Source organism: Salvelinus sp. IW2-2015, linkage group LG4q.1:29 (genome assembly GCF_002910315.2).
Source record: "Salvelinus sp. IW2-2015 linkage group LG4q.1:29, ASM291031v2, whole genome shotgun sequence".
Classification (NCBI taxonomy): domain Eukaryota; kingdom Metazoa; phylum Chordata; class Actinopteri; order Salmoniformes; family Salmonidae; genus Salvelinus; species Salvelinus sp. IW2-2015.
In genome coordinates, this window is record NC_036842.1 from 23677782 (window position 1) to 23821960 (window position 144179).

Below are 144179 nucleotides of genomic sequence, written 5' to 3' on the forward strand. Positions count from 1 at the left end.
AGTAATTACTATCTTGTCTCATCGCTACAACTCCCGTACGGGCTCGGGAGAGACAAAGGTCGAAAGCAATGCGTCCTCCGAAGCACAACCCAACCAAGCCGCACTGCTTCTTAACACAGCGCGCCTCCAACCCGGAAGCCAGCCGCACCAATGTGTCGGAGGAAACACCGTGCACCCGCCCCCCTCGGTTAGCGCGCACTGCGCCCGGCCCGCCACAGGAGTCGCTGGAGCGCGATGAGACAAGGATATCCCTACTGGCCAAACCCTCCCTAACCCGGACGACGCTATGCCAATTGTGCGTCGCCCCACGGACCTCCCGGTCGCCTGCGACAGAGCCTGGGCGCGAACCAAGAGACTCTGGTGGCGCAGCTAGCACTGCGATGCAGTGCTCTAGACCACTGCGCCACCCGGGAGGCTGTCTACCTTGTTGATGGCATGTCTGGTTTTGTTTATTGTTCAATTCCTCTGTTCTGCTATTTCTTCTTATAAGAAATATCACAAAGAAAGAAATAAAGGATGCAAATGAAGAAATCTACATCATCATAAATTAGGTAGAATGCAGTTAAATGGTTCTTCAGCAAGATAAAAGAGAACTATGGATGTATTTCTCTCAGAGGGCAGAGATCACCTGACAGGGGAAAGAGAGAGGGGATGGCCAGAGGAGATAGATGGCAGCAGGTAAAATTACAGAAAAGGAGGGATGAGATAAAAACGAAGTGTGCCCAAGGAGGGAAGATTTTCTCAGACATGATGGATAGTGCAATTGGTGGGCAGGGATTGAGAAAGTGATTTTGTGCGTGTGTACACAGTGCATTCGGAAAGTATTCAGACCCCTGGACTTTTTCCACATTTTGTTACGTTGCAGCCTTATTCTGAAATTGATTAAATAGTTTTTTACTTCATCAATTTACACACAATACCCCATAATGACAAAGCAAAAAAAAAAACATACACATTTTTGTTTAAATGTAAAACAAATACACAACACAAATATCACATTTACATAAGTATTCAGACCCTTTACTCAGTACTTTGTTGAAGCACCTTTGACAGTGATTACAGCCTCGAGTCTTCTTGGGTATGATGCTACAAGCTTGGCACACCTGTATTTGGGGAGTTTCTCCCATTATTCTCTGCAGATCCTCTCACGCTCTGTCAGGTTGGATTGGGAGCGTTGCTGCACAGCTATTTTAAGGTCTCTCCAGAGATGTTCGATCGGGTTCAAGTCCGGGCTCTGACTGAGCCACTCAAGGACAGAGACTTGTGCCGAAGCCACTCCTGGGTTGTCTTGGCTGTGTGCTTAGGGTCATTGTCCTGTTGGAAGTTGAACCTTTGCCTCAGTGTGAGGTCCTGAGTAATCTAGAGCAGGTTTTCATAAAGGATCTCTGACTATCCAGACTAGTCTCCCAGTCCCTGCCGCTGAAAAACATCCCCACAGCATGATGCTGCCACCACCATGCTTCACCGTAGAGATGGTGCCAGGTTTCTTCCAGACGTGACACTTGGTATTCAGGCCAAAGAGTTCAATCTTGGTTTCATCAGACCAGAGAATCTTGTTTCTCATGGTCTGATTGTCCTTTATGTGCCTTTTGACAAACTCCAAGTGGGCTGTCATGTGCCTTTTACTGAGGAGTGGCGTCCATCTGGCCACTCTACCATAAAGGCCTGATTGATGGAGTGCTGCAGAGATGGCTGTCCTTCTGGAAGGTTCTCCCATCGCCACAGAGGAACTCTGGAGCTCTGTCAGAGTGACCATCGGGTTATTGGTCACCTCCCTGACCAAGGCCTTTCTTCCCCAATTGCTCAGTTTGGCCGGGCGGCCAGCTCTAGGAAGAGTCTTGAAGGTTCCAAACTTCTTCCATTTTAGAATGATGGAGGCCACTGTGTTCTTGGGGACTTTCAATTCTGCAGAAATGTTTAGGTACCCTTCCCCAGATCTGTGCCTTGACACAATCCTCTCTGAACTCTACGGACAATTATTTTGGACCTCATGGCTTGGTTAGTGTTCTGATATGCACTGTCAACTGTGGGACCTTATATAGACAGGTGGGTGCCGTTCCAAATCATGTCCAATCAATTGAATTTAACACGTGGACTGCAATGAAGTTATAGAAACATCTCAAGGATGATCAATGGAAACAGGATGCACCTGAGCTTCATTTCGAGTCTCATAGAAAGGGTCTGAATACTTATGTAAATAAGGTATTTCTGTATTTTATTTTTCACAAATTTGCAAAAATGTCTAAAAACCTGTTTTCGTTTTGTCATTATGGGGTATTGTGTGTAGATTGATGTGGCTTTTTTTATTTAATCAATTTTAGAATAAGGCTGTAACGTAACAAAATGTAGAAAAATAGAAGGGGTCTGAATACTTTCCGAATGCACTGTATGTGTGTGTGTGTGTGTATGGAGCCATAATTCTATGCTTCCAGTTGGCCTGTCATCTGTTCAAGTATGTTTGCTCTACTTCCTCAATCAACAGTCAAAAGTACAAGGGAATGACATGCAGAAACACACACGGAAGCACGCACGTGCACACACACACACTTTCCATCTGTATTCTGTAATATGAGAAGGCATTGGTGAATGTAGAGGAGACAGGGCTGGTTGGCTGGTCTCATCTCCCTGGCTATGCCTGCTCTCCTCTCCATCGTGCCAAAGCTGCTAGAGAAAACAAACAGCTAAACCAGGTCAGCCAATAGCCTTTCATCCACTTCCCCTGATAGCATGGCCTAGCCATGGCATCAATCTCACTGTAATAAGGCTGCTGTGAATGTAATTACAGTGCCCAGGCATAGTGTAGATAATCAACTGCTATGAGCACATCCAGAAGCGCTGATGTGGTTTTATGCAGCATAATCTGCCAGTATCACAATGTCTCTCAGTGCTCTGTCTTTCTCTGGGCTGGACCAGATGTCAACCTTCTAGTATTTACTCTACCAACTGAGTCAGACAAGCTGCCAATAACCCCAATGAACCGTTTGATTTGCATAAGCAAATAATTGGCAATTATGTTAATGTCATCCAAACAAGCTTTTGATTTAATTGAATGTGTCAGTCAGTAGTTTATTTCGATTTTGTCATTGGATTTGGATTGGGATGGAGATGCCTTCTCTCAGGTGGAAATCATTTAACTGTGATGTTTTTTTATGATGAATACTAATGCTGGGGTGACCTACTCATCAACGATAGATAGGCCTGCCATAGCCTCAGCTGACCTGACCATGTGGAACTGCGGATCAGGCTTTGACTCTTAGAGAGGTTAGCAGAGTACAATCCTGCTGGACTACTGAGCCACAATTAGGACAAGATAGTTGAACCCAAGACATGGAAAAAGAACAGAATAAAAGAAAGAGATCAAAAGAGAGGATAACTGGAAGTGAAAGAGGGAGAGAGTGACCAATCATGGAGATAGATAAAAGACTGCTGCCCAAAAGCCCGTTTAGCATGGGCAGTGCCATTTAGGACTGTAACTATTTTGAAGTAGTCAATTGGGTGGGACTTCCTATGGCTTAATTCCATCCAGGTTATCAGGAGGGATCAGCCTATGAATTATACTTGTGAGCAAACATTCCATAACTGCAGGTGGTAGTAAATTGCCAACCTCTAACTATCTCTATGGGACCGACTGAAATCGAGACAGGTGGAGAAAGAGGGAGAGATGAACAGGTAGAAAGAAAGATAGGGAATAGAGAAATGCTTAAAGGGGTGAAAGGTATTTTATAGATAAAGGAGTGTGTGGTGTGCCCGCTGTTCACATGCCCCATTCAGCCGTGTCGTGATGTGGTGCCAGAATGTGATTCCCACATTGGGACAGACAGGTACATTTATTTATGACTCATGGACAGCCACCTCATTAAAAGGCTAAGCACTGTCACTGACCAGGCCAATCCTACACCAGCCCCATGTCCTTCTTCTGGGTGAGTCATCTCCCTACGCCCCCTCTACACCCTCCACCCAGCAATCCTCTCCCCCTCTCCTTTAATCCCTCATGCTCTTACGCAGAATGCCACGGTGGTGGGCAGATAATTGTAAATCTGGGTGGGTTAACAGGAATCTCCCTCTCGCCCCTGTCGTGACTTGACTTTAACATTCATCTGAAGACTGTTATTTATCTAATTAACCCGATTAAATTAATCATGTAACAATTAACTCATTAGGATCTGGGGCACCACAAGAGCGGTTCTTTAAAGAGTTACCATCTCCCGAATTACACTCAGAAAGGTCTTTACTTATCACATCTATAAACAGTCAACCTATTAATCATAACCTCGTATCATATCATCATTCGGAACAGTCATAACCTCCTTGCATCAGCCTTACTTATGATTAAGTACTACACAAATTGGTTTAATTATTTATTTACTAGCTAATTAAATGGGAAGACAGGATAAACATACACTCTTTGCACCGGTTATTGACTGTAGACTTAATACGCTGAAAACAGGTCCCTAGCAGAATGACAACAACATGGCTGCTTATTACAAAAGAGATGGAGAGGGAGAAAGAGAGGGACAGAGACACTTAGCATTGGTACATTCAGAAACTACTCTCACCTACAGTAACCATATACTTTGCACACGAACCGCCGCCTGCTTTGAGTAAGAAATCATGAATGTATTTACGTGAAATGCCTGGGTTTGCTGGGGATCTCTCGGTGAACAGGGCAGCCTTGGAAAGGGGGTTGGGCCGTTTCGCGGCACGCTTGTAAGGCTCTGATTGTCCGAAATGGTTCCAACAAGTCTTCTACTGTTGTCCTTCTTTGTGGTTGTCCGGTATCCGGTGACTTGATGTGTAGTCCTGAACAGAACTACAGAGTTGATTTTCCTTCCATTCACTCTTCTTTGAAGATAGGCTAGCCAGCCGTATCGATAGTTTGAGCAGAGTAACAGGATAGTGCTACTTAAATTCACTTTCAAAGATACTTTACTTAGGACAGCTAATCAGCCATACCAGTGATCGTCCTGGAGATTAGTTTATCGTCTCCACCTCGTGTTGAGATTAAAAGTTCACAGTTCAAACCACTGTAAACCTGCAGCTGCAGCTTCACGTCTTTCTGGTCTGATGTGTTTTTTTCTTAACCCATCATTTATACATTTTGCTCAAAAGGGGCGGTTCCGGCAGGCTGACACCCTCCCTGACCTCACTCCAGGCGGTAACTACTCACTGTGCAAGGTTAGGTAACACAATTATCTCTTATAGCTTCTCAAATCACATCCCTCTCTTAACATAAACCCTTTCATAATTTTTCATTTTATATGCACAACACAGAGTATGTAAACTTCATACATGTAGTGGGTATATGTTCCAAGTTACAGTATTTCCTTTATAACATTTTTAACGTCATCACAAAATAACAAACAAAATGACATTAGTGCTCTATAGATTGCATCTGATCATTCCCCAAGTTCTATGTTAGAAGTATTGTTCCAGTATTCGCAGTAACATGTTAGAGTTTCAGCAGGAAAAAGTCTGTTGAAACAAGCACATTCCTTTGGTGAATCATGAGAGCGCACACTTGAATCTTCTCCCTTGATTTACAACAGGGTGGGATTTGTTGACCCCCACTAGTTCTTTACTTCCCTCTCTAGGGTGAGAGGGGATCTGATTGAAGTTATTCATTGCAAACCTGATCTGACCCATTTGGATTCTCTTGGACAGTCATGACAACCCCTGTCCTTCCGCCTCCCTGTGATATTCTCCAGTGTGACAGTGGTGGATGGGCTGGAGGTCCTGGAGATGATGAGGGTGGTTAAAGGTCTAAATTGCTTCTCATGATGAGAGAGCAAAGCCCACAGCCCATCTGAGCATTGACAGAGCCCACAGCCCTGCTGAGCACTGACAAAGCCCAGGATTCCCCTCCTGAACCTGAGTTCTACTTACCACGCGAGCTGGAACTCTGTCTTTGTCTGTATCCCTATATAATGGCCTACTTTTGAGCACAGCCCATAGGGCTCTGGTCAGAAGTAGGGTACAATAGGGTACAATAGGGTGCCATTTTGGAGGGTGCCATTTTTATCACATACAGTACTGTAGAATTAAGATCCCTTTAAATAGGGATTTGCTTTAAACAGGATAAAACTCAGGGTAGAGACTAAGCTCCTTGAGGTAAGGTCAAACATTCATATTCATTCAGACTTCTCCTCGCCCCAACACTCGTATTCCCACTCTGTCTTCTCCGCGCCTCAAAATCAAGTGATATAGACACTGGCACAACGCACCACGTCGGCAGGCAGAAACACACACGTTCACACACAGACCCTGAGATTATTAACAGCACAACACCTATCAATACGTGTGTGTGTGTGTGTGTGTGTGTGTGTGTGTGTGTGTGTGTGTGTGTGTGTGTGTGTGTGTGTGTGTGTGTGTGTGTGTGTGTGGATTAGTGGCTGGGCTTGGAGGGGTTCAATTGCGTTGATGTGTCAGGTCCAGTAATGGAGAGGCCCTGCAGGACAATATCAGCTGTTACTCACTGGGGCTACGTTCCAAATGGCACCCTATTCCTTATGTTTTGAGGGTATGTCAAAGACTATAGGGCCCTGGTCAAAAGCAGAGCATTATATAGGTAATAGGTTGCCATTTGGGACGTACACTGGATGTATGGCTAGGCCAGGTAGAGGGGCTGATTGAATCTTTAGCTACCACAGTTACTCATGACCACCTCCCATTGACACACATTGTACCAAATAAGCCTTTCTCCCATCTACTGTCTATAACATCACACACACACAATTAGATTGTGTCTCATATCAAATACGATCTCTCAACAGAACAGATAGCGTTCTAAAACTGTGTTTATGTCTGTGTGTATGTGTTTTCTAGACAATTATGACACTGTGCATACATGAGCATACATGAGAATAGAGGTGACATCATTAACACAAAACTTGTATAGAGGAACTTTGGTTCACATCACCAAGACATACACACCTGTCTACATAGCAAAAGTTTTAACTCTTTTATATATTAAATATATTTAATGTCATGTAAAATGTATTTCAGATACATGTAAATACATTTGCATCTTTACTAAAATTGCATGTAATGCCTGACAATATTCCAGAAATGCATGGCTATGAAATCTAGTCTACAGGGTGGCCAAAGTGCTTCCTAATTCAGCTACTTAAATTATTATTTACATATTGGTCAATGGAGATACTTTTTTGGGCCACAAAACCAAAACTTTGGCAGTGATTTTAAATTGTGATGGTGAGTAAAAAAACAGCAACTTTGATTTCACCTAATTTTAACATTGAGATAAAGAGCACATGTTCAACTCCATAAAAAACTATTTTTCTCTTCAGCCTAATTAAATAATGAAAAAATCTATGAGTGGTATTATATGGCTACAGTGGATAGTTAGCCGTATTATGGTGCGTTCGTAACTAAGTGGGAAGTGAGAATTTACCACATCTGGGAAAAATCCACTTGAATGGCACTCCAACTGGTAACTACTAGTTAAATCATCCATGATCCCTTGAGACAGGGGGAATGGAAGCTTGTTGTGTGCAGTGGGGATGCGCAATTGAATGCAAGATTCACAAAAATTGTTGAATTGTTAAAACATTTCTAGCCTGTCTATCTATGGGTAACAGGGTTGATGTGTTATGCTCGACCCACTCAGTTTTCCACCACAAAACACCAGAAAAATACCAAAAAAGTAGAACCAGACTCCCTGCTTTTACACTATGATTTGACTATTAGACTCATGTTTATTTTGAAAGAAATATGTTAAAAGGAATAGTTTCACCATATTAAAACAAGAGTTAAATTCATGTAACAGTGTTGACCTTAAATAGTGAGTTTAGTGAGATAAAATATTCCTAGAAGTCACGTAATGAGTGTATTTTGTGTCCCTTTGATATACTAAGTAGAAAAGCCTGCTATATGATTTGAAGTGCACTTTAATATAGACCACATGAAGAATTTAATCAATCTAATTTTCAATATGAATAAAAACTTGCTAAAGTGCCAAAATTCAGCATTTTGACATGCACCCCCGGTACACATTACACGGAACCCAAACCGGCCGCGTGCGTGGGTCATCGTGCATACATTTATTTTGTCCCCCCACACCAAACGCGATCACGACACGCAGGTTAAAATATCAAAACAAACTCTGAACCATTTATATTAATTTGGGGACAGGTCAAAAAGCATAAAGCATTTATGGCAATTTAGCTAGTTAGCTTGCACTTGCTAGCTAATTTGTGCTATGTAGATAGCTTGCTGTTGCTAGCTAATTTGTCCTGGGATATAAACATCGAGTTGTTATTTTACCTGAAATACACAAGGTCCTCTACTCCGCCAATTAATCCACACATAAAACGGTCAACCGAATCGTTTCGAGTCATCTCTCTTCCTTCCAAGCTTTTTGTTCTCTTGTCTTTATATTGCGATTGGCAACTTTCAAAAATTAGGTGCATTACTGCCACCGACCTCGTTCGTCTTTCAGTCACCCACGTGGGTATAACCAATGAGAAGATGGCACGTGGATACCTGCTTCTATAAACCAATGAGGAGACGGGAGAGGCAGGACTTGCAGCGCGATCAGAAATAGAACTGATTTCTATTTTAGCCCACGCTCGTTGGCGCACGCGAGCAGTGTGGGTGCAATAATTTAATAACATAGATTTCGAAATATATTTTGCAACGCTCGCACACGCGACGTGAGAGGTGTGGTCAGCCTGTTAGGTTCTGCGCGTTGGATGTTGGTTGCAATGCTCTTGTCAAGTTTGTTTGTGAGTGCCATATCACAAGTCCCTACTGTACATGACCAATAATGTATCATGTTTGCAGTAATTTTTGTAGTAATTTAAATGCATGTTAGTGCTTTTGGTATGTGTCAAACACAATAAAAATACATTTAGACAAAATATATTGTAGCCACGGCAGCCTATTAGAAGACTTGGAGGCGTGTCTTGTTGGGGGCGTGGCTTTCTTACTTTTTGGCTTGATTGTGACACCAGTTAATGTGTTATGTTCTGTTCTGTGATTAAAGGTTAACGTGTTCTGCAGTCTTAATGAGACTGACATAAGAGCATGTGATACCAAAGAGCCTACTAAAGTGTAATTGTTAAGACATTCACCATTTCTTTACAATATGATTTGGCCAATATTTATATTTGCCATACATTTTAATTTAAAAAAAATATTTCTTACAAATACATTTAAATGCAGAAAATATTCACACCCCTTGACTTATTCTACATTTTGTGACTAACCAAATTGACAGAGTGAAAAAAAGGAAGCCTCCGCAGAATACAAATATTTCAAAACATGCATCCTGTTTGCAACAAGGCACTAAAGTAATACTGAAAAAAAAATGTTTTACATAAGTTTATAAATACATTCGAACATATATTATGCAATGTATTTAACATGTATATATACTATATAAAATGTATATCACAATATATGTTAAATGCAGTGGAAAATGTTTTTAAAAATACATTCTGAAATACATAATTTTGTTTATTTTAGAGTATATTTTCACATGTATTTAAATACATTTTGAAATGAATAAAAAATACATTATTTGGCCAATTTCTAATATTTCATGTATTTCCCCCAAAAATGTATCCTAAAATATATTTTAAATGTATGTAACGATTCTCTAGCTCTTCCTCCTCCTCGGACGAGGAGAGGAGAGAGGGATCAGAAGACCAATGTGCAGCGAGGTATGATGACATGAGTTTTAATAAAGTAAGACGAAACACAAACACTTTAACAGACTACAAAACAAMWAAACGATGTAGACAGACCTGACTTGAGAACTTACAATAGACGAAGAACGCACGAACAGGAACAGACTACATACATGAACGACAAACGAAACAGTCCCGTGTGGTAACGAATACAGACACGCGATACAACCACCCACAACAAACAATGTGAAACAACCTCCCTATATATGGTTCTCAATYAGAGGAAAACGTAAAACACCTGCCTCTGATTGAGAGCCATACAAGGTCAATTAAACCTGACACTTAACATAGAACAAACACAGACTGCCCACCCAGCTCACGTCCTGACCCACTAAACACAACTATACAAAAGGAAAACAAGGTCAGGAACGTGACAATGTAATTTTTTCCTGTATGAGTTAAGTACACAAAAAATATTCGTATGGCTCTAATGCATGCATTTCCTTTATGGCCCTCAGTCACTATATTCTGTGATGTAGAATAAGTTATAAGGTCTGTGAACATAGATAAAAACATCCTCATCTGAATAAGCTACATTTACAGCATTGTTAGCAGCATAACTCTAAGGCAGTCCACCAATCTCATTACTGCCATCACTTGGGATTAATGATATTCCCGCCGAGGATTTAGGTTCAGCGTGTGTGTGAGAGGGAGGCCTTCACAATACGTGACGTCCATGCCTATCCCCACCTTGTCTCACCTTGCCACTGCAGCGCCCTTCCTTCCTTCCTCCTCCCCCAATTCCCACTAAATCTCTCCCAACATTGGCTCTCCAGTGAGGATTCCCGCTCCCTCTCTTATTAGATTCTACTGCTCACCGGTTGGCTGGGAAGAAATGGCCTGATTCTCCAAGAGGTGAACCAGAGGGAAAAGGAACAGTCAGGGGAGGGAAGGAGAGAGAGGACTGTGGATGGAGAGGCATAGTAAAGAGATAGAGAGGAGGGGTAGATGATGATGGTGATGGTGATAAGTGAATTTAGCTGTCTATGAACAGTTTGGGTGAAGATTAGGTGAACGATAATATCTCTAGTTCCAGTCTTTCTCTCCTTCACAAGGACAAACCCTCTCTAAGCATCTTCACTGCCAGTGCTGTGTCCTGTCTGTTAATTGGTAAAGGACGACAGTGATTAGTTTGCTATTGGATGGTCCTGCCCAGTGTGAATGGGCCCTGCCACAGTGTGGAGTCTTGCTGGGGCTGTGTGACTGTGGCTGGCTGGCTGTCCTTCCATGTTGACAGATTTATTATGGTCTGTTTGTCTCTGTTTACCCAGACAAACATTCACTCTGACTGGAACAGAAGTAAACACATTTCCTTGTGTGTGAGTAGCTGGCAGCTAAGGCTGAAATGGAGCTTGATGACATCATCAGATATCGGCTACCCATTGACTCTGAAAAACTCAGATTTTCCATGTGTTGAGACACACACACACACACACACACACACGCACACTTTTTGCCCTGGGCACATAGAACTGGGGACTCAGTACAGGGTCCATAAAGAACAGCATGTTCTTTTGGGGATAATGTTGTTGGGAGCATACTATGAGACAGATCCAGAACAAAAGGAGCGCAAAGGAAGTCATGTCTGTGCTGACCCAGATATGTTCTCCAGGCAGAGGGGCGGACAAGAAGGACAGGGAAATGACAAAGGGCACGGTGATCCGATTAAACCTGGCCTCAACGCTCCGCTCACCGGTAAAGGCCAGTTCTGTCTACAGTGTCTCGCTCTGTACATTGACTCCCTCTGACCGAATGTCTCTCTCTCCCTCTTCCCTTGTGATTCAAATGGGTTCTAAGCTAGCAGCAGACAGAAAGAGTGGCACGAGGGAGAGGTAGAATGGGAGAGGTAGAGTGGGAGAGAGAGGAGAAGGAGAGAAAGTAAAGCGTAAGAAAGAAAGAGGGACATGGTCCAGTCAGCTGAAGAGCGGGATATACAGCATAGAGAAATGAATAATGGAGGGAATGGGATGGCTGGTGACAGGCCATCCAGAGTGGAGATGAATGGAGAAGCATATTAAATGAGGGATGAAAGAGAGAGAGAGAGCGAGAGAGATAGATTAATGAGTGGTCGTTGGGCTGTCAGGGGCATGAGATATGGGAGATACTGGGGGTGACTGGTTGTCCAGTCCCATAGACCCTGAGGCTTGGCCTGGCTGCACACAGATGGTACCCTATTACCTATATAGTGCACTGCTTTAGACCAGGGCCCAAAGGGAATAGGAATATGGGTGACAATTGGGACACAGACATACAGTATACAGTACCTGTCTACAGGCATAGAGAGAGACAACTCCCTACAGGAAGCCATGTCTGACAGTGACACATACTGTACAACAGAACTGGGTTCAAATATTAATAGGGTTTGCTCTAGCATGCCTGGAGAGCCAAATGGGCAGGGTTTGCTCTAGCATGCCTGGAGAGCCAAATGGGCAGGGTTTGCTCTAGCATGCCTGGAGAGCCAAATGGGCAGGGTTTGCTGGTTTTGGCACTATTCTATTGATACATTATCCAGGTAAGCCTAATCAAGCACAGATAAAGTATTTAAAATTATTTAAAATATTATTTGAATCCAGGTCTGCTGTACAAAGGTTATCATATTGCATGTCGAACTACATACTTGGCATATTCATTAGTGTAGTTTATTTGCATTATACAGGCCATGACATGTCATAGACATGCATATTAATACATCGAACTCATTCTTCAATCATATCAACCTTTTAATATTGTTCTGGGAAAAGTGCTTTAGCTATTTACAATAAACTCCATGAGCTGTGCAAGCAAAAGTCAAATAAGAAAGTAAAAACGATGAGTGTAGGCCTTAATGCACATGGCTCAGTGTGTGTGTGTCTGGGCCTATGCTGTGTTCCTGACAGAGTTCAATGCTATGTTTGTCTGTGCTTGTGTATATCAGTGAGTACGTCCTACATGGCACCCTATTTACCATATGGCTCTGGTCAAAAGTAATGCACTATATAGGGAATAAGGTGCCTTTTGTGTAATAGAAAGAGATTCCGTATTTAGAAGCTCCTGAATCCCAGTGACGCACTTCGACAAGAACGAGCTCCCACCCACCTCAGCAACACCAGTGGGTATAAATAACCAACCAGGAGCTTAGTTTAGCCTCCCAGCACCACACACTCTTCCACCAGCTCTAATTCCGGATCAATCAGTAACTATGACTCTCATCTCATCTAGTTTTAATTTTCCAAACTCACACTCTCTTTCTCTCCCTTCCTCCCTCCTCCTTCCTATCACCTTCACTTTCATCACTATTAAATGGGTGATGAAAGTTATTCGACAAGACCAAAAGTTTATAGACTCTCTGTGGAGTCAGAACTGCTCCATGGGTGTTAGCAGAACCTCTGTGCAAAGTGTTCTACTGGTCTCTATGGAGACATCAGACAACTTGTCTTCATCACATCTCCACAGGGGACCAGGCATTACTCATTGCAACATTGATTTGAAGAAACCACTTTGGAAAGGATGCCAAAAGAAATAGGTCTCTCTTAGAAAATACTTGTTTGATAAGGCTTACTGCTGTGCTGTGTATACAACCAGCCATAGCCAACTGTACAAAATTATTTAACCTATCAAAGTGTCACTAGAGGTCACACAGAGATGGGGTTAAAATGGTACTGAAACCTTCAAAGACCCATGAAATAAATCCCAGTGTCATCAAGTTTATACTGTTAACGAAAAAATTTGCTCAAGATATGTCAGTTGAAATACTTGTCGTCCATATCTAACAAAGAAAATACTGAACACTAACATGAGGGGATGCAGTGGTATTATATAAACGATAATGTGGGATACTACATGAAGGAGAAGATAGAGAGTAGTACTGTTTCAAAATCTACAGCATAACCCTCTATAAATTGTGTCTGCATGGACATAAACAACAAACTGGATGCGATCAAGGCAGCCATTTCGAGCTCAATGCTGAGTCACTTTGTTTTTGTGAGGTCAACTCTGTCATTCTCTACTCTCCATGGCTCTAAATCTGTCTCCCTCCTTCTCCCCTCTAACTCTCCCCTCTCCCTCTATCTTTCTCGCTCTCTACTCAACGAGAGTTGCTTTTGAAATGTTTACTTCTAATCTACTCCCATAAGGGAGAGCATTGCATCATTAGCTCTCTGAATACTGTTGGTCATTGCCTAGGGTGAAATCAGATGACTGAATAAAGAGGAAATGAAATGCGAGAATACATAGTTTCACCACTCATCTGGCCGTATACAACCTACTGAAAGAATTCCTTTCAAGCAAAAACAATATATAAATACAGACCGTGTAGAGAAACAGTTTCTTAACTGACCTGTCATCCGTTGTATATTACTTTGACCTGCAAAATATTTTACAATTCATCAATGGGTGATCAATAAATCAATAGCAATACCATTACTACTTGGATTTGACGTACAGACAGACATAAAACACAGAAGTTGAATAAGACAGGCTGTTTATGAGGGTGAAATGATTGCTTGACCTGGGAGTCAAGGTTCCTGACACTGGCTGCTTTACTGCACAGTTGCTTCAGGTCAGGGTCAAACTGTAGAATCTCTGGGTCTACTTTATGATGATGACTCAGTGCCCTGTCACATCATCTAGAAAGAGGAGGGATATACCCAGAGTATACCAAACATTAGGAACTCCTTCCTAATATTGAACACACAATTCGTCGGAGCATGGACTCTACAAGGTCTCGAAAGCATTCTGCAGAGATGCTGGCACATGTTGACTGCAATGCTTGTTGTGTCAAGTTTGCTGGATGTCCTTTGGGTGGTGGACCATTCTTGATATACACGGGAAGCTGCTGAGCCTGAAAACCCCAGCAGCGTTGCAGTTCTTGACACAAACCAGTGTGCCTGGGAGCTACTACCATACCCCATGCAAAGGCACTTAAATCTGTTGTCTTACCCATTCACCCTCTGAATGGCACACATACAAAATCCGGGTCTCAATTGTATCAAGGCTTAAAAATCCTTCTTTAACCTGTGTCCTCCTCTTCATCTACACTGATTGAAGTGGATTTAACAAGTGACATCAATAACGGATTATAGCTTTCACCTGGATTCACCTGGTCAGTCTATGTTATGGAAAGAGCAGGTGTTCTTAATGTTTTAATGACTGGTCCAGTAATGACCTAATCACACCTGAACACTTGAACTGTGTATCCTGCTTATTTAAGCCTCAGGTTTAAAAAACATCCCATCATTGAACTGTGTATCCTGCTTATTTAAGCCTCAGGTAAAAAAACGAACAGATCTGAATCCAGTCAAAAATGTAAGTCAATTTGAATTACCTGCAGCACAACAAATCCATGGAGCAGACAGAGCAGGCTGCTGGGCCTCATAATGGACAACAGCAAAAGTCTGGTGATAAGTTGTAACAAATCTTATAGTGCTTTGGCCTGGGCCATAATGCTAGAAAATAATAATAATAAATAAAATAAGCTATAAAAATATGCTATAAAACAAGAAATTATGCAAACAACTATCTGTATCTCATGAAAGAGAAAATAATCAGTTATGATTTTAAAGCTGACGTTGTAATATATATATATACAGTATATACAGTCTATATACATACATACAGATATGGCCACTGCCAACTAATCTAATCTCAGTGCTTGACTTGGACTGAAATAGGATATGGAAATCATTTTGGGTGCCAGTACTGTTTATATTTAGGAGCTCCACAATACTTTTGAAATAATATTCTAAGATGAACAGGAGCTCAAGCAGTAGAACATTTGAGGTGCCGGTACTCAGTTCCGGTGAGCTCCTGCCACAAGTCAAGCGCTGTCTAATCCACAACATTTTCATCTAATGGAAGTGAAGTATTGAACTCTGCAGACAAATGGAAATCTCAACAGCAGCAGAACAAGCTACACCCGTCTACAGAACCATGCACTATTATAGATGAATGGACTCTGTCTTGAGGCAAACAGGCAAATCAATACACCCATCCTCTCAGAAGAAAACATTGCAATCAGCTTTTGTCACAATACTGATTCCTTCTGGTATCTGTCAAGTGATGGGATATTGGTGTCATGTTATCACTAATACAGACAATAAGGTTGTGTCCCAAATGGCATCCTATTCCCTGCATAGTGCACTACTTTGGAATAGGGTGCTATTTGGGACACAACGAGACACTTGGAGAGAGAGTCTTACTGCACAGACGTCTGCAGGCAGATTGTCAGATGAACTGTCAGAGGACAATGTTTAGATCTTACAGATGAGATTAAGTGACTTTCCCAGCCGACCTTAACTATGGGCCTAGGCTCAATTTCACTCAAAGCTCCTTGAAGTCAGTCTGCATCTTTTGAAATGTCACATCTAATCCTCCCTTGAGTAAGTGTGCCAACAAACACGCGCAGGCAAGCGCATACGCCAAGGTTTTTATAGTTTGGGGGTTTTATATTATTTATTAGAATGTATATCTATTTTTTTACCCCATTTTTTTCTCCAATCGCGATCTTGTCTCATCGCTACAACTCCCCAACGGGTTCGGGAGAGGCGAAGGGCAAGTCATGCGTCCTCCGAAACATGACCTGCAATGCGGTGCGTCTTAACACCCGCCCGCTTAACCCGGAAGCCAGCTACACCAATGTGTTGGAGTAAACACTGTTCGACTGATGACCGTGGTCAGCCTGCAGGCACCCGGCACGCCACTAGGAGTCGCTAGAGCGTGTAAAGCCAAGTAAAGCCCCACCGGCCAAACCCTCCCCTAACCTGGACGACACTGGGCCAATTGTGCGCCGCCCTATGGGACTCTCGGTCACGGCTGGGATCAAACCCCAGGCTGTAGTGATGCTGCGATGCAGTGCCTTAGACCGCTGCACCACTCGGGAGGCGTATGTTTTCTTTCTACTATTTTGTTTCTTTCTTTTTCTTTGAAATTCAGTTTAGTTTCTATCAGGTTTCAGGTATGACCCAGATGCAGACAGTGCTGAAGAAACAAAAGTTTATTTCTAGTACAGGGGCAGGCAAACGACAGGTCAAAGGCAGGCRGAGGTCAGTTATCCAGAGAGGGTGCAAAAGGTCCAGAGCGGCAGGCAGTCTCAGGGTCAGGGCAGGAAGAGGTCAATCATCCAGTGAGGTGAGGCAAGGTATAGAACAGCAGGCAGTCTCAGGGTCAGGGCAGGAAGAGGTCAATCATCCAGTGAGGTGGGGCAAGGTATAGAACAGCAGGCAGGCTCAGGGTCAGGGCATGCAGAAAGGTCCAAACTGGGAAGGACTAGAAAACAGGAGCAAGAACAGACAGGAGCAGGGGAACAAACGCTGGTAGGTTTCACGGAAGAAAAAAAAACTGGCAACAGAAAAACAGAGAACACAGGTATAAATACACAGGGGATAATAGGGAAGGTGGGCGACACCTGGAGGGGGTGGAGACAAGCACAAAGACGGGTGAAACAGACCAGGGTGTGACAGTTTCAGTTTGTTTTTAGACCTGATTTGCTCATTTTTATTTTGTTTTAGTTGTATAAAAAATATTTCTGTTTAATTTTTATATTACTGAGTTACATGTTTAGTTTAGTGTTATGGACAGAAAGCGTAGGAGGCTAGGAGACATTTGTGTTGTATGTTTTTTTTGTGTGTTTTTTGGGGATGTCACTTCTTGCAACTGGGGGGCCAGTAATACATACGATGATGAGTCAGGTCATACTGTAGGTTAGGTTTAAATTATAAAGTCAATCTCAATGTGATTTGGATTTAAAAGCAATAGTGCCGTGACTGGTGCAAAAAGGTTGAAGGAAACTCTCTCTCGCCTATGTTTTTAACCTTAGTAGTACATGTAAGAAGAATCAAGTTAGTTACCTAGATTATTTTTTCCCCTTTTAGCGATAGCTAGTTTCAGAAAACTCAGACTCTTGGCAAAAGCAGTGACTGGGGTCTGGGATTAATGACAGACTTTCTTGGTCACTTCGAAAAGGGGAAGAAAAGCATTTCCGGAGGGGTCCACTTCGGACAGACAACTCCCCCTACAAATCATGAGGCAGACATGCCAGAACATCACGATTCAAAAGTTTGCAAGTGAAACCTGAGGTGGTTTAAGTGAAGATAGTTGATGCAACTAGGCACTTGCAAAATGCACAGTTTAAAAATAACCTCCATTATCGCCATCTTGCTAGTTACTATTTTGTGTCTGGGGGATGTGGGAAACAAGGCAGTGACGTAGGCAGTGACATAGTTCCTCTATGCCAAACTGTATCTGTTCAGACGTGTATGCCGGAACATTGGCACATTGTTTAATCAAAACTCATTTTGTTAGGAAATAGACTTTTTCCATTCAAACTCCTGAGAAGGGGAACTGCAGTAGGACATAGAACAGATAAAAACCAATTACACACAAACAATTGCTGTGATTAAACGAGAAAGATTGAAGCACACAATAGTAAAATAATCAACACCACAATTAAACCAAGAAAAATGACCAACATTTAGACTGAAATTAAAAACCTATTAATTACCTTCAAAACAAAAATGGTTTGGTTTAAACTGAACAGAATATGGTGCATAGGCGATTATGTGAGTAAGACTAATATAGAGAAGGAGGTGTGTGGGAGTTTACTTGCATGTAAACATATGGACATACTGTAAGTGACAATGTCTGTGTAGGAGGTGAGTGATTGAGGGTGAATGGGTCTGTGTTTCGATATTTGTCTTCATGCGTCAGAATGAGGTATTAAAATACCTGAAGCAGTGACCCACCTACCTGTTTAAGTCATCTGTGTCCCAGTTCAAAAAGTCTGTGCGTGAGAGAGAAATGTATGACCATGAAGCATGACCTTCCAAAAATCATGGACCCCCAAACCCCCATTTTCCCATAACTGACTGTTCATTTGGCTGTTTTAATACCTTCACGTTTCACCCTCTGATTTCTTTCCTCTGACATATTGATCCTGTCTAGGTCATCCGCTCTGCTTGCTCTCCATCTCTTCTCCTCCCCTTTTCCCTCCCTCTCTCTTCTTTCTGACCCAAATTCCCCATCAGATCCTCATCAAATTCCCCTCGTCCCTGGGGAGGCGAGTGTGAAAAACCTCATTACCACACATCAATAACAGTGTGATATCATGTGATACATGTGTGAAACCTCTCCCTCGGCGGTGCCCGTTTTATCCTCACATTACACCAACCTGCACTATGATAGGAAAAAAACAAGCTCTTTACACATCCTCATCTCGTTCTCTTTCTCTCTCCCCGTCCCTCCCCCCACTCAGGACTATCACTATGTGGCACAATGTCTCCCCCTAAAGGGAAACGGAGAAGAAGCCTGTAACTGGAGGAATGGAATCGCAGCCTACATTGCATTACAGATGTAAGAGATAGGAGACACTGATTTCAAAACTGAATCGAGACTAAGAAAGGCTCGAACTGCCTGATCCAAATTGAGCCTCCTGTCAATCATGTATGCCTACCCAACCAACAGTAGATACTATCAGTAGAACTGAAATGGACAAGAACAATACAAACCGCTTACTTGAATCTTGAAGGCCCAGTGCAGTCAGAAATGTGATTTTCCTGTGTTTTCAATACATTTCCACACTATAAAAGGTTGGAATAATACTGTGAAATTGTGAATAATTACCTTTTAATGTAAGATCTGTTTGAAAAGGCTGCCTGAAATTTCAGCCTGTTTTGGTGGGACGGAGTTTTAGCCTGCCTGAATAGATCAATAAGAAAGAGTTCCAAACCTCATTTAAATGTTTCCCCTCCCCACTCAGACCACTCCCAGACAGTCATAGCAAAATTATTGCTTAAGAAATTGTTTGTTTCTTTTTGACCAGTTTAATTAAAAACAATCACAGTAAGGTACTTAATTGTTACCCAGAAATTATTTCATATTAGCTGCATTGGACCTATAAAGTGGTTTCAGTGTGTTTTTGAAGTGTAAATCAGGGGAGATAACATATTTTTCCAGTACACTTGATGAGAAATGCAGCATCTCCAATCCCAGTGAATCCCTCACTATCACGGAGGAACCCAGACGGACAGGGCAGCCCACTCAGCATGCAAGTGTGTGTGTGTGTGTGTGTGTGTGTGTGTGTGTGTGTGTGTGTGTGTGTGTGTGTGTGTGTGTGTGTGTGTGTGTGTGTGTGTGTGTGTGGTGTGTGTGTGTGTGTGTGTGAGGGGTGTCACTTGTATCCCTGTCTGTAGTGAGGGAAGTCTTTAAGGTTAACTATTGGAGGTGTGCATTACAGCAATCTGAGGCCTCGGTGTGCTGGATCCAGCTATTCAGTTGACAGTCAGGGCTCTTCTCACTCAGTTCTTACAGAAAGGCCTCTCTGTATTGCCCCATCAGATATAATCACAGGTCCCACCAACCAGAGAACAGAGCATGTGTACACACACAATGGGGTAGTTAGATTAATGGGGTTCACCAGGCTATGGCCGCCACGTGACGGGTCTAAACCAGTGATGGCGTAACGCCTTGCTCAAATCAAACTAGTATCTGTGGCCACCACAGATAGTCATGCAAGGCAGCATGACGGTCTTTTTAGAAACATATATCATATGGCTGGGAGGGAGGAGAAGGACGGGATCATTCAGAAACATATAAATATGGCTGGGAGGGAGGGAGAAGGACGGATCATTCAGAAACATATAACATATGGTGGGAGGGAGGCGAAGGACGGATTCATTCAGAAACATATATCATATGGCTGGGAGGGAGAGAAGGACGGATCTTCAGAAACATATAACATATGGCTGGGAGGGAGGGAGAAGGACGGATCATTAGAGAACATATATCATATGGCTGGGAGGGAGGGAGAGGACGGATCATTCAGAAACATATCTATATGGCTGGGAGGGAGGGAGGCAGAAGGACGGACTAATTCAGAAACATATAAATATGGCTGGGAGGGGCAGGAAGGACGGATATTCAGAAACATATATCATATGGCTGGGAGGGAGGGGGCAGAAGGACGGATCATTCAGAAACATATAACATATGGCTGGGAGGGAGGGAGGGAGAAGGACGGATTCAGAAACATATATCATATGGCTGGGAGGGAGGGAGAAGGACGGATATTCAGAAACATATATCATATGGCTGGGGGGAGGGGGAGAAGGACGGATCATTCAGAAACATATAACATATGGCTGGGAGGGAGGGAAAGGACGGATTCATTCAGAAACATATAATATGGCTGGGAGGGAGGGGGGCAGAAGGACGGATCATTCAGAAACATATAAAATATGGCTGGGAGGGAGGGAGGGAGAGGACGGATCATTCAGAAACTATATATATGGCTGGGAGGGAGGGAGAAGGACGGATCATTCAGAAACATATATCATATGGCTGGGAGGGAGGCAGAAGGACGGATCATTCAGAAACATATAACATATGGCTGGGAGGGAGGGAGAGGACGGATCATTCAGAAACATATAACATATGGCTGGGAGGGAGGCAGAAGGACGGATCATTCAGAAACATATATCATATGGCTGGGAGGGAGGGAGGCGAAGGACGGATCATTCAGAAACATACATCATATGGCTGGGAGGGAGGGAGGCAGAAGGACGGATCATTCAGAACATATAACATATGGCTGGAGGGAGGCAGAAAGGACGGATCATTCAGAAACATATATCATATGGCTGGGAGGGAGGGAGGCAGAAGGACGGATCATTCAGAAACATATATTATATGGCTGGGGAGGGAGGCAGAAGGACGGATCATTCAGAAACATATAACATATGGCTGGGAGGGAGGAGGCAGAAGGACGGATCATTCAGAAACATATACATATGGCTGGGAGGGAGGGAGAGGACGGATCATTCAGAAACATATATCAATTGCTGGGGGAGGGAGGGAGAAGGACGGATCATTCAGAAACATATATCATATGGCTGGAGGGAGGGAGAAGGACGGATCATTCAGAAACATATAACATATGGCTGGGAGGGAGGGAGAAGGACGGATCATTCAGAAACATATATCATATGGCTGGGAGGGAGGGAGGCAGAAGGTCAGCAGATAAAGCTTAATATGCATGTTCATCAATGGCATGTGAAAACCCTTGAATTCTAACTCATTTCTCCACTTGCGTGAACATACCTCTCTTTGTTTTGAGCCGACATCACCATCGGCTTTGAACAGGGCAGCCGGCTCATGCCAGGGAGGCAACCAGGTTACCAAAAGAATGGAATTACTTTGAACCTGTGGCAACTTCACCCACCCAGTGCCATGGGCCAGCTTAAACAAATTCCCTCCCTATCAGGACAAAGATCCAATCAAATCAAATGTTATTTGTAGACCTTACAGTGAAATGTTTACTTACAAGCCCTTAACCAACAATGCAGTTAATAAAAATGTGTGTTAAAGTATTTACTCAAATAAACTGAAGTAAAAAATAAATAAATACAATTATAATTAATAGAAAATAACAAATAATTAAGGCGCAACAATAAAATAACAGTAGCAAGGGGGTACCGGTACAGAGTCAATGTTCAGGGGCACAGGTTAGTCGAGGTCATTTGTACATGTAGGTAGAGGTGACTATGCATGAATAATAAACAGAGAGCAGCAGCGTAAAAATGGGGGTGGGAGGGGGGGACAATGCAAATAATCTGGGTAGCCATTTGATTAGGAGTCAGGAGTCTTATGGCTTGGGGGTAGAAGCTGTTAAGAAGCCTTTTGGACCTAGACTTGGCGCTCTGGTACCGCTTGCCATGCGGTAGCAGAGAGAACAGACTATGACTAGGGTGGCTGGAGTCTTTGGCAATTTTTAGGGCCTTCCTCTGATACTGCCAGGTATAGAGGTCCTGGATGGCAGGAAGCTCGGCCCCAGTGATGTACTGGACCGTACGCATTACCCTCTGTAGTGCCTTGTGGTTGGAGGCTGAGCAGTTGCTATACCAGGCGGTGATGCAACCAGTCAGGATGCTCTCGATGGTGCAGCTGTAGAACTTTGAGGATCTGAGAACCATTGCCAAATCTTTTCAGTCTCCTGAGGGGGAAAAGGCGTTGTCGTACGACTGTCTTGGTGTGTTTGGACCATATATTTTGTTGGTGATGTGGACACCAAGGAACTTGAAGCTTCCAACCTGCTCCACTACAGCCCCGTCGATGAGAATGGGGGCGTGCTCGATCCTCCTTTTCCTGTAGTCCACAATCATCTCCTTTGTCTTGATCACATTGAGTCTCCCGGGTGGCGCAGTGTATAGTCTCCCGGGTGGCGCAGTGGTCTAGGGCACTGCATCGCAGTGCTAGCTGCGCCACCAGAGTCTCTGGGTTCGCGCCCAGCCTGGGCTGGGTTCGCGCCCAGGCTCTGTCGCAGCCGGCCGCAACCGGGAGATCCGTGGGGCGACGCACAATTGGCATAGCGTCGTCCGGGTTAGGGAGGGTTTGGCCGGTAGGGAGGGTTTGGCCGGTAGGGATATCCTTGTCTCAGTATGTAAAAAATGTAATAAAATGTATGCACTCTACTGTAAGTCGCTCTGGATAAGAGCGTCTGCTCTTGGCCGGTAGGGATATCCTTGTCTCAGTATGTAAAAATGTAATAAAATGTATGCACTCTACTGTAAGTCGCTCTGGATAAGAGCGTCTGCTAAATGACGTAAATGTAAAATTGAGGGAGACGTTGTTGTCCTGGCACCACACTGCAAGGTCTGACCTCCTCTCTATAGGCTGTCTCATCGTTGTCTGTGATCAGGCCTACCACTGTTGTGTCATCGGCAAACTTAATGATGGTGTTGGAGTCGTGCTTGGCCATGCAGTCGTGGGTGAACAGGGAGTACAGGAGGGGACTGAGCATGCACCCCTGAGGGGCCCCCATGTTGAGGATCAGCTTGGCAGATGTGTTGTTACCTACTCTTACCACCTGGGGGCAGCCCGTCATGAAGTTCAGGATCCAGTTGCAGAGGGAGGTGTTTTGTCCCAGAGAGAAATAGAGAGATATAAAATCAACACTCAACTAACCAATAGTGATTTATTATTAGTGAGTAGTGTTATGCACTGGATTATCAAAGACATTATCTGGTAAAAAATTGTCAGACAGAAGCAACTCTTAATAGTACACGAGTCCTTCATTGCTTTACAGGGTGATTGGCAAACTGTGCTCAACATTAAAATGGAACTAATAAGCATGTAATAGTCAGTCAATAGAAAAGGCACCATTGAGCAGCTTGAAATGTTGAAATGGTCAAGTTGTCCAGTTTAGTTCAGTAAGTCACAAAAAGTGTTGTTGCATTCACTGAGCCTATATGTATGTGTTTTGTAAAACGTGGCACCACATTCATATATCTTTAATTGTTTCACTGTAGTCATCAATCATTATCCAACAGCACTTTCCATTTAGCTAATTCATTCAATATGCCCTTGTTTATTGTACCACATGAATTGTGCCTTTGAATTGGACCCTGTCCAGAACTGTGAGGCTGACCATACATTGACCCTACAGTAGTATCAACTTCGCCAACCGCTAGAGAAATGCCACACTAACACATTCATGATACATCCTCCTTCCGGTTCTGACATGCTCTCACACACAACACATGCTGCCTCTTTGCTTCATTTAGACTTTAGACAGGTTGCGTCTCTTGTGGCATCCTATCCCCTACATAATGCACTGAAGTGAATAGGGTGCTATTTAGGACACACTCTTACAACCACATGGGATGTGTACGATAGAGACGTTCCATTTACTACAACACAATGCAAGGCTTCTGGTGCTAGCATCAACATTAGCTGCGATAAAGGCACTACTTTATACTGCACTGTATGGATAAACACACATTAAAAAAGATATACTGCATTGATTGGCTTAATGTCATGTGAGTACATCTATAAAGCTAGTTCTAGAGGTAAGTAAAGGCTAATGATTCATTAGTCAAATCAGCTGTGTTTTACAGCTGTCTTGGATGTGCCTGCACATTAGCATCATATAGCATCAGCCTACACACTATAGTTCACATTTTACCCCTCCCCCCACCAGTGCCTGGGGGAGGATGGCGACGTTTGCACCCCCTGTCCAGCAGATCTTCATCCTGAGGAAGAGGTGGAGCTACAGTGATTAGGTCATAAGGCTGATCTCAGGCTTTAGTCTCAAAGGAAAGAGAAAATGATGCAATACCGAGATAAACCAAGAAGAAACATCAACATTCAAAGCTTCACTGCACTGTGTCAGCAGTCTCCTCCCCCTTAGTGGTGTGTTCGCTGTAGTGATTGGATAGCTCAATGTCTGAGTAGGCACTCCCCACCGCCTCCTGCTATTAGTCTGTGGAGTAGTCGGACTGCTCTGACATATGGAAGAATGGAAAGAGGGAAGGGAAGAAAGAAAGGTAGTGAGAGGAAGAGAGTTGATAGGGGTAATAAAAGAGTGAGGTACAAGTACAACCGGAGGGAGGAAGGAGGAGAAAGAGAGGGAAGGAGAAGTGTAAGTACAGGAACTGTAACAAAATGCCACTCTAGTCATAGGTGCATATTCATCATCATTTAACCAACCACTTCCGTGGCTCTGATCTGTGGCAGCATAAACACAACCCATCTCACAGAGCCCAAACAATGTTCAACAATAACAAGGAAGGAGGAAGACAAAAATAAAATAATATTTTATTTTCCCCAGGACAGCAATGTACAGGAGGCAGCGAGCCAATCCCATGAAGGAGAGATGGCACTTTTGTTGCCAAATAGCTAAGGTCTCAGGTCATTTGGTATTGTGGTCTTGTTGTTGCCTACACCTTGATGCCTGTTGGACCTCCATGACCTCCACAGCACTCTGCTGCTCTATGTGCAGATAAGATCATGTAGCAGCCTCACCGTCTACCAGAGCAGGTTTGGCCAGCTCGATGCGGAACACGATCTCAGCCAGGTCAGTGAAGGAGGCGTTGGGAAGGGTCACAGGTCCCTGCTGGACACATGGGACAGACAGTGCACAGGTATATTTGAATAGGGACTTCATACAGAAATCATTCAGAACAATCGCATTAAAATACACAATTTTACAATATCTTGTCATATATAGAGCACTCCTTTAAAAACAGCATCATCAAAACTCTGTAAATGTCTGCCATTCCATCTCTAATAGTGAGTAAGGCTTTTCTTCATTTTAATACTCCCTCCCTGATCCTCTCCTCACTCCCTGATCCTCTCCCTCACTCCCTGATACTCCCTCCCTGATCTTCCCTGATCCTCCCCTCACTCCCTGATCCTCTCCCTCACTCCCTCACTCCCTGATCCTCTCCCTCACTCCCTGATACTCCCTCCCTGATCCTCCCTGATCCTCCCCTCACTCCCTGATCCCTTCCCTCACTCCCTGATCCTTCCCTTCCCTCCTCACTCCCTGATCCTCTCCATCACTCCTGATCCTCTCCATCACTTCATGATCCCCTCCCTCACTCCCTGATCCTCCCATCACTCCATGATCCTCTCCCTCACTCCCTGATCCTCTCCCTCACTCCCTGATCCTCCCTCACTCCCTGATCCTCTCCCTCACTCCCTGATCCTCTCCCTCACTCCCTGATCTCTCCCTCACTCCCTGATTACTCCCTCCCGATCCTCCCCTCACTCCCTGATCCTCTCCCTCCCTCCCCGATCCTCCCCTCACTCCTGATCTTCTCCGCCTCGACTAGCCTGTCCTCTCCGATCAACTCCCTGATCCTCTCCATCACTCCATGATTCTCTCCCTCACTCCCTGATACTCACTCCCTGATCCTCTCCCTCACTCCCTGATCCTCTCCCTCACTCCCTGATCCTCGCTGATACTCCCTCCCTCGCTGATACTCCCTCCCTCCCTGATACTCACTCCCTCCCTCCCATTGTTGTTGCTCTGTGTGTTACAAGACTCCTCCTGGTGGTGGTCCTACAGCATGTTCTCTACCACTCCACTGCGAATCCACACATCAAACACAGTGTTGCCATGCTGGTAACCCACCTCCTGCAGGACACACACATCATTCTCACACACAAACAATATATACAAGCCTGAATCTAATGTAGCTAATCTCAGACAATCCTTGAAAACCTTTTCACACTTTTGACTGAGAAGGAGGAAAGATAGATGAATGGTGAAGTGTGAAGAAGTGAGGTCTAGAGTAAGAGGGAGAGCAAGAGGAAGCAAAAAAGAGACTGAATGACAGACCAACTCCCCATGTCGAAGACAAAGAGTGAGACTCACAGGGATCTTGTCGAACTTGCCAAACTCCAGTGTGCGATAGCGGTTTATGGGCGGTCTGATGAACTCGCAGTAGTCACTGCTCTTCACTGATGCACACAACACACGTAGGGCAGCCACATCTACAGGGGTCAAAGGTCAAATACCATCCTGACAACTGAACTGTGCTCATACCTCCAGTGTCTTATTGTTGCGTCCCAAATGACACCCTATTCCTTATAGTGCACTACTTTTGAAAAGAGCAAAAACAGTGCACTAAATAGGGAACAGGGTACAATTTGGGACACACCCTAAGTAATCCTATACATTTCAAGTAATTATTTAAAAAATGACATGTATATTCTTAGTAAACAAAAACAAACTTTCACTCCGATATGAACCCAATATCAAGTCATATAAATGAATTGCAAGTTAGCACAAGCCATTAAAGGTGTATTAATAACATATATTTGGTTTACACAGTACCTGAGGCTGTAGTCCTATGCAGTGCTGTGAGAGAGGCTCACATTCACTTTCTCTGCCAGTTAGTCCCAAGACTCCAGCTGTGCTGTGAAGGTGTCTCTTCCTCACCAATCTGCTTGCCCTTGAACACTGTAAATGCTGGAGTTGAAGGCAGCGCCAGAGAACATAGAAGTGATGGGGTAGGTCAGGTCCAACACCTTTTTAAAATCTGATGTCATCTCCTGCAACACACCATCAAAAAGACTGGGAACAAATCGATGAGAACCCTTATAATTCACCTTTAATTTCACCACTTTGTCCCATTGAAGTCACAAGACTTCTTAAACCATCCTGGCCAAAATGTAAACACTTGCCAATAGGCGACAGTTAAAGGTTGAGTGAAGATCAAATTAATGTTTCTAAATTTGTCTTTCCTGGATTCCTTGCGTCCTCTCTCCTTGCCTCCTTCTCAAGGTATTTTGGACAAAAATATCCAATCTCCCTCCCCTTTGACTTTTTCTTCCAATGCATTTTGAGAAGGAGGCGAGGACGGAGGACGCAACGAATTGAGGAAAGAAGAACTGAGAAAGAGTCTCTCACCATGGCCCACTCTCATGCCCTCTTTCTCATGCGGCTGTGGTCCTCTGTGTCCAGCGCCCCCATCAGGGAGCCGATGGAAACGCCACCCACCAGGTCCACAGGGATCCCTGCCTCACTCAGAGCAGAGAGAGAGAGACTCCCTCATCAAACTTAAAGGAATGTGGATTGACGTAATGTCTCGGCTTTCATCATGTGTGTGGTTCTGATGACTAACCAGTCTCTGCAGCGTTCCCTGTGTCTGGCAGGTGTAAAAACAGATTGCAGTGCAGATGTTTTGAAACGGTTTCACACAACAGACTCACAACTCATCTCTACTTATGTTCACTGTTAGTGATTGTAACTGCCAAGTAAACATCTTGTTTTACATCACCACATATGTCAAAACTAGTACCACACCAATTCACAAGGGGAACAAGACACATAGTTCAAGGCACTTAACAAAACACAAGAGAGAGACAAGAGGAACCAACCTTGAAACAGGAGAAGAGAGAGGAGAGACATGAGAACAAGATACAATTAAAAGAGCGAGAAATTACATGTGGAAGCAGTCAGTGATTTGAGTGTATCATGGTATGACTTCACAGAAATGACTAGTGACTATATATAGTGCTTAGTGATGTCAGTGATGTAGAAGTCAGAGATCAGGAGTCATTGGGTCGTACCTGGCTCCTCCTCCCCCATATGAGGGCGATGGCATTGCCGGTCAGCACCCTGGGCAGGCGGGAAAAGTTTAGAACACAAGCTGGTACATCTCTATCTGCAGAGGAGAGACAGACACTCAGAAGAGCTTAACACACTAGTTCCTAAATGGTTGGACACTAGAAATAACAGTGGGGTTATCTGGCAAGTCTACCTTCGTTATGGGTGGTGTCTGATTGTGCAGTTTTGGCAGATCAGATGTGTGTGTTTGCGTGCGTGCGTGCGTGCGTGCGTGTGCATACCAGTTTGGGCAGGCTCCTCTTGGAGTAGACCCTGCGTGAGCAGGAGAGGTGCAGGTGTCTGGAGATCCAGCTCCTCATGTTGAGCCACTCCACAGTGCCCTGGGGTGGTGGACCATCCTCCCTGTGTAACAACACCAGCTGCTTCTGGGCCCTCACCTCACTGCCCTCCAGCATCTGCTCCAACTACAGGGTCAAAGAGAAAAGGTCAACTAGAGAATAAAAGGTCAGCGAAAGGTCAGACAAAGGGAAGTAGGGCACAGTTTGTCTAAAACTATACAAACAGACGTATAATGCATACAACAGCCTGTATGCCCATTTCTGTATATGATAATTACATTCAACAGGCATAGTAGGCACATAATACAGTGCATTCGGAAAGTATTCAGACCCCGTCCCCTTTTCCACATTTTGTTACGTTACAGCCTTATTCTAAAATAGATACAAAACATTTTCCCCTCAATCTACACACAATATCACATAATGACAATGCAAAAACAAGTTTAGACATTTATCAAATATATACAATTTAAAAAACAGAAAACCTTACTTACATAAGAATTCAGACCCTTTGCTATGAGACTCGAAATTGAGCTCAGGTGCATCCTAATTCCATTGATCATCCTTGAGAGTCCACCTTTGGTAAATTCAAATGATTGGACATGATTTGGAAAGGCACACACCTGTCTATATAAGGTCCCACAGTTGACAGTGCATGTCAGAGAAAAAACCAAGCCATGAGGTCGAAGGAATTGTCTGTAGAGCTCCGAGACAGGATTGTGTCGAGGCACAGATCTGGGGAAGGGTACCAGAAAATGACCTATGCATTGAAGGTCCCCAAGAACACAGTTGCCTCCATCATTCTTAAATGGAAGAAGTTTGGAACCACCAAGATTCTTCCTAGAGCTGGCCGCCCGGCCAAACTGAGCAATCGGGGAAGAAGGGTCTTGGTCAGGGAGGTGACCAAGAACCCGATGGTCACTCTGACGGTTCTCCACAGTTCCTCTGTGGAGATGGGAGAACCTTCCAGAAGGACAACCATCTCTGCAGCACTCCACCAATCAGAACTTTACGGTAGAGTGGCAAGACAGAAGCCACTCCTCAGTAAAAGGCACATGACAGCCCGCTTGGAGTTTGCCAAAAGTCACCTAAGAAACAAGATTCTCTGGTCTGATGAAACCAAGATTGAACTATTTAGCGTGAATGCCAAGTGTCACGTCTGGAGGAAACCTGGCACCACCCTTAAGGTGAAGCATGGTGGTGGCAGCATCATGCTGTGGGGATGTTTTCAGAGGCAGGGACTGGGAGACTAGTCAGGATCGAGGGAAAGATGAACAGAGCAAAGTACACAGAGAGCCTTAAAGTTAATATTATTGGATCTGCGCATACAAAAGACTAGTGGCTGTTGCTTAAATTCAACAGAACTTTTAAACAAAACTGACTTTATAAACATTTTATAACAGGTGCCAGAAGAATCTTTAGATCGGTCGTGCTGAAGAATTAGGTAGTGTCATATGAAATGGGACTACGGTGTTCTAAAATGTTGCTATCATGACGTTTTGGCACCGTGATATTACCGTGGTCCCGATATACCGTGCAACACTAATTTGATTACCATATTTAACCATATATACTACGTACATATTACTGTATATTATACGTTATATGGTACTCCCTGTCCAAAACTGCTCACCTGCAGCTTGATGATGCCCAGCAGGTCTGGACGATGGCGCTGACCTTGCTGGGGTGAACGTTGTCAGAGCATCCCTCACTGTCTGTGTAGTGGAACACCGCCAAGGGTGTGTGCTGCATGGTCACACTCTTCTTCAGGATGGACTGGAGGAGAGGTGGGAGGACAGAGAGGGAAGGGGAGTGATTCAGACATTAGTGAGGCAGACGCAGGCTCAGAGGCAAAGGTATCGGTGACCCAAATGGCACCCTATTCTCTATATGACATATAGGGAATAGTGTTTCATTTGGGTCACACAGAGAGGTGTAAAGGAGAGGGAAGGGAGGAAGAATGGAGGCTAACCTTATAAATGACAGGGCTGGAGGGGCGTTCGTCTATGGTGACTCTGGCCAGCTCGTGTGGGGGGGGGGGGGGTTGGAGACAGGGTTCTCCTGTAGGTGGGGTCTGTGTGGGATCCTGACCAGACTCCCCTCTCCTACCACCCCAGTAACCGTCACAAATTGTGTGTGAAATTAGGTTGTGTGTGTGTGTGAGCACGATATCGCTGGAGTGTGTACTGTACTGTGTAAGTGTGTGTATCACCGGGTCGAAGAGCTCTGTGGTCAGGCCCAGGTAGTTATGTAAGGGCAGGAAGCTCACTCTCTGGAGTTGCACCATGATTATCTGGGACACACACACCAACGTGGATCAAACACCACAATGGCTGTAATACAGCCACAAGAGCACTATTCTTCAGAACAATCAGGGTGTACTTTCAACTCAGGTTAGGCAGAGTTTACATCCTTGGGTGTCTCCCAAATGGCACCCTATTTCCTACATAGTGCACTACTTTCGACTAGGGCCCATAGGGAATAGGGTGCAATTTGAGACGCAGACATTGCCATTAGGGGGTCTCATCCAAACAGTCCTGTTTGTTTGAATGGGTAGGACCAGGCTGAGGGTTGGGGTCATACCTGAATGACGCGTATTAGAGTTTCGGGGTACTACTCAAACACAGACTGGAAGGCTTCCTGCAGACGCAGGTTAGTGAAGCAAGACGCAGCCCGTGCTGACAGTGTCTTATAGGGGGCGGAGTAACCCTGAGGGACACAGGAACCAACCAATCACACAAGGAAGAGATGGGAAATAAGACAGAGAGAGCGAAGGAGGGTTAACCAGAGTGACCTAATCTGGTAAAGGAAGATGGAAATAGATTAATGTGGATGGAACACTGAAATAAGAAGAGGAGGATAGAGGGAGGAATAGACAGATTGAAAAATAAGCAGGAGAAGAATAGAGAGGGAGCAAAGATGAACAGAGGTATAGCAGTGGAGGGAGGGAGGGATGAGCTGAGAGCTGGCTGGGAGGAGGGAGAGATGCATGGATAGGTGAAGTGGTGGGTAGAGGAGAACAGAGGCTGTGTGAGGCGTGTCAGATGGAACGGAGATATAGTCTCGTCCAAAATGACAGCCAATTCCCTATATAGTGCTCTACTTTTGACAACTGCCCTATGGTCAAATGTAGTGCACTATAAAGGGAATAGGGTGCCATTTGGGACGAGACTATATTTCCACTCCATCTGATGTCCAGAATACTGAGTAGGCTATGAACACTGTCCCCCGGGAGCACGTCCTTCACAACCGGCTCTGTACCATCCTGTACCACACACGAAAGCTAAATTCCCCTATGTGCACAGAGTGACTCATAAAAATACATCTATGATATTGACTAAGCAAAAATGTCAGTGGATGCTGGTGTTAGGGTTAAGGCTAATTCTGAATACACCATGGGTTTCATGGTGTATTCCCAGCAGGTATTCTAGCCTGGTCTTCTGTCTTCGTGGATGCAGTGTTCCAGACGTCCGTCCTGGACCACGTAGATGCTATTGTAATCATCTCCCAGCCGGAACAGCCCCTCCCCTTTATGTAGCTCCACAAGACCATGTGACAACACAGCTCCAGGAACGTTTCAAAGTGGCCAAGCACCCTGAGAGCAGAGGGAGACAACATAGAGTTAGACAGAGAACACACACACTGCTACTGGTGTGTGAGAGTGGAGAGTGGAGTTCTGCACGTCAAACTCAGTCAGGTCGGCCTCCAGTAGGGATGGAGGGGGCTCCTTGGGCTGAAGGGTTGGGAGCTCCTTACAGATACGCAGGATCCTAGAACATACACACACATTAGATGGCATAGAATAGTGCGCCCTTCTTAAATATAATTTCCTCTTTTTTGAGTAGTGGTGTGACAGCCTCTAAAGATGGTAGCCTACCTGCAAGCTATACTCAGGACTTTGGGTCTCTTCCGAGGGCACTGCTTGGACACTCGAGGTAGAGGACAGAGGGGAGGACAGGGTCTGGACCTGCAAGTGACAGAGAGAGACAGAGAGGGAATCCATGGAAGGAAGGGGATGAAGGGATGAGATACGAAAGGCACAAAATGCTACTTTGCTCTGCGTTCTAGATGGGAAACACGTAACTAACATTTCTTATCATCAGAAGACAAATCACAGGAGATTCACACTCAATTCCAAGAATTGATACGTAACATTCTGAAATTATAAAGGCGTCAGAAATTAATTTAAATTCAAAAGAATGGGAATAAGGATTGGCATGCTAAACTCCTGGGCCTCTATTCATAAAGTGTCTCAGAGAATAAATAATTGCTGATTTAGGATCAGGTCCCTGCTGACCATATAATCATATTTATTTGAATTGAAAAGTTTAACTAATCCTAGATCAGCCATCCTACTCTGAGGCACTTTATGAGTACGGGTGTCACGTTTTGACCTTTATTTCCTTTGTTTTGTCTTTATTTAGTATGGTCAGGGCGTGCGTTGGGGTGGGCAGTCTATGTGTGTTTTTCTATGTTGGGGTTTTGTGTTCAGCCTGGTATGATTCTCAATCAGAGGCAGCTGTCAATCGCTGTCCCTGATTGAGAATCATACTTAGGTAGCCTGGGTTTCACTTTTGGTTTGTGGGTGTTTGTGGGTGTTTGTTTCCGTGTCAGTGTTTGTACTGTTTCGTTTGATCATCGTTTATTGTTTTTGTTCCTGTGTTCAGTTTTTGGATTTTTATTAAAGACATGAACACTTACCACGCTGCGCTTTGGTCCGATCCTTCTACCACCACAGATGATCGTTACAACGGGCCATGATAAACGATGCAAGGAATGGAGATAAGTGACTTGGTGAAGAGTCTCTTCCATTTCCCAAGTAAAAGGTAGTATGTAGTGAAATCAGGAGGAAACCCCGACTGGGACTCAATCCCAGGTCCAGTGACTGTCAACCTAACACCGTATGCCAGGAGATCTGACCCTCTTGACGAGCTCGCTAGGTCTTGGGTTAAGGTCGCTACAGTAGGCATACCTTTCTGTCAATAGGTTGGTAAGTAGGAGAGTGAACAGATGTGACCAGAGCCTTATGGGACCAGGTCAAAAGTAGTGGCACTATAAAGGGATTAGGGTGCCAAATGAAACACATTTTAAGAATGACTAACCTTCCTCATTATCTTCCTGCCGTAGAAGAGCACCTTGTCTCTCTTCCTGAAGCGATAGCGGGGAACAGCCTGCTGTCCACCTTCCAACACAGACACAACATGCTATCAACATAGATAACACCGCTTTTGTGAGCAATAGTGGCTAGTAAACAGAGTGCAAAATACAACTAGGCCTATATAGTATACAGCACAGATGGAAAGGATGTCCTGTGAACAAGGATTCTCTGTTCAGGACCAACAGTTATTATTCGCCAATGCTGGTGTGGTCAAATTTAGCTCATTGTCCCAATACGTTTTCAGTGTGTATAATGTCATGTTCAATATCAACTGTGTTCTTGGTCCACATGCTTGTCCCATGAAGCAGGGAGGCAGAGGATGGATGACTGTATATTCTATAGATGAAGAGCACCACAATGCCAATTAAAGACTGCCACCCCAGCCCGATCATCACGCCAGACAACTGGACAAGATACATTAAATTACAGTGTTCTATTCAATTCGCTTTTGCGCAATTTCTTGTCCAATATGAACCAGTTGAAAAAACGTTTCCTCCTGGCTGTCCCACCACCAATTTACATCACTAGCCAATCAATGTGTCACGCCCTGATCTGTTTCACCTGTCCTTGTGATTGTCTCCACCCCCTCCAGGTGTTGCTTATTTTCCCCAGCGTATTTATCCCTGTGTTTCCTGTCTCTCTGTGCCAGTTTGTCTTGTATGTTTCCAAGTCAAACAGCATTTCCCCCCCGTTCTCCTGCTTTTGCATTCTCCTTTTTCTAGTCCTCCCGGTTTTAACCCTTGCCTGTTTCTAGACTTTGTACCCGCCTTCCTGACATTTCTGCCTGCCTTGACCACGAGCCTGTCTGCCACTCTGTACCTCCTGGACTCTGATCTGGTTTTGACCTTTTTGCCTGTCCATGACCATTCTCTTGCCTACCCCTTTGGATTAACTTCACTAGGGTAGGGGGCAGCATTTGGAATTTTGGATGAAAAGCGTGCCCAAAGTAAACTGCCTGCTACTCAGGCCCAGAAGCTAGGATATGCATATATTTGGTAGATTTGGATAGAAAACACTCTAAAGTTAATGTAATAATAATAATGTAAATAATGTCTGAGTATAACAGAACTGATATGGCAGGTGAAAACCTGAGGAAAATCCATCCAGGAAGTGCTTTTATTTTGAAATGCCTGTTTTTCCATTGAAAGCCAAAGACTTAGGACCCAGTTCATGATCTCTATGGCTTCCTCTACATGTGGCCAGTCTTTAGGCATTGTTTTAGGCTTTTACTCTGAAAAATGAGGGAGATACAGCACTTTCAATGAGAGGACAGTGGACATTTCCAGACATAAGTCCAGCACGTGCCCGGGAGAGCGCCTTTCTTGTTTCTCCTTTTCTATTGACGAAGCTTTTGTACGGTTGAAACATTATTGATTATTTATGACAAAAACAACCCAAGGATTGATTTTAAACATCGTTTGACATGTTTCTATGAACTTTTATGGTACTTTTTGGATTTTTCGTCTGTCTTTTGTGACTGCGCTTTGTTCCCAATGTATTTCTGAACAAAACACACCAACAAAACAGAGATTTTTGGACATAAAGAGGGACATTATCGAACAAAACAAACATTTATTGTGTAACATGGAGTCTTCGGAGTGCAACCATATGAAGATCATCAAAGGTAAGTGATACAGTTTATCGCTATTTCTGACTTTTGTTACTCCTCTTCTTGGCTGCTAACTGTTTGTAATGATTTGTCTGCTGGGCGCTGTTCTCAGATAATCGCATGGTTTGCTTTCGCCGTAAAGCCTTTTTGAAATCTGACAGCGGTTGGATTAACAATAAGTTTATCTTTAAGCTGGTGTATAACATTTGTATCTTTTATGTATGTTGATTATGATAATGTCTGTTTTGAGTTTCACACTCTGCAATTTCACCGGATGTTTGAGACAGTGGATTATTGAACAAAACGCGCTAACAAAATTTGTAAAAAAATAAATGACCCTTATCTTCAGCAAGGTCCTCCATAGAGATTCGAGAGTATTTCGTTAACAAGTTTCTCTTCCCTCAATCTTTGAAGTTCAGCAATTTCTTTACCTCTCTTCATGGCTGTTTGACTTATTTCATACTTCATTCATTCCCAATATTTCCCATAAGACTTAACTGGAGGAAAGTCCAAATATTTTTCTTGTATAATATCTTTGGCATCCATCTTGAAATCATCTTCCAACAGTCTGCTATTGAGTTTCCAATAACTCCGATTCGGTTTATTAACTTCAGAGCCATTAATATTTAAAGATAAGAATACAACTTTATGATCCATAAGAATTGATGTTTCAATGGATACCTGGAATACATTATCTAATGAATTAGAAATCAACCAGAAGTCAATTCTTGACTGTCTGGACAGTCCTTTTTATCAGGATATTTAGATCTCCAAATATTGAATAATCCAAGACATAGATTATTAAACTCAGGATTAACTATGCTGGATCTGGTAGGAGGACATCTGTCAATCATCACATTAGATACATAATTTAAATTTCCACCTAAGATAATTTTGATATCCTGAAATACACTCTATAAATCCTGAAATACACTCTATAAATCTCTTCTTCAAATTCTTGAAATAGTATCCTGTTTTGTTTGTTGTTGGATGGATAGATATTCCTTAATAAAAACATTTCACTTTTCAAATTCGGTTAAACTTAACCAAAGCCCAGAGTGGTGAGTCTTACTACTGATGACCGTCCCTTTAAATGCACCTCTTAACTGCTACACCTGCAGAGTGGTTGTTGCCATATGATAACCAGATATTGTTACCCCATTGATTTTTCCAAAAGCTAGATCGGAAGAACAAGCATGAGTCTTTTGTAGAAAGTAAAAGGCTGCATTAAACCGTTTGCAATACAGGAAAATAGCCTTAAGTTTGAGTAAATTAAGAATACCCCTGACATTAATTGAACAAGGAGATAAAGACAAACTTCAACCAACAACCTTGTTATGCTAATATAAGGTGGCTTGGAAGGTAGACTTGAAATGTACAAACTATGGCATAAGGGAACGATGAGTGGATAAAATAATATAGCGGGCTCCGGAGTGGCTCAGTGGTCTAAGGCACTGTATCTCAGTGCTAGAGGCATCACTACAGACCCTGGTTCAATCCTGTGCTGTATCACAACCAGCTGGGATCGGGAGTCCCATGGGGTGGTGCACAATCGGGTTAGCGGAGGGGTGGGCCGTCATTGAAAAATAAGGATTTGTTCTTAACTGACTTGCCTAGTTAAATAAAGGTTAATAAAAAAATTGGATTAAGACATTAATGAGCAAGCCAGATGTAGGCAATATAACTATTTGTTCAGCACCTTTGAAATGTGAAGCAACCGAATTCAGAACCTGGGCCATTCTTACGGTATTCTCCCTGTACGCCAAGCCAGGACAGTAGGACAAATAAAGGGGGCATATAAGCAGAAAATGCTTTCATTTTCTGCTTATATGCCCCCCCCGGATTTATCCTCTTACAAAATTTGATGATGACATTTCTCTAAAACAAGCTATAGAATACATGTGCTCCACCAAGTCAGAACAGTAGGCTAGGTTATGGGGGGGGAAAGGGAGGAAATTATTATGGTGAGGCACATGGCTACTAACAGCTTACTACACAACATACACTTAGTATTACTTTCTTAGCTTCAGTATACATATCTCCCTGGCATATTACATCATTTATGCAGCAGCATACAATATATTTTTGGACCCACAGTTGTGTGGTCCTTCTTGTGGGCAAATTTTATCATGACACTTTGTCATCGAGGTCTGGCGTTCTCTGGATTTATGGTGCTCTCAAGACAACTGGGAACTCGAAAAAAACAAAACAAGGTTGAATCATGACGTCGGTGCTCTAGAAAGAGGCCTGAGTTCCCTACTTGGAATTCCGAGTTGGATGACAGTTCAAAACTTATTTTCCTAGTCGGAGCTCGTTTTTTTCGAGTTCCCAGTTGTCTTGAACTCACTGAAGTCTGGCTTGACAGCATGGCCAATGTATTCAACTTTTTCTGGCCCATGGTTTTGTGTGAATGTTTATCCTTTTAAGCTTGGAAAAGAGTCCCTTAAACTCAAGACTTGGCCAGTTGATCATTGACGTGATTCATGATGATGACTGCTTGTCTAGCTTGCTAGCTAAGATTTTGAAAGTATAATGTTGGCATGATCAGTCCAATCAAAGCTATTGTAGATATAACGTGATTTGACATAATTTTATCTGTGGCCAACGACCTTGAGCCTTCTTGGATGGGCACTTCTAATGTAAATCAATGGTAGCACCCAAGGTGGATTGAACTTTCAAGCTCTCCCTGTAGATTTTGCAGTGACGTAGTGTCCACCCCTTACCAACCCCCATGCTCTGCATTTTCCGCTGGCTGCCCCTCCACCACAGAAAGCACTGAGCTAGGCTAAAAAGCCTGCCTTTTGGAGCTGCCTTACTCAAGAAAGCAAAAAAGAGACTATGTTTAAACATTTTTACATTACATTTTACATTGGTTACAAACTGATATGTGACACATATTATAATAACATGTGTAGTGTTTGAGAGATAAGCAGCATGTTATTATGCACACCTGGTTAAAATGGTATTCACGTGTTCAGTGCGTGATATTGGAAATGTGTATCTGATTGGATGCGCATAGTTTTATTGGCAGGCCTCATTGGTTGTTGGCCAAGGTACTCAATTGTGTTTTCCTTTGAGCAGGTGCAGATGGACACAGCTTGGAACCGGCTATGTAGTATCCACTGTCATCTTGGAAATAAACCTCTTTGTGATGTTAATGCTTTATACTGTCAAGTTTCTCTTTACAATAACTAAAAAGAACCCGCTTCCTTTAACCGGGGATGCAACAACATGCAAAGCAAGCAACAAAACAATTTTTTTGTATATACAGTACCAGTCAAAAGTTTGGACACACCTACTCATTCAAGGGTTTTTCTTTATTTTTACTATTTTCTACATTGTAGAATAATAGTGAAGACATCATCTTCTTATTATTGGTGTCCTTTAGTAGTGGTCAGCATATGTGGGAACTCCTTCAAGACTGTTGGAAAAGCGTTACAGGTGAAGCTGGTTGAGAGAATGCCAACAGTATGCAAAGCTGTCATCAAGGCAAAGGGGGGCCTACAAAAGGTACCTAAAGGACTCTCAGACCATGAGAAACAAGATTCTCTGGTCTTATGAAACCAAGATTGAACTCTTTCGCCTGAATGCCAAGCGTCACATCTGGAGAAAACCTGGCACCATCCCTACGGTGCAGCACGGTGGTGGCAGCATCAGGGACTGGGAGACTAGTCAGGATCAAGGGAAAGATGAATGGAACAAAGTACATAGATATCCTTAATGAAATCCTGCTCCAGAGTGCTCAGGACCTCAGATTGTGGTGAAGGTTTACCTTCCAACAGGACAATGACCCTAAGCACACAGCCAAGACAAGGCAGGAGTGGCTTTCGGGACAGGTCTCTGAATGTCCTTGAGTGGCCCAGCCAGAGCCCGGACTTGATCTAATATCTCTGGAGAATCCTGAAAATAGCTGTGCAGTGATGCTCCCAATTCAACCTGACAGAGAGGAGAAACTCCCCAAATACAGCCAAACACTTTTAGATAAACCAATTATTAGGTTTAGGCCTACTCAGACTAATATTTATCTGGGCATTGCTATGATAGTAATTTCAATATAGCACATTTCATTAATGAAAAACCTATCAATCCACATACAATAGTACCACAATTATCTTTTGTTTACTTGGCATTTGACATAATGCTTTCTCTTTGTCTCTCAGGGATAGAACATCCAGATCCTTACAATTGCCATACAAAGTGTGCACATTGCTAGATTTTTAAAGTGAGCATAAATTACATTGAAAGATTATTAAAATGTATGTTTTAACAGTTGAGTATAATTCAAGGAACGCAAATATCTACAGAAACTAAACAGGCAGCACATAATTGTATTGCACACACATTGTAATAGTACATATATGAGCAGACCTTCACCCTGTACACACAGCGTTATACACAAATGTGTTACTGACAGAAGACAGACATGCCTCATTCTGAGGCACAGGCAGCAGGCTTATTTTTCTGCTCCTCTACACATAAATCATAAATCATGGCTTCATAGCCCTCTTTCCCCTTTTATATTTCTTCTCTTGTCTAAACATACCTTCTTCAACTCCTTTTACTCTGTCTGCCCCCTCCCTCTCTATCTCTCATTGCCCTCCTCTCTCCCCCTCCTTCTCTCCTGATCTACTTGTTGAGGTATTTGGCCACCGAGTGGTAGGCCAGTAGGATCTCAGAATCCTTGGGGCAGGTATAGCGGAACTCGTCCTGCTGGTAGGCCTTGGTCAGGTAGCGGGTCAGACCGGGCAGAGCCACAGGGATCTCAAAGTCACGGTACTTCCTACACACCACCTGTGGTGAGCAAGAGAGGGGGAAAGGGAGTCAACATGACACACACTGAACCACACTGAACAACATTTTCATCTGTTTACTAGTAGCACAGTGGTGCTAGTGGTACTTGCAGTCATACAAACTAATAAAAAGCCCAATGTTCCCATTGCTTAAACCATAGCTACACATCTGAGTGCACCTATAAATACTGTAAAAGGAATAGACCTTTGCCCTTATTGATAGAGATTGAGATGGTTCCAACAAAGAGGAGCAGAATAGAGGAAAGTACAATAGATGACACTAGGCGATGTAATCTAGGACTTCCTGGAATGCTTGATCTGATAACCTTGACTATGTTGAGCTTGGGCAGCAGGTTGCAGTCAGCCAGACTGAGGGAGTTCCCATCCAGATAGTGCCGTGATGACTTGGGGACGTCTGGGTTTTGGTCCAGCTCGTGTAGGAGTGGCGTCAGCAGGTACTGATCCAACTTCATCAGGCTCTTCAGAAACTTCTTCTCAAGCACTGAAAAGCAGCAACGCCTCATAAAAAAACAGAACTACTGTTTCAATGACTCATCCATCAATTTCAAAACAAGGAGGGGCTCTTACTATCGTTGAGTCCAGGGTTAGGGTTCTTGATGTATGCAGAGAACTTGTGGAAGATGTCATCTCCAGCACCGTTGGACTCCTTGTAGCGACAGCAGAGCTTGGGGTACCTGGAAAGGTAATGCCATTAGCTCTCAGCCTTCTGAGTTAGTTGAGCCAGTGGAGGATACATTTGACTGCAAAGATGTTAATTGCCCTGTAATAAACATTTATTTATTAATGACTTGTCTCTTTTGGTGTGTGTGTGTGTGTGTGTGTGTGTGTGTGTGTGTGTGTGTGTGTGTGTGTGTGTGTGTGTGTGTGTGTGTGTGTGTGTCTTGCGTGCGTGCGTGCATGAATTTAGCTGTTATGTTCATCACACACTCACTGTGGCGGAGCCAGTGCCTCCTCTAGGAACTCCTCGATCTTGTTGGTGTCGGTGCGCACCTCTCCGCCGAAGATGAGGAACGGGGGCTGAGAGCCTGGGGCAAGGTCCTTCAGCACTTCTGGAGCCCTGACAGAAAGGGGACCAGATAAAACACATGGGGGAGAAAAGCATTTAATTGCACACTTCATCTATCACACACAATCCTCTAGTTATTCTATCAGTGTTAGCAGTTCATAAGTAGTTGTTACCTGGACATGTATGGACAAGCTCTTCGATTCATGCCTGGCTTGGACGGATTGAACTGTTGCATTAAGTGCATCATTGTGGAGAGTGTATGTGCGTGAGAGTGAAAGCCACATATATACCTTTTCATGTCTACTGTGGTGAGGGTGAAGTTGGCCCCCTTCAGCCAGAGGATCATAAAGAGTCGCTGACAGAAGGGACAGTTCCCCACACTCTCCCCATCATCACTGGCCTATCGGGTGGATGGGTGGAGGTTGGAGGGGTGTGCGATAGAGAAGGAAAATGGACAGAATAAAAATGTGGTCTCTTCAATCAGTCAGTAATTCGTTTTTTTCAATTGTTTCATAATGTAAGTACAGTGTAAGAAAGACGATTAATTGTTATAGTACTTTCTACACTTTACTAACTTACGTAGTTACACTGCAATAAGGATACAGTAATGTAAAGTTTACATTTTTATTTATATAGCACTTCTTACAACACCTGTACATCCTATGATGTAACCTTTGAGAATCAACATAACTGAGTCATTGGAATGTGAGGAAGCGAAGGCGTTTTCAGCAGCAGGGGATAAAGCCTCCAAACTGGAGACGCCTCTTTTCAGTTTCTGTTCAACTGACCTGGATTCTCACAGAAACACACCGATACTCAGTAACTGTACAGGATATAATGTAAACACAAGCTTTTACTAAGAGGTTACATTGCTCCATCGAAAAACAACTTTTTGAAATCACTGTTTTTATTTTCCACAATATACACTACCGGTCAAAGGTTTTAGAACACCTACTCATTCAAGGGTTTTTCGTATTTAAAAAAAATATTTTCTACCTTGTAGAATAATAGGGAAGTCATCAAGACTATGAAATAACACATATGGAATCATGTAGTAACCAAACAAGTGTTAAACAAATCAAAATATATTTCACATTTGAGATTCTTCACATAGCCACCCTTGCCATGATAACACCTTTGCACACTCTTGGCATTCTCTCAACCAGCTTCATGAGGTAGTCACCTGGAATGCATTTCAATTAACAGATGTGCCTTCTTAAAAGTTAGTTTGTGGAATATCTTTCCTTCTTAATGCGTTTGAGCCAATCAGTTGTGTTGTGACAAAGTAGGGGTGGTATACAGAAGATAGCCCTATTTGGTATAAGACCAAGTCTATATTAGGGTAAGAACAGCTCAAATAAGCAAAGAGAAACAACAGTCCATCATTACTTTAAGAAATGAAGGTTAGTCAATGCAGAAAATTTCATGAACTTTGAAACTTCAAGTTTCTTCAAGTGCAGTCGCAAAAACCATCAAGTGCTATGATGAAACTGGTTCTCATGAGGACCGCCACAAGAATGGAAGGCCCAGAGTTACCTCTGCTGCAGAGGATAAGTTCATTAGAGTTACCAGCCTCCGAAATTGCAGCCCAAATAAATGCCTCACAGACTTCAAGTAACAGACACATTTCAACATCAACTGTTCAGAGGAAACTGTGTGAATCAGGCCTTCATGGTCGAATTGCTGCAAAGAACCTACTACTAAAGGACACCAATAATAAGAAGAGACTTGCTTGGGCCAAGAAACACGAGCAATGAACCTTAGACAGGTGGAAATTTGTCCTTTGGTCTGGAGTCCAAATTGGAGATTTTGGGCTTCTACCGCTGTGTCTTTGTGAGACGCGGTGTGGGTGAATGGATGATCTCTGCATGTGTGGTTCTCACTGTAAAGCATGGAGGAGGAGGTATTATGGTGTGGGGGTGCTTGCTGGTGACACTGTCTGTGATTTATTTAGAATTCAAGGCACACTTAACCAGCATGGCTACCACAGCATTCTGCAGCGATACGCCATCCCATCTGGTTTTGGCTTAGTGGGACTATCATTTGTTTTTCAACAGGACAATGACCAAACACACCTCCAGGCTGTGTAAGGGCTATTTTACATAGAAAGAGAGTGATGGAGTGCTGCATTAAATGACCTGGCCTCCACAATCCCCCGACCTCAACCCAATTGAGATGGTTTGGGATGAGTCGGACTGCATGGAAAAGCAGCCAACAAGTGCTCAGCATATTTTTCCAAGACTGTTGGAAAAGCATTCCTCATGAAGCTGGTTGAGAGAATGCCAAGAGTGTACAAAGCTGTCATCAAGGCAAAGGGTGGCTATTTGAAGAATCTCAAATATAAAATATATTTTGATTTGTTTAACACTTTTTTGGTTGCTACATGATTCCACATGTGTTATTTTATAGTGTTGATGTCTTCACTATTATTCTACTGTAATACCCTTGTTAGAACCAAGTATTGAGTTTATTTGTTATAATTAATTGGTATTAGATTTAAAAGGTGATTGAATTTCTCCCAAATTGTAATGTTGTTAATGCATTTCTTTTGAAGAAATATTTCTTTAATGTATAATTGAATAGGTTGGTTTACTTTTAAGTTTAAGTTTTGACCAATAAGGTCGCTTGTTAAACTGTGGTCAATGGGAGAGTTGACCTGGTTAACGGGAGGCCTGGGGGAAAAAAGAGAGGGAGAGAGACGTTGAAAAAAGGATGGACGTTACATTATGACTGTTGGTGAAGAAAAATTATAAAAGGAGACGATAAAAATAAAACAAAATTGATACCTACCGAGTTTTGAAGGGAAATATTGTTTTTATTTTATAAGAGAGTTGTTATAATTTTGTTAAGAAAGACTTAGTAAAGACTGAAGCTACCGTCTCATCGTATTTGGGTATTTGACAGCCTTGAGGTTAGCCTAGCCTAGCCTAGCCTGCTAGCGGAACCCCTCGCCAACAGCCGGTGAAATTGCAGGGCGCCAAATTCAATCAACAGAAATCTCATAATTCAATTTCTTTTTTCTTTTTTTTACATAATTTTAAAGATAAAATTCTCGTTAATCCAACCACAGTGTCCGATTTCTAAAAGGCTTTTTGGCGAAAGCAGAACATATCATTATGTTAGGTCAGCAACTAGTCACAGAAAGCATACAGCGATTTTCCAACCAAAGAGACGGGTCCCAAAAAGCAGAAATAGAGATAAAATGAATCATTAACCTTTGATATTCTTCATCAGATGACACTCCCGGGACAACATGTTACACAATACATGTATGTTTTGTTCGATCAAGTTTATATTTATATCCAAAAACCTCAGTTTACATTTGKCTTTGCCTCCAAAAYATCCCGTGAATTTGCACAGAGCCACATCAATTTACAGAAATACTCATAATAAACATTGATAAAAGATACAAGTGTTATTCACAGAATTAAAGATTTACTTCTCCTTAATGCAACTGCTGTGTCAGATTTCCAAAAAACTTTACGGAAAAAGCAAACCATGCAATAATCTGAGTGCGGCACTCAGACAACAAATCAAGCCAAACAACACCGCCATGTTGGAGTAAACAGAAGTCAGAAATAGCATTATAAATATTCACTTACCTTTGATGATCTTCATCAGAATGCACTCCCAGGAATCCCAGTTCCACAATAAATATTTGATTTGTTCGATAAAGTTCATCTTTATGTCCAAATACCTCCTTTTCGTTTGCGCGTTTAGCACAGTAATCAAAATTCATGACGCGCCAGCACTAGGTGCAGACGAAAAGTCAAAAAGTTCCGTTACAGTCCGTAGAAATATGTCAAACGAAGTATAGAATCAATCTTTAGGATGTTTTTAACATAAATCTTCAATAATGTTCCAACTGGAGAATTCTTTGTCTTCAGAAATGCAATGGAACTCAAGCTAACTCTCACGTGAACGCGCATGGTCAGCTCATGGCACTCTGGGAGAGAACTTACTCAATCCCCTCTCATTCACCCCCACTTCACAGTAGAAGCATCAAACAGGGTTCTAAAGACTGTTGACATCTAGTGGAAGCCTTGGGAAGTGCAATATGACCCCATAGACACTGTGTATTCGATAGGCCAAGAGTTGAAAAACTACAAACCTCAGATTTCCTGGTTGGATTTTTCTCAGGTTTTCGCCTGCCATATGAGTTCTGTTATACTCACAGACATCATTTAAACAGTTTTAGAAACTTCAGAGTGTTTTCTATCCAAATCTACTAATAATATGCATATATTAGCAACTGGGACTGAGTAACAGGCAGTTTACTCTGGGCACGCTTTTTATCCAAACGTGAAAATGCTGCCCCCTATCCCAAACAGGCTAGCATCGTGTGACACCGAGAGAGAATTGCTTGGGAAAGGTTATTGAGGTCATGTTCCCATGGGATATCGGTTACTGCTAAAGAGTACTGTCTGCATTGATAGCCATGCTTGCTGTGGATCTTGTGAGGAAACCTGCAAGGAACTGCCATACTTCACTGAGGGAATATCTACGTGTAGTGAGTAACCACAACGGTGGGGTGCTTCTGGACTTTATGTGTGTCGTAATTTTTTTTTAGCTCCAACGCGCGCCAACAGGTTAAGCAAGCTTTAAATAATTTGGACATGGGTTGTGCACGACTCATTGGGGTTTATTATTTGTATTTCTTTTGATGTGGTGCTTTGAAAATGTAATAATACACATCTTGAACCTTGTGTATGATGCCTTGGTGGAGTCATTTACTGTTTCAATTTAATTTAATGCATGGGAAAGCATATCCTTATACAATGACAAAAATCTATAATCAATCCATCTGAAGTTAATACCCTAGTTGTCATCACCCTAGATAGTTTACAATAGGGATTCTTATTGGAGATGTCCTTCTCACCTGACATCCCATGCTGTTGAGATATTCTACGTAAGTTAATAGAGAGTCAAATTCGAGCCTGGTGAGATGGTTACACTACAATGTAGAAAAATAGTAAAAAATTAAGAAAATCCCTTGAATGAGTGTTCTAAAACTTTTGACCGGTAGTGTAGCTGAATTCCCTGGAACATGTATGGTGTACTAATGGGAGCTTACCACATGCTAATTTTCTTGTAGTTATAGCAACTAGCCATGTGATTTACAAATACACCTGGACTCACATATAATAAAGTTTCTGCTTTTCTATTAGGTTTATTTACAGATGTAAGAATCACGCTGTTGCAGGAGAACTTTCCTGCAATGCAGGACATTGAAAATGTGTAGTGTATTTGAGGTTTTAAAAGCCTTCTGACGTTTGCAATTTCCACTTTGAAATTTTGGACTTTATTTCCCATACAATTTTTTAAAATCAACCCTACAAAAATGTCCATTAATTATAATCCACATCATAATTCCCATTTCCTGTTGCTTCAGGATTATTTTCCTGCTGTAGCAAACTGGCTCAATTTAAGATCCTACATTTGTATGAACAAATATTTATTCCTTCCTTGCTGTAAGCTGTCTCTGGAACTAAAATGTACAACCTGTTGTTCTAAAACAGGACTAAAGTTTAAAATTTAAATACAGTAGGCCTAATACAGGCTCCATTGGAGGATAGTTAGGTTTCTGACTCTTACCTTGATGAAGAGTTCAATCTTGGAGCCTTCAGCCATCTCGCTCAGACCCTTAGAGCCTAGAAACTAGTTACTGTTGGTTCTCAGAGGAGTGAGAGCTGTCAATGTCAGCCTGTCCTCATGTGTGTATCCTGATCCACACACATACGGCTAAATCACCATAGGTCACTGAAGGTCAGAAGAAGCTATGGATCCAAAAGGTCCGACTGCTGTTATAAAAAAAGATGGTCAGCTCCTTGATGGGAGCAACAACATTGTTTTTTTAACCACTCCTTTATTCCTCTCTCTCTCCCTCTTTAGTGGCTCTAACTCTCCTCTATCAGTTTCTGTCTCTCACCACACCCGTCATGTCTCTGACATTTAGCATACACCCCCACCAGACCTACCAGTCAGACCAGTAAAGTCAGATCACTCCACCTATTCTCACTCTCCCACAGGCCTCCATTTTCCCAATACAATGTAATGTCAGTGTGGCTCTCTTCGTCTCCCACGTTGGTTTAAAACGTGATTTCAGAGCAAGGGCCCATCAAGTAGAGAGAGGCCAGTGAATGAGAATACAGTTCAAGAGTAGCCTACAACTTGCCCACATTCTTTAACGTATTGTAATGACCCGGCTGGGTCATAAAGGGAAAAGAGACGGACTCTAGGTGTGCAGGTCAGAACACAGGTTTATTCCTAAACTGGGCTATTGTTCCGGCCACAGCCCACGCCGCTAAATGCCGAACGTACACAATGTTACCCTGTCGAGTTAAGGGTCACTCTCATAGGAACAGATCAAGGCCCCGAACAGAAAAGAAAGAAAGATGATACAGTAATCCCTATTTATGCATTTCCAAATCCCGCGGGATTACCCATCATACCCCCCCAACCTTTCCATCTGTCCTGACATATTTAACCCCTGCTAGTAGCCATGAGAACCATAACACACCCACAAACACAGAACACAATACCGGGTCGTTACAGTATGTATACTCAAAGTGGACTGATACATTGTACCTTTAAGCATAACTCAAATAATACCACATAGAAGGGTCAAGTGCCTCTGAATCTGCTCAGTGGGCAGTGGGCATTCTATCTAAGTGTTAATGTTTACCAAGGGAGTCTTGGTTATTCAGCTAGATAAAGAAAAAGTTAAAGTTGCCAAAGGAAAAATAGTCCATCTAGGGCTGTGAACAGTGCCGCAATTATCAGGTTGTTCAGAAGATAAAGACTTTATATCCACTGGAGAGAGATGGGGGAATCTGGGAGAGATTGCCAGGCACCTGCTCATATCCATCCACCGTCATGGGTGAAGGTGGATGGACTGTGTGAAGGACCATATCTCCCCAACACCAGCCATCAGTGACAGGCAGTGACCAATAAGCAGACAAGAGACCCAGACAGCAATCAGAGGGATGGGACTACAGTACTCCTGGGAGCATTGGAAGGTTTGCAACAATGACTGTCTGTCTGGGCCCTTTTATACATATTGAAAACACATTTGCAAAACGATCTATTTTTAAGTGTAATCTACAGTCCTTTCAGTTGCAAATACAACTATGTGGTGTTATTTGAAATATGTGCAATTAAGGTACAATTTATCAGTCCGGTTTGTGTATAGATGATTTGAATTTGGGTCTGTTAGATACTCTTGGACTGTATTTTTATTCTCTCTATAGTTGATGGGCCCTTGCTCTGGAATCACGTTTTCAACTAATGTCACAGCTTTAACAAGTGACCTGATCTCTCAAGCTTTCTAAACTATTCATTCTCTAAATGGATGTTTGCTTTTGTAATAGAATGAGTCAAGGTAAACAATAGGTGCTTTCCAACACACTGTTTCTTGGCAAGAAGTTACTTGGCAAGAAGTGTATGCCTGGGCCCCTCTTGGTTTCCTGGTTTCTTATAAGAGTTTAGAGAAGTGCAGCATTACACTCTGCGGCTTTAGTTCTGTTGGAAGACACTATTGTATTGGGAAATCAGGGAGAGATGGATGGTCAGTTTCCTCTCTCTGACATTGGTCCTTTCTGAACAGTACAGAACTTGATCTCTTCCCTTCTGATAATCTGATAAACCTATTTTATCATACAATTTGTGTAAAAAAAATGTGTGACTTTCCCCAAAGTCCCTTTAGGGGCCACTCTAGCTCAGAGTGGTTATCGTCTTCAGCTGATGAGAATGCAAAGTTAAGCTGGGGACCAAGTTTTCAGTGTGTTTTCTAGAACGCTGTGAGTGCATCAACATAACCACAACAAGTAAGATCACAAGTCATTCAGATTAAAATTCCTTCATAAAAACATGTTCAAATGGAAACAGCTGTGCTGAGCTCCAGCTAGCCATTTTTACAAATTGACTCTAGAAAGACTGGCTAAAACTTTTACATGTGCAACTTTTGAAAAGTCCTCTGACATAACCAAAAAAGCTACTGTATCTGAAAACAATCTTCCCTACTGATAAGGTATGTGTTAGGTCAGTTGTGTAAAGTACTTAAGTAGTATTTTAAAATATTTTTACTTAAGTAGTTTTTTGGGGTATGTGTATTTTACTTTACTATTTATATTTTTGACAACTTTTACTTTTACTTCCTAAAGGAAATATTGTACTTTTTACTCCATACATTTTCCCTGACACCCAAAAGTACTCGTTACATTTTGAATGCTTAGCATTACAGGAAAATGGTCCAATTCATGCACTTATCAAGAGAACATCCCTGGTCATCCCTACTGCCTCTGATCTGGAGGACTCACTAAACACAAATGCATAATTTTTTTAATGATGTCTTAGTGTTGGAGATAGCCCCTGGCTATACGTAAAATTAAAAAACAAGAAAATGGTTCCAATCTGGCTTGCTTAATATAAGAAATGTTAAATAATGTATACTTTTACTTCTGATACTTAAGTATATTTTAGCAATTACATTTACTTTTGATACTTAAGTATATTTCAAACGGAGTACTTTTAGACTTTTACTCAAATCATATTTTACTGGGTGACTTTCACTTTTAATTGAGTAATTTTCTATGAATGTATTTACTTTTACTCAAGTATGACAATGGGGTACTTTTCCCACCACCGTGTTGGGGTAATCATTATGTACGACGAAATACAATCTCTACAAACCTATTTGTCTTCATCACCAATATGGCCACAGCAGAGCATGGTAAACACTAGCTCAATGTTAACCACTGTAAACACACAATTTATTACCACCAACACTGTAGATGGTAGTGATACTGTGTCCTAACAGCCCTCTGACTAACACGTCAAATAGTTTTTTTACACTAACTTGCACTATCTCATAGTTTTTATCTCTGTTCACTAACATCTCAATGGAGGCCTTCCATCCACTAATGATGGTCCCAACAATCCCCTCCTGCTTAGTAATAGTTTTTCTACTGTTTTTTTTATTGTATCACATTTGGTTTGTGCATCTTGCTAAACTGAGAAACACAACATTTGACTGAGAAAAATAAGCAGGGAGGGACAGAAGAAAAAAGAGAGCGAGAGAGAGAGCTTAGTGCTGCTGTGCACACTGAGTACGTACATCCCGTTAAAGTTATCTTTCCATCATCAACACAGAGCATCACAACCCTTTTCACCTCTGCCTTCTGTGGACACTTCGAGCAGGGTCCGCATCAACAGGAGCAGACAAGACTGGGACTTCACATCCACTGACCCACAGCCCACTTCCCAGGTTAGTGGATAGAGAGGGACAGAATTATTGTGCTGTCCATGGCATGTTGGAGAGGGAGTGAGTTTTGTTTTATTATTTATTTTACTCTGTATTGTAAATTGGTTAGATTCCAGTTAATCAAGTTAAGATTCTCCTAATCTCAAGAGTGAATGTGTCTTTCTGTTCCTGCTACTTTCAGTTACTCAGACTGCTCGTATCTGAGACCTGTGGTCGGAACTACACAGACTGCTTGTATCTGAGTCTTGTGGTCAGAACTACACAGACTGCTTGTCAGAGAGGTTGCATGTGTTACTTCTTGTCACTCTAATCTACTGTGCAACGATCTAAAAACTCAATTAATCATTTACACTTGTGAGAATTGGCCTTTATTGATAGGGCTAAATTGAAATGTTTCTTACAGAAGAAATATGAATTAGATAACCATGGTATAGCAACAATTGAAAGGGAACAGTTTCAAGATTAAGGGGAAATTATTAGTCAACAGTTCACCTGACACAAGGCTGAATCCAAACGTGAAACTGTTTATTTGTTGATAACAACATCTGAAAATACTCTGACAAACAGAAAGTGTTTTTTGTTTAAAATCTATTAAATATTTTAAATGAATGGCTATAAATCGATCTCTGAATGTGCTACCGTGTTGAAACCACTCCCTCATGCTGCACTACGATGTAATGATTTTTAGTGCCCAGCTTCAAGTACTTTCAGATTTCAGATCCTACGTCAGACAGGCCCAGAAAAAATACTACTTTGTCCGTGGGAACCAGGGCTATCAATCAATGCAAGCCATTTCGATCTACCGTATCCACAGATCAATTTATAAGCAAACAGAACCATGCAGGCCTCCTAAAAGCAAGCTGTCGGGCACGGTTTTCTCCAGTACACGGGAGGTGTAGGCAACACTGTGTGCTAGCTAGCTAACTAGTAACACCGGTAGACGGTGTCCTTCGCCCCCGCCTGTCGGTCCAATTTTCTCCAGTAAGCGGAAGGCGAGGCCGACACCATGTGCTATCTAACGAGCAAGCTAGGACACGGTGTCGCTAACTAGCTAGCTAGTTAGCACATGGTGTCGCACCAGCCTCTTGCCACTGACTATCAAGGTAGCTAGTTGCAGTAGCACACGGTGTTGCCCCAGACCCCCATATACCAGAAAAAAACGTGCCCAATAGGTGGGGGCGAAGTACAGTGTCTCCCGGTCACCCACCTCCCATTAGCACAGCAGGCAGGAGGAGGGGGGCGACACCATGTGCTAACTAGCTTGCCTGCTGTGCTAGCGGGAGGCAGGGATGACCGCTAGACAGTGTCCTTGGTCGTCGCCTGTCGGGCACTGTTTTCGCGCAGTTCTCTTAACGATGCTCAGTGCAGGTGTTCGGCATGCGGGAGCGAAGGACACTGTCTACCAGGAGCAAAAAAACTCAGATAATACTTTTTTTTGTTCCTTTTGACCCACATTCAAAAGTGTCACACAAACATGCAGATGTCTTGCACGAGGGGGGGCGTTCAAGTAGGAACCAATGGGATGCTCAAGGGGAGGCGTTCCTGAAGATGCAGGAATGCCGACATGCAGGAACTCCCCGAATTGCAAATGTATAGGCAATGGAAGGCAGGGTTCATCAGCGCATCACACGCCACTTTGCAGTGAGCTGAAGGCAGTATGAATTTGGAAAACATAAACTTACTATATATTATGAGGCATGTCTTACCTTGCTAGTAGCCTAGTCAAAATCACACCATCTTTAATTGTCCAGTAGCCAAAGGCATAATCGTAGTCATACAGTGGGGCAAAAAAGTATTTAGTCAGCCACCAATTGTGCAAGTTCTCCCACTTAAAAAGATGAGAGGCCTGTAATTTTCATCATAGGTACACTTAAACTATGACAGACAAAATGAGAAAAAAAAATCCAGAAAATCACATTGTAGGATTTTTTATGAATTTATTTTCAAATTATGGTGGAAAATAAGTATTTGGTCAATAACAAAAGTTTATCTCAATACTTTGTTATATACCCTTGTTGGCAATGACAGAGGTCAAACGTTTTCTGTAAGTCTTCACAAGGTTTTCACACACTGTTGCTGGTATTTTGGCCCATTCCTCCATGCAGATCTCCTCTAGAGCAGTGATGTTTTGGGGCTGTTGCTGGGCAACACGGACTTTCAACTCCCTCCAAAGATTTTCTATGGGGTAGAGATCTGGAGACTGGCTAGGCCACTCCAGAACCTTGAAATGCTTCTACGAAGCCACTCCTTCGTTGCCCGGGCGGTGTGTTTGGGATCATTGTCATGCTGAAAGACCCAGCCACGTTTCATCTTCAATGCCCTTGCTGATGGAAGGAGGTTTTCACTCAAAATCTCACGATACATGGCCCCATTCATTCTTCCTTTACACGGATCAGTCATCCTGGTCCCTTTGCAGAAAAACAGCCCCAAAGCATGATGTTTCCACCCCCATGCTTCACAGTAGGTATGTGTTCTTTGGATGCAACTCAGCATTCTTTGTCCTCCAAACACGACGAGTTGAGTTTTTACCAAAAAGTTATATTTGGTTTCATCTGACCATATGACATTCTCCCAATCTTCTTCTGGATCATTCAAATGCTCTCTAGAAAACTTCAGACGGGCCTGGACATGTACTGGCTTAAGCAGGGACACGTCTGGCACTGCAGGATTTGAGTCCCTGCGGCGTAGTGTTACTGATGGTAGGCTTTGTTACTTTGGTCCCAGCTCTCTGCAGGTCATTCACTAGGTCCCCCCGTGTGGTTCTGGGATTTTTGCTCACCGTTCTTGTGATCATTTTGACCCCACGGGGTGAGATCTTGCGTGGAGCCCCAGATCGAGGGAGATTATCAGTGGTCTTGTATGTCTTCCATTTCCTAATAATTTCTCCCACAGTTGATTTCTCAAACCAAGCTGCTTACCTATTGCAGATTCAGTCTTCCCAGCCGTGTGCAGGTCTACAATTTTGTTTCTGGTGTCCTTTGACAGCTCTTTGGTCTTGGCCATAGTGGAGTTTGGAGTGTGACTGTTTGAGGTTGTGGACAGGTGTCTTTTATACTGATAACAAGTTCAAACAGTGCCATTAATACAGGTAACGAGTGAGGACAGAGGAGCCTCTTAAAGAAGAAGTTACAGGTCTGTGAGAGCCAGAAATCTTGCTTGATTGTAGGTGACCAAATACTTATTTTCCACCATAATTTGCAAATAAATTCATTAAAAATCCTACAATGTGATTTTCTGGATTTTTTTCTTAATTTTGTCTGTCATAGTTGAAGTGTACCTATGATGAAAATTACAGGCCTCTCTCATCTTTTTAAGTGGAGAACTTGCACAATTGGTGGCTGAGTAAATACTTTTTTGCCCCACTGTATACATACTTTCTTTAGAATATACATTTATTATTCCCGCAAACCCTACCACCCCTCCCCAATTGGAGTAAACTAATAAACAATAACACTTAGGCTTCTACCTTCAGTTTATACATATTATACACATTTTACAGACACAAGTTTGTTTTTAGTACTTCCTTTATTTCTTTTGTCCATCCAGTTTAGTTTCTATTTGTAACTGTGCTATTTCACAAAATTTCTGAACCTATATACATTTTTCAAACCCCGTATGTTTTTACATTGGTATCTTGTTATTAGTCCCACCCTTCAGCTCCATTCAACCCCTCCCATCTATCTCTTAACACTGTCTATTTTTTATTTCTAATTGCCATATATTTTTCAACTGTGCTGTGATGCTTCACAAAAGTACTGAACCTTTTATTCTCATGGCTTCTACAGATTGTAAATTAAGAAGCATTTATGCTAAAATAATGATTGATTAACTGAATTTCCAGATCACGCAGTATTGCTATCTGCAGCGTTAGTTCTAGTAAATGTTGCAGTTCATCCGCTGTTCCTGGACCTGTGACCAAAAACAAGCTACATGTGGACAGTACCAAAATAAATGATCTAATGACTCTGCCTCCTCACAGCAAAATCTGCAGAGCTGATGTTCTGACTTTATACACTGCACTCTTTGAGATAGGTGGTTAGCAAACAAGGCCAAATTCCCCTCAGAGACACCAATATTCCTTAGCCGGCCCACAAGAATGGAATTGTCTTCCGTATCAAAAGCTTTGGCCAAGTCAAAAAAAATAGCAGCACAACATTGCTTAGAATCAAGGGCAATGTGACATAATTTTTGACCTTTAAGGTTGCAGTGACACATCCATAACCTGAGCGGAAACCAGATTGCATACCAGAGAGAATACTATAGACATCAAGAAAGCCAGTGTGGGAGATGATTCAATGTAACTAGGTGCAGTTGCTATGCTGAGAAAACAACATCAAGCCAATAATTACATTGGCCGGATGCAGAAATGATGTCATCTAGTGCATGACTCCATTATTAGCAGGCAGTATATTTAGATTGTCCACTTTGAAGAGCTAAGACAGAATGGCTATATAAAGAATGGAACATACAGGACCAGGGCCCCGCTACCATTATAACCTATACAGCTGTCAGATGTGGGCGTTAACAAATCAAATGTATTTATATAGCCCTTCTTACATCAGCTGATAGATCAAAGATCTGTACAGAAACCCAGCCTAAAACCCCAAACAGCAAGCAATGCAGGTGTAGCACGGTGGCTAGGAAAAACTCCCTAGAAAGGCCGAAACCTAGAGAGAACCAGCTGAGGGGTGGCAAGTCCTCTTCTGGCTGTGCCGGGTGAGATTATAACAGAACATGGCCAAGATGTTAAAATGTTCATAAATGACCAGCATGGTCAAATAATAATAATCACAGTAGTTGTCGAGGGTGCAACAAGTCAGCACCTCAGGAGTAAATGTCAGTTGGCTTTTCATAACCGATCATTGAGAGTATCTCTACCGCTCCTGATGTCTCTAGAGAGTTGAATACAGCAGGTCTGGGACAGGTAGCACGTCCGGTGAACAGGCCAGGGTTCCATAGCCGCAGGCAGAACAGTTGAAACTGGAGCAGCAGCACGGCCAGGTGGACTGGGGACAGCAAGGAGTCATCCTGCCAGGTAGTCCTGAGGCATGGTTCTATGGCTCAGTTCCTCTTCCGAGACAAAGAGAGAATTAGAATTAGAGAGCATACTTAAATTCACACAGGACACCAGATAAGACAGGAGAAATACTCCAGATATAACAAACTGACACTAGCCCCCCAACACAAACTACTGCAGCATAAATACTGGAAGCTGAGACAGGAGGGGTCAGGAGACACTGTGGCCCCATCCGATGATACCCCCGGACAGGGCCAAACAGGCAGGATATAACAAGCAAGAACTGAGATGCAAAGATAATGGTGGAGAAAGGTCAAGGGAAGCTATTTTCATATAGAGGGAGGGGACTCTATACGTTATGCAAAGACAGAATACTATAAAGGCAGGACTCTGTAATATGAGAATTTAGTATTTTCCATGGAGGGGCTCGCCTTTGTTACATTTGTAATAAAGTCTATTTTGAAATCACAAGTTCTAGTAAGAGGGTTATATTTCTGAGTCAATATTCCACCACACCAGTCAGTTGATTATTGACAAGTTTTTCCAACACTTTTGATAAACAGGTCAAAATAGAAAAATTGGCCTATAACAGTTAGGATCAGCTTGATCTCCACCTTTAAATAAAGGACCCACCGTGGCTGCCTTCCAAGCAATGGGAATCTGCCCAGAGAGAAGAAAATGGTTAAAAAGGTCAGAGATAGGCTTGGCGATGATAGGGGCAGCAACCTTAAAGAAGAAATGGTCTAAACCATCTGAACCAGATGGTTTTTGGGGATCAAGTTTAAGGAGCTCCTTTAGCACCTCGGACTGAGTGACCGCCTGCAGGAAAAACTTTGTAGGGGGAAGTGGGAGGAGCATCGGGGATAGTCGCATTAGAAGGGGTGGAAGATGAGGAAATGTTGGACGGGCAAGGAGGCATGGCTGAGTCAACTAGGAATCCTGACTTAATGAAGTGGTGATTAAAGAGCTCAGCCATGTGCTCCTTGTCAGTAACAACCACATCGTCAACTTTAAGGGACATGGGCAGCTGTGAGGAGGAGGGTTTATTCTCCAGGTCTTTAACCGTTTTCCAGAACTTCTTGGAGTTAGACCCACAGAGAGAGAACTGCTCCTTAAAGTATCTAACTTTGGCCTTCCGGATTGCCTGAGTGCAATTATTTATAATTTGCCTGAATGAGAGCCAGTCAGTCTGAGTATGCGTATGCCGAGCGATTTGCCAAATGGAATTATTGAGGTGGAGTAACTGCCAGATCACAGTCGAACCAGGGGCTGAACGTGTTTTAAATTCTCATTTTCTTTACAGGTGTGTATTTGTTAACGATAATAATAAACGGAACATTAGTTACTTTAATAATGTTTACTTTAATCTTGCATTACTCATCTCATATGTATATACTGTATTCTATACTATCTACTGTATCTTAATCTATGCTGCTCTGACGTTGCTCGTCCATATATTTATATATTCTTAATTACATTCCTTTACTGAGATTTGTGTGTATTGGGTATATGTTGTGAAATTGTAAGATATTACTGCACTGTCAGAGCTAGAAACATAAGCATTTCGCTACAACCACAATCTGTTAAACACGTGTATGTGACTAATAACATTTGATTTGATAACACTGAAAATATAAAAAAAGAAGGTCCAAGCGTCTTCGACAGAGGGGATCAAGCTGATTCTATACCAATTAGAGAGGTCAGGTCATGAAGGAAGGCTTGCACATTAAAGTTTTTTAGCAAGCGTTTATGACAAGTCAGGACAGGTCGTTTCACTGAGCAGCCATTATGAACACAGGCACGTATCACAGCACATAATACTAATACAATACAAAATGCATAAAAATGTCTCTCTTCACAGTCTCCGTCGTGCCGTAAGGTGTTATTTTATTGCTAGCTTGAGTTACCTGGAGTGCATGGCAGTTACAGTTACAGCGAGTGACTTGTCCCTAGAGATTCTTTTCATTTTTTAGATATTTAGCACCAGCCTATTGCTAGTTACCCATTCTAAAACTGACTGGAGCTCTATGTTAAAGGTGTCAGTTATTTATTTTACTGTTGCAGTGGAAGGTTATTAGTAATAAAATAATGGTCCAAATCGGCTGCCCTGCAGTACATCATACTCAACAAAATAATTTGCTTGAAAGAAAACCCTCTGTGTTCTGTTGGATAGGTAACTGCCCATCCATGATAAGGCAGAGGATATTAATCCATAGCACAAAAGAAGTCTAACAAAACAGCTCCCACAATCTTATCAATTTCTTCCAGCCAATCAGTCATTTGTGCCAGTAACGAGCATGTTGAGTGCCCTTCCCTATAAGCATGCTGTAAGTCTGTTCATTTGTTTTCTGTAAAACATTGTATTTGGTGACATGGAGACAAGCACAGAGTTGGGAAGGAAAGACAACCACAATACAGGAAGTCAAATGTAACACGCAACACAACCAAAATAAGAATGACAAACCATGTTTAGCAGTAGCAAACAAATTCAATCTCCAACTGATCAGTCTTATCTTTGACCAAACTACTCCCAAAATGTACATTGAGATGGTGACAAACAAGTATGTACATCAAACTGCTACAAGGAGATACATACCGTAGCTATTATCATTCAGCCATTTCTAACTTTAAAATCAATCGCTCCCTGGATGTCTGATAATACCATGGGATGGATGGAAGGTGTTCCAATAAAATAAGTGATAAGGTCAATGGGCTACTGGGTACAGACACAGGCTGGTCTCATAGCCTAGAAGTAACATAGTAAACGATAATCCTGGACACTCAAATCAGTATATGTTACGTTTGGTATGATTACATAAGACAAAAGGAGGGTGGTTGGTAGGGTGTATGATGTGAACATCTGGCAACCCAAATGTTGTGCGTTCTAATCCCAAGGACAACTTTAGCAACTACTTACATTTGAGCTACTTGCATGTTAGTTAACCCTTCCCCTAACTCCTAACCTTAATTTTAAACCCTAACCTAGCTAACATTAGTCAAAACAAATTGTAATTCGTAACATACGTATTACACATTTGTAATTGTACGAATTGTAACATAGCCTATCATACAAATTGGATGATGGACATCCACAAATTAATACGAAATGTAACAATTTGAATGTCTCAGATTTTTGTTTACCCCTGAGTCAAGGTTAACGGAAACTCAATCCTGTTTTCTCTGCTCATTTCCCTGCAGTGACAGAACCCTGATGACAAACAAGGGTCCAGCTCTACCATGGACTCCACCTCATTTTGCCTCAGGCTCTTCCTCCTCATCATCTGCCTGGCCCCTCTACTGTTCTTTCTGGTGGGACAGGGGAGTGAGGGTGGATGGGGTCCAAACTCTGACAGAAGCCACAACATCACCATCCTGCTGTGGCACTGGCCCTTTGGCCCCTCCTACAATTTGGAGGGAGACGTGTGCTGGAACCGGTACCGTATCCCTGACTGCCGCCTGGTGGACCAGCGCTCTCTCTACCACAGTGCTGACCTGGTGGTCTTCCACCACAGAGAGCTGATGAACGGCCAGGAGCGGCTGCCCCTCCACCTCCACCGGCCGAGGCACCAGAAGTGGGTCTGGCTCTCTCTGGAGTCCCCTGACAACAGCAGATACCTGAAGCCCTTCAATAACGTGTTCAACTGGACCATGTCCTACCGCCACGATGCTGATATCACCATGCCCTATGGTAAGCTGCTGCCGAAGGACTGTGATACTGGTAATGATAGCAGCACAGAAGACATCATTCCCAAAAATAAGTCCATTCTGGCCTGCTGGGTTGTTAGTCACTATGAGCCTCAGCACAGAAGGAGCTTGGTGTACAAGAGCCTGAAAAGAAGCATCCCAGTGGAGGTGTATGGTCGCTTGAGAGGGAGGGTTTTGGCCTCCAGCGACCTGCTGCCCACCATCTCAAGCTGCTACTTCTACCTGTCCTTCGAGAACTCAATCTCCAAGGATTACATCACTGAGAAGCTCTGGCGGAACGCTTACCAGGCAGGGGCAGTGCCTGTGGTTCTGGGTCCACCGCCAGATGACTACATAGCCGTGGCTCCGCCAAACTCCTTCATCCACGTTGAGGACTTTCCATCCACCAAGGAGCTGGGGAACTATCTCCGCCAGCTGCAACTGGACAAGGCGAGATATGCTGGGTACTTTGCGTGGCGGCATAGCTATCAGGTGAAAGTGTATACAGACTGGAGGGAGAGACTGTGTAGCATCTGCCCCCAGTATCACAGCCTGCCTGCTCAGAAGGTTTACCATGACCTGGAAGCCTGGGTCAGGAAGTGAAACCACACACGTGGTTCACTTTGGCAGCTCCTCAGACTTTCTGCATCCCAAATAGCACCCTTTTCAGGTCATTACATCTGACCAGGGCTCATAGGGTCTGGTCAAAAGTAGTGCACTATACAAGGGGAAACCGACACCTTTTAAAAATGTGAAGGTGGTCTTCTCTAGGACCAGCTCATTTCACATACATTTCAGCAATAAACCACCTCCCCACGCAACTGTGGGAAACAGGGAAAGTGGTTGAGCATTTATATACACAATAGCATATTCATTTATTGTTACAGAAAATATACACAATAGCATATTCATTTATTGTTGTTACAGAAAATAAAAAATATTTAATTGTATGGTGCAAAAGTTACAAGTAAACCATCTTAAGGTTGCCCCAGAAAAATAGCCAGAGTTTCAATAAATTATCAAATACGCTTTTATTTAAAAACATGGCATGTAAATATCTCTAGTCAAGAGATTTGAGTCACATACAAGATGAAATGACTTCAACTACACATGGCACTAGATTGTGCCTGCGAGGGATGGCCATTTCAGATTTGTTTTGATCAAGTCTTTGTATAAGAGTGCTGATGTAATCAGCGCTGTAACAGTGACAACCATTAACAATACAGGTCCCTGATGATCATGTTAACATAAGTACCACTTTGGTTAATCCCTTTACCAAAATGGCTACCATTAGATTAAAAACAGTTATGCAATACAAACATAGCAGGATTTTTTAAGACATCAAAAAATGTATTTGTATCATACTTCCACTATGAGAGTATACCTTCTGGACAAGACTTTAAAGAAATTGTAGGTAAGACAATGATAACCTCTGCAACAATAAGACAGCACAAGGATATTCAAGATAAAGAAAAAAATCTCATTTTAAAAATATCAAAAAAAGGTCAGACAAATTTGTGCAAAAACAATCTCACGGCAGATATTCAGAGCCACCCCCCCCCCCCCCCTCCCCATGGTGCAGGATGGAGCATTCAGTGCTGTGCAGATTACATGTAGCTGAACTGGGTGGGAGGCAAGTCCCTAAACCGATGAACACTTAGAGCATGTGGGACAAAAGCAGTCTCAAGATACCTTGCCTTTCAAATAGACTAGAAATTTGCAGCTTTGATCCATTTCTTCACTGTATTCACCCTCGATTGACTTCCTCCCCATTGTTGTTGAACTGGATACAGAGGACAACATCCTGGGTTGGGAGGGACTGGAGGACATCCTGGGTTGGGAGGGACTGGAGGACATCCTGGGTTGGGAGGGACTGGAGGACATCCTGGGTTGGGAGGGACTGGAGGACATCCTGGGTTGGGAGGGACTGGAGGACATCCTGGGTTGGGAGGGACTGGTGGAATGAAGAGGTAGAAAATAGCTATGTTGGGTGGAAAAGGAAGGCCACATGGCCAGGGCTGGTTTGGAGAACTGGAACACGTTTAGCTGGTCAGGTGACCCACCAGTCCAGGGTGCAGGGCCTGCTTAAAGACATCTGGCCTCTGGAGGGGGGGCATGTAGAAAGTGGGGGCCCCGGTGTGGCTGGATAGGTGGTACCCCTGCCCAGGGAGGGGGGAGTGGGTCATGTGCGGGGGAGGTGGGCTCTGCTCGTAGTACTGTCCTTCACACTCCTCATCGAAAGGGAGGGCCAGGCGCTTGCCCTTCTGTCTGCGGTTACAGAACCACACACGCACCACCTGTCAAACACAGCACATTTCCCCGCTTCCTTAATTTAAAAAATATAGAACCTGACAGTGTCAGATGAGACAGCACTAAGATTCAAACCATGGAAACACAGGAAAAGCATATTTACCATAAATGAATTTAGGGTCCATTTCATTTAAGAGCAACTTAGACTAAACAGCCATGCAGGGTTGGGGAAATAAAGGCCAGTAGGTGACCGAAAGGAAGTGAGGGAAGGCTGTATCAGTGTGGGACTCACATCTCTCTCCAGACACAGGTCGTCTGCAATGTGTGTGATCTCCTGGGTGTTGGGCTTGGGGCACTTGACAAAGTAGGACTCTAGAGCCGTGCGCACCGAACCCTCCAGACTGGTCCGCCGCTTCCTCTTCCTGGTGTCCACAAACACCCGCTCGATCTTGTACATCTGGGGATACAAGCATACTCACATTCAGACTGGGACATTAGTGTGCTTAGGTCCATTGCAGAGGACATAACTATTGGTCCCCCTCAAATACCAAATGCAAAAGTTGAATAGATAACATTTAAAATGGTGAACATTTTCTAATAAATATTACTCTGGTTGGCCATGGGAAGTTCATGGCTAACAAGATGGAATCCTAGACACATTGTGCAAACCTGATGCTGCTCTGTACGAGCTGTGATTCTAAACAAAACAAAGGTATCTGATAAAGAGTTCGATTAGAAGAATACTCACATCCTGGGGGTTGTCAGAGGTCTCAGCCTCATTCAGCCATCTCCGAAGCAGGGGCTTCAGCTTGCACATATTCTTGAAGCTGAGCTGGAGGGCTTCGAAGCGACAGATTGTAGTCTGGCTGAACATCTTGCCTAAACAGAGAACGAGTCATTGTCAGCAGTTGACACTAGGGATGAATATTTTCCAAAAAATCTACCAAATCGCAATACCGGGAATAATTAATATGCATCCTGGGGAATACGCAAAAATCGGAGCGTTTAAAACTAAGATATAGTCGCTCAAGATTCTCCCTAAATAAGATTGTCGCTGAGCCAAATTGGTGTCTAGGCTGCGACACTATGGAAAGATTTCACAACGAGAAACTAATATTTAGTAATGATAGAGTAACTGCTCCCCAATAACACTATTGTGAATTGCGAAACAGCTAGTTGATCAATTCAGAGCGTTATCATGTTCCTCAATTAATTCAACGCATTTCATCAGTAGGCCTAGGCTATCTCGACACAGACATGCACTAACAGCAGGCAAACAAAGGCAATGACCAAAGTGATTAATCTTGGTAGATAACCAACGAATACCAAAACTTTGTTTGGCAAAATCGAGTGGATTATACAGATAGCAGATCAGCTCATGAATAACGGGAGATGAAGAGGGACTTGTTGAAACATCAATGCATCTTAACCGGGACCAACTTTGTGTTGTTTACACACTACTGAAGCTCTCATACAGGCAGCAATACGAGACAGCGCAGAGAAGAGGGGGATTATTATATATTTTTTACATGCATATGCGAAACGTGATTTGAAAATGGCACCTATTGATTACAGAATAAAATTAGGAATGTTAATGCTAGACAGGATCCGGATGTTGGGTTTCAGTGAGATTGGGACGATAGGAATATACCCTAAACTCTATATAAGGCTACTACGTGAGTTAATAGATAAATAATACACTAGATTTAGGCTACGTTATTACATGCTAAATGTTTCTGCAGTGATTGTGAACAAACGAATAAATGAGCTACCAATTCCACTTGTCCAGCCAGAGATCAATCAACCAAATATACAGACCTTGGCTTTTGGTCGGAGTAGGACAGGCTACTACGCGAGTGAAGCGCAAAATCCACTTGTATAACATGCTAGCAAAATGTTCTGATCAGCTAATATATGAGCAAGCTATCAAAAATATGTTCATTAGCACAGACTCCAATTTAGCTAACATTTCCCCGGTTTAAATTGTTACCAAATATCTAAACGGAGATTCAGTGAAAACAAAGATCTGACATTGAATTATCTAGACTAGTCCCCCACTTGTCTCAAATCAGCGACATGGCGTTGTCCCAATGAAAACGGTGCTGAAATTATAATCTAGTTGACCACACGACTAATGCTTTAAAAATGTGTATAACGGTTTTATATCACTTTGGGAGTTTCAGTATAAGCAAGAATTTGGTAAATGCCTTCAAATGCATTAGCCTACTTAATTCCAATATTTCCATCATTCAGCTGAACATACCGCGAGCTTTCCTCTGCACTTTCTCCGCCCAGTAGCTGTTTCCTGTCTCCTCACTCAGCTGCCGCCCGCCACATTGTTCTCAACACCAGTTCAAATCAATATATAGTGTACGGTTGTCCGGTTAGGGCTCATTTATGTGATGTTGAACCAGTCCTGGGCTTCAGCTCACTGGTCTTGGTTCAGAACGGGATCGAATTTTCAATTCTGGTGAGAGGTCTAAAGTGCATTCGGATCTGGTGTGCAGTACAGCAGTGTCAATTATGCGTGTGCTTTGAATTTATGGCGATTGTGTGAAGTAAATACACTATGCGTCCATGGGACAGCCTGGTTGGAGAATGGAAATATATATATTTTTTTAAATGGCACAATATGCTGCTGCTGCACATAGTGTATTTTGGGAGAATTGCATTAGTGCGATATTGGGTCATTTGCCGGATCTTGTCCTTAATTTTTTCGGGAAATGTAAAGAGTGGTCCCGGAATCCCAGTTACCCATGTTAATCCCTAGTTGACACTGCAACAACTACAGTAGATATCAAACACAAGAACCATAGTATTCTATGGTTTCCTACGCCAATTTAACGGAACACTCAGTAAGTCCAAAGACCAAACATGCATTAGTATTCACCAGCTCACATTGGCAAGGTTAGGCTGTGACATAGGTTAATGGTAGTTTTAGTGTACGCCTAATCCAAACTCACCATAAAGATTGCCTAGAGCCATTCCTACATCTGCTTGTGTGAAACCCAGTGTTATACGCGTGTGCTTCAGCTCCTTGGCGAACTGTTCCAGCTCCTCAGTTGAAGGGTTCTCCTGTTAAAAAGAGGCACACTTACTAAAGACTTCAGGAAACATTTTCCATCTCTTAACTTTTTTTATTAATAGGCAGGCTCCAGGGTAAACACAAGCTAATAGGACATCATGGGGATAACGGTACATAGGCCTATTTTCAGACTCACCTCTTCCTCGGAGTCGCTGCACCCACCGCTGGAGGATCCATTGCTCTGGGTTTGCGCTTGGGCACCTTGGCTTGCGCTCCCGTTGAACGTGATCCCGGGTAACCCATTGCTGGGGGGTGACGGCGAGAGCGATGGGGATGTTGAAGACGAGGTTGAGGGTATGGAGTTGAGGTTTTGAGTATTGGAACTCGCAGCAGTGATGTGGGGAAGGCCGGGCCAAAACGAGGGGTTCCATGGGGTCGAGTAGTAAACCCCGTGAGCCACAGCGGACGACGGAGTTGGATACTGTTGACTCTTTACCTCATACTCGTCATTGACATCCTTCTCAATCTTTATATCAGGCATTTTGATTTGTTCCCTGGCTTCGGCAATGGGTGGGCTCAGGTTTGTGGCCTGCGTAGTCACTGCAACCCTCGGTACTTGGCCGGTGTATTCGGGAGCGGCGATGGGATACCAGTGTTTGGGTTGGCAAAAGTCACCGGCTTGTAAATCGGAGGCCCTATAGTCACCACCGGCCGGTGGGAATTGAAAAAAGGTTTGAGGTGTTGGAGGCAACCCATTGTATGCAGTCTTGTTGAATAGAAGACTGTGGTGCTGTAGAACGCCGTGAGGGATCTGGAGCGACGTGCCGCCAAACGCCTCTTGACCCAAGGCCTGGGCGTACATGGGTCGGCTGAAGTCATCCGGCCGGCTGTTGCAATCCGAAATAGGGCTCTGAGATCGCTCCGACATTCTCCTTGATTTGAATCTCAGACAATGTGGTTCAAGCACTTGGTTATAGTCAATGACACGCTTGCAGTCTATACCGTCTATATACCCATTACGCAAGATAGAAAATCGTTTCTGAACGGCCTGCCCTGAACACTTGAGGGTGGCAAGAAAATGTCCAAACGCCAGCGTTCTTTGAGCAATTCCTTAAAGGGTGAAAATCAATCCCGAAAGTCCCTCTTCACGCTGTGTGGAAACAAACCTGTACAGAAATAGAAGCCTGTGTGCGATATACCTTATCAACTGTAGTCCATTGAGTCTCGAGTTCACCACCTACTTCACCTTCAAATGGTCGTCTCACAACACCCCAGCTCCACAGTTTTTTTTTTATCAATCGGTGTTGGGATGTTAATTGCCTCGCATCCCATTGGCCGCGAGAGACAATCATACACAGCTGATTGTGAATTTGCGAACGAACTTGATTTTTTTCCCTTCACGGTGAGATAACGGTCCATGCTATCCGGTATCATTGGGACGTCCCTACCCCCCATTGAAGTTGAAATGTAAATGGTTAGTTAGGTAAGGGTTATGTTTAAGGTTAGGTTAAAGGTATGGGTTAAAGTTTAGTGTAGGGACGTCCCAAAGATCCCTGATAACACTGACCGTGAGATAACAGGTAAGGTAGTGCTTTCCCACTGGAATCTTGAGACTGAAAAAAAATGTTACTATATATATATATATATATATATAGGCTATTCGTTTTCCTGAGATAACATTTAAATAACACAGGCTCAGGTGTGTATGCAAAAATCCTGTAAGCAATTAAAGAAAATTATCTAGTAAAAAGTTATCTAATTCACGACTTCAATGTTGATCCATTTAATATATTTAGCCTACATGACTAAGTAGTAAATACATATTCAGTGACGTAAGTATCTAATATGCATGTAGCGTTGTGTGGACATTGTTTAAATCATTTACCTTAACTAGCTTTCCTTGATATTAAAAAAGGGATTTGGGATAGCCTACATATTTTGACTATCACTCATTATAAATGTTGGCATATAGGCCAAGAAAGTATATGCAAAATTGGTTTCAAATCAACAATAACATTTAATTTAACAACATTTGGGCAACCTTGCTGATCATGCTCAACTTATATCAATTTTATATTACACTATAAAACAATAGGCTATATAAAGATTAGTATATATCTTTTTCATAGCCTAAAAAGCACATTTTGTGCAAAAATAATTATCGAGTCTAAGTGAGGGATCCCATTCGATCAAAATAAAAAATGTAATAGCATAGACCCATCTATTTTCACTTGCTGAATTTTTTTGGCTAATTGTTAGAATTTAAAATGTAAAACAAATGTTTGTGGGAAAAATAAATTTGTTAAATGGAAATTATAACCGACTCAATGCATTTTCATTGAGGTTTAGACTTATACACAAAACACATTGGCCTTATGTGACCCACAAGCATTAGTGAAGTTAACCAATAAAGAATTAGGTTAATGTTTTGTCATATTTCAATGTATGGACCATCCTTTTGGTCCGAGAGACAAGGCCTAGAATGTGATGGCGCTGTAGCCTAATTACATGGATATCACTAAACTGTTTCAGAAATACATGTGAAAAAGGTCAGTAAGTCTAGAAATTAAAAGCAGTCTTATGACATTTCAAAATAGACAATTAACTCAACGAATGATGCACATAATGGTTGAACTTTTCTGAAGTGACAACTTTACGCTCAATTTACATACAGAAACCAATTTTTTCCCATGTAAAATCAGGACAACGCAGAGGAAATTACTAAAACAACTAAAAGCATCCAGTCGAATTTATACTAGCCTTGATGGGTGTATTGAAAAGAGTGGATGGCCGTCACACCGATACAGATACGCACCCCCATAGCGAGTCGTTGGCTTCAGATTGTGGCAGGAAGACGCGCCGCGGGAGGAGTGGGGGTGTCATTGTGCGACTTGGCCCGGGGGCACCCCGCGGCTTTTAGTCGTTGAGTAGCGATGGCCGACCATTAGCTCCTTTTCAGACACGAACAATAAGTCGCAACCCTTTGATTCCGGCCCACACACACCTACCCTGAATGAAACAAACACTCATGTCCAGAGAGTGACTTATTTGATGGGGTGGGTGGTTGATGTTATGAAAGTTATAGCATTTGTACATTGCTATGTGCAGTGTGAATAGGAGATGAATGAACATGGTGTAGGGGCATCTCTAGCCACCCCCTCAGAGCATGTGCAGACCAGGTGGCTGGAGTGTTTAAAGACATATTCAATCTTTCCCTATCCCAGTCTGCTGTACCCTCTTGCTTCAAGATGTCCACCATTGTTCCTGTACCCAAGAAAGCGGAGGTAACTGAACTAAATTACTTTCACCCCCTTAGCACTCACTTCTGTCATGAAGTGCTTTGAGAGGTTAGTTAAGGATCATATCACCTTCAACTTACCAGACACCCTAGACCAGGGGTGGGCAACTCCAGTCCTTGATGGCCTGATTGGTGTCACACTTTTTCTCCATCCCTAGCAAACACAGCTGATTAATCTAATTGCATTCTAAACTGAAGATCATGATTAGGTGATTATTGGATTAAGGTGTGTTAGCTGGGGCAAAACTGACACCAATCAGGCCCTCGAGGACTGGAATTGCCCACCCCACCCCACCCCTGCCCTAGACCTACTGCAATTTGCATACCGCCCTAATAGATCCACGGATGACACAATCGCCATCGCACTGCGGTATCCCATCTGGACAAGAGGAATACCTATGTAGGAATGTTGTTCATTGACTACAGCTCAGCCTTCAACACCATAGTACCCTCCAAGCTCATCATTAAGCTCAGGGCCCTGGGTCTGAACCCCACCCTTTGCTTCTGGGTCCTGGACTTCCTGATGGTCCGCTCCCAGGTGGCGAAGGTAGGAAACAACACCTCCACTACGCTGATCCTCAACACAGGGGCCCGCCAGGGTGTGTGCTCACCCATGACTGCACGGCCACGCAGAACTCCAACTCAATCTCCAAATTTGCAGAATACACAACAGTGGTAGGCCTGATTACCAACAACAATGAGAGCCTACAGTGAGCAGATTAAAGCCCTGGCAGAGTGAGGAAGAGGTTATTTTCCTGGCACCAAAGTCAACTAAATCAAATCGTATTTGTCACTTGCACCGAATACAACAGGTGTAGACCTTACAGTGAAATGCTTACTTACAAGCCCATAACCAACAATGCAGTTAAGAAAAATACCTACAAAATATAACAAATAAAAGTATCAAATATTAAAGAGCAGCAGTAAATAATTGAGGTAATATGTACATGTAGGTAGAGTTATTAAAGTGACAATGCATAGATAAACAGACTAGCAGCAGCGTAAAATAGGGGGGAGGGGCAATGCAAATAGTCTGGGTAGCCATTCGATTAGATGTTCAGGAGTCTTATGGCTTGGGGGTAAAAGCTGTTTAGAAGCCTCTTGGACCTAGACTTGGTGCTCCGGTACTGCTTGCCGAAGGAGCTGATCGTGGACTTCAGCAGAGAGCAGAGGGAGCACGCCCCATCCAGAGAAGGTGAAAAGCTTCAATTTCCTTGCAGTACACATCAGTGGCAATCTGAAATGGTCCAACTACACAGACAGTGTAGTGAAGAAAGCGCAACAGCGCCTCTTCAACCTCAAGAGGCTGAAAACATTTGTCTTGGCCCCTACGACCCACAAACTTTTACAGATGCCCCATTGAGAGCATCCTGTCAGGCTGTATCACCACCTGGTACAGCAACTGCCCCCTCCGCAACCGCAGGGTACACTGTCTGCCCTCCAGGACATCTACAGCACCTGGTGTCACAAGAAAATCATCAAGGACCTCAGCCACCCGAGCCACAGCCTGTTCACCCTGCTACCATCTAGAAGGAGGAGACGGTACAGGTGCATCAAAGCTGGGAACAAGAGACTGAAAAACAGCTTCAATCTCAAGGCCATCAGACTGTTAAATTGTCACCACTAGCCGGCCTCTGCCCAGTACCTTGCCCCGAACTTTAGTCACTGGTCACTTTAGTAATGTTTACAAACTGCTTTTACCCATTTCATATGTACACTACCGTTCAAACGTTTGGGGTCAATTAGAAATGTTCTTGTTTTTTAAAGAAAAGCTCATTTTTGTCCATTAAAATAACATCACATTAATCAGAAAGACAATGTAGATCAGCCGTTTCAGCTACAAGTCATTTACAACATTAACAATGTCTACACTGTATTTCTGATCAATTTGATGTTATTTTAATGGACAAAAATGTGCTTTTCTTTAATTAAAAAACAAGGACATTTCTAAGTGACCCCAAACGTTTGAACGGTAGTGTACACACTTTATTCTAGTCAAGTCCATCCTATTCAACTGTTGCTGTACATATACTATTCTATCCTACGTATTATTCAGATATACTGAATATTTTATCCACATACTTTTCATAATGTCGATACATCCCATCACACACACACACATATATACACACACACACAGTTGGAGCTAGGAACAAGCATTTCGCTACACCCGCAGTAACATCTGGTAAATATATGTACGTAATCAAAACAATTTGATTTGTAATCATTTTTGTTTCCATTTCTAAAACCCCCATCCCACTCAACACTCCCTTTACAGATGACTGTTTCCCCTCTCCATCCAGCCTTTCCAACTTCAAACGCAATGACCCAGCAGATTTAACCAGGAGAGCTGTGCTCTCGCTCTCCCTATTACAAAGCCAGGGAGAGGGGACCTTGGAGGCCACAGAAGCCAGTCAAAGGCTTAAAAGACATCAAACTCAAGCTACATGCATTGTCCTGTGCCATGGACTTGGGAGGGAATTGTCATGCTAAACACACAGGGAGAAAGTAGAACCAGGCAGGGATTCCAAGAGGACAGGGGTCCGGGGTCAGGAGGTATCCGGTGGGGACCTGTATGGACCGGAGAGTGAGGGGGTAGTAGGTACAGTCAGGGGGGGAGGGAGGGTGCTTGGGGATTAGCCTGAAAATCCCCCAGATGTCTTTTTTATTTTAGATCTTGTCTTACCTCTTAAGTGGCCTCTTCGTTGTTCATAGTCCCCTTCCTCCAGGGAGCTCTGTATTTCTCTATAGGAGAAGAATCTATCTGATCCCACTGCGGACTGGGTGAGGGACTTTGCCCTCCTTTCGCTGAGCTTTAAATAAAATAGTGGAGGTAGTGGAGACGGTAATGGTATCACAGCACAATGTAATACTGTATTATGTAATAAAGTCAAAGCTGTAAAGATGGTTAATGGTATATTCAACACTCTCACTGAGACAACTCGCACATATCAAGTCTGTCTAGCACCATGTCCAAATAAGCTCCCTGTACTACAGTGTATTCTATATGAAAGTAGTGTGGTATCAGCCATGAGGAGGTGTGAGGGAAAGTCACACATAGCTGTGTGGGTAAACAATGTAGTTCAGACACACGGTCACCACTCACCCACCCAGGGTGACTGAGATAGGCATAGGAGGACTGCCGAGTTTCAATCATTTAAGCCTTTTTTATTTCATTGCCATAATAACATTTGTCTCCACTCGGTCAGTGGAGAGATTTCATACAGATTGACTTGCCCAAAAACACTTGTTCAATTGTCATTTTTGAGAGGCCATGATGTAGTGTGTATGTATATATGTATATATATATATATATATACCCATAACTTTTTATTTTATTTTTTATTTAACTAGGCAAGTCATTTAAGAACAAATTCTTATTTTCAATGACAGCCTAGGAACAGTGGGTTAACTGCCTTGTTCAGGGGCAGAACGACAGATTTTTTTACCTTGTCAGCTCAGGGATTTGAACTTGCAAGCTTTTTGGTTACTAGTCCAACGCTCTAACCACTAGGCTACCTGCCGCCCCGGTTATTCAGGCCAACTCTAAAAACTTTAGGCCTTAGTTATAGCCTAGGGCTCAGAGTTTTTTCTGACCCTTCTCCCCATAGCATCCATCGTAGGCTCACAGTCTGCACCTCTTTTCTCGCTGACTACCTTCCCCCACAAATGAGTCTGATGGCTTTTTGATTTTCTCCCTAACAGCCCTGCCTTTGACAGTCAACACCATCCCTCTACCCATCGCAAACCTTCAGCAGCAGACCAATACCTGCCTCCCTACCACCATTCACAAGGACAATGGGCCTTAACGGCCCTAGGCAGGCAGCTCAATGGGGCCAGTTACAAGAGCCCCCACCCCCCACATACGTGTGTTTTACTATCCTTGTGGGGACCAAACAATTGATTCCCATTCAAAATCCTATTTACCCTAACCCTTAACCTTAACCCAAACCCTCAACTTAACTCCTAACCCTAATTGTAACCCTAACCCTGATTGTAACCCTAAACCTAACCCCTAAGCCTAAAATAGCCTTTTTCATTGTGGGGACCGGCAACATGTTCCCTTATTTTACTATCCTTGTGATGACTTCTGGTTCCCCACAAGGATAGTAAAACCAAACACATACACACGGTTGTAGACCTGATAACCAACAATGATGAGTCAGCCTGTAGGGAGGAGGTAAGTGAACTAGCATTGTGGTGCCAGGACAGGAGATTGTTGACTTCAGGAAGCAGAGGAGGGAACATGCCCTGATCCACATCAACAGGACTGCAGTCGAGAGAGCAGAAGTTAAGATCTTCAGCGTCCACATCCCCGAGGACTTGACTTGACATGGACCAACAACACCACCACTGTTGCCAATAAAGGCACAACAGCGTCTCTACTTCCTAAGGCCGCTGAAGAAATTTGGCGTGCCACCCGGGTCATCTCCAAATACTACTGCTGCACCATCGAGAGCGCCCCGATCAGTTGCATCAGGGCCTGGTATGGGAATTGCTCCGTCCACGACCGCAAGGCCCTCCAGCGGGTGGTGCAGACGGCCCAGTACATCACCCATCCAGAACATCTACTTTAAACGGTGCCTGAGGAAGGCCCACAGCATTATTAAGGACCCCACACACCCCAGCCACAAGCTGTTCACTTCCTTACTGTCTGGCAGACGGTATTGGAGCAGGAGGTCTGATAGAAACAGTCTCTGAGCGTGTTGGTATCTACAAGCGCTTAGACTGCTGAACACTTGAACTGGACTGACCACTTGCTCTAATTCTCCACACCGTAGCACCCAGACGCACACAACACACACACATTGTGATGGGTGTGCAGCATTAATGGTTGCTACCAGACTCTTGTGAATGCTAAATACCTCACAATTTAAATACTTGCCCCCCAATCCCCCCTTCCCCTAAACACATGTAAATATTGGACAATGAATTGTGCCTTCCTGTATTATACTTGTGCTAAACAGATTATTCTATTCTACTGATCCATTTGCTTTATGTTCGTGTTGATATATTTGATTATTTCTTAATGTTGTTGCTTTGTCCAGACGGAAACTGCAAGTAATAATTTCTTTGGGCGGTGTATACCATGTGTATTCCATACATACGACTAATAAAACTTGTAGTTTGAAACACACAAACAGAAAGGTTAAGGAGTGAGGAGAGCAAAAATGCCTCCAGTCCAGTCCACCAAAGACACTTGAGAAGTGTCAGAGAAAGTGTGAATCAATAGGTGATGAAAGTTGAAAACGATTGAAACTTTCTTTTAGTTGGTGTTGGTGTGTGATGCGGAACCGACAATACAGCAAGTCATAGAGAGCTGGATAACAGAGTCAGGAATGGATATTTCCAAGCCCCCCCACCACACACACCTCCCCATTAAGAACGCTTAGTTGTCTGCTCCTCAGCACCCGCTCCTATATCTTCAACCCACATAGCTTCATTTACCCAGAGTCCATTTCAGGGTCAAAAGTCATGTAAAGAGCAACATCCTTTCGAGACAGTGTGAAATCCTTTAGAGAGAGAAAGAGAGAGAGACAGAGAAACACAAATGTGCATGGTCATTTTGCACATCTCACTTGAGTTAAAAACATTTAGTTCAGATGGCCTGCATGTGCAAATATATAAGAGAACACTCTTTGTATGTACATTTTGCAACACCAGAGTTGGAACAGAGGGATATTTTATCTTTATTTAACTAGGCAAGTCAGTTAAGAACAATTTTTTTTTTTTACAATGACGGCCTAGGAACAGTGGGTGCCTTGTTCAGGGGCAGAACGACAATTTTTTCCTTGGCAGCTCGGGGATTCGATCTAGCAACCTTTCAGTTACTGGCCCAACGCTCTAACCACTAGGCTTCCTGCCGCCCCAAACAGAGGATAAAACAGAGACAATACTAAATAGTGATATTTACCATACATCCACCACCAATCATCAATCCTATAGATATTCAAGTGCATATATATCACTTTACATGTCAAATCAAATCAAATTTTATTAGTCACATACACATGGTTAGCAGATGTTAATGCGAGTGTAGCGAAATGCTTGTGCTTCTAGTTCCGACAATGCAGTAATAACCAACAGTAATCTAACCTAACAATTCCACGCTACTACCTTACACACACCACACAAGGGTTGTAAAGGATAAACAAATCTGCTACAACCAGACTATATGCCATGACGTGTGTACAGAACGCCATGGCAGATGCACGTACGATGGTTATAGAGTACGCGTATATACATATGAGATGAGTACTGTAGGTATGTAAACATAAAGTGGCATAGTTTAAAGTGGCTATGGTACATGTATTGCATAAAGATGGCAAGATGCAGTAGATGATATAGAGTACAGTATATACATATGAGATGGGGAATGTAGGTATGTAAACATGTATTAAAGGCATTGCTTAAAGTGGCTAGTGGTACATTTTTACATAATTTCCATCAATTCCCATTTTTAAATGGCTGGAGTTGAGTCAGTATGTTGGCACGCGCCGCTAAATGTTAGTGGTGGCTGTTTAACAGTCTGATGGCCTTGAGATAGAAGCTGTTTTTTCAGTCTCTCGTCCCTGCTTTGATGCACCTGTACTGACCTCCCTTCTGGATGATAGCGGGTGAACAGGCAGTGGCTTGGTGGTTGTTGTCCTTGATGATCTTTATGGCCTTCCTGTGACATCGGTGGTGTGAGTGTTCCTGGAGGCAGGTAGTTTGCCCCTTGATGCGTTCTGCAGACCTCACTACCCTCTGGAGACCACGCTTACGTTGTGGGCGAGCATTGCCGTACCAGGCGGTATACAGCCCGACAGGATGCTCTCGATTGTGCATCTGTAGAAGTTTGTGAGTGCTTTGTGACAAGCCGAATTTCTTCAGCCTCCTGAGGTTGAAGAGCGCTGCTGCGCCTTCTTCACAACGCTGTCTGTGTGGGTGACCAATTCAGTGTCCGTATGTGTACACCGAGGAACTTAAAACTTTCCACCTTTCCACTACTGACCCGTCGATGTGGATAGGGTGCTCCCTCTGCTGTTTCCTGAAGTCCACAATCATCTCCTTTGTTTGTTACGTTGAGTATGAGGTTATTTCCTGACACCACACTCCGAGGGCCCTCACCTCCTCCCGTAGCCGTCCTCGTCGTTGTTGTGATCAAGCCTACCACTGTAGTGTCATCCGCAAACTTGATGATCGAGTTGGACGTGCATCCACGCAGTCGGGGTGAACAGGGAGTACAGGAGAGGCTCAGAACGCACCCTTGTGGGGCCCCAGTGTGAGACAGCGTGGAGAGTTTTTTACCTACCCTCACCACCTGGGGCGGCCCTCAGGAAGTCCAGACCCAGTTGCACAGGCGGGGCGAGACCCAGGGTCTCGAGCTTGATGACGAGTTTGGAGGGTACTATGGTGTTAAATGCTGAGCTGTAATCGATGAACAGCATTCTCACATGGGTATTCCCTTGTCCAGATGGTTTAGGCAGGTGGCAGTGTGGTTGCGATTGCGTCGTCTGTGACCTATTGGTCGGTAAGCAAATTGGATGGTCTAGGGTGTCCGGTAGGTGTGAGGTGATATGGTCCTTGACTAGTCTCTCAAAGCACTCATTGATGACGGAATGAGTGCTACGGGGCGATAGTCGTTTAGCTCATTACCTTAGCTTTCTTGGAACAGGAACAATGGTGGCCCTCTTGAACATGTGGGAACAGCAGACTGGATAAGGATTGATGAATATGTCCGTAAACACACCAGCCACCTGTCTGCGCATTGCTCTGAGGACGCGCTGGAATGCCGTCTGGGCCTGCAGCCTTGCGAGGGTTAACACGTTAAATGTTTACTCACCTCGCTGCAGTGAAGGAGAGCCCGCAGGTTTTGTAGGGCCGTGTCAGTGGCACTGTGTTGTCCTCAAAGCGGGAAAAAAAAGTTGTTTAGCCTGTCTGGAGCAAGACATCCTGGTCCTCGACGGGCTGTTCTTTTTGTAATCCGTGATGACTGTAGACCCTGCCACATACCTCTTGTGTCTGAGCTGTTGAATTTCGACTCGATTTGTCTCTGTACTGAGACTTAGCCTGTTTGATTGCCTTGCGGAGAGAATAGCTACACTGTTTGATTCGGTCATGCTTCCGGTCACCTTGCCCTGGTTAAAAGCAGTGGTTCCGCTTTCAGTTTCACGCGAATGCTGCCGTCAATCCACGGTTTCTGTTGGGAATGTTTTTATCGTTGCTGTGGGTACGACATCGTCAATGCACTTCCTAATGAACTCGCTCACCGAATCAGCATATTCGTCAATATTGTGTGGACGCGATGCGGAACATATTCAATCCGCGTGATCGAAGCAGTCTTGAACGTGGATTCAATGGTCGACCAGCTTGAACAGACCTGAGGCGCGGGAGCTTGTTGTTAGTTTCTTGTTTGTAGGAGGAATCAACAAAATGGAGTCGTGGTCAGCTTTTCCGAAAGGGGGCGGGGGAGGGCCTGTAAGCGTCGCGGAAATTAGTGTAGCAAGGTCCAGTGTTTTTCCAGCCCTGTAGCCAATCGATATGCTGATAGAATTTAGGGAGTTTTGTTTTTAGATTAGCCTTGTTAAAATCCCCAGCTACGATGAGATTCAGCCTCAGGGTGTGTGGTTTCCAGTTTACAAAGAGTCGATAAAGTTCGTTCAGGGCCATCGATGTGTCTGCTTGGGGGGGAATGTATACGGCTGTGATTATGATTGACGAGAATTCCCTTGGTAGATAATGCGGTCGACATTTGATTGTGAGGAGTTCTAGATCAGTGAACAGAACGACTTGAGTTCTTGTGTGTTATTATGATGGTCACACCACTTCTCGTTAATCATAAGGCATACCCCCCCCCCTCTTCTTACCGGAAAGATGTTTGTTTCTGTCGGGCGATGCATGAGAAACCAGCTGGCTGCACCGACTCCGTTACGCTCCCTTGAGTTAGCCATTGTCTTTCGTGAAGCAGAGCACGTTGCAATCCCTGATTGTCTCTCTGGAATGCTACCCGTGCTCGGATTTCATCAACCTATTGTCAAAGACTGACATGGCGAGTAGTATGCTAGGGAGTGCGACCGATGTGCCCGTCTCCGACGCCTGACCACGAGACCGCCACGTTTTCCCCTTTTTCGGCGTCGCCCAGGGTCGCCGGCTGGGATCTGATCCATTGTATTGTGTGGAAGGCAATACACTGGATCCGTTTCGGGAAAGTCATATTCCTGGTAGGAACGATGGTGAGTTGACGTTAATCGTATATTCAGTAGTTCCTCCCGACTGTATGTAATGAAACCTAAGATTACCCGGGGTACCGATGTAAGAAATAACACGTAAAAAAACAAAATACTGCATATTTTCCAAGGAACGCGAAGCGAGGCTGCCATCTCTATCGGCGCCGGAAGTAGTAGTCTCCTTCAGTTACAGGATCCTTACACATATGAGACTGAATCAAAGTCAAACATGTCAGAATTACACCATTTGTGAGCATAAAATAGTACTTTAAAGATTATATCACAGTATTTCATGACAGTGTCCCCTTGTGTTCCTCTCGCTCCTTAACCCAATAACAAGCACATTTCATGAAAACCCCTTTATATGTACTGGGTTTAGCTACTAGCTATCCATGACAAATACAATAAGGGACTGTTTTTATATATTATATTATAAAAACTGCACATCTCTGTGTTCTGTATGCAATCTATACATGTTAGCTCATTGTAACATTCAAACAGAGGCTTTGGGAGATCACTGCACAAAATAATGAGCTTTACAAAGGCAAGCAAAGGAAACATTGATTCTAAGAGGGGGAGTAATAATATCCAGTTGACACAAAAGGGGCTATATAGTGCACTACTTTTGACCAGGACACATAGGGCTCTGGTCAAAAGTAGTGCACTATATAGGGTGTAGGGTGCCATTTGGAACATACATTGAGTTTTACACATGGCTGTAGTTCCCATAGAAGTCCACAATGGCTGTGAGTGATCCAGAGTTAATCTGTCAATCAACATCCCTCTTAATTTTCTTTAAAAAAATAATTTATTCTTCTACAGATGTTGGATCTTAACTTGATCACTCTTTTGTTGAGGAATTTTTTCCTGATTCAGTAATGATTCAAATGAGCCTTGTGATTGGCTAAAAATGAGCAGTTATTTCTCTCTCCATTCGTGGGCAGTCGAGTTATTGGGATCAGAGCTCGCTATCTTAAACAAACATTCTCTCCCGCTCGCTCAAACGCTTTAGGCCTAGGTCCTATCACTGCAACATTCAAATGTACAAAAATGTATCTGAAATTCAACCATATACATCAACAACTTTCGTTTTATATAGCTTAATAACACAAGATAGTTATTGATCTCCACTAGGGTACGACATACAAGTGTATTTTATTTTTTATTTTACCTTTTTTTTTACCATTTTGAAAGACTTTGGTTGAAAGCAGGACTAAGGCAGAGAGGAAGAGGTGAAGTGAGAGGGCTCACTCTCACAAAAATAAGCCCAAAGCGTTTCTATGGGCTTAATATGCAGACCTAAGCTTGTCGTCTGCCTCTGGGACGACTCCCATTGTTAGGGCGGAGACATGAGCATCTCATCATTATATACAGATCTCGGACTAAGGTAACACTGCCATCATCTTTTTGGGGGTCTTTAGATGTGACCAATAATGGTTGGAATTGAGATCAGCTGTGTGGGTAAATTTAGCGCATATTGATAGTTTAACGAGACCTATAGCCGTGTTCACATTGGCAGTTTGAAATGACTCAAATCCTATTTATTTGCACTTTCAATTCGATCTGTTATTTTCCCTGCTGTCTGATATTTCAATCCACATTTCAAACCACCTTCCTGGCCATGTGACTTGTGTCTGAACTGTCAAGTCTGATTTATTTGCCCTCAAGTGGTTTTTAGACTGTTATTTGGCATATATTGTGGCTTGCTAGCTACTCTGTTGACAGTTTGACAAGAACATGTGGTAGCTACCTAGCTTGTTCATTGTTTACAAACAAACAAACTAGTGAATATGCTAGAAAGCTAAACAGCTACCTAGCTAGCTAGTTGACTGCTGTGGCTAGCCAAAAAGGACTCATTTTGAAAGTTGGATCGTCTTGTCCTTTGAGGGTTTAAAAGTGTTCTTACCCTAATGATTTTAAACATTCAAAGCAACTGGGACACATCCATGGCAGGCATTGTTGTCACCTTAGCTTGCTACATAACGTCTGAGTGATAGGAAGCACAAGCACCACCAATCAGCCTACACTACTACTCACACACCTGTCGTTACTATGACAACTAGCGTAGCCTTGTCAGCAAATGACTGCTGTCTGAACACACAATCCGATTTGGTCATTTTTAGCTTGCTGTCTGGACAGTCAGTAGCCCAAAACAGATTTGATAACCCAAACTGATTTGCGCATTAAGGCCTGCAGTGTGAACAAGGCTTTAGTTGGCGATAATCTAGTGCCATCGATGGTTGCAGTAGGCCCCTTGTTATTTGATTATATTTCTATAGGCTACATTTTGTAGGCTAGCCGTTAGCCAATCAATAGTCACTTAATAAAATATGTAAAAACCAATAATCTACTGTTTGTGTTTCCCTGGCTAACTTGATGAGCTGATTTGGAGCATCAATTGATTGACAGATGTAGGCCTACTCTAGAACGATAAACTTTCCTCCAGTGTGTATGCTCACCCATGTTTTTTTAGTTAGGCTATGTATAATTTGCAGAGGTGGGTAGAGTACTGAAAATCTGTATTTAAGCATAAGTACTGTTACTTAGATGAATGAATTACAAAGTAAAATGTGCCTTTGAGAAACTACTCATGTATGAGTAAAAAAGTATCCGGTCAGAAAACATTAATTTATAATTAAAGCCTGCCAGCACCATCTTGCAGACGTCCCCCAGCACAGGTACTCTCCAATGAAGACTAACATCAAACAAAGTCGGTAGGCTGTATAGTTTCAATTAGGGTCATGCAATGTTGACTTAATATTTAGCAATGTGCACAATTTCATAAAAAGGTATGTGGTACTCGAGACATTGGAATAATTGTACAATTTCAATAGCATTAATGAAAATGTCTTTCACAATATCATTTCAAGTACATGTGATAATGCATACAAAAATATTTACACCAAGTGTGATGTTCAATTTTTCACTCAGGTGTTACAACAGTAAAACAATCAATACTGAAATGTCTCTATCAAATTGTGTTACTAGTATGCAAATCAGACACATTTTATTATTGATTTAAATTGATGTCAAAATATTTTTATTGTTGCATTTTAGCTAATCCTAACACTTTTACTAATCTTAACTTACTCCTCAACCTGTTACGAAAAATGTATATTTTTGACAAAAGCTTTATCCCTTCTAGACAAAACCGGATTTATACTCCATCCCTTCCGAACTTGTCCTTTCCACTTTCAAGAGTATTTTATTTTTTGGGCTGGCTCATTCTCCTACCGCCTCGGTTCTGCCGCTACAAGCTATAAATAAAAAGACAATCTATATTGTTTCTATAGGGCACAAAAAGCTTACTGAGATGATACACTGACTGTACGAAAGAGGTGCATGTAGGCATTTTCATAAAAACAGAATGACACACATAAACACAAGGAGAAAAATGTGTGGGAGGATGCTGCGGTGGACTGACCTGTTGATCTTGCTAATGTTAGCTAGCTACATCGTTGACACTGCATCTAGCTTAGACAGCTTGTAATGGCAACCTAATGTGAAGCTATACTGAACGAAAATATGAACGCAACATGTAAACTGTTGGTCTCATGTTTCATGAGCTGAAATAAAAGATCCCAGAAATTTTTCGGACGTACAAAAAAGGTATTAATCTACATTTTTTTGCAAAAATGTATTTACATCCCTGTTAGTGATAATTTCTCCTTTACCAAAATAATCCATCCACCTGACAGGTGTGTCTTTACCAACAAGCTGATTAAACAGCATGCTCATTACACAGGTGCACCTTGTGCTGGGGACAATAAAAGGCCACTAAAATGCGCAGTTGTGTCACACAACACAATGCCACAGATGTCTCAAGTTGAGGGAGTGTGCTGACTGCAGGAATGTCCACCAGAGGTCATATGGGGAGCTAAAAACATGAGATTAAACTTTTTCTGTCACATTCTGGGTCAGCCAAAGCTAGCTAGTTAGCTAGCTAGCTACTTAGCCATTTGATTTGCACTTGTCCTCAAAACACAATTTCAACAACAGAATAATATATTAGAAATTACTTATATTACTTCATAAATATATAATATTACAAAGGCAGAAGGTAATTAAAGTGCAACTTACCTCTGATCGAGTCTGGCTAAGAACCCAAGAACAAAAATATGAAAACGTGCGCTTCCCTTCGAGAGCCGTGGTGGAGATAAAACTGGGTTTGATGGACAACTTTGAGAGCCAATGGACTTAAGAGTTTGATGACAACCTATTTTGAATACATTTCAGTGGTCAAGTGGTTGTGAAACGTTCATACAGACGTACAGTATCGTGTCATGTAAAAAATGTAATCCGACAGCGACAATTTTATAATATAAATCTATGTAACTAAAATAATTTGGTAAAATGTAATGGAGTAAAAAATAAGTTACTTCCTTCAGAAATTACTTGAGTAAGAGTAAAAGTACAGCCCACAGAGATTAACTAGAAATGTACTCGTTTCTCAAAGGACATTAGTGGACCAGATTCAAACCCATGCCTACTCTAGCATATGTTTACCGTTGTCAGCGGCTGTACCCACTGGACCACACAGGCACTGCGATAACCACCAATTTATTTTGCTTATTGTTTGCCTTGAACATATAATACAACAATTAATCAGTGGACCTACAGTCTAAATTATTGTATAGCCTACAAAACACTGCTTCCAGCTGCTCCCTGGTATTGATTCTCAATATTAAATAGACATTCAATTCCTCCTGCTGCAGATAATTTTCCTTCTGCAACGAAATGCGTCAAATTAAGATCCGACATCTGTATAAACCTGTCCAGTTTTGAGAGAGCAGCCTGATTGGAGAGTTAAGGTGGTCTTTTCCAGAGTACAAGAAATTGTCTGTGTGTGTGTAGGTTTGTATTATGTTTTAATTGGGTGTATGTTTCTGTGTGTGTGTGTGTGTTTGTGAATGTGTGTGTGTGTGTGTGTGTGTGTGTGTGTGTGTGTGTGGGTGGTGTCTGTGTGTGCCAGCATGCATTAAAACCTATGGAAGTCCCTTGGGATTCCCTTGGTAGTATAGGGTAGAGTCGTCAAACAAAGGATTTTTCACTTCCATCTCTCCAGTCTGCAATGAAATAAAAACTGTTGTTAAAAGCCAAACAAACACAGTCATCATCAATATGAATAGTGTGTAAAACAAGGACAGAATTTGTGTGAATATATTATGTGTTTGTGCCTGAGTGTGTGTGTGTGTGTGTGTGTGTGCATGTCTGAGTGCGAGTGCATGTGTGTGTGTGTGTCCTAGTACACCCACCGGTGCAAGGCCAGGGCACTCGTACACAGTGAAGTCTCCGCCCACTTCTTCCTCATCTGATGTGACTTCTGAGTCAGTGACTTTCGTCTCCGATTTATGTCTGAAAAACAACAGAATCCACCAAGATGAATATGTGTGTGTGTATTCATATTTGAATGAAACTGAATTGTCGGACAGGTAGAGAGAGAGAAAGGACGCGAGACCAAAAGGGGCAGGAGGAGGAGTAGAGCTCACTTTTCCATGGAGAGCATCTGCTGTTTCTGATGCTGGTAGTGGTACATCTGAGCACTCTGGGCCAACTTCTTATCCCCCGACTGAGGAGAAAAGCGAGAAGCAGAGGAGAGACCAATGAAAACCACCCTCAGCGGAGAGGAAAAGCAGAGAAGAGGCAAAGCCTGAAAATTGGATGCTTACGTCACAGACATCCTGTGGTCAAATCACATTGACAGAAGGAAATTAATCATACAAAAAATAGTCTAGTCGCTTATTTACACACATATAGGGCCGGTATCCCGGACATAGATTAAGGCTAATCCTGGTCTAAAATGCATGTTCAAAATAGGGATCTTATATTCAAAGTGCTTCTTCGTCCAGGACTAAGCTTAAAGACAAACTTCAGCCATTTTTGAACGTTTCCTGTTGAAAAACAATATCCCCTGTATAAATACAGTAATGTACACACACTTATGGGTACACAAATATGTTTTGAGCAAAACTTTGTTTTTGGACACAATTGCAAACTTCAAGAGTTGGCCATTCAAGGAGCTGGTCTGATGAGTTTACTCTGATGTCATCTTGATTGTGGAAACAACAGAGGACCAAAGAGAAAAGGGTCTAATCTGGGTCTGGGTAATATGGAATAGACTCCTAATGTATTTAGCTGAGGTGGATGTATTGTGCCCCATGCGGAACAATGCACTTACTGAAGTCCTGTTGGCTGTTCCATTTCCATTGCTTCCAAATGCAGGGTAATCTACCTTCTGGGCCAGACGTGATTCCTTCTGCAACCTGAAGGGTGCAACATTATTCTGAGCCATTAGAGACTAGGGAGACTGGAGCAGGAACAGTAGGCAAAATATATTTTTTAAAACATCTGCATTATGGACACATCCCAATAGCGCAATATTCCCTATATAGTGCACTACTTTGACCAAAGCTTTATGGATCCTGGTCCAAAGTGGTGCAATTTGGGATGCATCATAACAGTGCAGTGCTTAAATTGATCCTTTATAAAAATGTGTTGGAAAATGATTTAACATGCTCTAACAAAAACAACACTTGACAGTAAAACAATAGAAGGGAGTCTAGCACATCTTAGTTGTCAAATTAAATAATAACATATTGATATTGTTACTGTCTGATGTCTTACCTTACCCAGCAAACTGTAGCCAAGATCAGGGCCACAGTGCCAAAGATGATACACACAGAGATCATAACTGCAGAGGTCGAAACAAACAGAGAAGGGGATAGAGTGAAGACAAGATACCCATAAAAGGAGGAGAAATTATGAAATTGTGTGTGACTGCAGATGAAATCTAACCACTTTCAAATCTATTCCCTTCAGAAAGTACTCAGACCCCTTCACTTTTTCCACATTTTGTAACGTTACAGCCTTACTAAAAAAATACTTACTTATTTTTTCCCCTTATCTACACACAATACCCCATAATGGCAAAGCAAAAACAGGTTTAGAAATGTTTGCACATTTGTTAAAAAAAAAAAAAACTGAAATACCTTATTTACATAAGTATTCAGACTCTTTGCTATGAGACTCGAAATTGAGCTCAGGTGCATCCTGTTTCCATTGATCATCCTTGAGATGTTTCTCAAATTTGAATTGGAGTCCATCTGTGGTAAATTCAATTGATTGGACATGATTTGGAAAGGCACACACACCTGTCTACAGTGGGGCAAAAAAGTATTTAGTCAGCCACCTTGTGCAAGTTTCCCACTTAAAAAGATGGAGAGGCTGTAATTTTCATCATAGGTACTTCAACTATGACAGACAAAATGAGAAGAAAAAAAATCCAGAAAATCACATTGTAGGCTTTTTAATGAATTTATTTGCAAATTATGGTGGAAAATAAGTATTTGGTCACCTACAAACAAGCAAGATTTCTGGCTCTCACAGACCTGTAACTTCTTCTTTAAGAGGCTCCTCTGTCCTCCACTCGTTCCCTGTATTAATGGCACTGTTTGAACTTGTTATCAGTATAAAATACACCTGTCCACAACCTCAAACAGTCACACTCCAAACTCCACTATGGCCAAGACCAAAGAGCTGTCAAAGGACACCAGAAACAAAATTGTAGACCTGCACCAGGCTGGGAAGACTGAATCTGCAATAGGTAAGCAGCTTGGTTTGAAGAAATCAACTGTGGGAGCAATTATTAGGAAATGGAAGACATACAAGACCACTGATAATCTCCCTCGATCTGGGGCTCCACAAAAGATCTCACCCCGTGGGGTCAAAATGATCACAAGAACGGTGAGAAAAAATCCCAGAACCACACGGGGGGACCTAGTGAATGACCTGCAGAGAGCTGGGACAAAAGTAACAAAGCCTACCATCAGTAACACCTACGCCGCCAGGGACTCAAATCCTGCAGTGCCAGACGTGTCCCCCTGCTTAAGCCAGTACATGTCAGGCACGTCTGAGGTTTGCTAGAGAGCATTTGGATGATCAAGAAGAAGACTGGGAGAATGTCATATGGTCAGATGAAACCAAAATATAACTTTTTGGTAAAAACTCAACTCGTTGTGTTTGGAGGACAAAGAATGCTGAGTTGCATCCAAAGAACACCATACCTACTGTGAAGCATGGGGTGGAAACATCATGCTTTGGGGCTGTTTTTCTGCAAAGGGACCAGGACGACTGATCCGTGTAAAGGACAGAATGAATGGGGCCATGTATCGTGAGATTTTGAGTGAAAACCTCCTTCCATCAGCAAGGGCATTGAAGATGAAACGTGGCTGGGTCTTTCAGCATGACAATGATCCAAACACACCGCCCGGGCAACGAAGGAGTGGCTTCGTAAGAAGCATTTCAAGGTCCTGGAGTGGCCTAGCCAGTCTCCAGATCTCAACCCCATAGAAAATCTTTGGAGGGAGTTGAAAGTCGTGTTGCCCAGCAACAGCCCCAAAACATCACTGCTCTAGAGGAGATCTGCATGGAGGAATGGGCCAAAATACCAGCAACAGTGTGTGAAAACCTTGTGAAGACTTACAGAAAACGTTTGACCTCTGTCATTGCCAACAAAGGGTATATAACAAAGTATTGAGATAAACTTTTGTTATTGACCAAATACTTATTTTCCACCATAATTTGGAAAATAAATTCATAAAAAATCCTACAATGTGATTTTCTGGATTTTTGTTTCTCATTTTGTCTGTCATAGTTGAAATGTACCTATGATGAAAATTACAGGCCTCTCTTATATTTTTAAGTGGGAGAACTTGCACAATTGGTGGCTGACTAAATACTTTTTTGCCCCACTGTATATAAGGTCCCACAGTTGACAGTGCATGTCAGAGCAAAAACCATGCCATGAGGAAGGAATTGTCCGTAGAGCTCCGAGACAGGATTGTGTCGAGGCACAGATCTGGGGAAGGGTACCAAAACATTTCTGCAGCATTGAAGGTCCCCAAGAACACAGTGGCCTCCATCATCCAATCAAGAAGTTTCGAACCGCCAAGACTCTTCCTAGAGCTGGCCGCCCAGCCAGACTGAGCAATCGGGGGAGAAGGACCTTGGTCAGGAAGGTGACCAAGAACCCGATGGTCACTCTGACAAAGCTCCAGAGTTCCTCTGTGGAGATGGGAGAACCTTCCAGAAGGACAACCATCTCTGCAGCACTCCACCAATCAGGCCTTTAGAGTGGCCAGACGGAAGCCACTCCTCAGTGACGGCCCATGACAGCCCGCTTGGAGTTTGCCAAAAGGCACCTAAAGGACTCTCAGACCATGAGAAACAAGATTCTCTGGTCTAATGAAACCAAGATTGAATTCTTTGGACTGAATGCCAAGCGTCACATCTGGAGAAAACCAGGCAACACTTATCACCTAGCCAATACCATCCCTACGGTGAAGCATGGTGGTGGCAGCATCATGCTGTGGGGATGTTTTTCAGCGGCAAGGAATGGGAGACTAGTCAGGATCGAGGGAAAGATGAACGTAGCAAAGTACAGAGAGATTCTTGATGAAAACCTGCTCCAGAGCGCTCAGGACCTCAGACTGGTGCGAAGGTTCACCTTCCAACAGGACAACAACCCTAAGTGCACTTAGTAGAGCTGGCCTGGTCTCACGCCACAAATGTGTCACTACTTTCAACTAATAAAGACACTTACTGACAAGGAGACTGTCCTTGGAGGGGTATGGGATGGCTATGGGGCCTCCAGGTCCCCCCGGTCCCACCCTCTCCAGAGCCCCAGGGTCAGGCTGCGGGGTCCGGGTAGAGGGGTGGGCGGTAGTGGGCTGCTCCGCAGAAGGTTGGGCCTTGCCTCTCTGTCTGGGAGACTTTGTCTGAGTCATAGGAACTGCCTTGGAGGGGGTGTCTGGGAGAGAGAGCGAATAAGAGAGCGGAAGAGAGAGACAGAGACATTGTTATTATTGTGGTGTAGATAACGTTTTATATATAGCGACACGCATCTATGGAAAAGTAACTGAAACGTAATACAATTCAGAGAAATGCATACGGAATGTAGGCTCACCTGATTGTTTTGATTGTTTGACCTCAGACACTTCCTGTTTGGCAATGACTGATTGAAGGAAGTCAATTTCTTCATCTAGATTAGAGAAGGCTGTCACTTTACCTGAGGAGAAAGACATTGGCAGATAAGAGTGAGTCCATATGAACATCATGCCTTTGTTCAGGATATCTTCTTATATGTATGTATATTGTGCTTCTACATTTGTGAGTTTTGTATTTGTATTTATTAAGGATCCCCATTAGTTCCTGCCAAGGCAGCAGGTACTCATCCTGGGGTCCCACAACATTAAGGCAGTTAACTAAATTAAAAATATTACATGACATTCATAATGATTTTCACAACACATTAATAACCTCTACTTAACACCCATCCCGGATCCGGGAGCATCCTCATCAGTAAAAGCTGACTAGCATAGCCTAGCATAGCGCCACAAGTAAATAATAGCATATAAATATCATGAAATCACAAGTCCAATACAGCAAATGAAAAATAAACATCTTGTGAATCCAGCCATCATTTCCGATTTTTAAAATGTTTTACAGCGAAAACACAATATGTATTTCTATTAGCTAACCACAATAGCCAAAGACTCAACCACATATTTTCACCATATTTCTACCGCATAGGTAGCTTTCACAAAACCGACCAAATATAGATATAATTAGTCACTAACCAAGAAACAACTTCATCAGATGACAGTCTTATAACATGTTATACAATAAATTTATGTTTTGTTCGAAATGTGCATATTTGAGGTATAAATCATAGTTTTACATTGCAGCTACCATCAAAAATATCACCAAAGCAGCCAGAATAATTAGAGAGCAACGTGAAATACTTAAATACTCATCATAAAACATTTATGAAAAATACATGGTGTACAGCAAATGAAAGACAAACATCTTGTGAATCGAGCCAATATTTCAGATTTTTTAAGTGTTTTGCAGCGAAAACACAATATAGAATTATATTAGCTTACCACAATAGCCAAACACACAACCGCATTTATTCACCACATAGATAGCATTCGCAAAAACCAGCAAAAGATATAAAATGAATCACTAACCTTGACCAACTTCATCAGATGACAGTCTTATAACATCACTTTATACAATACACTTATGTTTTGTTCGAAAATGTGCATATTTAGAGCTGCAAACCGTGGTTATACATTGTGAATATGTAGCATCGATTCACCAGAATGTCCGGAGCTATTTTGGACACTCACCTAATCTGACCAAAGAACTCATCATAAACTTTACATAAAAATACTTGTTGTATGGCAAATGAAAGATACACTGGTTCTTATTGCAACCGCCAATGTTAGATTTTTAAAATAACTTTACCATAACAAACAGCTTGCGTTATTGCGAGACAGCGCCCGCCAAAACGGCAAGAGAATAGGGATCAACATTTTCCACAGAAATACGAAATAACATCATAAATTGTTCTTACTTTTGTTGAGCTTCCATCAGAATCTTGTACAAGGAGTCCTAGGTCGAGGATAAATCGTTGTTTGGTTTAGAATGTCCTTTCTCCTGTCTAATCGTGCAACAATGCTAGCCAATGTTGATGACGTTCCCAGTTTCTCTCGACGCAAAGAACGGAAAACTCCAAAAGTCCCAATAAACGTTGAATAAACTGATGAACTCGGTTGAAAAAACTACTTTATGTTTTTCTAATATGTATCAAATAAAAACAGAGCCGGAGATAACCACCGTGTATATACCGAACGCTTTTCAGAAGCCAATGTCGACGTACTTCGCGCACCAGAGAAGACAAGAAATTTCCAGACCTGTCACTCCAAAAGCTCTTGTTCGGCCTCAGATCAAGCTAGACACCCCATTCCACCTTCCACTGCCTGTTGACATCTAGTGGAAGGCGTATGAAGTGCATGCATATCGATAAATATTAGGCAATTGAATACGCAGGCCCTGGAACAGAGCATCGTTTTCAGATTTTTCACTTCCTATATGGAAGTTTGCTGCAAAATGAGTTCTGTTTTACTTACAGATAATTCAAACAGTTTTAGAAACTTGAGTGTTTTTTATCCAATAGTAATAATAATATGCATATTGTACGATCTAGAATAGAGTACGAGGCAGTTTAAAACTTCTTGCCACTAGGGGGGTGCATTCGACATAGTCCAAATTCGTCCTCAAATTAAACTGCCTCGTACTCAATTCTTGCTCGTACAATATGCATATTATTATTACTATTGGATAGAAAACACTCTCTAGTTTCTAAAACCGTTTGAATTTGTCTGTGGGTGTATGTCAGAATTCAGAATTGTACTGGCTGTTCTGAGACCTGTGTATTAATTTGCCTGTCCTCTTTTGGTTGAGATGCACTGCATACGCCTTCCCCTGGGTGTCAGCGAATAGGGAGACTTGAAATGGACTCTCTGCGTAGTTCCCAAAGGTTATACATTGATTGGAATCAGGTGGCCATTCTTTTGGATCTTCGCTCGGGGCAAAGAGGAGCTTTGCGTATCGTTGTGGAAGCTCTGGTTTTAGCTCCTTAGATAATTCCGGTCATGTTTTTATTCGATATAAGCTTTAAAGACATCATAATCTTGTTATTTTGAACCAAATTATTTCAGTTTATATCAGTTTATTGCGATTTTCTGGCATTTCTTTGTGACGCACTTTCAAGAGTTGGACACTTTCCTGTACATGCCGAACGTTAGTGGCCATTTCGACAGGACAAGAGGACATCTTTCGACAAAAAGACGATTAGACGGAGAAAGGACACATTGCCCAAGATTCTGATGGAAGCTCAGCTAATAGTAAGAACTATTTATGCTGATAAATCGTTGTTCTGTTGAAAAATGTTAAACGCATAAGCTGCCATTTTTTGGGGGGTAGCTTCGCTTTGGCGCAACTTGTATTGCGCAGTAAGGTTAATTTTAAAAAATGTATTGCGATTGCATTAAGAACTAATTTGTCTTTCAAATGCTGTCCACGCTGTATTTTTTAGTCAAGTTTATGATTATTTAATGATTAGACTAAGTCACTCCCAAGATGCGCCCGACATTTTCTGCCCAGTTTAGCTACTTTTCTCATTGTATAACCACGATTTTTGTGGCTAAATATGCACATTTTCGAACAAACTCTATATGCATTGTGTAATATGATGTTACAGGACTGTCATCTGAAGAATTCTGAGAAGGTTAGTGAAAAAATTAATATATTTTGGTGGCGATAACGTTATCGCCCCCTTGCCTTGATTTAATGCTGGTGTGATGTTAGCTCATGTGGTATGCTAAATATCGATATATTGTGTTTTCGCTGTAAAACACTTAGAAAATCTGAAATATTGTCTGGATTCACAAGATCTGTGTTTTTCAATTGCTGTACGTGTGTATTTTTCAGAAATGTTTTAAGATGAGTAATTAGGTAATACACGTTGCTCTCTGTAGTTATTCTAGTGCCTTTGGTGAGAGTTGTGATGGTGGCTGCAATGTAGAACTGTGATTTATACCTGAAAAATGCAAATTTTTCTAAAAAAACATATGCTATACCCATAAATATGTTATCAGACTGTCATCTTATGAAGTTTGTTCTTGGTTAGTGGCTATAATATAATCTTTATTTAGTCGAATTAGTGATAGCTACTGATGGAGTAAAAAATGGTGGAGTAAAAAAAAGTGGTGTCTTGCTAACGTGGTTAGCTAATAGATTTACATATTGTGTCTTCCTGTAAAACATTTTAAAAATCAGAAATGATGGCTGGATTCACAAGATGTTGGCTTTCATTTGCTGTATGCTGTGTATTTTTCAGAAATGTTTTAGGATGAGTATTTTGGTAATTGACGTCGGTCTCTGTAATTATTCCGGCTGCTTCCAACGCTATTTCTGATTGCAGCTGCAATGTAGGACTGTGATTTATACCTGAAATATGCACATTTTTCAAAAAAACATATGCTATACCATAAATATGTTATCAGACTGTCATCTTATGAAGTTGTTTTCTTGGTTAGTGGCATATATATATTTCTTTATTTAGTCGAATTAGTGATAGCTACTGATGGAGTAAAAAAATGGTGGACAAAAAAAAGTTGTCTTTTGCTATGGTGGTTAGCTAATAGAAATACATATTTTGTCTTCCTGTAAAACATAAAAAAAATCGGAAATGATGGCTGGATTCAAAGAGTCTGTATCTTTCATTTGGTGTCTTGGACTTGTGATTTCATGAACATTTGATTATATGATATCCCTGTAGCTTTAGGCTAGGCTATGCTAGTCAGCTTTTTTGATGGGGGGGATCCCGGATCCGGGTTTGTGACTCTATAAAGATTAATTTGGGCACGATTTTTTCCAAAGTGAAAACAGCGCCCCCCTATTGACAAGTGTGTGTGCCCTCAGGCCACTACAGGCCACTACCACACAATACAAAATCCATGTGCACGTGTGTATAGAGGGAATGAGTTATCATGTGTCTGTGCCTGAGTGTGTGTCTATTCACAGTCCCCGCTGTTCCATAAGGTATATTTTTTAAATGTTTTTTAAAATCTGATTCTACTGCTTGGATCAGTTACCTGATGTGGAATAGGGTTCCATGACTCTATGTAGCACTGTGCGCCTCCCATAGTCTACTCTGGAATTTGGGATTGTGAAGAGACCTCTTGTGGCATGTCTTGTGGGGTATGCATGGGTGTCCTGACATGCTATTGACATGCTGAATGCACCGAGCTGTCTGTTTTAAACTACTAGAACACAGCTCGGTGCATTCAGCATGTCAATACTTCTTACAAAAACAAGTAGTGATGAAGTCAATCTCTCCTCTACTTTGAGCCAAGAGAGTTTGACATGCATCTTATTAATGTTAGCTCTCCATGTACATTTAAGGGCCAGCTGTGCTGCCCTGTTCTGAGCCAATTGTAATTTTCCTAAGTCCCTCTTTGTGGCACCTGAACAGTAGTCCGGGTGCAACAAAACTAGGTGCTTGTAGGACCTTGTAAGTGTTGTTAAGAAGGCAGAGCAGTGCTTTATTATTGACAGACTTATCCCCATATTAGCTAGTGTTGCATCAACATGTTTTGACTATGACAGTTTACAACCCAGGGTTACTGCAAGCAGTTTAGTCACCTCAAATTGCTCCACTTCCACATTATTCATTACAAGATTAGTTGAGGTTTAGAATTTAGTGAATGATTTGTCCCAAATACAATACTAAGTTTTTGAAATAATTAAGACTAACTTATTTCTTGCCACCCATTCTAAAACTAACTGCAACTCTTTGTCACTCGCTTTAGTAGCTGATGTGTATAGTGTTGAGTCATCCGCATACATAGACACACTGGCTTTCAGTGGTATGTCACTGGTAAAGATTGGAAAAAAAGTAAAGGGCCTAGACAGCTGCCCTGGGGAATTAATTATTCTACCTGGATTATGTTGGAGAGGCTTCAATTAAAGAACACCCTTTGTGTTCTGTTAGACAAGTAACTCTTTATCTACAATAGAGCAGGGGATGTAAAGCCATAACACGCAAGTTTTTCCAGCAGCAGATTATGATCGATAATGTCAAAAGCTGCACAAGTCTTTATCATCAATTTCTCTCAGCCAATCATCAGTCATTTGTGTTAGTGCCATGCATGTTGAATGCCTTTCCCTATATGCGTGCTGAAAGTCTGTTGTCAATTTGTTTACTGTAAAATGGCATTGTATCTGGTTCAACAGAATTTTTTCCAAAAGTTTACTAAGGGTTGGTAACAGGATGATCGGTCTGCTATTTGAGCCAGTAAAGGGTGCTTTACTATTCTTGGTTAGCGGAATGACTTTTGCTTCCCTCCAGGCCTGAGGGCACACACTTTCTTGTAGGCTTAGAATGAAGATATGGCAAATAGGAGTGGCAATATCGTCCGCTATTATCCTCAGAAATGTTCCATCCAAGTTGTCACCCAGGTGGCTTGTCATTGTTGATAAACAAAAATATATTTTCACCTCTTCCACACTCACTTTTCGGAATTCAAAGTTACAATGCTTGTCTTTCATAATTTGGTCAGTTAGTGTTTACCTATTTAGTAGTGTTTGTTGCTGGCATTTCATGCCTACATTTGCTAATCTTGCCGACGAAAAAAATCATTAAAGTAGTTGGCAATATCAGTGTGTTTTATGATGAATGAGTCACCTGATTCAATGAATGATGGAGGGGAGTTTACCTTTTTGCTCAAAATGTCATTTAAGGTGGTAACCATATAACTGAGAACAGAGTGTGGGCGTGAAAGAGCAAGCATTAGAAGAAACAGGACATCCTGTTGTGTGACTGCAAGCGCATGAAGCAACCCATGAGAGAGCCAGTGAGTGTGTGTGTGTGCGCGTGTGTGTGTCTGTATAAATGTGTTTGTGTGATCGAGAGTGTGCCGGTGTGTTGTTTGTTTGGGCAACAGTGAAAGAGAGACAAAACCAGGGTGTTGTTTAACAGCTCTTTTGGCCAGACAGTAGGCCACATTCCAGGACTAGGCCACAGTTCTCCCTGGTTACCGGTATACATAGTGTGTGTGTGGCCAGGGGTTGAAGCACCGCAGGGGGCTTGTGCAATCACCCTGCCCCTCTGTCTTGGCCCTGCTCCCTCTCACACACAAGTCCCTAAATCTCACTCAGCTGAGTGCTAATGGTGATGATAATCTCTCCCTCCCCAAGGTTATTCTAAAAGACCAGGGAGTTCTACACTGTTTACGTGATAAGCTAAATATGATTCAGATTCAATATTTAATTACTATAGTGAGACATCATGAGCCATATCACCAACTAAGCCACTTCTTTGAATATGCTTAGTAATGTCTCATTGTGTTTGTATTAGCATGAGCGCCGTGCTATTAATGATTAAGGTGTTGTCCTCTACAGAAGGGTGGCCATCTGGCGGTGGTAATGTGCGTGATATGATGTGACGGCACTTTCAGTCTGTGCTTTGTTACTTTCTCACCCCCCCTCTATCCCATTTAGTGTGATCCACAGCAGGTGTCAGTGGGGGTGGGTCATGCCATCTGTACTTTGCAGGTGGTGGAGTGCTCCAAGTGTGCCAGTGTACCTGCCAGCAAGAACACTTTATACCCTACTTTGTTAGCTAACTTAAACATCTGAGGAAAATGTCAACATTTGAAAGAAAAGGAGAACATTCCTGAGATATTGTGTTGGCATGAGTACTTGAGTGAGAGGGTACATAGAAGAATCAGTGAGCATGAACCACAAAAAAGGGAGCATAAGGGTATGCATTTATATATGTTTGTTTGAGTGGGAGTGTGTAGTAGATAGAGAAAACAAGAACGGGGAAATTGATGTGTGTGTGTGTGTGTGTGTGTGTGTGTGTGTCAGTAAACCCTCACACACTGACTAAGCATACAGCTCTCCATGCATCAGAGAGGAGGTTTTGGCACCAGGTTGATAATTAACCATAACTCAAGAGGTGCCAAGAGGGATGTAAGGTGCACTAGCCTTGAGCACGGGTGAGTGAGGGCTTGACAACGCGCTGGGTTGGAAATGACAGCGATTAGTGTGGACAAAATGGAGGAAATTGAGAAAAAGGTGGGGGGAGGTTAGTAGTACAGAATTAGGCAGACCATGATTGATTGCACACTCCAGCACAGTAGGTGGCGGCATGCACCTTAAACGTTTGTTTGCGGACTGCCATGGTATCATAGAAGTAGAAGAAGAGGGATGTAAGTTTATGAAAACAAACACTAAACAGTCAGACTCTCTTATTCCTATCATTTCCATCCACCCTTTCCCACCCTGGCTGGGCGTTAGTCATACATCAGGACAACGCATTCAGTTTCCCATCACAACATAAAGACCGAATCTGTCATTTGTATTTACAGTCAAAGGGGCTGCCCTGCTCTTGTTTGTGAACTGAAGGAATGGGTCTTGAAGGCGAATAAAAGTATCTAATGGATGTGTAAATTAAACTTACTGACACTTTTTCTAATTGTTTACCAGATTGAATGAGTATAATACCTGACCGAATAGTTGAATTCAGACCCACACATGACCAAACACTATGCATTATTTCATCAATACATGGCTTCCAATAGTACAAAAATATTAGTCTCACTAGCTAGGTTTCCATCCAATTGGCGACAGATTTTCATGCAAATATTTTAGAGTCGGCATTAAAAAAAAAGCACTTTTTTTCCCATTAGTATATTTACATCAAATAGACTTGGGGAATTTCTCAGGGGTTCATTCTTAGGGTCTACTGCTGCCCTCTTGTGGCTATGAGAACAATGTGCCGATTTCTACCTTGTCAGCTCAGGGATTCAATCTAGCAACCTTTCGGTTACTGGCCCAATGCTCTAACCACTAGGCTACCTCCATACAGTGCATTAGGTTAGATGGGCAATCATTGTCACTGGAATGTTAGCAGCTATAGCTTCTTCTTGACCACACATGGTAAAGCTTGTTGACCCAAGCCTATATTTGGGTCAGAGGTACTTGGTCAACATCCATAACATGTCTTGGTTAACTATTCCATCCTCAACATTGCAACAACCCATTTCTCTCTCCATGGTGACACTCATCATAGCTATGTAAAACACAGCATAAAACACATTTTCAAGTGAATTTTTCCTGAACACCAAATTCCCAAGAGTACTGTCCCTTGTACAGGTGTCTATCAAATTCCATCAACCCTAGTAGTCACCATGTTAAACAGAATATTGAAATAAATCACAAGGACTTCACTATTTTTAAATGAACATCACTACCACTCAACTCATTGACTCCTCAATGCATTTCCCATCAGGACTAACATAGTCAGCGCTCCACACTGAATCAACTAACAGCATGGCATTGAATAACATCCCTGATTCCTAATGGATTGTCAACAGCTGTCATTAGGCTCCATTAGAGAGCTTCATTAGCTTTGCTTAGCCCCCTATGCATCATCCCTCCCCGCACCCCGTCTCTCCCCATCTCTAGAGGGTCTCCCTGTTCCCCATGTCCAGCTTCTGATCGATTATTAGCCCCTAGGTCTGACTCTGGAGGGGTCAGTTTGACCACAGCTTTACCTGCTGTTGATGACCACACGTACACATGGACTCAGGTACCTGTCCCTGTTTCTGGGTAGAGCTCTGCCCTCAGTACATACTGTGTGTATACATATCCAGTTCTCCTGACTGGTTGCCAGCCTTATTACCAGACAGGGCCCATAGCTCCAGTGTTTACCTATGGAAGTGTATGCCTTGATGTCAAACACAGGCTTGTCTTACACACACAAAGAGTACTGTTCACTAACTGTACTCACCTAGCTACTGTTATTTACCTACCCTCTCACCTCTGCTCCTCATGGCGGCCACTGTAAAACCAGTGAATAACAGTACTACTCTTCCCTTTCTGAGAAGATACATATTGTACCTACCACCGGTGGCTGGTGGCACCTTAATTGGGGAGGATGGCTCATAGTAATGACTGGAAAAGTTAATTGAATGGTATCAAACACATCAAACACAGTTTCAAATGCTTAATACCCATTCCATTCACTCAATTTCAGCCATTATTATAAGCCGTCCTCCCCTCACCAGACTCCTGTGGAACCTACCCATGACAACTTTACCTACAAAGCATGGCACCTACACTCACATATCTGTGTATTAGTATGTGTGTGTGCGCGTGTGAAAGAGAAAACAAGAGGTAGTATGCTCATGTATGCGAGTGTGTTTGCGTTTGTGTAAATTTGTAAATGTGTGTATTACATGTTGCTGTGGAGAGTGTATTTGCTTATTTTGTGTACACCAGTGGAGGCTTCTGAGGGGAGAACGGCTCTTAATGACTGGAACGGAGTGAATGGAATGGCATCAAACCATGTGTTTGATGTATTTGATACCATTCCACCTATTCCCCTCCAGACATTATCACAAGCCCGTCCTCCCCAATTAAGGTGCCACCAACCTCCTGTGGTGTATACTGATGTGCATCCTGCTGCTCTCTCATACATAATCTAAGACATCCGAGTTGCTAGATTTAATAATGTATCCGTTTCGGCTCCACTGGGTCACATAAGCCTCTCTCTGGTCCTGCTGTGTCTGGATGGGTTCATCTCTCCATGGACAACAGCCTCTGTCTACATGTGTACTGGAGAAAACATCCATAAGCTTCCTCAATAGACACAGCCTATGGAGATAAGAGATAAGATCATGCTAAAAATAAGCACAAATATGTTTAGCACATAAAAGGAACATAAAAGGTAAGGCTTTGGATGGTGACATGTCCGGATTGCTCTGATTAGGAGCACATCTCCATTGATGTACACCTCATCCTGTACATAGGGGCTGCATCCCAAATGGCACCATATGGGCCCTGGTCAAAAACAGTATGCTATATACAGGTTGTCCTGGATGCAGAACTGAGCGATTTCCCCTTAGATAGGCCAGCTGTAAAGTCAAAATTGGCTATATTTTAAAGATTCATGAAAAAGTGGTCTTAATTTAAGGTTAGGGTTAGGCATTAGGCTTAGCAGTGTGGTTAAGTTTAGGGTTCAGGTTAGGGTAAGGTAAAAAATCTGAATTTATGATTTTGTGGTTGTGCCAGCTAGTGACCACTGCAGAGCTGCCTCCAGAACAAGATTCATGACAAAAACCGCTAACCTGTGCACTATATAGGAAATACGGTACTATTTCAGACATAGCCAGCAGTCTCTGACCACATGGTAGGCTCCCCACAGGGGCAGTTTGTTCTAGCCAGCCCTCACAGGTTTATGTAACCTAGCCCAGTGGTCTTTAGCACTCATACCACACCACCACAACACATTCAAACCACACCATAACACACCACCACAACGACCTGGCCTTCACAATACACACACACACACACACACCATCACACACTACACATCACATCACACACACACACACACACACACACACACACACACACAGCTTCTGCTTTGTGTCAGAATTTCTGCGAATTAGATGCTCCTAGGTTGATAAACTCCCTCCTCAAACAAAGTTCTCGCTCTCCTTTTCATCCGCTCTTATTTTTCTTTCTCTCATATCTCGCTGTGTGATGCCGTGACCCCTAATCTAATGTCCTCTGCTGCAGACCCAACTAAATGATTCATCCTGGAGAGAAAGACACACAGACAGAGAGAGAGGCAAGGTAGAGGTGGCAGGGTAAGAGAGAATATCTCCCACTTCCTCTCTATTTCTCCTCTCCCTCTATTTCTTTCACAAACCATGGCATGCCTTGTAAAATCACAGGACAATAAAAATGAAAAATTGTATTTATTTCCACCGAGCAACACTTTTACAGAATGAAATTAGATTGTATGAAGGAGCCAGGGAGAGATGGAAGGGGAGAGTAACAGAGAGAAAGGGAGATATGCAGGAGAGAGAGATGCATGCAGTACTCCGGGTGATTAAATGCGGTGGTCATCTGTCTGTGGGCAGCAGGAGCGGGGATTAGAGAAACACAGGATCAAACTACAGCGCACAGAGAGAGGGAGAAATAAGGACAGATTGATGCAGAGAGCGAAAGAGAGAGCTGAAGAGATCGAGGGAGAGAGAAGAATGGAGAGATCAATAGGGAGAAGGAGGGAGAGGAATTGATAAGGAAGGCGATAGAGTAAAGAAAAAAAGGGGTATCGAATAAATATAGAAGAGGGAGATTGAGAGTGAAAGCGGTAAGCAAGGAGGGGGGACTGGGAGAGTGAGGGAGGAGGAGAAAGAGGAGTAGTGAGGGTTTCCTGTCTTTTTCACTGTGGACAGTGGTGTACACAGTCTGTGTCACTGTGGCTCACTATGCCCACTCTTAAAGCACAGAGTTAGTTACTCATGGCTACACCGTGAATAAAGGCACACACACACATCCAATTAAAACGACAGCCTCTCTGCATCAGCTCATGAACCACTTTGTGTGACCAAACTGTGTTTGACCTAAGCCCATAACCCATGTCTGGATGCTCAGAGATCTGTAGCTTGACACAGGTTGTGTCCCAAATGGCACTCTATTCCCTACATAGTGCACTACTTTGACCCCTTTGTAGTTTACTAGGTAGGGAATAGTGTGCCATTTGGGATGCAAACACAACCAGGGAAAGGATGATGATTGATGTTCATTGAACATACGTAGAAAATGACCCTGTGCTGTTGAAGAAGCTTCATCAAATAAATTCAACAACATCTTTCGTAAATTACCCAAATCCCCTTGCTTTCCTACATTATAATGGAGATTGTGGGGCCGTTTGAGTGTGCATCATGTGTGTAATATCCAGACCAACATACCATGGTGATGGCGCCTCTTCCTTGCTACACACTGTCCTTCCTCGTTCTCTTCCAATGGGGTGAGGCAGGGGCCRCAGTAGAAGGTGCCAGGTTTGCAGAAGTGCCGCCCCTCACGGGCACAGTCTATGTGGTGCGGGCACTTACCCCCAGCTAAATAGAAAAAGAGAGCCAGACGTTAGATAACACTTTTGCTCACCTCCTCTAACAGAACATACTGAATCATGGTCATCATGATTCTTATGGAGTGTGTGTGAGAGGACAGGAACATGAGTGTGTCACATCATCCCCCAGGTGTCATGACAAAAGAGGCTGCTTGGAGATGACAAGATGCCATGTAGTCATGACAACTGATTGAATTAAAGATTAATTGACGCACCAGTGGCAAACAACATTTTATTATGTACAATGTAGAGGGATTTTGAATAGCAAAACCTTCTGACTGTGCTATTGTCTTCATTGCATGAACATCATGTATTGGTTAGAACTCTGTTTTCAGACACAGACCCAAGCTATTGTAATCACATTGTTCTGAATTTAAAAACAGTTACCAGGGAACTGAGGAGAGCTGCTGAGGGGAGGACGGCTCATAATAATGGCTGGAACGGAGCGAATGGTATTTCATACCATTCCACTTATTGCGGTCCAGCCATTACCACGAGCCCGTCCTCCCCAACTAAGGTGCCACCAACCTCCTGTGACACACACAAACGTCTTCACCTGTTCCCTGGCTCAATTGACCTTAGAAAAAGTAGTCCTTCCAACCAGCAGTGTCATCTATCAAAATGATTGAAAGAATATACAATTAGACCTTCAAGGCCTAGATCGTGATGTTCTGCTGATCAGGATTATAAACCAGGTTGACAGCATGAATAATTCTCCAATCTGTGATTATCAACATCCCTATCTAGCCATACCATGCCGTACATATCTAATGTGTAAGCATTGGCTGGGAGACACACACACACACACCACACACACAGAAAGTGGGTCACAAGGTGTATTTTGTTGCAGAGGGTAGGCAAGGACATAGCAATAGACTTAGCAGCCTATCAGGGCTTAAAGAGGCAGAGTTTGAACTTTTTTTAACCTTTATTTAACTAGGCAAGTCAAGAACAAATTCTTATTTATAATGACGGCCTACCGGGGAACAGTGGGTTAACTGCCGTTCATGGGCAGAACAATAGATTTTTACCTTGTCAGCTCGGGGATTCGATCCAGAAACATTTCGGTTACTGCCTCAATGCCCTAACCACTAGGCTACCTGCCGCCCCAGAGTGGTACAGTAACCATGGGCTGTTAAAAGTGCACAGTACAGAAGGAGGGTATTCATAGAAACTCATGACCCCTAGGCTGCTGCAGAACTACAACATCTGTCGCCATAATGACCTCCATGGCAACAGGATCTCTGACATCAGGAGGTGTGAGTCACAGTAGTGTTTATGTTAGTGTGTATTGTATGTCAGTGGAGGCTGCTCCGGGGAGGACAGCTCATTAGAATGGCTATATAATGAGTTCCACTTATACCGCTCCAGCCTTTAACATGAGCCCGTCCTCCCCAATTAAGGTGCCACCAACCTCCTCTGCTGTATGTGTGTATGTCATAGGCTGTGTCCAAAATCTGGATTGCCCACTACTTACTGCATACTGTGTACCAATCTTACAACATACTATTTAGAACATACTGTTTAGTAAAAATGAATGCACTAAGCAACAAATATCAGCATACTAGGCTCATTCTACTGAGAATGTGTCATCTAATCCGCAATCGCGTTGATTCCTGCCATTCGTTAATTTTGGTATAGCGTGTCCCCTCAGCTGATTGTAGCGAATTCTGCTAAATGTGTACGACATCCTGGCATTTAAAGCCTATAAATTTCACATACTCCAATCCAGTGGAGGCTGCTGAGGGGAAGACGGCTCATAATGGCTGGAATGCAGTCAATGGAATGGTTTCAAACACATAAAAGACATGGTTGATATCACTCCATTCCAAAGATTTTTATGAGCCATCCTTCCCTCAGCAGCCTCCACTGCGCCAATCTGTGATTGTCAACATCCCTATCTAACCATATCACCCCTTAGATCGCTCATGTTCATGCATAGGCTATTTAGAATGCAAGTACGGGTTTTCGGACACGGCCTGAGTATTAAGTGTGTGTATAAAATAATTGGTGTTTTCACTTAAGGAGTGCACCACTAAGCCACCCACCTCCAGCTTGCCTGCCTCCCCTACTCACTGGCCTGTCCTTCTGAAGGTGGCAGTGCTTATGTTACCCAGGCCACACTGGGATCATGCACTGTTGACTGCTCCCACATGTGATGTGGCTTTGGAGGCCACATATCCTGCCCTTTGAAGGATTTTAATCCCAACTTCCCTTCATGTATATATATATATATCTCTGTCTGTCCACTTCTCTCCATCCATGGTTCTTTTCATCAAATTGTGCCAGATAATTTTTTTCTTCTTCTCTGACTGATTGCTCTTCCTTGATCTGAAGACTTGTTCAGAGTGCCAAGGTCACCTGGATCATTGTCACATAATGGGGCCCAGATCATGACAAAAAAATGCAGTGCGTCTTCAGACAAGGAACTGTTTACTTTATAAAATGACACCCATCTCTCTACTGCGCCATATCACATCTTTCTGTCTGGCTTGGCTGATGTCATTATGGTAGCATGTAGTGATTCTACTGAGAATAGAGATATACACTGAGTATACCAAATATTAAGAACACCTGCTCTTTCCATGACATAGGCTGATCAAGTGGATCCAGGTGAAAGCTATGATCTCCTTATTAATGTCACCTGTTAAATCCACTTCAGTGTAGATGAAGGGGAGGGGACAGGGTAAAGAAAAAATTTTAAGCCTTGAAACAATTGAGACTTGGATTGTGTATGTGTGCCATTCAGAGGGTGAATGGCCAAGACAAAAGATTTAAGTGCCATTGAACCGGGTATGGTAGTAGGTGCCAGGCACACTGGTTTGTGTCAAAAAAAACTACACCGCTACTGAGTTCTCACACTCAAATGTTTCCTGTGTGTGTATCAAGAATGGTTCACCACCCAAAGGACATCCAGCCAACTTGACACAACTGTGGGAAGCATTGAAATCAACATGGGCCAGCATCCCTGTGGAACGCTTTCGATACCTTGTTGAGTCCATGCCCCGATGATTTGAGGCTGTTCTGAAGGAAAAAGTGGTGGGGGTTGCGGGGGGTGCAACTCAATGTTAGGAAGGTGTTCCTAATGTTTGGTATACTCAGTGTAGTACCAAATAAATATATCTGAAAGCATTGTTCAGATCATTATATCGGTGTTGCCTCTCTGTTCTGTGGTGTAAGTGTCATTAGCCTGCAGTTCTGCTATAGTTTTCTTTTTAAGCGGGAAGTTAATGTTGCACAGAAAATTGCAGCCCTGAAGACTGTGATCTTTAAGCTTTACTAACACACACACACACAAAATCCAAGTGCATCTTCCCCAGCTGAAGCACCACCTCTTTGCAGTCATAATGGTAGTGAATTAAGAGATAAGTGCATCATCAGCCCAAGGTACCACAGCATGAAGCAATTAAAGGAGAATAGTCTGAGTCACACCTAAGGCACTTCATTAAACCTGCGACTGAGGTGGGTGGAAAGAAAGAATGGTGAGAGAAAGAGAGGAGGGAGAGGCTTAATACAGAAGAGCTCATTGCTAGAGCATCACTACTGAGGCATGTGTGGAGACACTGACAGGATGGCTAAAGGCTCTAGTCAAAAGAAGTGCACTATGTAAGGGAATAAGATGCACTGTGTCTATAGGGTCTTCATGACACCATCACTATCATCACTGTGAGACAGCATCCTACGCACATTCCCTTTTTTGTCCTCATCTTGTCAATCGCCACAAACACAATGTGATTACAAAAGGAGAGAATGTCAATAAACCATAGGTCAGGTTGTCACCTCACCATGCCTCCCACACCACTCACTAATTAGGAAACATGAAGATCTCCCGAGAGAGGGGAGGATGGAGAGAGAGAGAGCTTCTCCTGAGAGAGAGTAAGAGAGAGAGAGAGAGAGAGAGAGAGAGCACCATTCGGTCAGGTGGGACCAGAGAGGTGTAAATACAGTTATGTAATGCCAGAATAAGTCGATATGAGACATGAAAAATGACTATTCTAGCCATCTGCTGCCTGCCAGGCTGTGCAATCATAAACAGTTCTAAGAAGGGCAGACCAGCAAACAGTGCCATGACATGTGTACCACAGATGGTGAAAAACACTGATGTGGCAATGTTGACCGTTTGTTGACTTAAGGTGGTATCATCAGAAGTCATGAGAAACGCTGGCAAATTACACCAATCAGTGCATAGGAGGAGTGGAGTGGGCCTCCTATACAATTACATTTTAGTCATTTAGCAGAAGCTCTTATCCAGATGAAGTAAGACAACCACATACTGTATCAGTCATAGTAAGCACATTTTCCTCCAAAAACTATTTATCGGCAAACTCAGTGCTAGTAAGAGAGAGGAGAGTCTATGGACACGCCTGGTGCCCAAAATTGATGACGTATGTATGTTGCGCAGTGAGAGTTGAGTAGGGACGAATGGATTCGGTTCAGTCAGTCATTCTAATGAGCACTCCCCAGCTAACTATTCTGAACTAAAATATGAAAGCAACATGTAAAGTGTTGGACCCATGCTTCATGAGAATTGTCAGACATTTTTCATACGCACAAAAAGTATATTTCTCTCAAATTTTGTGCACAGATTTGTTTACATCCTGTTAGTGAGCAATTCTCCTTTGCCAAGATAATCCATCCACCTGACAGGTGTGGCATATCAAGAAGCTGAAAAAGCCAATGTCCGCGCCACCATGGAAATCTAATTAACATAATAAAATCTGTCAGTTTAAGCTAGTGCATCTGACCGTAAGGCGCTACAGAGGATAGTGCGTACGGCCCAGTACGTCACTGGGGCCAAGCTTCCTGCCATTCAGGACCTATATACTAGGCGGTGTCATAGGAAGCCCCCCAAAAAATGTCAGAGACTCCAGTCACCCAGGTCATAGACTGTTTTCTCTGCTACCGCACAGCAAGCAGTACCGGAGCACCAAGTCTAGGACCAAAAGGCTCCTTAACCCCCAAGCCATAAGACTGCTGAACAATTAATGGCCACCGGACTATTTACAGTGGCTTGCGAAAGGATTCACCCCCTTGGCATTTTTCCTATTTTGTTGCCTTACAACTTGGAATTAAAATAGATTTTTTGGGGGTGTGTATCATTTGATTTACACAACATGCCTACCACTTTGAAGATGCAAAATATTTCTTCTTGTGAAGCAAACAAGAAATAAGACAAAAAACATCAAACTTGAGCGTGCATAATTATCCCCCCCCCCCCCCTTGGGGTATGTCTCTATAAGCTTGGCACATCTAACCACTGGGATTTTTGCCCATTCTTCAAGGCAAAACTGCTCCAGCTCCTTCAAGTTGGATAGGTTCCGCTGGTGTACAGCAATCTTTTAGTCATACCACACATTCTCAATTGGATTGAGGTCTGGGCTTTGACTAGGCTATTCCAAGACATTTAAATGTTTCCCCTTGAACCAATTGAGTGTTGCTTTAGCAGTATGCTCAGGGACATTGTCCTGCTGGAAGGTGAACCTCCATCCCAGTCTCAAATATCTGGAAGACTGTAACAGGTTTCCTTCAGGAATTTCCCTATGTTTAGCACCATCCATCATTCTTTCAATGCTGACCAGTTTCCCAGTCCCTGCCGATGAAAAACATCCCCACAGCATGATGCTGCCACCACGATTCACTGTGGGGATGGTGTTCTCGGGGTGATGAGAGGTGTTGGGTTTGCGCCAGACATAGCGTTTTCCTTCATGGCCAAAAAGCTACATTTTAGTCTCATCTGACCAGAGTACATTCTTCCATATGTTTGGGGAGTCTCCCACATGCCTTTTGGCAAACACCAAACGTATTTGCTTATTTTTTTCTTTAAGCAATGGCTTTTTTGTCGCCACTCTTCTGTAAAGTACAACTCTGTGGAGTGTATGGCTTTTAGTGGTCCTATGGACAGATACTCCAATCTCCACTGTGGAGCTTTGCAGCTCCTTCAGGGTTATCTTTGGTCTTTTTGTTGCCTCTCTGATTAATGCCCTCCTTGCCTGGTCCGCGAGTTTTGGTGGGCGGCCCTCTCTTGGCAGGTTTGTTGTGGTGCCATATTCTTTCCATTTAAAAAAAAAAGGATTTAAAATGGTGTTCCGTGGGATGTTCAAAGTTTCTGATATTTTTTTATAACCCAACCCTGATCTGTACTTCTCCACAACTTTGTCCCTGACCTGTTTGGAGAGTTCCTTGGTCTTCATGGTGCCGCTTGCGTGATGGTGCCCCTTGCTTAGTAGTGTTGCAGACTCTGGGGCCTTTCAGAACAGGTGTATATATACTGAGATCATGTGACAATTAAATAAAGTCCACCTGTGTGCAATCTAACTAATTATGTGACTTCTGAAGGTAATTGGTTGCACCAGATCTTATTTAGAGGCTTCATAACAAAGGGGGTGAATACATATGCACGCACCACTTTTCCGTTTGTAACTCACTTCACCAATTTGGACTATTTTGTTTGTCAGTTACATGAAATCCATTTAAATTACAGGTTGTAATACAACAAAATAGGAAAAACGCCAAGGGGGATGAATACTTTTGCAAGGCACTGTACATAGACACCCCTCCCCCATTGGTTTTGTACACTGCTGCTACTTGCTGTTTATTATCGATCCATAGTCACTTCACCCCTACCTACATGTACAATTTACCTCGACTAACCTGTACCCCCACACATTGACCCGGTTATAGCCTCTTTACTGTTATTTTATTGTGTTACCAAATTATTAATAATAATAAAAAGTAAATATTTTCTTAACTCTTTTTTGAACTGCACTGTTGGTTAAGGGCTTGTAAGTAAGCATTTCACGGTAAGGTCTACACTTGTTGTATTCGGCACGTGACAAATAAGTTTGATTTTGATTTGTGATCCATTTTTTGCATAAGATGCATCTCAATCCATCGCATCTGCCTATGTCACACTTTCGCATCTGCGGTGAAAGATCTACAGTGGTGTTTATCAGTCCATGAGACATCTCAAAAATCGTTATTCTCACGGTTTGGCCTAGAAAAGTATTATGACCCTTCTATGGAAAGACGAGACTCACACGAACAAGATGGTGTTCTCTGTTTTGCTCTACGACCCCCACAAATGTCTTGGACTCGTCTGAAGTCTGTAAAGCCGATCTGCCAACTTCTGTCTGTAGTGTCCGAACAGTTTGGACTACACACTAATATGACCCCTCTGCGTAAAGGCGAGACTCTCACAAACATGTACGTTAGCTTGCACTAGAACTCCCATACATTTTATTATGGAAGTACAGTATATATGGAGATGGTTTAGTGACAAAAATAAGGTGTTTAATACATGTAAAAAAATATATATATAAAAAAATCCTAATCTTTCTTGTATCTCAGATATAGGACAGACACTTCTGAACAAACTTTCTTAGAATTGTTTGGGTGGACCATCTGTTGTTCCATGTAGTGAATATGTTATTCAATGCATTTGTATGGGCTAATTTGTTTTTTCAAAAATGTTTTTTTTGATACTTCAAGGGGTCTTACAATTCCAAATCAAATAGTAAAATGATCCTTGGTATGATCTTCTTAAAACAATTCCATATAGCTTAGTAGTACACCCCTGACTTAGACAGGGCTTAGACTCTTATGGGTTGCATGATCACTACACAGGTGCACCATGTGCTGGGTACAATTAAAGGACACTAAAATTAGCAGTTTGTCACACAACACAATGCCACAGATGTCTCAAGTTTTGAGGGAGTGTGCAATTGGCATGCTGACTGCAGGAATGTCCACCAGAGTTGTTGCCAGAGAATTTAATGTTAATTTCTCTACCATAGAGAATTTGGCAGTACGTCCAACCGGCATCACAAGTGTAACCACTCCAGCCCAGGACCTCCACACCCGGCATCTTCACCTGCTGGATCGTGTGAGACCAGCCACCAACTGTGGGTTTGCACAACTGAAGAATTTCTGTACAAACTGTCAGAAACGGTCTCAGGGAAGCTCATCTACGTGCTCGTCATCCTCACCAGGGTTTTGACCTGACTGCAGTTCGACGTCGTAACCAACTTCGGTGGGCAAATGCTCACATTCGATGGCCAATGGCATGCTAGAGAAGTGTGCTCTTCAAGGATGAATCCCGGTTTCAACTGTACCGGGCAAATGGCAGACAGCGCGTTTGGATGTTTGCTGACTTCAACATTGTGAACAGAGTGCCCCCATGGTGGCGGTGGGGTTATGGTATGGGCAGGCATAAGCTACAGACATGGTTGTGCCATTCATCCACCGCATCACCTCATGTTTCAGCATGATAATTCACGACACCATGTCACATGGATCTGTACACAATTCCTGGAAGCTGAAAATGTTCCAGTTCTTCCATGGCCTTCATACTCACCAGACATGTCACCCATTGAGAATGTCTGGGATGTTCTGGATCGACGTGTACGACAGCATGTTCCAGTTCCCGTCAATATCCAGCAATTTCGCATAGCCATTGAAGAGGAGTGGGACAACATTCCACAGACCACAATCAACAGCCTGATCAACTCTATACGAAGAAGATGCGTCGCGCTGCAAGTGGCAAATGGTGGTCACACCAGATACTGACTGGTTTTCTGATTCACGCCCCTTTTTTTTTCTTCTTCAAAGGTACTCGTGACAATTAGATACATATCTGCATCACCAGTCATGTGAAATCAATAGATTAGGGCCCAATTTATTTATTTAAAATGGACTGATTTCCTTATATGAACTGTAACTCAAATCTTTGAAATTGTTGCATGTTGCGATTATATATATTTTTCAGTGTAGTTTTGCTTGTTTCTATAAACGTCAGCTAGAATTTGACTTGTTGGGACTTGGGAGTGTTCAGAATCATTTTGTTTTTTTCAGACTACAAAAGCAATATATATGCTTTAGCTGTCACCCTGGCCTGATATTATCTACAATATCTAGCTACTTCCCTCTACAGAAAGTTACTGCAGTGCAGCAGTGCCCGGCAAGCGGGACTGAGGTGCACATTGTTCTGTGTTGTGTTGCCGGCTTGCAGCGCAAACTCTTCCCATTGAGCAGTAGACTGTATCACGGTGACATCCAGGTGGTTACTACCAATATTACAAGTTATTTATTGTGTAGGCTGCAATCTTACTTGAAATAAAATCAAGTGGGATGGAACAACATTTCCACATTAGCTACCTACAGCGACATACTACACAGCTGCCCGGTGAAGCAACTGCTACCGAGTGGAAAGCAACAGTGGGAAGCACCTCTCTACAACACCTTTGCACTTGTCATTACATTAGCTAATTGACATGTCACGGTTGGCATGTAACTACAAGTTATTTCTCTCTTGTCCATTGAAATAAACAACTTTTTTACCCATTTTAACTAATGCCATGCTAATGTTGTTGCCAGTTAGCAAGCATAAACTAGCTATGCAGCTGGGAGGGCTCTTCAGGACGACTAACAGAACCGAATCCATTCGTCTCCACTCGACTCTCAGTTGCGCGACATACGTCATCAATTTGGGCACTAGCCTTTCCCAGTAAGAAATGTCCAGAACTCTATGTGCCCTGTTCAAAAGTATTGCGCTATACAGGGACCTGTTTTGGACAGACGCCTACTGTAACTGTACTTTCTCCCCCACCTGGTCTCAGAGCACTTATTATTATGTACTTAACCCCCCCTCCACTGGTAGAGTATAGAGTGGTGCAGTGGCGTGAGAGGGGGTGCAGGAAGCTGAAAGGGCAGCAGGGTTATGCTGTCCCATTGTGTGGACTTCCTGTCTCTAGTTAAACAGGAACTGAGCCATGCACTCCGAGTCAAGTGGCTACAGCCAGCAGCATCATGAAGGACTGAAGATACCTTTGAAATGGATATGATTATGTCTGTTTCAGACAGTCTCTTGGATATACACTGTATGCCTACGTCTGTATATGAAGTGTCACATATTTTACACAGCAAGGATGATCAAGTCATTGATCGCAGCCCAATTTAAAATAATTAAGAAAATATAGATAGCCCATGTAACAAACAGCCAGTACTCAGAGTATTATTTATTTGGTTTTATTCTAGAACAATGGTCATGTCACAAAGACATGTTTCAACCATAAAGAGATAAAAAAAATGCTATGAAATAGAACATAAGAACTACCCACATAAAAATACTAGTTTACTATAGAACTTATACATTTGCATAAACACTGCCCATTCCCTTCCCCATATATTTATATACTGTAGTATATAAATATACTATTACTACAGTATTTATACCCTTGCATACTATAGTATTTTTTCATGTAGGTAGGCCTAACTGTATTTGTTAAAGCTGACCGTCATTACGCATTATAGTCCTAGAAGGCCGGACGATTTCGCTTGGTTTACTGGGGGTTTTCAAAACTCAGTGCAAGAAAGTCCCTATCAGACCAAGCTGTTCCTATTTTCATGATTCAGGTTCCGTCTGGTGATTCAACCATGACCCTGAGAAGGCCTGACAAGAGTCTGTAGCAATGGCACTTTCTTGTTAATAAGTCCTTCAAATGTGTCAAAGAAGCAAAGATAGCCCTTGAGGCTCACACAGCACCTGTTTAAATACATTTACAGTGCAAGCACGTGCAAGCACATACACTCACAGTCACACATAACCTCACAACACGACTAAAAAACGACAAGAAAGTGAATTCAGACAAGTGAAAGAATTTGTTCCTGAATAGTGGTCTTTTCACAATTTTATTCCAACCTCAGTGTGGAAATATACAGTACCAGTCAGAAGATTGGACACACCTACTCATTCAAGTTTATTTTATTTTATTTTACAATTTTCTACATTGTAGAATAATAGTAAAGACATCAAAACTAAAACTCATCAAAAAAAGAAACGTCCCTTTTTCTGGACCCTGTCTTTCAAAGATAATTCGTAAAAATCCAAATAACTTCACAGATCTTCATTGTAAAGGGTTTAAACACTGTTTTCCATGCTTGTTCAATGACCCATAAACAATTAATGAACATGCACCTGTGGAACGGTTGTTAAGACACTAACAGCTTATAGACGGTAGGTAATTAAGGTCACAGTTATGAAAACTTAGGACACTAAAGAGGCCTTTCTACTGACTCTGAAAAACACCAAAAGAAAGATGCCCAGGGTCCCTGCTCATCTGTGTGAATGTGCATTAGGCATGCTGCAAGGAGGAATGAGGATTGTAGATGTGGCCAGGGCAATACATTGCAATGTCCGTACTGTGAGACACCTAAGACAGCGCTACAGGGGGACAGGATGGACAGCTGATCGTCCTCGCAGTGGCAGACCAGTTGTAACACCTGCACTGGATCGGTATATCCGAACATTACACCTGCAGGACAGGTACAGGATGTCAACAACAACTGCCCGAGTTATACCAGGAACGCACAATCCCTCCATCAGTGCGCAGACTGTCCGCAATAGGCTGAGAGAGGCTGGACTGAGGGCTTGTAGGCCTGTTGTAAGGCAGGTCCTCACCAGACATCACCGGTAACAACGTCGCCTATGGGAACAAACCCACCGTCGCTGGACCAGACAGGACTGGCAAAAAGTGCTCTTCACTGACGAGTCGCGGTTTCCTCTCACCAGGGGTGATGGTCGGATTCGCGTTTATCGTCGAAGGAATGAGCGTTACACCGAGGCATGTACTCTGGAGCGGGATCGATTTGGAGGTGGAGGGTTCGTCATGGTCTGGGGCGGTGTGTCACAGCATCATCGGACTGAGCTTGTTGTCATTGTAGGCAATCTCAACGCTGTGCGTTACAGGGAAGACATCCTCCTCCCTCATGTGTTACCCTTCCTGCAGGCTCATCCTGACATGACCCTCCAGCATGACAATGCCACCAGCCATGCTGCTCGTTCTGTGCGTCATTTCCTGCAAGACAGGAATGTCAGTGTTCTGCCATGGCCAGCGAAGAGCCCGGATCTCAATACCATTGAGCACGTCTGGGACCTGTTGGATCGGAGGGTGAGGGCTAGGGCCATTCCCCCCAGAAATGTCCGGGAACTTGCAGGTGCCTTGGTGGAAGAGTTGGGTAACATCTCACAGCAAGAACTGGCAAATCTGGTGCAGTCCATGAGGATGCAGCTGGTGGCCACACCAGATACTGACTGTTACTTTTGATCTTGACCACCCCCCTTTGTTCAGGGACACATTATTCCATTTCTTTTAGTCACATGTCTGTGGAACTTGATCAGTTTATGTCTCAGTTGTTGAATCTTGTTATGTGTAAATATTTGTATGAACATGTTAAGTTTGCTGAAAATAAACTCAGTTGACAGTGATAGGACATTTCTTTTTTGCTGAGTTTATGAAATAACACATGGGTTGAGGTCGGGTTATTATGGAGGCCAGGTCATCTGATGCAGTACTCCATCACTCTCTTTCTTGGTCAAATAGCCCTTACACAGCCTGGAGGTATGTTGGGTCATTGTCCTTTTTAAAAACAAATGATAGTCCCACTAAGCACAACCCAGATGGGATGGCGTATCGCTACAGAATGCTGTGGTACCCATGCTAGTTAAGTGTGCCTTGAATTCTAAATAAAAACTGACAAGGTCACCAGAAAAGCACCCCAAAACCATTACACCTCCTCCTCCATGCTTCATGGTGGGAACCACACATGCGGAGATCATCCGTTCACCTACTCTGCCTCTCACGAAGACATGGCGGTTAGAAACAAAAATCTCACATTTGGACTCATCAGACCAAAGGACAGATGTACACTGGTCTAATGTTCATTGCTCGTGTTTCTTGGGCCAAGCAAGTCTCTTCTTATTGGTGTCCTTTAGTAGTGGTTTCTTTGCAGCAATTCGACCATGAAGGCCTAATTCACGCATTCTCCTCTTAACAGTTGATGTTGAGATGTGTCTGTTACTTGAACTCTGAAGAATTTATTTGGGCTGCAATTTCTGAGGCTGGTAACTCTAATGAACTTATCCTCTGCAGCAGAGGTAACTGTGGGTCTTCCATTCCTGCGGTGGTCCTCATGAGAGCCAGTTTCATCATAGCGCTTGATGGTTTTTGCGACTGCACCTGAAGAAACTTTCAAAGTTCTTGAAATTTTCAGTATTGACTGACCGTCATTTCTTAAAGTAATGATGGACTGTTATTTCTCTTTTCTTATTTGAGCTGTTCTTGCCATATGGTATTTTACCAAATAGGGCTATCTTCTGTATACCACCCATTACTTGTCACAACACAACTGATTGGCTCAAACGCATTAAGGAAAGAAATTCCACAAATTAACTTTTAACACGGCACACCTGTTAATTGAAATGCATTCCAGGTGACTACATCATGAAGCTGGTTGAGAGAATGCCAAGAGTGTGCAAAGCTGTCACCAAGGCAAAGGGTGGCTACTTTGATGAATCTCAAATATAAAATATATTTTGATTTGTTTAACACTTTTTTGGTTACTACATGATTCCATGTGTTATTTCATAGTTTTGATGTCTTCACTATTATTCTACAATGTAGAAAACAGTAAAAAATTAAGAAAAACCCTGGAATGAGTAGGTGTGTCCAAACTTTTGACTGGTTCTGTATATACTGTAAAACACAGGAAAATCAAGATTTTGACTGAACTGGGCCTTTAAACCTCAAATACACCAGAAGTTTTACATTTCCTGCATAACTCACTCACTCAAATTAGCAGAAAACATACAGTACAATATAGACAGCATTGAATTAAGATGCAGTGGGTTGAGTCTGGTTAAATGTCTCTGGATCAATATTAGGCATCCCATTGCCAGCTACACTACTGTTTTCCCTTGGGCTGGCTGGGAGAAACTGGCTTGTTTCATCTGAGGCTTCAGAGTTGTCATGGCAACAAGTCCCTGCCTGACCAATTGTGTTGTGAAAAAATACGTCCTTTCTTCCTCCTTGCCCCTTACACCTATCAAACAACACTTGTTCAGGAGGATTGGAATCAGGAAAACGAATCAATATTAACTCCTTTCTGATTGTTACTTAAGAGATTTTGAAAAACTTTTTTCTAAGGAATCTTTCTGAGAGCAACACCCTCCACTGAATACTATAGACCATTTTAATTTCTCTCTGCATCTATAGACCTAATCTCAAAAAGGTATGACATTTATAGCTCACATTTGGCCAGGTTAATAATTATCTATGAGTTCTAGCTTATAGTTGAAACATTACATCACATTGAAGCACTTACAATTTCAGAATACAGATGTAGGATCTTAATTTTATCACCCTGTAGCAGGAAAACATTTCTGCAATACAGGATAATAAAAGTGTGTAGTGTATTGTTTAAAGGCCCAGTGCAGTCAAAAACGAGATTTACTGTGTTTTATATATATTTCCACATTATGAGGTTGGAATAATACTGTACTAATACTAACACTGAAATTGAAATTGTGAAAATTATGATAATGCCCATTTAGTGTAAGAGCTGTTTGAAATGACCACCTAAAATTTCAACCTGTTTTGGTGATATTGAGTTTTGGCCTGCCTGGTGACATCACCTGGTGGTAAATTAGTTAATAGACCAATAAGAAAGAGTGCCAAAACTCTCAGTTGGATTGCAGAGTGAAGGAAAACAGCCAACAAGTGCTCAGCGTATGTGGATACTCCTTCAAGACAGTTGGAAAAGCATTCCAGATGAAGCTGGTTGAGAGAATGCCAAGCCTGTGCAAAGCTGCCAATAACAGTAATTAACTCAGACCACTCCCAGACAGACCTAGAAAATTATTGTTTGAGAAATTGCTCTTTGCTAAGAAGCTATTTTTGTTCTTTATGACCATTTTAATTTAAAGCAATCACAGTAAGGTACTTAATTGTTACCCAGAAATGATTTGATATTGAGATTAAATAAACAAAAAAACAGCTGCCTTGCTGTAGCAAACTGGCTCAAGTTAAGCATTATAGGTTTGCTGCCAGCTGCCATGTGGGTTCAAGACCAGAATTTGTGTAATTTCACTGCCAAGTTCCTCATTCCATCTTTTTACTGTAATCACATATTCTTCTGACCCCTCCTGAACCTGTAACTGATCTCAGAGCATATAACAGCATGTGACCACTTATAGTCCCTGTATGGAGTACACATAACTGAATCTTATAAAAATAGTCAAAGCCCCAAGACGCACTTAAAAAAAAACAGACATGGATAAGAGACCTGAAGAAGAGGAGTACATTATTGTCCATTTTCCTTTCCAAAATGTGTCTTATTTGGTTTCAAGCCAACCTCCTGAGACACACACACATACACCCAAGAGGTTGGAAGCCAGGGTCAGCCACAGTGCAGGGCCCCTGGAGAAGATTGCATTGTCCGTACTCTTCTAAAATACTCTTAAATATCTATCTAGGTTTCCATCCAACTGGGAACAGATTTTCAAGCGTATAAAAAATAAAAAATAAAAAAATATATATAATGCGCATTTTCCCACCAGAGGTGTGTTTCCATCAAACTGACTTTTTGTTGGTAAAATGCTGTGCGTGATGACGTAGTGCACATCAAATAAATGTTTAACCTTTGTAACAATTGTCCTTATGTTCAGTGGTGGAAAAAGTACATAATTGTTATACTTGAGTAAAAGTAAAGATACATTAATAGAAAATGACTCAAGTAAAAGTCACCCAGTAAAATACTACTTGAGTAAAACTAAGATTATTTGGTTCTAAATATACTTAAGTATCAAAAGTAAATGTAATTGATCAAATGTACTTAAGTAACAAAAGTAAAAGTAAAATTACAAATAATTTCTAATTCCTTATATTAAGCAAACCAGACGTCACCATTTTCTTGTTTTTTTTTAAATTTAAGGATAGCCAGGGGCACACTCCAACAGTCAGACATAATTTACGAACGAAGCATTTGTGTTTAGTGAGTCCTCCAGATCAGAGACAGTAGCGATGACCAGGGTAGTTCTCTTGATAAGTGCGTGAAATAAAACTAAAATGGCGCCGGAGCAGAAGACAGATGTTTTACGTGCCTACAACCGATTGTGTTTTTTTGTTAGTTTATCTGCGTTGTTTGTAACTTAGTTTTTGACTATTTTTGTACAAAATGTTGCCGCTACCGTCTCATGACCGAAAATAACTTCTAGACATCAGGACTGTGATTACTCACCACGGACTAGCAGAATCCTTTTTCTTCTTTCACGACTATGACGAGCGTGAGGATATAGGGCTCCATCGGGAACAGGCCGCGACCCCAGTGATCTGCGTGAAGAGGCGGAGAAAGAGAGTCCGGAGGGCAGGCTGCCTTCTGAGGAGTAGGAGGTGAGCGAATGAACCCCCACTCCCCTCAATTCTGTTCGCAAACATGCTATCTTTGGACAATAAAATGGATGAGTTATTGGTAAGATTAAACTACTAAACTAAACTAAAAACTAACATCTTATCCTTCACAGAGTCGTGGCTGAACAACGACAATATCAACATACAGCTGGCTGGTTATACAATGTACCGGCAGGATAGAACAGCGGCGTCTGGTAAGACAAGGGGCGGCGGTCTATGCATTTTTGTAAACAACAGCTGGTGCACGATATCTAAGGAAGTCTTGAGCCATTGCTCGCCTGAGGTAGAGTTTCTCATGATAAGCTGCAGACCACATTACCTACCGAGAGATTGTGAGGTGTTTACATACCACCACAGTCAGAGGCTGGCACCAAGATAGCATTGAATGAGCTGTATTCCGCCATAAGCAAACAAGAAAACACTCACCCAGAGGCAGCACGTCTAGTAGCTGGGGACTTAATGCAGGGAAATTTCTATCAACATTTCTATCAAAATGTGCAACCAGAGGGAAAAGAACTCTAGACCACCTATACTCCACACACAGAGATGCATACAAAGCTCTCCATTTGGCAAATGTGAGCATAATTCTATCCTCCTGATTCCTGCTTACAAGCAAAAATTAAAGCAGGAAGCACCAGTGACTAGATCAATAAAAAAGTGGTCAGATGAAGCAGATGCAAAGCTACAGGACTGTTTTGCTAGCATAGACTGGAATATGTTCCGGGATTCCGCCAATGGCATTGAGGAGTACACCACATCTGTCATTGGCTTCATCAATAAGTGCATCGATGACGTCGTCCCCACAGTGACAGTACATACCCCAACCAGAAACCATGGATTACAGGCAGCATCCGCACTGAGCTAAAGCTGCCACTTTCAAGGAGCGGTACTCTAACTGAGAAGCTTATAAGAAATCCCGCTATGCCCTCCGACGAACCATCAAACAGGCAAAGCTTCAATACAGGACTAAGATCGAGTCATACTACACCGGCTCTGACGCTCGTCAGATGTGGCAGGACCTGCAAACTATTACAGACTACAAAGGGAAGCACAGCCAAGAGCTGCCCAGTGACACGAGCCTACCAGATGAGGTAAACTACTTCTATGCTCGCTTCGAGGCAAAGAACACTGAAACATGCATGAGAGCATCAGCTGTACCGGAAGACTGTGTGATCACGCTCTCCTCAGCCGATGTGAGTAAGACCCTTAGACAGGTCAACATTCACAAGGCTGCAGGGCCAAACGAATTACCAGGACGTGTACTGCGAGCATGCACTGACCAACTAGCAAGTGTCTTCACTGACATTTTCAACCTCTCCCTGTCCGGGTCTGTAATATCAACATGTTTCAAGCAGACCACAGTAGTGCCTGTGCCCAAGAACACTAAGGTAACCTGCCTAAATAACTACCAACCCGTAGCACTCACGCATGTAGCCATGAAGTGCTTTGAAAGGCGGGTCATGGCTCACATCAACACCATCATCCCAGAAACCCTAGACCCACTCCAATTTGCATACCGCTCCAACAGATCCACAGATGATGCAGTCTCTATTGCACTCCACACTGCCCTTTCCCACCTGGACAGAAGGAACACCTATGTGAGAATGCTATTCATTGACTACAGCTCAGTGTTCAACACCATAGTGCCCTCAAAGCTCATCAATAAGCTAAGGAACCTGGGACTAAACACCTCCCTCTGCAACTGGATCCTGGACTTCCTGACGGGCCGTCACCAGGTGGTAAGGGTAGATACAACACATCCACCACACTGTTCCTCAACACAGGGGCCCCTCAGGGGTGCGTGCTCAGCCCCCTCCTGTACTCCCTGTTCACTCATGACTGCATGGCCAGGCACGACTCCAACACCATCATTACATTTGTCGATGACACAACAGTGGTAGGTCGGATCACCGACAACGACGAGACAGCCTATAGGGAGGAGGTCAGAGACCTGTCCGTGTGGTGCCAGGACAACAACCTCTCCCTCAACGTGATCAAGACAAAGGAGATGATTGTGGACTACAGGAAAAAGGAGGACCGAGCACGCCTCCATTCTCATTGACGGGGCTGCAGTGGAGCAGGTTGAGAGCTTCAAGTTCCTTGGTGTCCACATCACCAACAAACTATCATGATCCAAGCACACCATGACAGTCGTGAAGCGGGCACGACAAAACCTATACCCCCTCAGGAGACTGAAAAGATTTGGCATGGGTCCTGAGATCCTGAAAAGGTTCTACAGCTGCAACGTCGAGAGCATCCTGACTGGTTGCATCACTGCCTGGTATGGCAACTGCTCGGCCTCCGACCGCAAAGCACTACAGAGGGTAGGGCGAACGGCCCAGTACATCAGTGGGGCCAAGCTTCCTGCCATCCAGGACCTCTATACCAGGCGGTGTCAGAGGAAGGCCCTGAAAATTGTCAAAGACTCCAGCCACCTTAGTCATAGACTGTCCTCTCTGCTACCACATGGCAAGCGGTACCGTAGCACCAAGTCTAGGTCCAAGAGGCTTTTAAACAGCTTCTACCCCCAAGCCATAAGACTCCTGAACATCTAGTCAAATGGCTACCCAGACTATTCACACTGCCACCCCCCCTTCCCCTCCACTCTCTGTTGTCATCTATGCATAGTCACCTTAACTCTATCTACATACTACCTCAACTAACCGGTGTCCCCGCACATCGACTCTGTACTGGCACCCCCCTGTATATATTGTCATTTTTTACTGCTCCTCTTTAATTACTTGTTACTTTTATCCGTATTTTTTTTGAATTGCACTGTCGGTTAGGGGCTCGTAAGTAAACATTTCACTATAAGGTCTACACCTGTTGTATTCGGCACATGTGACTAATAAAATTAGATTTGAATTGGACCATTTTCATGTCCTGCTAAGCATTCAAAATGTAACGAGTACTTGTAGTTGTCAGGGAAAATGTTTGGAGTAAAAAGTACATTATTTTCTTTAGGAATGTAGTGGAGCAAAAGTAGTCAAAAATAAAAATAGTAAAGTAAAGTACAGATACCAAACAAAACTACTTAAGTAGTACTTGAAAGTATTTTTACTTAAGTACTTTACACCACTGATTATGTCCTCGTCACCTAAGCTAAAGTTAGGCCCGATTATCAATAACCAGACAATATTTATGAAACTGTTTATGAGAAGCACATGTATTTATTGAATATAATGTGGGATTAGCGATGTATTTCGATGTCTTGATTGTTGATCACCTGCAAATGAGAGGAGACTTGTGAGAGTTGGTGGTCGCATGCTGTCAATGGGTTTGTGCGCGCAAAACCTATAGTTGTGCATCTCCCACTATATAACTTAATGCTCATGTATTTATGACTAGGAAGTACAACTGTGATGTAATCATGTTTGAAGATTAAATGTAGATTCTTAACTTGTTATCCTCGTTTATTGAAGAGGGTTCTGTTTATTTCCTGGTCTGAGAATTGACGGCCAAAAGGGGCGCGGTCGAGCACATAGTTAATGTATGGTACGAGTAATGCGGTAGTAGCTTATCCCGGGGGACATACATGTTTATATCCCAGGTTGTATTTATGCTTAAAGCAAGTGGAGCAGCTTTATTGATATGTGTGCTGGTATGAAAACATATAGTGTATGTTTATGAACTTAACATGTTGTATTGAATTTCCTGCATTGTTAATGTTAATTGATCATGATGTGATACGGTTCATCCTATTGGCTGATACCCACAATGTATGTGTATCTAAACCCTGTCCATTGTTTGGGATTGGACAGGGAACTGGTTGGCATGCTGCTGGGTTACAGTACATTTGAGGCCTGGATTTTGTTTGAAGCGCTCTATTAGGTTCAGTTTGTATTCCTGTTGCAACATCCAGTTTGTTATTTTCTTATGTAAATATTTGTACAGTTCCCTGGCTATCTTCACTTTTGCTAATAAAAGCCTCACTTGGGGCAAGAAAAGTAAAGAACTGCTGTTTCCGCCTCACTGTTAAAAATCGAACAGCATGGTCAAACTCACAGCCTTAAAGGAGAATTTTGCTTTTCTTCAACCAAATCTCAATTTTTTATGTAAATGGAGTGTTATAGACATTTTTTTAGCAATTTCACTTGTTTTTGTGAAACTTACCCCAAATACGTCCTTTTAGAAATGGACAACATACAATATACAAAATATAATAAGAAAAATACATTTATCAACATAGAGGTATCCAATCATGACTCTTAACTGATCAAGGGGGACCAGAACATCTAATTTCAGAGAGCTCTGGAAGTTGTTCCACATAATGGGCACAAAAAAACTAAAAGCAACTTTACCCAACTGTGTGGAGACTGAAGGGGCCTCCAGTGTTATCCAAGCCTGGTTGTGGTAAGTTTCTCAAAAACAAGTAAAATCGTTTAACAAAACGTGTCTGGACACTTCTATAACATGCCATTTACATAAAAACCGAATTAAAAGCAAACTTTCCCTATCTGGTTTCGGCACATGTTCTCTAGAGAACAGTTTGCTGACAAAGTGGACAGGGTAGGTTGTATGATGAAATATAAATAAGAGCAATATCATTTTTATTTGATATTGCCAGCCAAGCGTCGATCATCATGTCACCAGCATTCAAATAAAACCCTCAATATTTATAGAACATTTGCATTAAGCTTATCACCGTCCATCCCTTAACCACCATGAAGTTCATCATAACTTATTTAATCTACCTATAAACGCATAATGCTTTTCCACGTCATGGTAGTACAATGTATAGCATATCATTGCGTGACTCCAAGTTTACTTTGACATGATGGTTTATTATATAAATATTTGAACATGAAAGAGTTCCCACCGCAATTGTTGCATAATTGATTATACCGACACAAAAATATCCTACCATGTCGAATGAACAACTTGTCTGTTGACATTTCTGAAATTGTACCAACACTTCATGTTTCCACCAAACCTGTCATGGTCTTTTTTTCATACAGCATGACTTTACTCGCATAAAACCTTCGATGGAAACATGGTTAGAGAGAAAGAGAGAGAGACACCCCTTCAGTAGTGCGAGTCAGTGGTCTACGTGGGCCTCTGTCACAGTGTCAGTTCAGACCCTTAACTATTTCCATCTGCTCTCTCTGCCTGGCCCCATAGGTGCTGCAAAATCTGGACAGTATCTGGGTCACAAAAGTGTGTGTGCGTGCGTGCATGTTATTTGTGACTAGCAATAACAGTTAAACTGTAATCTCTCCCTCTAACAGAAGCAAGCCCCCACGCGACTGATCACTGAATAGTGACAAGATTGCCAGAAAACCACACAAAGGCACTGCCTTTGCAATGATAAATCTGACATTTGAAAATAAAACACTGATGACAACAGGGAGAATCAGCTAAAAGTAGGGCCCGAGAGAGAATATGTTTATAATGTGGTGTTGTTCATCAACAGAAGCCAGTTGAATAAGACAGAGGGCATTTTTACAGTGGAGAAGCTCTCAGAACACAAAAGTGGTGCCAATGCAAATACAGGTTGATTTATATGATGCATTTCCATCGCTGGCTTTCATTCTCTTTGACAGTACTCGGCTTACATAACATGAACATGTTAGCAATTCAACAGCCTGCTTATAGTCAATCAGGATGATGATACACCCATAACAAAACCTAATGGTAAACATTGTCTGAATGCCTGAAACCTTACTCTGAAGCTTCAACAAACAGTACAGGCCAACATACAGGAGGTCTGTGTACACATGTATTGTAGAGATATACATTGCACACATAGAGGTCCACCATTTTGGGATTATACTGTATATGCCGGAGTTACACTATATTAAAGAGTGTATGAGTGTGTTTGAGTTATTGTGGGGAACAGCATGAGTGTATACGATTTAAAGAGTGCCACTGCTAATGGAGGGATGTGTGTGATTAGTCCAGAAAGTTAAAGAGCTTTTGTGTTGCTCATAGGGCCTCAGTGTGGATAGCTCTCATCACCAGTCAGTCAGCCAGTTCCTCTCATCATCAGATAATATTCATTCTCCAATTCATCCTTTTCAACCTCATCTGTCTTTTATAAAAAGGTGATTTACTTAAATCAGTAAAATAAGGCCTACATGTTCAATATTTTCATGGAAATTACAATTACATTTTATTAAATTTACTAAATTAAGTGTTTTCCCCACCAATTATAATCTGCAATACAGGCTAAAACTACAACATTATTTACTTAAAATGTCAAATAATATAGACCACATCCATTTTTTAGCTTTTTATTTAACTAGGCAAGTCAGTTAAGAACAAACTCTTATTTACAATGATGGCCGGCCAAACCCGGACGAAGCTAGGCCAATCGTGCACCGCACTATGGAACTCCCAATCACGGCCGTTTGTGACACAGCCTGGAATCGAACCAGGGACTGTAGTGACGCCTCTAGCGCCTCTAGATGCAGTGCCTTAGACTTGCTAGGGAATACACTGTGCAACTGTAGAGCGGAAACGCTTTGAGTAACTTAAATTACGAGTTAGGGAATTAGTGGGGAATTCTTGAGAATGTATTTTTCTCGATCCCTTTTCTTAGTTTGCGCAGAGGCATATCTAGATTTAGTAAACCAGACTAAAAGTAGACTGTTGTCTTGGTAGAGAGCAGCAGCACCCTGTTGCATATCAGATGTCACAACTCTTAGTGAAGCAAATGTTACCGTCACGCACTAAGTAGTAAAGCACAGTGAGCGTTAAACACAATTCATTGATTCAACTCACAATTAGAAATAAACATGTATATTGCAGTGCCATTTGAACAATTTTCTCCATAAAATGATGACCAAATAATGTCATGTTTTTAATGTTATGTTTGTTGTTTTTAAATTGGATGCGGGCTGTTTTTAAAATAAGAAGACCTCGGGCACAGGCTAATCATTATCATTTTATACCGGACAAAACCAAATATAATTCTGCCTTTAAAAAAAAAAAGGTTTAATTTGTCCTAGAATTAAACTATATGCTTACCTGGCATGCTGGCCCTGACAGTGGTGAGAATGAAACATAGGAGAACCACGGGCAGGAGCGAGTGCCGGGGTTGTCGTTCGATCCGCTTCGAAAGCATCATCCTTGAAAATGCTTCTTTAGGAAAAGAAAGCCAGAAACGGGGACATGGCGTTTGTCATCATTCCCCCACTCGATTTCCGAATCCGTGCCAAGTGGTTTCCGTGACAAATAACACACCAAATGCACCGATATCGAGCGAGGTCCTACAATGCTTGTGGACAGTCCGGTTCACGGTCTCTGCGCCACTTTACATTAATCCGTGGCAGTGCTAAAAATAGCGGTGCGCTCGTTGAAAAGTGGGGAGGCGGGGAATTCAGCATACACAGAGAGGCGAGATTAGATGGAGGGGCACGGGTGAACCGTGGAGGTAGGCTACGTCAAATCTTGGTGTCGGCGTTATGACGCGTTTAGAAAACAGGCTTGGGCACTTTGACAGACAGCGCAGGCAGGTAGGCGAACGCCAGGTGTGTGTCTTGTGTAGCCTATGGTGTAACCAAAGACGGTGTGTTCCTTTGTCTCTGGTTTGACCACTACCAGTCACACAAAAACGTAGGCTAACAAATGTTTTCCTTTTCGTTTCACATCACCAATGTAATCACTGTACACTGTAAATTATTTGCTCTGGGAACCATATATACAGCAAAGTATGAGGATATATAGCCTTATCGGTATTAGAAGGAGGGAAAATATTTACAAAGCTTCCTGATGCATATTTGTTGGTAATATATGTAATGTAAAGTCCATGTTTATGCCAGAGACAACGTGTAGGCCTAAGCAGCTCCTTTGTTTCCACTATTACCCTGGTATTACCCCTTTATTTAATAAGTCAATTAAAGTGCTATCACAATATCAATATAACCCAACCTCTCTTTTTTTCTGAGAAAATAACATTGTTAACAATAGCCTATTTTTGTGCTATAAAAGTGTTGCCCAAAATCCCAGAAAGTGAGTACAGCACCAGTGCATGTTAGTGTCACGTCGGTGAGGAAGGTGACATCTGTCTCGTAAGGGTCCCAGTTGGAGCACATCTAGAGCTCCACTGTCAGGGCTGATACAGCTGAACGGCTTCAGGCCATCTATCTGAAGGCAGCCAATGGGAATACTTTTACTTCAGCCAGCCATACATAGAGTTTCTGTAACTGTATGGATCATAGGGTGTGAGAACCATTACCAAAACACTACAATAACCCCTATCACATGGCTACATATGACCTCCAAAGCGTTACCCCTCTTATCTCAGAACACTTTTCTGATACAGGGGCAGATTCCCCGACACAGATTATGCCTAGTCCTCGACTAAAATCATTTTCAATGGAGATTCTCCACTGAACTTACTTTTTAGTCCAGGACTACGTTTTACCTGTGTCTGGGAAACTGCCCCATACACTCTTAGAAAAAAAGGAGAACCCTTTGAATAACTTTTGGTTCCAGGTAGAACCCTTTCCACAGAGGGTTCTACATGGAACCCAAAATAGTTATATTTGTAACCAAAAAGGTTTACACCTGGAACCAAAAAAGGTTCTCTTATAGGGACAGCCGTAGAACTCTTTTCAAACCTTTTTTTTCTATAGCATAGAGTGAGCATTGGCCTACCTCGTGGCTTGGAGGACTGTTCTGCTGTTTCTGTGCTTTCTTCTTAGTAGGGTTCCTCTGGGAGTGACGGGAACGCTCAGACTGGGCCGACGTGCAATCATTGGAAAACAAACTGGACGATCTACGATTAAGATTGTCCTATCAACGGGACATTAAAAACGGTAATATCTTATGTTTCACAGAGACTTTGCTGAACGACGACATGGATAATATAGTGCTGGCTGGCTTCTCCGTGCTTCGGCAGGACAGAGTAACTACGTCTGGTAAGGGGTGTCTATTTGATAATAACTGCTGGTGCGCAATGTCTAATATTAAAGAAGTCTCGAGGTGTTGCTCGCCTGAGGTAGAATTCCTTATGATAAGCTGTAGACCACACTATGTACCAAGAAAGTTATCATCTATATTACTTGCAGCTGTCTATTTACCACCACAAACCGATGCTGGCAGTAAGACCGCACTCAACAAGCTGTATAAGGCCATTTTTCATTTTATTTAACCTGTATTTAACTAGGAAAGTCAGTTAAGAACAAATTCTTATTTACAATGACGGTCTAACCCGGCGACGCTGGGCCAATTGTGTGCCGCCCTATGGGACTCCCAATCACGACCGGATGTGATTCAGCCTGGATTCGAACCAGGGACTGTAGTGACGCCTCTTGCACTGAGATGCAGTGCGTTAGACTGCTGCGCCACTCGGGAGCCATAAGCAAACAAGAAAAATCTTATCCAGAAGTGGGGCCCCTAGTGGCCGGGGACTTTAATGCAGGCAAACAAATCCGTTTTACCCAATGTGCAACCGGGGGGGGGGGGGACTAGACCACCTTTACTCCACACACAGAGACGCATACAAAGCTCTCCCTCGCCATCCATTTGGCAAATCTGACCATAATTATATCCTCCTGATTCCTGCTTATAAGCAAAAACTAAAGCAGGAAGTACCAGTGACTCGCTCAATTTCGAAGTGGTCAGATGACGCGGATACTACGCTACAGGACTGTTTTGCTAGCACAGACTGGAATATGTTCCGGGATTCATCCAGTGGCATTGAGGAGTATACCACCTCAGTCACCGGCTTCATCAATAAGTGCATCGATGACATCATCCCCACAGTGACCGTACATATATTTCCCAACCAGAAGCCATGGATTACAGGCAACATCCGCACCGAGCTAAAGGCTAGAGCTGCCGCTTTCAAGGAGCTGACGCTTGTCGGATGTGGCAGGGCTTGCAAATTATTACAGACTACAAAGGGAAGCACAGCTGCGAGCTGCCCAGTGACACGAGCCTACCAGATGAGCTAAATCACTTCTATGCTCGCTTCGAGGCAAGCAACACTGAGGCATGCATGAGAGCATCAGCTGTTCCGGACGACTGTGTGATTACGCTCTCCGTAGCTGACGTGAGTAAGACCTTTAAACAGGTCAACATACACAAGGCTGCAGGGCCAGACGGATTACCAGGATGTGTGCTCCGGGCATGTGCTGACCAACTGGCAGGTGTCTTCACTGACATTTTCAACATGTCCCTGACACGCTGATCCTCAACACTGGAGCTCCCCAGGGGTGCGTGCTCAGTCCTCTCCTGTACTCCCTGTTCACCCACGACTGCATGGCCAGGCACGACTCCAACACCATCATTACGTTTGCTGACGACACAACAATGGTAGGCCTGATCACCGACAATGACGAGACAGCCTATAGGGAGGAGGTTAGAGACCTGGCCGGGTGGTGCCAGAATAACAATCTATCCCTCAACGTAACCAAGACTAAGGAGATGATTGTGGACTGCAGGAAAAGGAGCATCGAGCACGTCCCCATTCTCATCGACGGGGCTGTAGTGGAGCAGATTGAGAGCTTCAAGTTCCTTGGTGTCCACATCAACAACAAACTAGAATGGTCCAAACACACCAAGACAGTCGTGAAGAGGGCACGACAAAGCCTATTCCCCCTCAGGAAACTAAAAAGATTTGGCATGGGTCCTGAGTTCCTCAAAAGGTTCTACAGCTGCAACATCCAGAGCATCCTGACTGGTTGCATCACTGCCTGGTACGGCAATTGCTCGGCCTCCGACCGCAAGGCACTTCAGAGGGTAGTGCGTACGGCCCAGTACATCACTGGGGCAAATCTGCCTGCCATCCAGGACCTCTACACCAGGCGGTGTCAGAGAAAGGCCCTAAAAATTGTCAAAGACCCCAGCCATAGACTGTTCTCTCTACTACCGCATGGCAAGCGGTACCGGAGTGCCAAGTCTAGGACAAAGGCCTCTCAACAGTTTTTACCCCCAAGCCATAAGACTCCTGAACAGGTAACCAAATGGTTACCCGGACTATTTGCATAGTCCTCTGTTTATCTTATATGCATAGTCACTTTAACTATACATTCATGTACATACTACCTAAATGGCCCGACCAACCAGTGCTCCCGCACATTGGGAGCTGAAGGTTCGAGTTGCCAAACGTCAGCCTCGAAACCTTAATGACTTGGAGAAGATCTGCAAAGAGGAGTGGGACAAAATCCCTCCTGAGATGTGTGCAAACCTGGTGGCCAACTACAAGAAACATCTGACCTCTGAGGTTGCCAACAAGGGTTTTGCCACCAAGTACTAAGTCATGTTTTGCAGAGGGGTCAAATACATATTTCCCTCATTAAAATGCAAATCAATTTATAACATTTTTGACGTGTTTTTCAGGATTCTTTTGTTGTTATTCTGTCTCTCACTGTTCAAATAAACCTACCATTAAAATTATAGACTGATCATTTCTTTGTCAGTGGGCAAACGTACAAAATCAGCAGGGGATCAAATACTTTCCCCCCTCACTGTATGTCCAGTGTCCTTGCGTGTGACCAGGTCTGTATACTGGGCCCGGCTATAAGCCTGAGGTTTGTCACCACTCTCCCCTGAAAGAAAATGATTTTATCAGTCTCGAAACCTCACAATAAAGCAGTAAAACAAGTAGGCTACTGAACTTAAAAGAAAAACCTAGTCACAAAAAACTGAGATCATGATTCTTAATTTATTGACAAGATCAAGTTGCTTCAGCTCTCAAAGAATCTTCACAAAATACAAAGTACATTAGAATCTGATACTGTGTTACCAGCAATAATCACTTTGGCACTTTTTGGAGCTTCAGCTATTCCTATCATCAACATTTCCAAAAGGCAAATAATATTTGCGGAATAAATATCTAAAAAGTCAACTTATGTTTAAATGTCTCATGGCGCTTTCCTCTGAGTGGACAGTAATGGTCATAGATGCCATAGATGTATACAGGTTGACTTTGACTTGTATACACATGTATATAGGTGGCAATGTTGGAATAAGATTTAAAATGTGAGCAGCAACAATGACCGGTCTACTACACTGTTAACTGTTTGGAATACACTCTGTCATGACAAAACACTGCTTTTCTTTACAAACCATTCCCATGTTCCCACAGGGATCATTGGAATATAACCCACTTTTACACCTTAAAATTATATATTACACAAAACCCATGCAAAAATTATTCAACATCTGGCAGATAAAATTGAGACTCAGGAATGAATGATAAAATACGCAGATGTGAGTGACTGCATTTGACCATACAAATATAAACGTTATGGCTGTTCTTGGTACACACACACACACTCATGCCTAGGTCATCTCACACTGCAAAAAGATGAATGGAAAGAAAGAGAAAACAATGGAACAGTCTGATGTTTTTACACTGTCCACACACAGACAATCATACAAAGGCTGTTTGCAATGAGAGACACCAAACAGACAAAACACAGACAGACTGTTTAGTGTACTGTGAGCTGTTTGAGGAGCAGTCCCTGGGTGTGGCGCCACCTTGACAATAGCTCTAGTAGGAAGATGCCCATGTGCCAAAGTGCATGGCATTATAAGACTCTGGTGGCAGTGGTGAAGACAGGAAGAGTACAAACCTAGAGCTAAAACCATCCGATAAAGACCTAGAAGAGGCATTGGCGTTAACTTAAAAAGGTAGACTCAGCGTTTTAAAGTTGCAACGAGCAGCTTCGCAGATATTGAGTTAACTGCAATGCAAGACTTTCTTCTCACACAGTATCTGCATATCATGCACTGGTGCGCTTCACGCTGCTACAACATGGTAGCTACGGGTCCAAAACAGCAGAGACGTTTAGTTTGGCACTTAAACGGTCTTAGTTGTTACAGATATCGGCCAGATATGATGTTTACTTCGTGTATCGCCGAGTCTACCTTTAATAATAACCAACTGACATTTGAAAAATGGAATACGCAAGACTAAGGTCGATACAAGGTCTTGATTCGGTAGTGTAGTAACGATCACACACATTCAAGTATTTTTCAATCTTAAATTTCCCTGATTTACCAGTACAAAATAAATAAGACTGAAGTCATCAGTTCACCGAAACTGGCCCCTTATTATAGTTTGTTATTCTTGTGAGTGATAACGCATCCCTTCAAACAGCACTACTTGCCACAATGTGGAAATTAACACACATCACTGTATTCACAGGACACCATCTTGGTACAGGGGACAGTAAAGAAATCCCCTCATCATTGCAGTAGCTCAACACAATCTAGCCTACAGTACAGTACTCAAACACAAGGCTTCAGACAAAGGTGCCCTATATCAGCCTAATATCCCCTCCCCCTGCTTACCTCAGCTATTTCTCTGAAATGTGCACATCATCAATTCTCTTACAAGCATCTGACTAAATCTATGTTATCACCACAATACAACTGGGGATGAGGCTACAGTAGCAAGGTAAGACTAACGAGCTATGTTTGTGTAGCACTACCCCTGCCCAATGCCCATCCCTTCCTATACATGAATACATACTGCAGTCCCAATAACTATTAACTACAAGAGAAGGGAGAGTGAGTGAGTCAGTGGGATTGACTGTCACACTAAGCTCCCCTCTTGGTTAAAACGATCAATTCAGTCCAGTCCCGAGTGTGCGGCAAGGCAGTGAGGGCTCTCTTGGCACAGCAACATGCCTGTATACACTGACCAGGGATCAGTGCTGGGGAGCCCAGGGCCCGTGGTCAGTGGGAGGGGGTTGAGGAACCTGACTGTCCTGAGATTTGGGGTCTGTATTGGGGTCATTGGGGCTGTGGGAGGGGGGCGAGGCAGCAGTCTGTCCATAAGAACACGGCACATGATCGCCTCCAGGTGTTAAGCAGCTGTCTCCTTGCTGTCTGTACTCCTCTTCCTCCAACACCACCTCTCCCTTCTCCAGGACAAACTTCAGGGTGGGGCCTCTGGCCTCCCCCTCCTCTAGCTCCCCCTCTTCTGCCAGGCGGAACTTGATGTTCATCTTCCCCAGGGGCTTATCTGCTTTGTCTGGAGTAGTGATCAGAAGGGAAACCAAGAGAGAACAAGAAAGAGAAAGACAGGGGGACAGAGGGAGAGAAGAAGACAGTGTAAGTGGAAAACATGTAATCTGTTACACCTCAAACATCTTGCATTTAAGTTACAGAAGTGTTTTTTTCATTGAACCTCAAAAAAACGATACTAAAGTTCAGAATTAAACATGAGTGAGGTTTTTGGGCTATTTGACCTTTGCTAAATTTAGAACCCTTCATCCTCATAATGAACCCCCATAGCCAGGCTGCCACTTTTTAAAATGTATTTATTACATTTTACACTTTAATTTAGACTGTTGGCAACAGATGGGGAGACAAGCAAATGGGACAACAGCAGGAAGCATAGATGCGGTAATTGAACCCTGGTCTTCGGTGGGGAGCATTATATGTGACTGACCGCTAGACCACAGACTTTGCACAGGCCCCCTCTCTTACCTAGCTGTCTCTCCTTGGGCAGCATCAGCACATCTACATTGCTGTGATCCTCCAGAGCAGAGGTGAGCAGCGCCCCCTCCTGGCTGAACAGGAAAACCAGAGGGATGGTGATTTCAGCCGTGGACCCGCCGTCTCCCACCATCTGGAACAGGGGCGTCTCTGCACTGTTACTCCCTTCCCGGTGGTCTAGGAGGGACAGTGAAACATGGGAAATTTAGTTTTGTAGGGAAGCAGGGATGCAAACTGAAAATCCTTGCTGGGGAAAATGCAGGTTTTAACTAATTAAAGAACAAAAGAATATGATCAGCCTCTGTGTAAAATAAAAAGTGGTTCATGTGAACCTAACTCAAAGCTAAACAATTTAAAGAAAGCAATCCAATGTTAATTGTTGCCTAGACTTTACTACACTCAAATCTTGAGAAAAACCCCCTACTAATATTGCAGTTAGCCATGACAGCATTTATAATAGAATGCTTGTGACCACACAAATATAAATATTGCACTTGGGGAAAAAAAACATCTTTAAGTAGAAATAGAATGAAACAAACAGGCATTCTATGTTTGCTCTATTATAGTGGCCACTATAGTAGACATCGATCAAGTGCACAAGGCTACATGTGTACAAAAATAACATTCAATGAGTAAAAATAATGACAATCACCCTCACTCACACATATCTATTACTGTCAAGTTCAACACAACAAAAACAATATATTTGGGTTACACTGCACATTATTACATTGTACACTTTCTGCCTGTGGACATCTGTTCTACAATGTGCCAGCAGAGCACGATACCCTTTGTAGGCATAATTGATCTCTTTCAGGCAGAGTGTACACCTGGAATACCCCTTTTATCCACTGTATTGAAAAAGTGAGAAAGAGGGAAAGTGTGGTGTTCCTTTTTATTTATTTATTTTTCTAGGCAAGTCAGTTAAGAACAAATTCTTATTTGCAATGACAGTCTACCAATAGGCAAAAGGCCTCCTGCGGGGACTAGGATAAAAAATATCTATAAATAAATACTATATAAATATAGGACAACACAACACTACATAAAGAGAGACCTAAGACAACAACATACCAAGGCAGCAACACATAACACAGCATGGTAGCAACAACATAACAACAACATGGTAGCACCGAGGTAAAGACAGTTTCAAGTTGGATATTCGACGGATATTCGCACTTTCAAACCTCAATAGCTTTCAAACCACTTGAGCCAGAGACTCCAAATTAATGTCCAAATTTTCACGATTTGGACATTAATTCGCTTTCCAAAGCTAATAAACATATGGAAATGTGAGCAGCATTTTGTATTCCTAGTTGAATTAGTTAGGGAGCGTAAACAAAGTACAATTTTACATTCGAATTTCAATAGCTCCTTGGTCATGTGACCTAGTGACTTCAAACAAGGTTCGGAATGTCCACTGACTACCCTTCTATATTGCACACCCTTTAGTTTGTCAATTTTCATCTCACAAGATTTTACATGAATTTTTCAAAATGTAAAATTTCAATAGCTCCTTGGTCATGTGACCTAGTGACTTCAAACATGGTGCAGAATGTACCCTTCTATATTGCATACTTGTTTGTGTACTGTAAAATCACACGGTGTAACGTACATTTTTCATAGTTTTACATTTCAATAGCTCCTTGGTCATGTCAATTACACACCTAAGAAGCGTGCAGTGGATATACACCCATATTGCATAACCTATAGTTATGTCTCTTCTATATTGTTGTACATTAATATTAGTTTGACAATTAGGGGGTTCAGTCCAGTGTTGCGTTTACCCTTTTCTTTAATATTTATCTATAATAATTGGTAGTTCTAAGTACTTATTCCCCCCCCCCCCAGTATTTAACAGCAGTACACAATAGGAGACAGATAATCTCCTTTCATCGTTAATATCAACCACTATAATCTAGTAGTAATTTAGTAGTAGAGGTAATTTCCTTTATGCCCCATTCTACACACAGCCTAAATTATAGGCACTGAACCATTTACAGGACAATAATAAACGTAGCATATAGGATCCAACCCTAGAACAGAGTGAATAAATGAGCGTTTGTAGACTAAGAAAAAAATATTAAGTGACAGTTTCATCAGTACGTGCTTAAAGAAAGTCATATCACAAAGATCAGAGATGACAGTGCCCACCAAATCTATGACAATAGAGAATGAATTGTAAGCACCAAAGTGTGTTTGTCAAAATAATATCTGAAAATGTCAGTTGTTGAACATAATACTTCTATTTGTAATAGCAATTTATGATATATGCAGTTGAGGAATATTCCATGTACCAACACTACATGTAGCACGGACATAAGACATTCCCACATACAGTATTTTAAAATGTTATTAAATTTTTTATTTCACCTTTATTCAAACAGGTAAGCCAGTTGAGAACAAGTTCTCATTCACAACTGCAACATGGCCAAGATAAAGCAAAGCAGTGTGACACGAACAACAACACAGAGTTACACATGGAATAAACAAATGTACAGTCAATAACACAATAGAAAAGTCTATATACAGTGTGTGCAAATTAAGTAAGATTAGGGAGGTAAGGTAATAAAATAGACGGTAGTGGTAAAAAAAATTACAATTTCGCAATTAAACACTGGAGTGATAGATGTGCAGAAGATGAATGTGCAAGTAGAGATATTGGGGTGCAAAGGAGCAATTTAAAAAATATATATAAATAAAATAAATAACAATATGGGGATGAGGTAGTTAGATGGGCTATTTACAAATGGGCTATGTACAGGTGCAGTGATCTGTAAGCTGCTCTGATAGCTGATGCTTAAAGATAATGAGGGAGATATGAGTCTCCAGCTTCAGTGATTTTTGCAATTCGTTCCAGTCATTGGCAGCAGAGAACTGGAAGGAAAGGCGGCCAAAGGAGGAATTGGCTTTGGAGTTGACCAGTGAAATATACATGCTGGAGCGCGTGCTACGGGTGGGTGCTGCTATGGTGACCAGTGAGGTGAGATAAGGAGGGGCTATACCTAGCAAGGACTTATAGATGACCTGGAGCCAGTGGGTTTGGCGACGAATATGAAGCGAGGGCCAGCCTATGAGAGCATACAGATCGCAGTGGTGGGTAGGATATGTGGCTTTGGTGACGAAACGGATGGCACTGTGATAGCAAATTGGATGCAGTCTGAGTAGAGTGGATCGGTAGGATAGTCAGTTTTACGAGGGTATGTTTGGCAGCATGAGTGAAGGATGCTTTGTTGCGAAATAGGAGGCCGATTCTAGATTTAATTTTGGATTGGAGATGCTTAATATGAGTCTGGAAGGAGAGTTTACAATCTAACCAGACACCTAGGTATTTGTAGTTGTCCACATATTCTAAGTCAGAACCGTCCAGAGTAGTGATGCTCGGCGGGCAAGTGCGGGCAGCGATCGGTTGAAGAGCATGCATTTAGTTTTACTTGCATATAAGAGCAGTTGGAAGCCACGGAAGGAGAGTTGTATGGTTAGTTAACACAGTGTCCAAAGAAGGGCCAGAAGTATATAGAATGGTGTTGTTTTCATAGAAGTGGATCAGAGAACCACCAGACGCAAGAGCGACATCATTGATGTATACAGAGAAAAGAGTCGACCCGAGAATTGAACCCTGTGGCACCCCCATAGAGACTGCCGGAGGTCCAGAACACAGGCCCTCTGATTTGACACACTGAACTCCATCTGAGAAGTAGTTTGTGAACCAGGCGAGGCAGTTATTTGAGAAACCAAGGCTGTTGAGTCTGCCGATAAGTTCCTAACTGAAAAGTTGCATATCGCGGGGGCTATTCGATGCTAATGCAGTACGCCACAGGATGTTTTTGTGCTGGTCAAGGGCAGTCAGATCTGGAGTGAACCAATGGCAAAATCTGTTCCTGGTTCTACATTTTTTGAACGGGGCATGCTTATTTAAGATGGTGAGGAAAGCACTTTTAAAGAATAACCAAGCATCCTCTACTGACGGAATGAGGTCAATATCTTTCCAGGATACCCGGGCCAGGTCGATTAGAAAGGCCTGCTCGCTGAAGTGTATTAGGGAGCGTTTGACTATGATGAGGGGTGGTCGTTTGACCGCGGACCCATTACTGACGCAGGCAATGAGGCAGTGATGGCTGAGATCTTTATTGAAGACAGCATTTAGAGGACAGGTTGGTCAGGATGATATCTATGAGGGTGCCCGAGTTTACGGATTTGGGGTTGTAAATACAGTTGATACAAACATTATTGGGCACAGTCAACAGCACAAAGGTCAAGAAGGTAGGGACAACAATACATCACACAAAGCAGCCACAACTGTCAGTAAGTGTCCATGATTGAGTCTTTGAATGAAGAGATAAAACTGAGATAAAACTGTTCAGTTTGAGTGTTTGTTGCAGCTCGTTCCAGTCACTAGCTGCAGCGAACTGAAAAAAGGAGCCATTCACATTCTGAAAATTAACCACATACTGTAGAGGGAACACATTAGTTAACAGATCGTGGATAGTTCGTTAGCTAGTTACGTTAACTAGTTTCACATAGATTGCCAGAGTCCAGTAAGCAACTAACGCTTACTTTTTTTGGGGGGTTGTACCTGGTAGGTTCCATGATTATTTGGGTGAGATTGAGGGCATCTAGCTTAGATTGTAGGACGGCCAGGGTGTTAAGCATATCCCAGTTTAGGTCACCTAACAGTACAAACTCTGAAGATAAATGGGGGGCAATTAATTCACATATGGTGTCCAGGGTGCAGCTGGGGTCTGTAACAAGCGGCAACAGTGAGAGACTTATTTCTGGAAAGGTGTATTTTTAAAAGTAGAAGTTTGAACTGTTTGGGCACAGACCTGGATAGTATGACAGAACTCTGCAGTAGATTGCAACTCCACCCCCTTTGGCAATTCTGTCTTGGGAGAAAATGTATACACATACAGAAGCATTTTTCAGCTATGATTTTTCCACTCAGATTCCAGAATGGATATGACAATGTGGCCAGCACAGGATGTAATACACCCTTACAACAATCTACATTTTGATCTTCTTCACTTATCTGGTAAACTGCTACTATGTGTCAAGAAAAGAGCCCCAATTAGGGGTTAGTGTACTCCAGTAAAAAAGGGCGGGTTTAGATTAAAAACTATTGCCCTGTGTCCCCGTTCAAAGGGGCATGAGAGACTCGTCACTGGTAGAATTGAGTTGGCACTTTATTGGCCAAAACACCCACAAGGTTGAGGTTACTCATGGACAGTAATTAGTAAAAAAAAAAAAAAGAATTGTTGCATTGATGCATTGTGTCTTCTAACTGTCCAAAGTGTTAGGAAATATTTGTTCCCATAAATACAAAGGAGGATGTCTCTCCTCATACCTCTGGCACTTTAGTCAAACTGCCAGACTGTGCACCACAGAGCCAATCAGGAGAGAATACATACAGGTCAAGGGTGCCAATTGAAAGTCAAGGGGTGTGTCTGTGCCTTTTGGATTACTCTCTCTTTACAGAGAACCCCTGTGGTTCAAGTCAAGAGCTACCCTTCCCCTTTCAGTCTGCTCTGCACATGTCTGAAAGTGACAGAGCCAGCAGCCAAGAGAGTTTTTCACAGTATGTCATAAAAAAGTATTACACTTATGAATGTATGTAAAATCCTAATACGTATTAGATCCAGTACAATGGAATAACTAAGACCTGAATTTGAATGCAGCGTGTTCCGATTCCTCCTTCTCTTTCTGTCCAGCAGGGTCAACCAAAAACACTTGGCCTGATGGTTCATGCAGATACTGGGGAAGCAATATAGAAATGTATTGATCCCTTAAATTATTTTACTATTAAATGACCCATATCACAACCCTTATACCTCGTCACAAAAATGTACCTAAATCAATTTTGGAAAAAGGATTTTACTCAAAAGACGTAGGAATATATTTTTTTAGAACACCCATGTGAAATGATGGCATGCAAAGCTTTCAGATTTAAGTCTAATATCACGATATGAAAGCAGACAAACAGAGTGTGCGATATGAAGGTATAGTCAGTGGACATTCTGAACCTTGTTTTAAGTCATTAGGTCACATGACCAAGGAGCTATTGAAATTTTAAATGTAAAAAAATTCATGTAAAAACGTGTGCGATGAAAATGGACAAACTAAAGGGTGTGCAATGTGTAGGGCCCACTCAGTGGACATTATGAACCTTATTTGAAGTCACTAGGTCACATGACCAAGGAGCTATTGAAATTTTAAATGTAAAGAAATTCATGTGAAATCTTGTGAGATGAAAATGGACAAACTAAAGGGTGTGCAATATAGAAGGGTAGTCAGTGGACATGCTGAACCTTGTTTGAGTCCAGTCGGTCATGTGACCAATGAGCTATTGAAATTCAAAAATGTAAATAAATAATTTAAAATAGTGCGAGATGTAAATCAACAAAAAATAAATGTGTGCAATGTGTGTCTATGCCATCGGGTTAGCTAGAACCAGTTTTGAAAGTTTTAGGAGTAATGGTTAGATAGCTATTGAAATTTGAAAATGTTGATTTGTCACCATGTTGACGGTCCCTAACTGCTGTTGGTGGACGTAAGGAAAACTACAGGCGAATATCCAACCTGAAACTGTCTTTACCTCGGTCATGGTAGCAGCACAAAACATGCCACAGTGTCTCCTGACCCCTCCTGTCTCAACCTCCAGTATTTATGCTGCAGTAGTTTATGTGTCGGGTTAGTCTTATATTTGGAGTATTTCTCCTGTCTTATCCGGTGTCCTGTGTGAATTTAAGTATGCTCTCTCTTGAGGAACGACAAAGAGTCGTATACCAGTTAATACTAGAGCGAATTGGTTAGGTTAATAATGATAGCTCATCTGATGTTGTAACGTTAGCTAGCTAACGTTGGCTGTTTGACTTTATTAGCAAGCTATTTTTCACACGATAAACTCAATTATTTGATCAGTTAAATTGGCTAATGTTGCTCAACATTACTCTGGCTAACGGAGAATTCGATCCAGCTAGCAAGATACTTAACAATGCTAATACTTGTTCCACCAACACGTTCTCCCTCACCTCAAACTTTCCAAATGTTTTTCGGTTACAGCTCATGAAGTACGCTTCACCACCACTGATGCTGTTACTTGTCAATTGGTTGTCTCTTCTTTCTTCACATGCTGATCAGACCGGACGTGCGCGAGCGCCACAAAATAAATTTAGAAATCTGTGTTATTCAATTATTGCACCCACACTGCTCGCGCGCGCCAACGAGCGTCTGCGATGCCAAGGGCTAAAATATACCTCCTTTCTATTTCTGACGCAGATCGAGCTGGAAGTCCTGCCTCTCGCATCTCCTCATTGGTACCCACGTGCCATTTCCTCATTGGTTATACGTGGGTGATTGAAAGACGAAATGTTTTGCCGGTTGTCGTGGTAAAAGTGTAGATGCCAATCACCATATAAGTTCAAAGATGAAAAAGCCTGGAAGGAGGAGAGATGACTAGAAATGATTCGGTTGACCGTTTTATGTGTGGATCAATTGTCGGAGTAGAGGACCTTGTGCATTTCAGGTAAAATAACAACTCAATGTTTATATCCCAGGACAAATTAGCTAGCAACAGCAAGCTAGCTAAATAGGACAAATTAGCTAGCAAGTGCAAGCTAACTAGCTAAATTGCCATACATGTTTAATGCTTTTCGAACCTGTCCCTAAATTAATATCATTGGTTCAGAGTTTGTTTTGATATTTTAACCTGCGTGTCGTGATCGCGTTTGGTGTAGGGGGACAAAATAAATTTATGCTCGATGGCGCACGCGCGCAGCCGGTCTGGGTTCCGTGTTAGTCGCGTGCTGCGCTGCATTCTATTGTTATGTGAACGATTGGCTGAGCCTACGGCCACTAGTATTGCTCCAAATGCGAATCTCTCGTTCGCTTACAGCCAGCAGTGATCCAACCCCCCCCCTCCAAAACTTTTGTCATCGGATCTACACGTAGGTCACCTATTTTGGATTCAAAATGAAAGGTGACTAGTTTGCATCCCTGAGGATAAGGCTCGTGAGTGACATGGATGAAAAAAGGAATGGCATGTCAATCAAAGCCTGTTAGGGGACTAACTTAGAAGGGTAAAACACGGAACTACTGTAAATTCACAAAAAAGTGAGTGATTGTAAGTAGTTACAATAGACAGTAGTGCACTAACAATGCAGACCAACATGGCCTTCTCAAACTAGGTTAAGCCCCACTAAACTCTTTCCCTAAGCTCCTGACTCTTACAGCAGAGTAACAGGCTGTGTCCTGATATTATGGACTGTGTGGGTGTAATATGAGAGAGGCAGAATTGGTGTGTGTCTTTTTCCCTCACCTATGAAGATGACTCCGATAGCCCCCGCCTCCTGTAGCCTGCGGGCCTTGGCAGCAAACATGCAGTCGCCACGCAGTGCAAGGGCAATGTGCCCACTCAGCTCCTGAGCATTCTCTATGGGCCCACATGCTGTGTAGGGAGAGGTCTTCACAATGCTGCCCTTCACCTTGGAGAGGAACAGGGTGTGTGTGTGTGAGAGAAGGGAGAAGAGATTCCTGTAAATACTCCATACAGTAGTGACACATGCAGACATCCAAAGAGCTCCAGAAATATCCAAAACTAATGCTGACATGGGTAAATATTTAAATTTGAGTCTTTGGGTGATACATTTAAGAGGACTAGGAAATGCATGCCTGTCTTTTATCAATATTCTGAGTGACATAGAAAGTAAATACAAATAAATGCAAGATTCAAGAAAGCTCACCCCATGCTCCTGCTTGATTAGGTCCATTCCAAACTTGGCTGGTCCAGCAGTCAGGACCGTTCTACCCAGATACGGGGGGGATATGAGCTGAACGATGAGGGGCACTACTTCCTCCTCTGGGGTCTGGGTCACCTCTGCCACCAGTTTCACCCTGTAAACACCTTCATGTGCCTCATTAAAATAAAGACATTGGTGAAATGAATTACACAGGAGCATGAGGGAGACAGAGTAATGTTGCCCTGCTAAGCAATAGAGACAATAGAATGCTAGACCACATCCCAAATTGCACCATATTCCCTATATAGTTCACTACATTTGACCATGGCCCATAGGGTTCTGGTCACAAGTAGTGCACTATATAGGAAACAGGGTGTCATTTGGGATGCAGACCTAGAGGCAATAGAGTGCTATAGATAAATAAGCTGCTCAATCATCTTACCCCATGTGTGTCTGTTGCCCCAGCGTCATTCAGTGGGGTGAGGGAGATGCCCATGCTCCTCAGAAACTCCACTGGCTCCATACCGTGGTCGTGAAGTGGCAGCTCGATGCCCCTGCAAACACACAATCATCAGATAGGGAGTTTGATTAAGCTGAACTGGGGTAGACCCCGGGCAAAAGCGGTGAGGGAGTCCCCTCTCAAATCAAATAGTCATCTGCGCTGCCTGGTCATATTGTCAACAAGGCAGCATGGTGCAATGTTCAGAAACACACAAAATGTATTTTACATAAAGTATGTTAGAATTTTCAAACTAGTTTTCCTCAAGGTGGCAGATAAAGCACATATGTTTTTATCAGGGGAGCATGTGAAAACTTGGAATCCTTAGACATTACTCCACATTAGGGTTGGATAGGTTACTTTCTAAATGTAATCAGTTAGTTACTAGTTACCTGTCCAGAATTGTAATCAGTAACTTTTGGATTACCCAAACTTTAACGTAATCTGATTACTTTGTTACTTAGATTACTTTCCCCTTAAAAAGGAAAGATTCACCCATTTTGAACATTATATTGTTCTCTTTCATCTCTGAGCAATGTTCTACCGATTCCCGGGTTCATTACACTGTATCTGAGCTATTGCCGTTGAAGAAGGCCGACATTTGGCTGGTATGACGCATTTATAACTAACTCGAGATGGTTCATCTGTGTGGTTTACAGTGGGAGCAAATGAAGCAGTGGGCAGAACAAGCACGAGCTAGTGATATCCTATTGGCGCGTTGTAGAATTTATTTGCATATTTCCATTAGCGAAAGCCTTCTTTGAAGTGCGCGTGTGCACAAACTCAATTCAATCTTGCACTCCTAAACAAGGTAATTTTCTACAACCTTAGCAAATCGTCAAGTCTATTAAAAAAAAACTTTGTGCACTGTGTTCGTAACAGATTCTAGTTTTGGGAACAGAAATGTATTGAGATTTTGCAGAATGTCGTCCCAGTTTCACCTTGTTCCATCCTCTCCCACTACCCGCGACTGAAACTTCCTCTCACTACCATATTTGGTGGTGATAAAACGTTCTAAACGTACACTTCAGTTTTATAGCCCCTGTGACGTTTCTGGATTACTCAGTCTGTGACGTGGCATTGCGATAAAGCCGCTATCACTACACTGGGAGTTAATATGATTACGACTTTTAGATTGTGAAAACATCTATTTTACATTACAAAACTGTCCGATGTCAAAACGCGGGAGGTTGTCTTCTTTCCAATGAGTCATTGATCATATTTTTGCGATACTCTGACCTCAAGAAATGTGTAATTTAAGAGGGTCCACCATATTTCTCCTATTTGTCTGCCTCTTCAATCCAGGGTACATTGCATGGTGCTGTTGCCTGGCCATTGCATGTCAGATTACACTCTGCGAAGCACATCAATCTGCAGTGTAAACATAGTGAGATTGTATACTCCTAAATTGATAGTGGAGTTTGTTTAGGCCATTTTACACTTAACTACCTAATACACATTCTGATATAGACTTTGGTATTATTGTGTGTAGCTACGTTTGCTAGCTAGCCAGCCAACCCATAGAGCATTGGATTGTGGGTTTTGTAGTCGGCGTGAGCTGCAGATTTCCACAATGATTTTCACGTTGCTACCAACCTTATAATAACGACAACATTAATAATTTGTTCACAGAAGATATTGTTGTCACAGTGTTATTTAACACTGTAAATTGTAGGAATTTGTGCTTTTGGGCGGATTTTTCCTTTAAGAGGTAATATAAATTGTTCTACTTCTAGAAGCCAAAAAACGTATATTACCAATTGAACAGCATTTATAGCAGGATAAATCAATGTTAGAGTTTACATAGCTGGCCATAAATGATTCATTTTCCTTTATGTGTTGGTTATGTAGGCTTCTTCTAACCAATTTCTACTACATATAATAATATGATAAGGCCATATCTTTACATTAAAAGCAAAAGTCGTTCAGATTTTCAGTCCTTCCAATCAATTTAATATCCCTTGATCCACAAAAAAAGGACTTGGAAATATAGATTACCCAAATTGTTTTACCTGAGCATAACCCAACAACTAAGGATGTATTAGCCTACTCTGTTGTTTATGATTTTGTTGTCATGGAGGATTGATTGGGCTCATTGCTTAGTAAAAAAGAAAAAGAAAAGCTGCTCTCATGGAATGGCATGCTTTGAGAACTACAGAAAAGAGCCATTTGCATGTGAAAATGTAATGCCATATGTTGCATTTGCTATAGGCCTTTTGTCTGTTTTTTTTGGCGACACTTTCACATCTCGATAATTTGTTTCAAGTCTATCAAAAGTGTGAGAGTTTAAGCATATGTCCATTAGGTCTTTGGAATTTTTTTTATCAGCATGAATTAGATTGAGCAATAAAAGCCCCACTCTTCTTAAATTAAACTACTTTAACAGTATGGACTGGAGCACAATATACCATAGAGGAGTTTAGAATGGAGGAACTCCCTCAAATGTTTATTTGAAAGGCTGCAAACCACACTATGAAGCTGTTGCAAGAGAGCATTTTTCATTGGCTGTCCATTGGTCACAAAAACAATGATTGATAGGTGGTTAAACTCATTCAATTCAACCATTATATATATGTGTTAAAATACACATAGGCCTACACATTTAAACAGCCATCCACAACAACCACAATCCATCCGTAAGGCGCAAATAGCTAAATGAGAGAGCAGCAGTGTGATTCACATCAATGCGCTATGTACAGCAGATATCAATAAGTGATATCAGTATCGCCAGTAGGCTACACCACTGATGTCATCCTTACCGCCAAGCGTTTATTCAAGTTTTATAATTTTTGGATGCCGGGGTTAACACAAAGGATGTAACAAAAGGAAAATTTTAAATAATAAATCTTAGTGAATGTGCAGCTATTTACAACAACACATGAACACGGACACAGACACACCTGTCAGGTGAAGCATGGAATGCCCGGCCCACCCCAGTCAGGTACTTGTAGCTGTCCCTTATGGTCTTGGCAAAGGAGGGGTTGTTGGGGAACAGGGTCTGGGTGCTGGGGCACGAGTAGGTGAACAGGTCCTCCTCCACGGCAGTGGGCGCTTCCTGGAACGTATAGACACAAAATGGCGGATCAGTTTCAGCTCTTCTGACCATAACATAACACCCGTTCATAACTGGACAGCTGGTTCAAATAGACACCATATGGCAAATCAGTTTCAGCTCCTCTGACCATAACACAACTGTTGGTAACTGACTGAGCCTCACCGTGTTGTTGCCCCGACAGGGGGGCTGTGAAGTGGACAGGGAGACAGGCAGCAGGTGGGCCTCGGTGGTGAAGATGTATTCGTCGATGTCGAAGTGAAGCTGGTTCTTCTCAGAGAACAGAAGGTACAGGTACTTAAACATCTCCGCTAGGAAGAATGAGTCCATCCTAAAGAGAAAGGGAATGTTTGAAATCACTTGAACAGAACAAATAATGTGTCACATGACACTGTCATTTGAGCTCTCTTGCTAAAGACCAACATATCCATTAGTAATATTGGAAATAGCAGTTGAAGGCTGGAGTGAGAAGGAATCAGTGGAGATGACCTGAGGTTTCAGATTTTAACCCATATGTTTCACTGTGTTCCTTTACCTATCCTCGTGGGTCCCTGTGCGGACATCCTGCACGGCTGCAAACCCACAAGGCACCCTGGTATGAGCGTTGAGCTTCTCCACTATGGACTGGCCCACTCTGAGGTAGTAGGGGTCACCTGTGGCCTGTGGAAGGGAAAACATGGTTTATCCCATTCCCAACCCTTCTCAACCAGTTCAGAGTACACCATTTACTATGCATGTTGGCTTTTCACAGCGGGAACAGCATTACCTTGTAGAGGTAGTAGGTGCTTTCTGCAAACTCTGGCCTCAGAGGGTGTTGACCCCAATGAACTCTGAACTCCGTGGTGAAAGCCTGCAACGTGAGGAATACCATGCAGTCAAGCAGAGCTGAGAGCCGATTTTATCCTCTTGACTCAAATGTCACTTTTTCTGACCTCAGGGAGAAACTTGTGTTGCTTGGTGACCTGGTAGAGCATTTCATGGGTCTCTATGGCTGGTTTCAGGTCTCCTCTCAAAACCTATATTGAAGAGGTTGATAAGAGAGTCTTTACTATGAACGATTCCCTTTCAGAGCGTATACTTGATCATACAACCCACTTGAAAACTATAGAAACTCAACCTAAAAACCAGAGAACGTTCTTCTGCTGTAGTGGAAAGAGATGTGGTCATGATGATGTCATGATACAAACAGAGTGTCTCATTGTTCACTTATGTCATATTTGCATTCCAAATAGCACCATATGGGCCCCCCAAAAAAAGTAGTGCACTGTATAGGCAATAGGATGCCATTTGGGATGCATACTATGTCATATTATTAGAGGCAGGGGGGCTAACCATAACCCTGACAAGTGGCGATGATAGAGGATGTGTTATGGGACTCACCTGCAGGCCGGGGAAGAAGGCAAGTAGGGAGTCCATCCAGCTGCGGACGCTCACCGTGGGGTTGTGCATGTGCACGTTGAGCAGCAGCGGAGGCTGGCTGATGTACTTCATGATGGCGCTGTAATGCTGTAGGAGACAACAGACAGCCGGGGTCACTAAAGATACCTACATTATGCATGATGTTTTGATATGGGGGGTTAGATCAGTGATGTGACTGAGACCCCGTTTACACGTCATACTAATGTACATCTTGTTTTATCTGATTTCTATCTGACCACAGTTAATCTGAACTCAGAGGATTTGATATGAACATGCATTTTTTGTTGTCTG

The 144179-nt window shown here is 42.6% G+C and overlaps 5 protein-coding genes, 1 long non-coding RNA gene and 1 pseudogene across 9 annotated transcripts in view; 1 reads left to right on the forward strand and 6 right to left on the reverse strand.

Moving 5' to 3' along the window:
* Positions 1-24628: 24628 nt before the first annotated feature.
* Positions 24629-34448, reverse strand: LOC111960860 (patatin-like phospholipase domain-containing protein 7; annotated as a pseudogene).
* A 5282-nt stretch (positions 34449-39730) lies between these two features.
* LOC111961694 (chloride intracellular channel protein 4-like) lies at positions 39731-47172 on the reverse strand. Its single transcript, XM_023984153.2, has 6 exons — positions 47051-47172; positions 41746-41855; positions 41381-41506; positions 41017-41123; positions 40755-40930; positions 39731-40429 (listed from the first exon to the last, which is right to left on the reverse strand). The coding sequence occupies exons 1-6, from the start codon at positions 47084-47086 to the stop codon at positions 40265-40267; spliced, it is 720 nt and encodes a 239-aa protein (XP_023839921.1). The 5' UTR covers positions 47087-47172; the 3' UTR covers positions 39731-40264.
* Positions 47173-50595: 3423 nt separating this feature from the next.
* Positions 50596-60372, forward strand: LOC111961696 (alpha-(1,3)-fucosyltransferase 7). Its single transcript, XM_023984156.2, has 2 exons — positions 50596-50720; positions 58933-60372. Exon 2 carries the CDS (start codon positions 58972-58974, stop codon positions 60019-60021), a length of 1050 nt encoding a protein of 349 aa, XP_023839924.1. The 5' UTR covers positions 50596-50720; positions 58933-58971; the 3' UTR covers positions 60022-60372.
* Positions 60373-60430: 58 nt separating this feature from the next.
* Positions 60431-66289, reverse strand: LOC111961695 (POU domain, class 5, transcription factor 1-like). Of its 2 annotated transcripts, none has more exons than XM_023984154.2 (5): positions 64890-66288; positions 64632-64743; positions 62417-62547; positions 61961-62125; positions 60431-61715 (listed from the first exon to the last, which is right to left on the reverse strand). In XM_023984154.2, exons 1-5 carry the CDS (start codon positions 65619-65621, stop codon positions 61461-61463), a joined length of 1395 nt encoding a protein of 464 aa, XP_023839922.1. In that variant the 5' UTR covers positions 65622-66288; the 3' UTR covers positions 60431-61460. The 2 variants fall into 2 exon arrangements, with proteins under 2 accessions (XP_023839922.1, XP_023839923.1); XM_023984155.2 differs by having other exon boundaries at positions 61552-61686; positions 64890-66289.
* Positions 66290-81744: 15455 nt separating this feature from the next.
* Positions 81745-123134, reverse strand: LOC111961697 (neural proliferation differentiation and control protein 1). Its single transcript, XM_023984158.2, has 9 exons — positions 122753-123134; positions 99382-99531; positions 87165-87266; positions 86802-87008; positions 83825-83891; positions 83379-83463; positions 82690-82769; positions 82456-82555; positions 81745-82266 (listed from the first exon to the last, which is right to left on the reverse strand). Exons 1-9 carry the CDS (start codon positions 122850-122852, stop codon positions 82186-82188), a joined length of 972 nt encoding a protein of 323 aa, XP_023839926.1. The 5' UTR covers positions 122853-123134; the 3' UTR covers positions 81745-82185.
* LOC139027337 (uncharacterized) lies at positions 110306-116216 on the reverse strand. Its single transcript, XR_011479422.1, has 3 exons — positions 115614-116216; positions 111106-111272; positions 110306-111022 (listed from the first exon to the last, which is right to left on the reverse strand). It is a non-coding gene; the product is annotated as an uncharacterized lncRNA (long non-coding RNA).
* Positions 123135-127378: 4244 nt separating the features above from the next.
* Positions 127379-144179, reverse strand: part of LOC111961698 (ER degradation-enhancing alpha-mannosidase-like protein 3) — a 25329-nt gene continuing 8528 nt past the window's right edge. For all 3 annotated transcript variants that reach the window (XM_023984160.1, XM_023984159.2, XM_023984161.1), the window contains 11 exons: positions 143850-143975; positions 143402-143485; positions 143236-143319; positions 143005-143129; positions 142635-142800; positions 142318-142472; positions 139361-139472; positions 138922-139092; positions 138498-138663; positions 130175-130360; positions 127379-129716 (listed from right to left, as the gene is read on the reverse strand). In XM_023984160.1, the coding sequence (XP_023839928.1) occupies positions 129391-129716; positions 130175-130360; positions 138498-138663; positions 138922-139092; positions 139361-139472; positions 142318-142472; positions 142635-142800; positions 143005-143129; positions 143236-143319; positions 143402-143485; positions 143850-143975 (1701 nt within the window). In that variant the 3' untranslated portion in view covers positions 127379-129390. The remainder of the gene's footprint in view (positions 129717-130174; positions 130361-138497; positions 138664-138921; positions 139093-139360; positions 139473-142317; positions 142473-142634; positions 142801-143004; positions 143130-143235; positions 143320-143401; positions 143486-143849; positions 143976-144179) is intronic.

Coding starts and splice junctions, on each gene's coding strand:
- LOC111961694 (XM_023984153.2), bottom strand. CDS start 47,086: ATGGCTGAAGGCTCCAAGATTGAACTCTTCATCAAG. Junction 41,507..41,745: donor ACCACAGTAGACATGAAAAG/GTATATATGTGG, acceptor CCTTTCTGTCAG/GGCTCCAGAAGTGCTGAAGG. Junction 40,430..40,754: donor CCAAGCTCAACATAGTCAAG/GTTATCAGATCA, acceptor TGCTCACCACAG/GTGGTGTGTAGGAAGTACCG.
- LOC111961696 (XM_023984156.2), top strand. CDS start 58,972: ATGGACTCCACCTCATTTTGCCTCAGGCTCTTCCTCCTCATCATCTGC.
- LOC111961695 (XM_023984154.2), bottom strand. CDS start 65,621: ATGTCGGAGCGATCTCAGAGCCCTATTTCGGATTGCAACAGCCGGCCG. Junction 64,744..64,889: donor GCAGCGACTCCGAGGAAGAG/GTGAGTCTGAAA, acceptor TCTTTTTAACAG/GAGAACCCTTCAACTGAGGA. Junction 62,548..64,631: donor GGCTCTAGGCAATCTTTATG/GTGAGTTTGGAT, acceptor TTCTCTGTTTAG/GCAAGATGTTCAGCCAGACT.